This window comes from Clarias gariepinus, chromosome 3 (assembly GCF_024256425.1).
Source record: "Clarias gariepinus isolate MV-2021 ecotype Netherlands chromosome 3, CGAR_prim_01v2, whole genome shotgun sequence".
Lineage (NCBI taxonomy): Eukaryota > Metazoa > Chordata > Actinopteri > Siluriformes > Clariidae > Clarias > Clarias gariepinus.
Genome location: NC_071102.1, coordinates 14320001 through 14445149, shown reverse-complemented (window position 1 = coordinate 14445149; position 125149 = coordinate 14320001). Strand labels below are relative to the sequence as shown.

At 39.2% G+C, this 125149-nt stretch overlaps 3 protein-coding genes across 3 annotated transcripts; 2 read left to right on the top strand and 1 right to left on the bottom strand.

Moving 5' to 3' along the window:
• The first annotated feature begins 45885 nt into the window (after positions 1-45885).
• LOC128519672 (ADP-ribosyl cyclase/cyclic ADP-ribose hydrolase 1-like) lies at positions 45886-90020 on the top strand. Its single transcript, XM_053493490.1, has 10 exons — positions 45886-46087; positions 67660-67693; positions 71924-71951; positions 74191-74316; positions 74936-75071; positions 75235-75317; positions 82246-82319; positions 83345-83431; positions 89702-89785; positions 89871-90020. Exons 1-10 carry the CDS (start codon positions 45886-45888, stop codon positions 89926-89928), a joined length of 912 nt encoding a protein of 303 aa, XP_053349465.1. The 3' UTR covers positions 89929-90020.
• A 23595-nt stretch (positions 90021-113615) lies between these two features.
• Positions 113616-116068, top strand: LOC128519479 (high choriolytic enzyme 1-like). Its single transcript, XM_053493218.1, has 8 exons — positions 113616-113708; positions 113860-113890; positions 114013-114078; positions 114553-114705; positions 114793-114910; positions 115055-115233; positions 115389-115470; positions 115564-116068. Exons 1-8 carry the CDS (start codon positions 113643-113645, stop codon positions 115688-115690), a joined length of 822 nt encoding a protein of 273 aa, XP_053349193.1. The 5' UTR covers positions 113616-113642; the 3' UTR covers positions 115691-116068.
• Positions 116069-118940: 2872 nt separating this feature from the next.
• LOC128519480 (high choriolytic enzyme 1-like) lies at positions 118941-121537 on the bottom strand. Its single transcript, XM_053493219.1, has 7 exons — positions 121413-121537; positions 121139-121291; positions 120781-120898; positions 120418-120596; positions 120201-120282; positions 119192-119316; positions 118941-119106 (listed from the first exon to the last, which is right to left on the bottom strand). Coding segments are annotated over exons 1-7 (741 nt in total). The 5' UTR covers positions 121495-121537; the 3' UTR covers positions 118941-119104.
• Positions 121538-125149: the final 3612 nt, after the last annotated feature.

Sequence of the window (125149 nt, the reverse complement as noted above, 5' to 3'; positions counted from 1 at the left end):
ATCTATTGGGAATCTTATGACATCATATATTTGACCTTTGAGCCCCAATGTCAGTGTCATAGAGGCAGTTGAATTGGTAAAATGGTCTATTTTGCAACTTTGCATGTGAATTTATTGACATTGTAGCCATAATTAATGCAATGGAATGGCAGCACAATTAATGGATTCCTGGTTTCTTTGCATTACCTGACCTTTCAATCTGTGTATCATACATGGGTACCACGATATGCTATGCCGCAAAAAGTCACAATAAATCATAGTACTGTAATACTGAAAATAAGAATTTTGGGCCAGTTTTAAGGTCTCTAATGTTTGTTGTCCCATATCCCTTGATAGAATATAAAGGGGTTAGAGAAGCTATTATTTTTTCAGGAGGATGAGTTTGTCATTTTTAGATTTCCTTATTCACACTCGCAGGTTAAGCTTAAAACATTTTTGTGTATGGGGCTGGGTCAAGGGTCATCTAAATTTCATTAAATTCCTCCTAAAATACATATACATGTATTATAATTTTTAAGTTGGACTTGGATATTAAGAGGAAAAATTAAGGTATAAGGCATATATTTGATGTTTTAATTTATCCTTTCCAAGATGGCGCCGGTGAGGCTGGCTGCTGTCATGAATGCTCCAACCTTTTTTCTCCGTTTATGTATTTTAAGTTAATTTTTAGTAACCTTAAACCGACAAACTCTTCACATTTGAGTGCATTAAGTACGATAGAGAAACTCTTATTTCCATCGGTTTACAATGTACTTACAATTAAATGTTTTTAACCCCAGATCCAAGCTGGCCGGGTGAAATCCTGACGGAGACAAAGGACAAGACTCAATGCAGTGGCCCCGAGGGAAACGAGCCGGCGTCAGGAACAGGCTGAGAGCTCGTGCACACCGCACACCTCTACCTGGCATCCTGCTCACCAACGTCCAGTCACTGAAGAACAAGCTCGTCGACCTTAGTGCCCGGGTAAAGTTCCAGAGCGTCATTCACGACTGCAATCTCCGCTGCTTTACCGAGACATGTCTAAACCTAGCGGTGCCCGATTACTCCATCCAGCCAGGCCAAGTTTCTCTCGGTTCATCGCATGGACAGAACACGGTATTCAAAAAAGTCAAGGGGAGGTGGCATGTGTTTAATGGTGAACAGCAGCTGGTGCAACAGCAGGAGCATTGTTCCTCTCACATGCTCCTGCACATCCAACCTGAAACGACTGTACGTCAAATGTCGTCCTTTTTATCTTCCTCGGGAGTTTACATCGGTCATAATCAGCGCCATTTATATTCCACCTCAAGCACACCTGGACACTGCCTTATGCAAGCTGCATGAGGCACTTACACAGAACCAGACACAACACCACGACGCTGCGCTTATTGTAATGCGGGAATTTAACAACGCCAACCTCAAACGCGCAGCACCGAACTTTTATCTGCACATCACCTGTTACACCAGGGGTGAAAGGACACTGTACCATTGCTACACAAGAATCAAAGACGGCTACAAGGCACAATCATACCCACCATTTGGGAAATTCGACCATGCCGCCATCTTCCTCATGCCAAAATCTAAACAAAGGCTTAAACAGGAAGATCCGGTTCAGAGGAAGATCACCCGCTGGACGGACCAATTAGTGGCCGTGCTACAGGATGCATTCAATGAGCGCAGCTCTGAGGACATTCGCATGTTTATGGAAGCAGTTGGGGGATTCGTTGAAAACCTAGCGGATGATACCGTACAAAAAAAACGACTATCAAATATATAAAACCATCAATGAGGCTCTGAGATCTTGCACCGCCGCCTACAATGTGGGACTTGTGTCGGGTGACATGGACGCATACAAGGCTGCATCATACAACTTTCCAAAAGTGGTGAAGTAGGCAAAGCAGTGCTACAGATGGGAAAATAGAGTCACAGTTCCAACAGAGTGACTCTAGGAAAGTCCATATTTGTTCCTGTCCCAGAGAACCCCATCCTGCTTCCCTTAATGACTATTGCCTTGTAGCCCTCACCTCAGTGGTAATTAAGTGCTTTGAGCGGCTGGTCAGAGACTTTGTTATCTCTTAACTTCCTGACACACTTGACCCCTTACAGTTTGCTTACCCACCAAAGTGGTCAACTGGTGATGCCTCCTCCCCCCTTTATCCCACATCACTTACCTACCTGGACACTAGAAATGGGAATTATGTTAAAATGCAGTTTATTGACTAAAGTTCAATGTTAAACACTATAATCCCCTCCACAGTCACCACCAAGCTGCAGCACCTGGGACTCAGCCCATGTCTGTCAGTGGATCTCCAATTTCTTGACTGGCAGACAGGATGGAAAGACATGTCTCAGCCTCCCTCACTCTCAGCATTGGAGCCCCCCAGAGTCATGTTCTGAGCCCCCTGCTATACTCTCTGTACATGTTTGACTGCGTGGCCACTTCTGACTCCACCACCATCTTTAAGTTTGCTGACGACACCGTCATGGTGGGCCTGATCTCTGACAACAATGAGATGGCTTACAGATGTCGCCATTAAAAACGCACGTTTCGAGAAAAGGGATCCCGCGACTTGCCGCGGCTGCGCGCGGCAAGCTGTGAAAATGCCCTTCATTACCTGTAGGGGGCAGTCGTGTTTTAGTCTGAAGTATTGTGTGTCTACTGAAGCCGAAAATGTGTTCTCTCTCTTAGGCACCCATTGACAGCAAGCGACAGAGCTCATAAACGTGTCGAGCTCAAACTTGTAAATACTAATATGTATTTATTCTTTATTTTCTTCTCTCTTTTATTGATGATACTTCTTTGACTGCGCTTTCTCCATTCAGTATTATAATTATTATTAGTAGTCATGCTCCAAATTTATTATTGTTATTATTCTTATTATTATTGTAACGCACCCGCATGTGTGTGCAAAAAGACTACAAAGATGTATGATATGTTAGCCTAAAACATTGTTTTATTGTGTTTATGCGCTTTAAATATACACTAAACAATAAACACTGTCTTGTGCAAAGTGAAAATGAGTTGCTTTTTGATTAAAAGGCTGATAAACGCATGCGCAGATATGAGCAGATTTATCAATAAAACAACAGACATGAAATGAAAAAAGTAACCACAAAAATATGTACTACTCTCTAAATACAACGCGACATCACGCAGAATCCCCGGGCTTTGACTGCACTTTCTCCATCCGTTAGTACTGTAGTAGTACACTAAAAACAAAAAGCCGGGTTTCTGTAAACACATCGTTGGGTTGTTTATGCTGGGTCAAAATTCTGTGTTATTTCGGGTACTTTAATTACACTGTTGGGTTGCTTTTGCTATGAATACTAAAAGTGCTGCATGATTAATGCAACCCCGGGAGGGGGGGGGGGGGGCGCAATCCAGTGTCTTCTTGTGCCAGTCCCAAGTCTGGATAAATGCAGAGGGTTGGGTCAGGAAGGGCATTCGACGTAAAACATTTGCCAAATCAATGATGCGGATCACGAATATAATTCCCATACCGGATCGGTCGTGGCTTGGGTTAACAACGACCGCCACTGGTGTTGTTGATCTACAGGGTGCTGGTGGAAATTGGGCTACTGTTGGTCGAAGAAGAAGAGGAGACTATGACAGGGAAGGGAAGAGAGTTAGTTGATATGATGCATAGAAGGAAGGTGGATATACTGTGTGTTCAGGAGACCAGGTGGAAAGGTAGCAAGGCTAGAAGCTTAGGATCAGGGTTCAAATTGTTTTACCATGGTGTGGATAGGAAAAGAAATAGAGTAGGAGTTATTCTAAAAGAGAAGTTTGTCAGGAATGTTCTAGAGGTGACGAGAGTATCAGATAGGGTGATGAGTCTGAAGCTGGAAATTGAAGGGATAATGTTCAATGTTGTTAGTGGTTATGCCCCACAGGTAGGATGTGAGTTAAAAGAGAAGGAGAAATTCTGGAGTGAGTTAGATGAAGTGATGCAGAGCATCCCCAGAGGTGAAAGAGTGGTGATTGGTGCAGACTTCAATGGACATGTTGGGGAAGGGAATAGAGGTGATGAAAATGTGATGGGCAGGTTTGGCCTTCAGGACAGAAATGTAGAAGGACAGATAGTGGTGGACTTTGCAAAGAGGATGGAAATGGCAGTAGTAAATACTTTCTTCCAGAAGAGGCAGGAACATAGGGTGACATATAAGAGTGGAGGCAGAAGCACTCAGGTCGACTACATCTTGTGTCGACGTTGTAACCTGAAAGAGATCAGTGACTGCAAAGTGTTGGTAGGGGAGAGTGTAGCCAGACAACACAGAATGGTGGTGTGTAAAATAACCCTGGTGGTGAGGAAGGCGAAGAGGACAAAGGCAGAGCAGAGGACAAAGTGGTGGAAGCTGAGAAAGGAAGAATGTTGTGAAGTCTTTAGGGAGGAGTTGAGACAGGCTATGGGTGGTCAGGAGGGGCTTTCAGTTGACTGGACAACTACAGCCAATGTGATCAGGGAGACAGGTAGGAGGGTACGTGGTGTATCATCAGGTAAGGGGAAAGTGGACAAGGAGACTTGGTGGTGGAATGAGGAAGTCCAGGAGTGTATACAGGGAAAGAGGCTAGCTAAGAAGAAGTGGGACACTGGGAGGACTGAAGAGAGTAGACAGGAGTACAGGGAGATGCAGAGTAAGGTGAAGGTAGAGGTGGCAAAGGCCAAACAAAGAGCATATGAGGACTTGTATGCTAGGCTAGACAGTAAGGAGGGAGAGGTGGATCTGTACAGGTTGGCAAGGCAGAGAGATAGAGATGGGAAGGATGTGCAGCAGGTTAGAGTGATTAAAGATAGAGATGGAAATGTACTGACAGATTGCCAGGAGGGTGATGGGAAGATGGAAGGAGTACTTTAAGGAGTTGATGAATGAGGAAAACGAAAGAGAACAAAGAGTAGAAGAGGTGACTGTTGTGGAACAGGAAGTAGCAAATATTAGTAGAAGTGAGGTGAGAAAGGCGTTGAAGAGGATGAAGAGTGGAAAGGCTGTTGGTCCTGATGACATACCTGTGGAGGTATGGAAGTGCTTAGGAGAGGTGGCAGTAGAGTTTCTGACAAATTTGTTTAACAAGATCTTGGAGAGTGAGGGGATTCCAGAGGAATGGAGGAGAAGTGTATTGGTGCCAATTTTTAAGAACAAGGGAGATGTGCAAAGCTGTGGCAATTATAGAGGTATAAAGCTAATGAGCCAGACAATAAGGCTGTGGGAAAGAGTAGTGGAAGCTAGGTTAAGGGCAGAGGTGAGCATTTGTGAGCAGCAATATGGTTTTATGCCTAGAAAGAGTACATAAGATGCAGTATTTGCTTTGAGGATGCTGGCGGAGAAGTACAGAGAAGGTAACAGGGAGTTGCATTGTGTCTTTTTAGATTTAGAGAAAGCGTATGACAGGGTGCCAAGAGAGGAGCTGTGGTATTGTATGAGGAAGTCTGGAGTGGCAGAGAAGTATGTTAGAGTGGTGCAGGACATGTATGAGAGCTGTAAGACAGTGGTAAGATGTGCTGTAGGTGTGACAGAAGAGTTCAAGGTGGAGGTGGGTCTGCATCAAGGATCGGCTCTAAGCCCCTTTTTGTTTGCTCTGGTGATGGACAGGATGACAGATGAGGTAAGACAGGAGTCTCCATGGACTATGATGTTTGCAGATGACATTGTGCTCTGTAGCGAGAGCAGGAAACAGGTGGAGGAAAATTTGGAGAGGTGGAGGTATGCTCTGGAAAGCAGAGGAATGAAGGTTAGCCGCAGCAAGACGGAATACATGTGTGTAAATGAGAGGGACCCAGGAGGATCGGTGAGGCTACAGGGAGCAGAGGTAAAGAAGGTGCAGGATTTTAAGTACTTAGGGTCAACAGTCCAGAGCAACGGAGAGTGTTCAAAGGAGGTGAAGAGGCGGGTACAGGCAGGTTAGAATGGGTGGAGAAAAGTGTCAGGTGTGTTGTGCGATAAAAGAGTATCAGCGAGAATGAAAGGAAAGGTGTACAGGACAGTGGTGAGACCAGCGATGCTCTACGGCTTAGAGACAGTGGCACTGAAGAAAAGTGAGGTTCTTTTTGGGAGTGACAAGGATGGATAGGATCAAGAATGAGTTTATCAGAGGGACAACCCACGTTAGATGTTTTGGAGATAAAGTCAGAGAGGCCAGATTGAGGTGGTTTGGACATGTTCAGAGGAGAGATTGTGAATATATCGGTAGAAGGATGCTGGGGTTGGAACTGCCAGGCAGGAGGTCTAGAGGAAGACCAAAGAGGAGATTTATGGATGCAGTGAGAGAGGACATGAAGTTAGTTGGTGTGAGAGAAGAGGATGCAGAGGATAGGGTTAGATGGAGGCAAATGATTCGCTGTGGCGACCCCTGAAAGGGAACAGCCGAAAGACAAAGAAGAAGACTAAAAGTGCTGCATGATTAAACTTAATGCAAAAAAAAAAAAAAGAAACTTCTCCGTTTTGTCCCTAGACCTTTTGTTCTGGTGTTTTTGCAGTAAACCCATGGGTGAACACGATGATTTAAGAATTTAATTAAACACGAATATAAGTAGCATTGTAATTCAAATTCAACATTTTAATGGTTAGTGACCGGTCCAAGGGTGTCAACCCGCACGTTCTGCGATATTCCATTGTCATTCATACTGCCGTAGTTTTAGAGCCCTAAAAAAAGCATTCGCTAGTTAGTAAGTAAGTAAGCAAATTAAAGATAAATAAATAAATAGCTTTAAATGGTACTTCAGTGTAGTAGAAGTGCCATATATATATATATATATAGGGCAAATCATCTTTCCCGTATATGTGTGTTTTTTCCCTTTTAAGTGTGCTTTTTCCCGTGTAACTTGTGTGCAACTACTTTTTTATATATATTAGTTTAATGGTGTAAAATGTGCTTTTTCCCCTTGAAAATGTGTGCTTTTTGCCTTGAAAATGTGTGCTTTTTTCCCTTGAAAATGTGTGCTTTTTCCCGTGTAGCCGTCTGCTCTTTTCCGTTTGTGCGCAACTACTTTTTTATATATATTAGTTTAATGGTGTATTTGGACACATAGATGTGATGTAAACAGTTAGCTCCATTGTTTCTGTAAAACGCCTGTCCAAATATGAATTTATAAGCAAGTTAATATAATTATGCTAAGCGCTAGCTTACTAAAAGAGCTAAGATAGCAGCAACTATTGCTAATTATCCCTGAGCTGCTCCTGTTATGTGCTAAATGTTACAGATGGTTAACGAATTGTTGTATGTAGTTTATTGGAGCTCCTGAGTGCCATATAATGTATACTGCTGTATAATGTAGTGGTTAGTTAGTTAGTTAGTTAGTTATGTGCTTACACAATGTATGTAACAGCCAAGAAAAGGGGCTTTTGTTCAGGTTCTATCTATTCTATTATAAAGTCATTAAATATATGTTTATACTCCTTATAATATGTATGATTGTGTGTTTTTCTTCTCACAGTGAACTGTGTGTAAATCATCAACTGCCTGTGTATCAGCTGATTTCTACACCATTTTTACATCCTGAGCAGAAGGTGAGTGCTCAGAAGTATTTACCTCTCTTTTCAAAAACACCACATCTTTATCTACAAAAATTAATTTTTATGTTATTCAAAAAGTAAAACTTTTTGTTTTCATTTAAATGATTACTGCTTACACCTCCATGAAAATCAAAAATCTAGTATGTCAAAATATTAAAATATTTCACTTCAATCATGGGGAAGACTGCTGACCTAGCAAGTTGTCCAGAAGATGATCATCTACACCTTCCAGAAGGAGTGTAAGCCCTCAATGATAGATAGCTGGTGTTAAGGTTGTGGTTATGTCCCATAATGCTAATAGTTATGATCATTAATTGTTACAATGTAAACCATGGAATTTGACAGGTATAACCTGTTTTTATAACAACATAAACATGTTCACACTAGAAGCGCCGAGTACCTGTCATTTGACCACCAAAATATATATGTATAAAAAAAATACTTTACACTCGATCAAATTTCAGGACCCTCCTTTCATGACTTTTCCTAAATCTGTGAGCTTAATTACCCAGCATGCTTACATTTTCAAAATCGCACCAGTAAAAGCCAGTATAAAGCTATTTTGCTCTTATTTACGTGAAATTGCTGACAGTTGCACGCCGGTCACGCCGTTTCCTGCCTTTTCCAACCTGCGATTCTCATTTCTCTTAGCAGATGGTGCAAGGGATCGCGCATACTAGCTATGCGTCATTCGGTGTGTATATGTAACTATCCCAGGTTTCATTCCAAATATGCAGTTTATATATGCTTCCGTGGAATATCGACAATTCGCCATTCATTCCTGCGTTGATAATCAGGGATATTTTATAAGGAGATTTAAAGGTTTAGCTCTATTTAATTTTATAATGTTTTGAGAAAATTCATTAGTTCATTCATTCTATTTAAAGCTTCTGAACTTCTAGAATATTTTTTTTAGTGTGACAGTGCTTTAGATGGAGCAGGAGCACCGATTTAGTTCTGAACTTGCGTCCGTGAAATTATCGCTAAAACAATGTAATGACCCCTCCTGAGGATATAAAGCTTTATTATTGTGTTTGAATAAATAATTTCTACCACAGCAGAAAATAAACTATACTATGTTATAACCAAAGCAAACACCACGATTATGCCTCGTTTCGTTCAGTGTTGCTAGGCAATGGATCACGCGCCTATTCGGGTTAACAACGACCAGAAGGCCGGAAGGTTTCCCAGAAGGCACCTCAGTCAGGTGATGCGGGAGCTCACCTGAACCAAGGTGGGCCATTAAATCTTCTATAAATAGCTGGTTAGTCTGGGAAACTGGGTCAAGAATGCTAAAGCTAGACCCGACATGCTTCAAAGAGAGACTCAAAGGCGGAGGATAAGGAGCTGAGGAAACGAATGGAATGTAAAACCCAGCATTGTATTTAAAATTTACGGAGTGTGACAAAAACTGGTTTGTGACTGGATAAAAGATGATTTCTGGGGTAATTGAGAAAGATGAAATGGAGATGATTGGAATGTAATAAGTAGTGGAAGAAGACAAGAAAAGAGGAGGTTGGAAGATAGCCAAACCAATAAAAGGGGATTAGAGGGAAACAGTTCAGATGAAGATAACAGGGTTGTTTGCAAAAAGATTGTAAAGGAAGAATATAAAATAATTCTTAAGTTCAGAAAGGAAGACAGACATGTTAATTTAAACCCAATAGCAGTGTCTAGAGAGTTGAAGAAAAAAATAGAAAAAGTAGATACAGCTAAGATTTTGAGAGATGGAAGCTTGTTAATAATATGTAAAACAGAAGACCAAAAAAAACAAAGCATAGAAAATTGAGAATGTTTGTAAGAAAAAAGTAAGTGAAAGGAGGATGTTGAGTGAGAAACAAATGAAACAGGAAGTAATAACAGGAATCCCAATCGAGGAGGATATAAAAAAGGCTCAAACAAAGTATTTCGGGAGGTGAAGTAAAGGGGATTAAAAGTAAAAAAAAACAATGAATGGGGAAAGGGTTGATAGTATGTCGATTCTTTTGGAGTTTCAGGATACCAGAAAGAGTTAAAATCGGATACATGAGCTTTGCAGTGAGGCCATATATTCCTCCTCCTCTCCGGTGTTAAAGATGTCAAAGATATGGGCATATAGCAGCGGGATGTAAAGGAAAACAATGATGCCCCAAGTGTGGAGGTGAACATACTGTAGAATTGAAAATTGTGTAGCGAATGTTCAAGACAAGTGCTGCAATTGTGGGGGACAGCATAGGGTAACATACAGTGGGTGTAATGTGAGGAAGAGAGCTGTGAAAATTGAACAAGTAAAAATTGTAAACATTATAAGTTTCGCAGAGGCAGTGAAGATTGTTCAAGAGAAAGGGAGAAGTGATGGTACTAAAGGAGATAGGGATATCTCAAGACAGGAGGTTGGTTAAGTGGAGGAAAATAGCACAACATTAACAGTGGAAAGGCTGGTTTTGTTCATTGCTTATGTAATCAATTGCATTGATCAAGTCAGACACAAAACAGAGAAAATTAAGATTATTGTGAAAGAAGCGGAAAAGTTTTGGGTATAGATAATATATTTTGGGAAAATGTCAATAAAAGGCTGGAAGTCGATGGGAAGTCGGGAGGTGCTGGTGATAAGACAACGTGAATATCCTACAGTGGAATGCAAGAAGCTTGTTAGCAAATGGCCAGGAGTTGAAAGGTTCTATAAAAGGGCTTAGAAAGAAGCCAAGTATAATATGTATTCAGGAAACCTGGCTTAAACCAGTGTTAGATTTTAGTATTAAAGGATATGCAGAGATAGAAAGGAAGATAGTGCAGGGGGAGGGTGTATAATATTTGTAAAACAAGGGATACAGTATAAGGTGGAAGGGAAAAAAAGAAATTAGAGTTTATAGTAATAGAAGTATTGGGGAAAAGTGGAAATGTTAAAATTATTAATTTTTATAATCCTTGTAAAAGACTGTCATTAGAAATATGAGGGAAAATGTCTCCATATTTAGAAGGGAAAGTTATATGCTGCGGAGATTTTAATGCACGTAGCACATTATGGGATAATTGCAATGATGGGAATGGAGCACTTTTTGAAGAATTAATGGAGATTAAGGACCCAGTATGTTTAAATGATGCAAAGGGGACAAGGATTAATGTGAGAACAATAACAGAAACAGCTATTGATCTTACACTTGTTTCAAATTCATTGGCGGGTAAATGTATATGGAAGGTGGTTAGAGAAACAACAATAGGGCAGAGGTGGAACAAAGTCATTGTTTGGCAAGTCACAAGTAAGTCTCAATTCATTGCCCTTAAGTCCCGAGTCAAGTCCCGAGTCAAGACAGGCAAGTCCCGAGTCAAGTCCCAAGTCAAAGCCAACAAGTCTCAAGTCAAGTCCAAAGTCCTACGGTTTGACTTTCGAGTCTTTTCAAGTCTTTTTAGCAGAAAAATAAAATGTATACAGATTATGTATGGTTGTAAGATTTGTATTTATTAAACAAACCTTTTTTATGAAAGAACATTGCTCAGATACATGAAAATACAAATGTTAGTAAATGCTAGTAGCAATGTAAAATGGTAGCACATATTCTCAATGAAGTAGGCTACTTTATACAAACAATAACGTTGATTTCTTCACATAACATTAAAGAACTTGCTCCCAACCTTGTGTGATACACTCACGTAGGCTACCTCTTACAAACAATCCGGTGCTGTGTCGAAGTTGGTTCCTCCATCAGGATGCGTTTCTTTAGCCCCACCCCCGTGAAAAGGGCACAGGGAACGCGCATTTAGGAGAAGGCTCGCCGCGAAGGGTTATGCGCGGACCACTGAGATTCTACGGAGCGTGGTAAAGAATAAAAAGGACAGTTAGTGTTTTTTAATCCCTGACGAACTCTAGCCAACAGGATGTGTTTCCCTTGTTATCTTGGACATATTTAGAATGATGAACCTCGGCTGAGTCACTTGTAGGCTGTAAACATGTCAGTGTTTTGTCTGATATTTCATATCAAATATGCCAAATAATGCCAAAATAGAGACCCGTCAGATACAGTCTCAAGACATTATTAATAATAATAATAATAATAATAATAATAGTAATAATTATTATTATATATAAATTAATAATAATAAATATTATTATTATTATATTATTATAATTAAATATTATATATTATAACATTAATAATAAGTATTATTATAATTAAATATTATATAATAATAATAATAATAATAATAATAATAATTATTATTATTATTATTATTATGCGAGATAATTAGCATTTTATCCGTCTGATGTCAATTCACTAGGTCACATTATTTGAATAAACCCGAACTGCACATGAAAGAAATCAGCAAATCATGGGTAGTGTATACCAGTGATTAAATATAAACAATACAACGCATGTACTGACATGTTTACAGCCTACAAGTGACTCAGCCGAGGTTCATCATTCTAAATATGTCCAAGATAACAAGGGAAACATCCTGATAGCTAGAGTTCGTCAGAGGATTAAAAAACGCTAACAATTTCCTTTTTGGCCTTTACTGCGTTCTGTAGAAGCTCAGTGGTCCGCGCATATAGCCAATTTTTTATAGCGAAACGAAGCTACCTTCGGTATCATTTCGCGAACTGGCGCGTTTACGTTGTTGTCACGTGTTGGATGCTGTCGAATCAAAAGAATCTACGGTACTTTGATTGGATGTCGTGCCGAATGCGCGCATGCGCTCTGTCACACACACGCGCACAGACACATAAACAGAGATAGAGCGGACCGTGTTAACATACTTTTTATCTTTGGGCTTTTTATGGGAAGTAGCAAGTCTTTACAAGTCAATATGCGCAAGTCCAAGTGAAAGTCCGAGTTATTTATGTTAAAGTCCAAGTCGAGTTTTAAGTCTTTTTATATTTTGTCAAGTCGAGTCTAAAGTCATCAAATTCATGACTCGAGTCTGACTCGAGTCCAAGTCACATGACTCGAGTCCACACCTCTGCAATAGGGAGTAATCATTATCCTATAGTAGTTAAAGTAAATGTAAGGGTAGAAGAATGTATTACAGAAGGGGTAAACAAATGGTGTTTTAAAAATGCAGACTGGGAGGAATATAGGAGAATTAGTGAACAAGAAATCGGAAAAATTGAAGTAAAAGGAGAGATTGACAAAGTTAATAAGGACAATTAAATGTCGAAACAAAGCGTTTAAAACCTTAAAAAAAATCATAGTTTTCAGAATTTGATTGAATATAAAAGGAAGCAAGGAGAATTATTGAAAAATATAAAAAAAACTTTTGGAGGAGGTTTTGTAACACAGTGGGAAGGGAAACAGAAATATGTCAAGTGTGGGGAATGATACAAGGAACGAATGGAATAAAAAGAGAATTTGGATATCCAATATTAAGGGATGGAGATATAGTAGATGTAAATGATGAAGAGAAAACAGAAATGTTGGCAAAATTTTTTTGTTAAAATACATAAATCAAGCAATATTAGTGACGAGGGGAAAAGAGGGAGGAAAAGAACGTTGGAACAATATAAAGACCGAATACAGAATGAGGAGTACAATAATGACCAACTGAACATGACATTTATGAAAACAGAGTTAAATCAAGCCCTTAGGAAAACCAAAACTCAGCTCCAGGTATGGATCAGATTCGCTATTTAATGGTAAGTCAGCTTAGTGAACTATCCAAGGATATTTTATTAAAAATGTATAACAAAATTTGGGATGAAGAGAAATTACCACAAAGTTGGAAGGAGGGGTTGATTATACCAATACGCAAACCCAGTAAAGATAGTACAAATCCAGGAAAATATAGACTTATTGCTTTGACAGCTAACATTGGTAAAATAATGGAAAAAATGGTGCATGAAAGGTTAGTGTAGAAAATAACACATTTTTATTCAAGTATCAAAGTGGTTTTAGCCGAGTAAGAAATACAATGGATCCAGCTGTGTGTTTAGGACACGAAATAAGGAAGGCACAAATAAATAGAGAGGGTGTAGTTGCTCTTTTCTTTGATATTGAATATGACATGATGTGGAGAGAAGGACTGTTAATTAAACTATGGAAGCTAGGTATCAAAGGTCAAATGTATAGATGGATCAAAGAATTTTTATCAGAAAAAAACAATAATTTTTACTACTATATACTATAATTATTACTGAGGAAAGTATGAGATTAAGAATGGAACTCCACAAGGAAGTATAGTGAGTCCTTTATTGTTTTCCATAATGATAAATGATGTATTTGAAGAATTGGATAATGGACTAGGGTTCTCGCTCTTTGCGGATGATGGGGCAATATGAATAAGGGGAAGGAATATTGAATTTATTGTTAAAAAATTACAGGAGGCTATTGCAATAGTTGGTCATATAAATGGGGTTTTTAGTTTTTCATTATTTTTTAGTTTCAGCTTAAAATAACGAATTTGTGGGAGAGAATATAAACAAATAAATATTAAAGGAGGGAAATAAATAAATAAAAAATGGGATGGAAACTCATTGCACAAAAGGAAAAAAATCACGGGACTTATGTCATAATTATGACTTAGTAAGTCATAATTATGAAATATTATCTCATAATTATGAGATCCTGATTTCATAATTATGACTTATTATCTCATAATTATGAGATAATATCTTATAATTATGACTGACTATCTTATAATGATGAGATCCTGATTTCATAATTATGACTTATTATCTCATAATTATGAGATAATATCTTATAATTATGACTGACTATCTTATAATGATGAGATCCTGATCTCATAATTATGAGATAAGAAGTCATAATTATGAGATCCTGATACTGGTAGATATTAATGTCATTGGGTAATTTGAATGATATTATCATTAGTATGTCAACACTGCACAGGTATTTAAAGTGCTTAGGACTGTTCAGGAAGAAAAGCACATTCTGTCCTTCTCGAAGTGGCGCTCTTCCTTCAGGAGCAGCATGTAACGATGCTGGTCTTACGACGGGCAGAACCACACATAAATACTCTGCAATTTTCTGAACGGGCATTTCCGCAGAAAAGAAAGACAGACAGACAGACAAAGTGTGCTGTTCAGAGACAGAGGCAAAGCCCCAGCCTCTGCCTGTATTGAGACGCCGGTGAGAGAGAGAGAGAAAGAGGGAGCAGCCTGCATCAGTCCAGCCTGCGCACTCAGGTTAAGTACAGTATGAAAGTACAAAAAAAGACACAAACCCCCCTCTCTCTTATAAATCCTCGGTAAGGGCGAACACCCCGAGAGGATCTAAAGTTTATTTTTATTTTCCCGAGTTCTCGCGTACGGCGGGGCTCTGTTCATTTTGTGTTTTCAGTTTTAATTTTGTTTCCTTTTAAGTCCCTAATTAATAATCCCCCACTATCTCCAAACGGAAAGGTCTTCCCGTGCATATCATAAGCACTCTCACAACAATCCCTATTTCACTGACCTCCTCTAAAGACCTGCGTTAGGGCTCTTATACACATCATAACACTTTGTGGCGCGGCTCTCCATTTCCGCCCCATGTAACAAAACCAATATGGAATGCTTCATGGATACAAAAACCAAGCTAGCTTTGTATTATCTCAGAGAATTATCTGGCACCTACTTAAAATTCTGGATCCTGGTTTCCGAGCAAAAGAATGCAGTAACTTTCGTTTCCGATGTCATGCGCTAAAATTCCCCCTTCCACAAACTGCCTCCCCTTGAGATTATCTCATAATTATGACTTATTATGAGATAGTAAGTCATAATTATGATATACTAAGTCATAATTATGAGATAATCTCAATTATGAGATCAGGATATTAAGTATAATATATTAAGTCATAATTATGACATAATTCTTGAGATTTTTTTTCTTTTGTGAATGCAATGCGCTTCAGTACAATGGGGCAGGGAGGTAATAATTTTGATCCACACTCCAGACCAGTGGTGGCAGTAATACACCATGTTGTTGTTTGTCAACCACCAATAAAATACCAAATAGAAGAAGAAGAAAAAACGTTTGAACATTTGTATGTACTGACATTTATGTGGGCACTTTGTTTTGTATTTTGTTTTTTGTTTATATGTTGGTTTATTTTATATTATTTTGTTGTTCATGTTGTCCCATAACCACTAAGCATGTCCCAAGGCTAAGTGTGTTTGTATGTAGGTCTTTTGTGTTCAAGTGTGTGTGGAGCTGATTCAGTCATGTGTAGTCTTGTGAGTAATTTTAGGTTTTGTATGCACTCTCTGTTTCTAGCCTCTGTGCTTCTGTGTCCCTAGTCTCTAGTGTTGCTGTATTTCCTCGAAAATGTAGCTAGTTATATGTTAGGCTATCTGGTTAGGGTAGCTAAGTGTATGTTAGGCTAAAGACATGTTTAGCTAAATGAATGTTTAGCTAATTGCTACGGTTAGCTAATCACCATATTTAGCTAATTGTCTTGTTTAGCTGAGTGCCATGTCTTTAACCCTAGTCCTGTCACTAGTCTCTAGTCGTGTCTCTCGTGTCTCTGCCTGTGTTTCATCCTTAAGCCTGTGTTTTAACATCGTGCTTATATAGGGTGTAACGTGTATTAGAGCCTGTGTATTGTCAGTTAAGCATGTGTTTCATCATAATGCTTATGTCTAGTGTGTCTTGTCATAGAGCCTGGGTATTGTTCAATTATGGGTATAATTTGACTGTCTTCGTTTCTTTGTGATTCCTGTTTTATGTTATGTCATGATTAAAGACATTTTTTGTTTAATCACCCACACCTTGTCCGACAGCCTTAGTGGAGATTCCCCCTTCGCCCGCACGTCCTCCGAGAGCCTTGAGTAAAGGCTCCCTCTCGTCGGAGCACCTCCAAGTCTCAGTGCTGCATCCACCGCCCGACATTGAGGACTACCCAGTACTGAATCGGCCGCTCGGCTTGGGGGATGATCACGAGTGCGACACAGCGCTGCCTCCACCGCCCAGCCTACAACAGCGATCTGGTGCTGTCTCAGCCGCCCGGTCTAGAAGAAGGATCCAGCACTGCTTCCATCACCTGGCTTCGAGGTAGAGCGTCCACTGCTGCACGACTTTGAGGACAACCCAGTACTGCATCGGCCGCCCGACTTGGGGGACGAACGGGGTTACTGTAAGGAATCGCCACTAGAGGGTACTGTTTTGTGTTTTTGTTTTGCAGACTCAGTTTCCTAGAAGGCACCTCGGTCAGGTGATGCGGGAGCTCACCTGAACCGAGGTAAGCCATTAAATCTTCTATAAATAGCTGGTTAGTCTGGAAAACTGGGTCGAGCATTGAACATTTGTAACCCGGATTTTGTCTAAACCCAAAAATGTCATTTCGTATTCTTTATTGTTTTTTTTTTTAAAAAGTTGTCACTGCTAAAAAGTATTAGTTGTTTGCACTATTTAGACAAATAATTGACTACACTGATCAAGTTAAGAAGACATCACTTAGTATTTTACGTTTTTGAAAAGGGGGAGGGGCTTTTTGAAGCAGGGCGCTTGAGCAGAGAGCTGCAGCTGCCTCAAGAGATGGTTAATTTTTTAAAACAATGTTAATCGTGAGTTTATAAAGAGTATTATCTGCAGATATCTTTCTGAAAAAAAAGTGCTAACCCAAAATATGGACTGATGTTGAACTCTAAAAAGATGACAAAGTGTTAATGTGCAGATAGACGTCTTTTCTTTTCTGTCGGTTCATGGTTTAGATATAACATTAACTTAGCTATTTTTGTCATTTTATATATCGTAACATTATCCAGAGTGTTTTTGTATGCTCACAGTTTAGCTGCAACGTGTTTATTTCGTTAACTTTATTTTTTTCTTCTGGTTCGCACTCATGCATGTAACGTTAAGAGTCCATGCATGTAACTTACACTTCCATGTGGCTAGTGCTAGCGTGTGTATTTTTTATTTTAAACTAATTGGAAAAAATGCTACTTTAAGTTTTGCATTAGTGATTTTTTATATAGCTGTTAACTTATCGAAAATTGGAATATACAAAATCATTACTTGGTGCCTAACTTTTATAGTGGAATTTTATCTGCAACTTTTTCTAAAAGTTTGCTTATGCTCTGTTTTCACAGGTCCATGTGAGAAGATGCAGTGAAAGTGTAAGTTTTGTAAATTTATATGTTAAAACATTATAGGTTAAAACATGGAAGTTACAGCAGAACTGTTCCATTACCTTGCCTACACCAAGATTGTTTGTTTGTGCACATTTAACTCCATTAATGCACTTAAGGTCCACTTGTCTAAGATCCACCCTAAAGCCCACAATCCTGAACTGTGTGAAACTGGCCAAATAACTTTTGACTGTGATTTGTGTGATTTTTATACTCAGGAGGGGGATTTGTTCACTTACCTGTGCAATGCAAATTTAAAAGTTAATCACAGAGTCCAGTATCCATATAAAGATTGTGACTTTCACACTAATGTGTACACAGAACAGAGAATTGGATGTTCAGTTCAGAATTAGTCTCTCTGTCTGGTAATGTACCTGACATGAAATGGCCCAAGTAGATCTTATGCCTCCAAATGACTCCTCTGATTTAGAGGACAGACTAATGAAGAGGTTCATGATTTAGAGGAGCAGTTGGAGCACAATCTTGCAGCTCTTTTTTTTTAAAGATGCATACGGTGCTTCACATTTAAAAAAGGTTCCATACAAGAGGTAGTACAGCAGCTTGTACAGATATGTGAACTGTCCCAACCACTACTGAATAATTCAATCAATGAAATTCTCAAACAATACACAAATATAGATGATTCAACTGTGAGACAGTTAATCAGTGCTGCCTCAGACAGCAATGTCATAAGATTTTGTGGCAAAGAAGGCTCCTTATCAACCACTAAAGGGCAACAGCTTATTTGAGCAAAATTTTTTACAGTGGTTAGGCCAATAGAATATATTGTTGGTAAAGACAGAAAGTGTGGTGCTGTGTATGTTCCAATAAAAGAAATGATCCAGAAAATGCTGAACAGGGCAGACATTTTAGACAAGGCTTTTACACTACACAAGCCTGTGCCAAATGTGTACAGTACATACAGAGATTGTTCAAACTGTAAAGAAAAAACCTGCTTAAATGGGAGGAGTTCAGAATTGCTGTTGGACTCTACACAGATGATTTTGAAGTGTCAAACCCTTTAGGAACTTCCAAAAAGAAACACAAATTGACTGCAATGTATTGGGTACTAGCTCATCTGCAATCAAAATATAGGTCTACACTGCATTCCATTCAGCTTGCTCTCTTATGTAAAGCCTCTGATGTAAAAGAATTTGGCTATGATAAAATTCTCTCTCCTCTCATTAAAGATCTGATTTATTTGGAGCAAAATGGCATATATGTTGAGAAGCTGGGAGCTTGTGTCAAAGGCACAGTTATGTGGCTGCTGATAACTTGGCTGCTCATTCTTTGGCAGGATTTTTCGAGAGCTTTGCTGTAGACAAGTTCTGCAGGTTCTGCTTGGCAAAGAGGAGTGACATCCAAGCCACAGAAGTCTCATCGGACAGCTTTGAACCCAGAACAAAAGAAAATCACAACCAGCACGTACTGGAGGTATGTCGAGAATGTCTCCTCAAAGACATTGTTGAGTTGGCAGTGGCAACAAAACACACAGAATAGTCCATCCATTTTCTTGATTGCAAAGTGTCAGAACACAGGGAACTGCTGCAAACTACATTTCCTAATTTCAGATTACGCCCAAAACGCCATTTTGTTGAGCATTACTCTCAGATGATTAGGGCATTTGGTCCACTTTCAGATGTCTGGACAATGCGCTTTGAGGAAAAACATAAATTTTTAAAACAAGTAATTCGTAATGCGCACAATTTCATAAATGTAGCTCTTACACTGGGTGTTAAACATCAGAAAATGATGGCTTACTATCTAGACACCAGATCATTTTTTAAGCCTGGAGTTAAAATGGACAAGGTAACTTCTTCATCAATCATATCTTACCATTTAAGATTATATGAGCTCTGTGACAGCACTAACCCCTCTCTGTCTGATGTGCAATTAAATAAGCTTAATGATATTTACCCTCTTCCAACATACAGATTTGGAGACAATTTGATAGTGACACTCGGGCGCGTGTTTTTTGATAGTGACCGTGTGTGTGTTTTGTAACGGGGTGAAGAATCACACAAGGTATTTGTGATATATACAGGTCCTTCTCAAAAAATTAGCATATTGTGATAAAGTTCATTATTTTCTGTAATGTACTGATAAACATTAGACTTTCATATATTTCAGATTCATTACACACAACTAAAGTAGTTCAAGCCTTTTAATTGTTTTAATATTGATGATTTTGGCATACAGCTCATAAAAACCCCAAATTCCTATCTCAAAAAATTTGCATATTTCATCTGACCAATAAAAGAAAAGTGTTTTTAATAAAAAAAAAAAGTCAACCTTCAAATAATTATGTTCAGTTATGCACTCAATACTCAGGAATCCTTTTGCAGAAATGACTGCTTCAATGCGGCGTGGCATGGAGGCAATCAGCCTGTGGCACTGCTGAGGTGTTATGGAGCAACAACTTTCTCTTCACAATATCCCACAGATTCTCTATGGGGTTCAGGTCAGGAGAGTTGGCAGGCCAATTGAGCACAGTAATACCATGGTCAGTAAACCATTTACCAGTGGTTTTGGCACTATGAGCAGGTGCCAGGTCGTGCTGAAAAATGAAAGCTTTTCAGCAGATGGAAGCATGAAGTGCTCCAAAATCTTCTGATAGCTAGCTGCATTGACCCTGCCCTTGATAAAACACAGTGGACCAACACCAGCAGCTGACATGGCACCCCAGACCATCACTGACTGTGGGTACTTGATACTGGACTTCAGGCATTTTGGCATTTCCCTCTCCCCAGTCTTCCTCCAGACTCTGGCACCTTGATTTCCGAATGACATGTAAAATTCACTTTCATCCGAAAAAAGTACTTTGGGCCACTGAGCAAAAGTCCAGTGCTGCTTCTCTGTAGCCCAGGACAGGCGCTTCTGCCGCTGTTTCTGGTTCAAAAGTGGCTTGACCTGGGGAATGCGGCACCTGTAGCCCATTTCCTGCACACGCCTGTACACGGTGGCTCTGGATGTTTCTACTCCAGACTCAGTCCACTGCTTCCGCAGGTCCCCCAAGGTCTGGAATCGGTCCTTCTCCACAATCTTCCTCAGGGTCAGGTCACCTCTTCTCGTTGTGCAGTGTTTTCTGCCGCACTTTTTCCTTCCCACAGACTTCCCACTGAGGTGCCTTGATACAGCACTCTGGGAACAGCCTATTCGTTTAGAAATTTCTTTCTGTGTCTTACCCTCCTGCTTGAGGGTGTCAATGATGGCCTTCTGGACAGCAGTCAGGTCGGCAGTCTTACTCATGATTGCGGTTTTGAGTAATGAACCAGGCTGGGAGTTTTTAAAAGCCTCAGGAATTTTTTGCAGGTGTTTAGAGTTAATTAGTTGATTCAGATGATTAGGTTAATAGCTAGTTTAGAGAACCTTTTTATGATATGCTAATTTTTTGAGATAGGAATTTTGGGTTTTCATGAGCTGTATGCCAAAATCATCAATATTAGAAAAAATTAAAAGGCTTGAACTACTTCAGTTGTGTGTAATGAATCTAAAATATATGAAAGTCTAATGTTTATCAGTACATTACAGAAAATAATGAACTTTATTACAATATGCTAATTTTTTTAGAAGGACCTGTATATATCCAAGATATGTTCCAAGACTTTGACCTTGGAATCCTCCTTGTTAAGCGTGAAGGTGCTGTGTCTCCACCCTCTCTGCATCTTAATCCAGCCTCATTTAAGATTGTCATCGAGGGAGAAGTTGTGATGGAAAGCATTAAAGACTTGCCAAAGGCTATATACCTTATCTTTGGACTTACGTATGCACTTCATCTAAACTACCCCAAACCAATAAAGAACACATTCCAGTTCATCCAACAGGTACTTCTAATGGTGGGCCACACTGACTTGAAACCCAGGTTACAGACATTAAAGAACCAGCTTGCAATTTAATTTTGACAGGAGTGGCTGTTTACTGTTCTTGATGTGCACAATTAATCTCTGAGGTGATTCTCTTGTTTCAAATGTCCTGTCATTGCTGCAAGTTAAATTAAACCAGTTAAAAGAGAAAGAGGTTAAAAGAGAAAATAAAGAGTTAAATTGTACCAGTTTTCTGTGGTAAAATTTTTTAAAATTCACAGTGGTCATCTTTGTTTTAAAGAGTTGAATCAAGTTTTAATGCTTATCCAGTTTTAATGCATGTTTAGTCATTCAGAGGGATATGGCATATTGTTGAATACTATGTGTTCATGTTACTGTAAGAAATTTGTACAGTTGTTGACTAGCAAACAAGAATTGCATGTCAAAAAATGTTACTTGTCTTTTGTATGACAAGTTCATACATGGATGAATACACTGTACTGCCTGTTTTTATGAGCAATAAAAACATTGGAATGCGGTTAGTTTATTTCTTTAACTAGTATTTCTTAATTATAAGGCATTATGTAATATAACATCAATACTAAGAATTAATATTCAATAAAAAGTTTTAATATAAATTGTACACCAAAAAAAAAATTGTGTGAACTAATGGTTTTCAGTAAAGACTACTAATGCAAACCTGATTTGTCTACTGCACCCACTAACAATTTAATGTTTATAAAGCTTAACCCGTTTAGTTTTAGATTTGTAAAAAATAATCTTGATTAGTGCAACGGGTTTCCACACAAACGTCTAGTAAAGTCAACTAATTCGGGTTAAAAGTGCACTTTGTTTTGTATTATGATTATTTTTTTTTGTTTAAATATTTGTGTACTGTTCTCCTTGCATCTACTCGTGCAAATTTAACAGCCAGCCAAACTCCATCCATAAAGTACTGACGAGTCAGGATTCATTTTAGTGTTTGACGTTTTATTAAGATGCCAGGTACCTTATAAATTAAGAATAAAACTAAAAGAAATAGCAAATAAACAATAATCAGTAGGCAAAGAAACTAGCAAGAAATGCTGATACAGTAGGCTAAGCTAATATCTAATGGCTATCCACATATTACATAAAATTGACACTTTGAATAAATGTGATATTACAAATATATGGAAATATATATAATTAGATATTATATAATTAAAAATTTACTTACAGATGATGCATTTATAAACACAAAACAAAGGATGGCATCCAAACATTGGACTGACACCAACCGCATGTAGCACTCTACTCGTCTTTTTTTTTCTCTCTGAAGCAACTGCCACTAGGGGGCAGCAAAATCACATCAACACAACAACAATTCTGGAGCAGAACACTCCCCGCCGGACATCCTAAGGATGTCCTATCTAATTCCTAATGTCTTTAGACAACAAAAAAAAATAACCTCTGTCATAGGTCTGAGATACTTTATGTCCTTTCCAGATTTGCTTTTAGAAACTTTTAACTCCACTTTTTGGCCATAGGCCACTTGTTTCAAGGGCTCTGATTATCTTTTAAGAGAACAAGATCTCCTTCTTGAATGTCAGGCCGGGTACTATTCCATTTGCGATGACTTTGTAGTGTTGGGAGATATTCACATCTACAGCGATACCAAAAGTTGTCAGCAAGGCTATGCACTTGCTTCCACTGTTGCCTGAACATGTCACTACTTGAGAAGTTCCCAGGAGATGGAGGAGCTCCGACCTTTTAAGTGAGGAGCATAGCCGGAGTTAGCATGAGAGGTGATTCGGGGTCTGATGAGATTGGAACTAAGGACCTTGCATCAATTATTGCAGAAAATTCAGCCATGAATGTGCATAAGACCTCATGTGAAAGGGGACGAGATCCATACTGCATCAACATTGTGTCCAGGACCCTCCTTACTAAACCTATCAAACTTTCCCAAGCTCCCCCCATGTGTGAAGCGTGGGGTGGATTAAATTCCCACGAACAAGAGCAATTGGCGAGGTATTTTTGCATCTTTGGGTCATTCGCCATATTGGAGAATCCCAGTTCTTTGCCCGCCGCTACAAAGTTAGTTCCACAATCGATAGGGAAAAAAGCAGTGGGCCTAAAACTGAACCTTGTGGAACACCAACCTCCACTAAAGAACATGCAGAATAATCACTATTTAAGTCTACATACTGATAACGATTGGTCAAATAGGATCTGAGCCAGGAGAGGGCTGTACCCTTAATTCCGACTACATTTACTAATCAGTGAAGAAGAATTTCATGATCAATGGTGTCAAACGCTGCACTGAGGTTGTGTAAAACAAGCATAGTTACACAAACCTGATCAGAGGCCAATAGGATGTCATTTACTACTTTGATGAGTACTGTTTCTGTGCTGTGATGAGGCCTAAATCCTGACAGATACAGTTCATGTATACTATTTCCATGTAGATATGAGCATAGCTGCTCCGCTACTATCTTTTCGAGAATCGAGAAGTTTGATATTGGCCTGTAATTGGACAGCTGACAGGGGTCGAGGTCAGGTTTATTAATAATCGGTTTAATAACTGCTAATTTAAAAGATTTTGGAACATACCCAATGCTGAGTGAGGAATTAATTATTCTCAACAGGGGTTCTGTTATTGTTACTGTTATCTGTTTAAGAAAATGTGTCGGTATAGAATCTAATACACAAGTTGATGAATTTGCAGAAGAGATGAGTGAAATTAGTTCATTCTCTTCAAGGGAAGTAAAGTATTCTAGGTTCCGATTTGATATAGTTAGTTTAATATCTGCATCAATTGCATTGTTCAGTTTCAAAGCCTCAATTTTATGCCTGATATTTTTAAAAAGTTTATAAAGTCCTCACTATTGTACGATGTTGTCGTGGAGATTTCTGAAGTGGTCTTATTTCTAGTTAATTTAGCTACAGTGTTAAATAAAAATCTAGGATTATTTTTTTTATTTTCTATAAGAGTGGTGAGATACATTGGTCTAGCTACACTAAGAGCTTTTCTATAGTTCATGATGCTCTCCTTCCATGCTATTTGAAATATTTACAATTTAGTTTGACGCCATTTACGTTCTAATTTCCAAGCAGTCTGTTTTAAAGTATGTGTGTGGTCGTTATACCAGGGAGCGAGTTTCTTATCTCTAATAATTTTTCTTTTAACTGGAGCTACACTAAAATCAGGGTTGTATCACTATACTTGTGTTACTCGACCTCAGTGCAGCTTTTGACACTATTGATCATAGTATTCTCCTTCACAGATTAGAAAATGTAGTAGGAATTAAGGGAACGGCCCTCATATGGCTCAGATCCTATTTGACTGATCGTTATCAGTTTGTAGATTAAGATGGTGACCATTCCTCATGTTCTCAAGTTGAGTTTGGTGTTCCACAGGGTTCTGTTTTAGGCCCACTGCTTTTTTCCCTTTACATGCTTCCTCTAGGCAACATAATTCGTAAACATGGTATTAGTTTTCATTGTTATGCTGATGACACACAGGTACACATTTCAGCAAAACCAGATGAGAAAAACCAGCTTACAAAAGTTGAGCAATGTGTGCAGGACATAAGAGATTGGATGTTAATTAATTTCCTTCTGCTTAATCCTGATAAGACAGAAGTTCTAGTCATAGGACCACAAGCAGCTAGAAGTAAGCTTTCTGATCACACTGTGATTTTAAATGGCCTTTCTGTTCCATCAAGTGCAACAGTAAAAGACCTCGGTGTGATTATAGATTCAAGCCTTTCATTTGAAGCACATGTAGATAATATTACCAGGATAGCATTCTTTCACCTCAGAAATATTGCCAAGATAAGAAATATATTGTCACCAAATGATGCAGAAAAACTAGTTCATGCTTTTATCACGTCTAGGTTGGATTATTGTAACGCCTTACTGTCTGGTTGTTCAACTAGGCGCTTAAACAAGCTTCAATTAGTCCAGAATGCAGCAGTGAGAGTCCTCACTCGAACCAGAAGATGAATGAGCACATCACCCCTATCTTATCCACATTGCATTGGCTTCCTGTAAAATTTCGCATTGATTTAAAATACTACTCTTGACATATAAAGTATTAAATGGTCTCGCGCCGCAGTATCTGAGTGAACTGCTAGTGTCTTACAATCCGCCATGCCTACTTCGATCAAAGGATGCAGGCTGCTTGTCAGTACCGCATATTATTAAAACTACAGCAGGGGGCAGAGCTTTTTCTTACAAAGCCCCAAAGTTATGGAATAGTCTTTCAGATAGTGTTCGGGACTCAGACACAGTCTCAGTGTTTAAGTCCAGGCTAAAAACCTATTTATTTAGCCAAGCATTTTCATAAATAGATTTGCCTTAGGTAAAGGAGCAGATCTGGGGGACTCATGGACGTAGAGTATTAGGTGAACTGGTATGTTTGGATGCTGTCTTCCCCACTCTCATTGATCACTCAGGTTTGTTGACGGTGAGGTGATTGGTTGCCTTACATCTCTGGAAGCCCTCATGTTTGTGTTTCCTTTTGGCTCTCCCTTTTTAGTTATGCTGTCATAGTTAGTCCTGCCGGAGTCTCTGCTTGCACTATGCACTAAATATACATTCACTTTTTACATTGTTCGACTGTGACCATACCTAACTGTTATTTCTCCATCTCTTTGCTCTCTCCTTTTCTGCTCTCTCCTCTCTCTCTCTCCCTCTCTCCTTTTCCTCTACCTATCATTCTGTCGAGCTATACATGTCACTCCTGAGCTGCCAGTGATCCAGACCCCCTCTGCCCGCTGGACCTCTCTAACTCATCCTGGAGTCCTGCTTCTGGTTGGAGATCTCATCACATGGATGCCCCGTGTGGTCTGCCTGGAATGCGTGTGGTGACTGGGGTTGGTTCCACTTTTCCATGAAGGTGGTCCTGTCCTCGACTGATGCAGACAGCTGTTCTTTGAGGACCTGTTACTTCAGTCGCTCAATAGTTCAGGACTGGAATTTCTCATAGTCTACCTAAGCCTCCAGAAACAAACTGGACTTTAATCTTACACATCTCCTCTTATACTGAACTTCCAGTCTCGCATATTATTATGCACATCAATCCCTGCTATCTGTTTTCACCCAGATGAGGATGGGTTCCCTGTTGAGTCTGGTTCCTCTCAAGGTATTACCATACCTCCTATTACCATCTCAGGGAGTTTTTCCTTGCCACTGTCGCCGTCGTCCTAGGCTTACTCATCAGGGACAATCATATAATTTTGATTCATACACATTCACATTTTATACAAACGTAATTCTTTTGATTGTGTAAAGCTGCTTTGTGATGATGTACAGTAAATTGTTAAAAGCGCTATACAAATAAAATTGAATTGAAGTTGAATTTAATTATATCTAGTAAGGTTTGGCGATCATAAACAAAAAGACATAACCTGTTACTACTAATAAAATAAAAATAGAATTAGACACAAAAAAACACTATTGCTTGAGGGAGCTCGCGACGAGGCAGCCATACTCAGCGCCATCTTGGATTACAATATCAGGGAACGTACGAAAAACACTTTCAGCTTAGCTGAAGTGAATATGTACCATCCCAAAATTAATTTGTTGTTTCATTATTGTATTTTCATCATTTTTAGTTGTTGTTGTTAGTGGTATTATAAAAAAACACCGGAATTCTGTATAAATAAAAGAAAGGTTCTGTCTGTACATTGGTCAGAACTCTGTCTTTCAATTATACATTTACGTTTTATACATTAGAGAACCCGAAACCAGTCAACAAAATTTTCTTTTTGTGTATCTGTATATCTGTATATCTATGTCTGTCTGTATTTTTGTCCCAGTTTGTAACAGCATCATGCAAAATAGCTGAACCAAATTTAACTTTTACCACTACATATGTATTTGCCTGAAGTAAAACCTTCTCCATAAATTAAATCAAAACAAAATGTTGAGTAGAAGTGAAGTTATGAGCAGTTTTGTTTCAGATTATAAACCACAAGTTTTGACAGCGTAATGAAATGTTTACAGTACTTAGATATCTGCCTAAAGTTTTTCTGTTGAGTAAAAGTGATGTTGTGAACAGTTATGTGCCGGATTTAATAATTTACTTTTAAATAAGCTACTAATAAGGTACTTGCTCAATGTAAACCAACACCTGCACCAATAAATATTAATTAGAAAAGCTAAACTGAATATTTTAACTGTGATCAGTTCATATTTCCACCGAAATAACAGCACTGACGTGGTATAAGTGAATTCTAACGTGCTGGAATCGTTGTAGGACAAAAATTTATCTGATCTACTCTTTTCGATTGATCATCTGTGGTTCACTCTTCGATTGCCAAACAGACGATGGCTGACGATGAAAGAAGTACAACTTCGCGTAAACAAGGCGTAAAATAGTCAACCTTAAAAAATTAAACAGAAAGACAGACAGACATATACTGTACGTGGACTTCAACCTTAAATAATATTACTGATTACATTAAAGCAGATCAGCTTATTTTTAGCTTTAACCTTTTAACTCTATTCAAAGTCTTTTATTGACTCAGGGAACTGGTGATGAATCTTTTTTCCTAACACTAGGAAAACATATTCTGCCTTGTTTTCCTTAGTGAAATGCTGTAATGTTGTTGTAAGCTTTACTAACTCTCTTAGCGGTTAGCTTCGTTAGTTAACATTAGCTCAATAAGCTGTTACTGCAGTGGAGTCATCTGCTCTGTCAAACCTCACAGGACTGTGTTGGCTACAGGCTACAAACATCTAAAAACTAGTTCAGCAGGTAATTAGTTCTTCTGCAGCCAATGTGCAAGAAGAATAATATTAACTGCGATCGTAAGGAACATAAGTGAGACTCCAACACAGAGAGACTGAGGAGGAGCTTCTTCCCGCAGGCGATAAGGTCTCTCAACCACACCACTATGCAGAACTAGCACAATCTTTTCACAATCAATCAATCAATCTTACATCCATGGACACTATGGACAATTCCACGCACATCTACACTACATGTTTACGTTTACATTCCGGACCATTGCACAAAGACACTTTAATAACCATTGCACAAAGACACTTTTTTTCTATGCATTTTGCACACCATCTTTCTCCCAAAAATATAAAAATTTCACAATTTCTTAAATGTTCTTGTACAGTATATTTCTATTTGTACAGTAAATTTCTATTTTCGTACAACATATTTCTATTTTTAGTTCTATTTTTCCTTGTTAAATTTTATTTTTATTTATTATTAATTTTTTCTTTTATTCATATTTATTACTTATTATAAGCTTTAATTCTATTTTTAAGTCACTGGTGGTCGTGTAAGCATTTCACTACATTTCGTACTGTGTATGACTGTGTATGTGACAAATAAAATTTGAATTTGAAGTATACATCGTGCATAGTGTCCACTGTATAAGTCTCTGGAAGCAGTGTTATGATATGGGATTGCTTTAAAGATTGTTAAACTAGTGGAAATTTAGTAGCAACCATTTACCATCTTGCAACTGGTCAGACCAAGCTACATTTTTAAGGAGGTCCCAGAATGCGTTAATATTTTATTTCATATTAATAAATCCTGTTGATTGTAGTTTATGTCTTGGATATTATACAAAACCATAAATTACAACATTTTTTATTTACTAATTTTATATTTATTGGTTTCTGTGCAGATGCTGTTCTGGAGCAAGACAAACGCAGTAGTGCATGCATTTACTGAAAACAGAACTTGCCTGGTCACATTGGAGAATACACTGCTTGGATTTATGTTTAATCGACTCACTTGGTGCAGCAAAAATAAAAGCAAAGGTATCACAAATTCTTAAATGTATAGTGCTAATGAGGCAAACAAATAAAAGCATGCTTCTTGTCCATGCCATACTGCTTCCAGTCATTGTTATTATAAGGGAAAAATGTATATATTTTAAAGATTATGTGTGCTTCATCAACAGAAACCTTGACGACAGGTTGTCCTGATTGGTCAGGTTGTAAAAACAGCCCTATACAATCTTTCTGGCGTAAGGCTTCTGCCAATGTGAGTATGCTTATTTTACTTCTTTCTGAGCAAACACATAATGGCTTTATGATGGTGCATCTATATTAAAACGTATTAAGTTCTACTTAAGTTCTTCTACTCTCACCCTCTGACACACACAGGGTTTGATTTCTCTTCTCCTCTTTAGCTTCACACACATACACAGCGCCTGCGCGCATAAACAGAAACACTGTCAGGATTTATTTAAACTTTTTTTTAAAGGTTAATTTGTTTTATTTTTACTTTATATTGTAGCGTGTTCACATGGTAAACACATAGCAACCCGTCCCGCAAAGCATGATGGTCGCCAGCTGAAGCCCCGCCTACGCCACAATATTTTGTATTAATAATTTTTATGTAATTATGTTTTTGGGCTGTGAAATAAATAATTTAAGTTTCCATTATTTCTTATGGGGAAATTGGTTAACAAGTGTTTTAAAATACGAGTCTGGTTCCGGAACGAATTATGTTCGTAATCCAAGATTCCACTGTATTTGTAATGTTAAGAGTTAATAATGTGCATACGGTTGAGATTGAAATAGGTAGAAGTTAAGTAGAAGGTAGAAACTTCTTCTTTTAACTACACCACAGGTTTCATGTTAATAAATTATAGTTCAGGCGAGTCAGTTAGGACATCTACTTTATTCATGACAGATTTTTCCAGTAGCTGTTTACAGTTGGATTATTTCACTTTTAATTCACTGTATCACAATTCTAGTGCGTCAACAGTTTACATACACTCAGTTGACTGAAAAATTCCAGAGAATTGTTGTTATTAAATTTGCATATGGATCGTAACCCTGCTGACTCCGCGTCACAGAAGACTTCGCCATTTACCGATCCAGCAACCATGTCTCACCACGGAACTATCTGCTCAAGCATCCGTGTTGGCGGCTCAACAGCAACAACTTAACCGCCTCACTGCAGTCACCGAGGAACTGGTAAAAGTGCTACAAGGACTCCTTCCTCCTTCCGCCGAACCGCTTACCCCCACTCCTCCTCTAGCGATGGACGCCTTGACCACACCCGCTGCGACGGCCAGCCCACGACTGGCGTTTCCGGATAAATTCGACGGAACACCCTTGAAGTGTAAGGGCTTTCTGTTACAATGTTCTATGTTTGTTAACCAGCAACCCACCCTCTACCCTACAGAGACGCATAGCGTTTGTGTGCTCACTATTATCTGGTAGGGCTCTCGACTGGGCCACGGCGGTATGGAGGGAGGACCGCGTCGCTTTTTCTTCCTTCGCTGACTTCTTACAAAACTTCAGGGAAGTCTTTGACCATTTAGCGGAGGGCAAGGAGGCTGGTGAGCAGCTACTGCAACTTCGAAAAGGCAGCAACTCCGCAGCTGACTATGCGCTAAGCTTCCGCACACTCACGGTTCATACTGGGTGGCCAGACGACCCCCTTAAATTGCTGTTCCGCAAAGGACTCAGCACTGAACTTCAATCAGAACTAGCCTGCCGGGATGAGGAAAAACCCCTGGCGCAGTTCATCGATCTCACCATTCGCATCGACAACCTCCTTAGGGCACGCCACCCACTACAAGCAGTTCCCCCTGCTTTCTCCACTAACCCGCCACGACCGGAGAGTAAACCCATGCAACTAGGAGTCACTCACATCAGCCCAGAGGAGAGGGAACGGCGAATGCGAAGGAACCTATGTATCTACTGTGGCTTACCCGGACACCTGCGCGCATCCTGCCCCACATGCCCCCCCCTCGCAAGTCTGCTGCGGTGAGTTCTAGTTCTTCATCACATACCCGTATTGAGATTCCCGTAGTATTGAAATTCAAAAATAAGATTGTCCGGACCGCAGCTCTTGTGGATTCCGGCGCGGCCGGAAATTTTATCGACCACAATTTTGCCAGAACTCATGCCATCCCTCTTATACCGTGCATCTCTTTTTTAGCACACCACTGACGATCTCACCCTGTGTGCTGGGGCTCTCCACACTGAAACCATCCGCCTGTTTGTCCTATCCGCATCACAAATGCCTGTCATCTTGGGTTTTCCTTGGCTAGAAAAACACAACCCGGTGATTTCCTGGACCGAGAAACAGATCCTACAATGGTCCGGACCCTGCCAAGCACAATGCCTTTCTCACATCCCGTCCAAAGTGGAGGGGAATAAAACCGGCTCCAGATTATCAGACATCACAAAGTTACCCAGGAAGTATCGAGATCTAGCCGAGGCCTTCAGCAAAATCAAGGCGTCACAATTACCTCCTTATTGATCCACCGACTGTGCCATCGACCTGCTACCAGGTTCCCAGCCTGCCAAGGGCCGAATATTTCCCCCTGTCTCAACCCAAGTTCGTCGCCATGAGGGCCTACATAGAGGAGGAACTAAATAAAGGCTTCATCCGCCCATCCACTTCACCCGCCTCGGTGGGGTTCTTTTTCGTAAAAAAAAAAGATGGTGGACTCTGTGCATCGACTACCGTGGTCTTAACGAGATGACGGTCAAGTTCCGCTACCCACTCCCACTGGTCCCGGCGGCCTTGGAACAACTACGCATTGCCAAGTTCTTTACCAAACTGGATTTGCGCAGTGCCTACAATCTCATCCGCATAAAGGAGGGGGATGAATGGAAAACTGCCTTCTCAACTACCACTGGTCACTACGAGTACCTCGTAATGCTCTTTGGACTGGTTAACAGCCCATCAGTGTTCCAGGCTGTTATCAATGATGTCTTTAGAGACATGCTCAACCGCTGGGTCATCGTTTACATTGATGATATTCTTATCTACTCAGACTGTCTCCAGGACCACATAAGTCATGTCTGATCAGTACTTCAACGCCTCCTACAGCATCAATTATACGCAAAACTAGGGAAATGTGAGTTTCACCAGACTAAGATATCGTTCCTAGGCTACATCATCAGTCCTGAGGGAGTTGCCATGGACGACTCCAAGGTACGCACCGTGGTTAACTGGCCCCGACCTACCCTGATCAAGGAACTGCTTCCTAGGATTTGCCAATTTCTACCGCCGCTTCATCCACAACTTTAGCACCATCTCTGCACCCTTAAATGATCAGGGGAGGTAGACAACGCCTCTCCTGAACGCCACAGGCCATCACAGCATTTCAAAAACAGGTTCACCACAGCCCCTATTCTGCACCACCCAGACCCAGACCTAGAGTTTATAGTGGAAGTAGATGCTTCAAATACGGGCATTGGAGCCATACTTTCACAAAGACAGGGCAATCCTCCTAAGATGTACCCCTGTGCCTTCTTTTCACACAAGCTTTCTCCCACAGAACAAAACTACAATGTAGTCGAGAACTACTCGCCATGAAGGCCGCCTTTGAGGAGTGGCGCCACTGGCTGGAGGGGGCAAAGCATCCATTTACCGTTCTCACAGATCACCGCACCCTAGAATATCTCCGATCAGCCAAACGACTTAACCATAGACAAGCCAGGTGGGCTCTGTTCTTCACACGGTTAAATTTTTCAGTCACCTAGGGTTAGCCAGAACACTAAAGCCGATGCCCTATCACATCACCACGCACAAGCATCGCCTTCTACCAACGAACCCATTCTTCCGTCCAGACTCATCGTGGCTCCCGTACAGTGGGACATTACGACGGAGATCTCCGAGGCCCATCTCACAGATCCACCACCAGCGGAATGTCCCCCGAACCGCACCTATGTACCGTAAACACTGAGACACCGTGTACTTTAGCTAGTTCATTCCACGCCCAGTTCAGGTCACCCTGGCCTTACGGCAACCACCCAACTTCTCACAAACCAGTACTGGTGGCCCTCATTTCAAACAGACACCATCTCCTTTGTCAGGGACTGCCCTACTTGCAATACCTCCAAGCCCAATCACCAACTGCCTGCCGGTCTCCTCCAACCACTGCCCATACCTCAACGCCCTTGGACTTACATCACCATCGACTTTGTCACGGACCTACCACCTGTGACCAATGACCAACCGTCATTGATCGTTTCTCAAAGGCCTGCCGCTTCATCCCTCTACCGAAATTACCTTCAGCTCTCAAGACAGCCGAGGCTTTATGCAACCAGGTATTTCGGTTCTATGGCCTCTCCCAGACATCCTCTCTGACCGTGGGCCCCAATTCACGTCCCAAGTGTGGGCATCATTCTTTAAACTACTAAACATTAATGTCAGCCTCACGTCAGGGTATCATCCACAGTCCAACGGCCAGGCTGAAAGACTTAACCAAGAACTCACTCGCTTCCTCAGATCGTATTGCCAACAGAATCAAACAGACTGGAGTCGTTACCTCCTTTCGGCCGAATATGCTCAGAACTCTCTTTGGAAGCCCTTAACCCATCTCACCCCATTTTAATGTATCCTGGGATTCCAACCACCACTCTTCCCATGGTCCGGCGAGAATTCCGAACTCCCAGCCGTCGACTCCTGGATCCGCCAAAGCGAGGAGACCTGGAATCAAGCACACGTGCACCTTCAGAGAGCCATTCGTCGCACCAGGGAACAGGCTGATCGTCGAAAATGCCCAAACCCTGCCTATCGTCCGGGTCAGTGGGTTTGGCTATCTACCTGAGATCTCCGCCTTTGGCTTCCATGAAAAAAGCTTAGCCCCAGGTACGTGGGTCCATTTAGAATACTTAAAGAAATAATGCCGGTTTCATTTAGGTTGGCTCTACCCCGAAATTACCGTATCTCACCCACTTTTCATGTCTCTCTGCTCAAGCCCTCTGGTAGGTCGAGAGGAGCGGAGGATCCGGCGGAGGCAAGTGACCAGAGCAACCCCCCTCTCATTGTTGAAGGCGAGGAGGTCTACCAGGTCCACGAGATCCTGGACTCACATCGCCGGGCCCGAGGTCTCCAGTACCTGGTGGACTGGGAGGGATACGGACCAGAGGAACGCTCATGGGTCAACGCTGAGGACATCCTTGACCCTAGTCTGGTGAATGACTTCCACAACTCCCACCCGGGCCGGCCAGCCCTGAGGCGCCGTAGAAGGCCTCAGCGCCGTGTACCTCCTCATGTCAGGAGCCGCTCACAGGGGGGCTCTGTCACAAACTTAGCCTCAGTAATTCCCTCTGATCATGATCAGAGGGAGCCATTACCGGAGTACTAGTTCCCATTCGAACTCCATTACCCACAACCCCGTGCTTGGGGCTGATCACCAGCACAGGTGTCAGCCATTATCCACAGACCTTAAAAAAGCACACACACACTAACCACGTCTCGAAGTCTTGTTTTGCTGTAGTGAACATTTCTGAGCGTTTAACCCTGTTTTGATTTCTCGTTGCCAACCCAGATTGTCTGTTTATTCCTTACTGCCTGCCACCTGCCTCTTGACCCTTGCCTTGCATACTGGATTTACTCTCTCGGATACCCGCCTGCCCTGACTCTTCTGCCTGGACTTTTGACACTGGCTCTGGTTAACCTACTTTGCTCGGTTTGCTCCTATTTGACCCTGATCTTCATGGATCGTAACCCTGCTGACTCCGCGTCACAGTGATTTTGTGATGAAATTTTTATGCCGAAATCTATGTTATCAGAAAGTTCCAATCAGGAAAAGTTTATAAACAAAATATTCTACATTTTGTGAATCTTGTGAAAAAAATTAACTGGGCACCCATATGCTCTTCTGTGTGGCTTGCTTCCCTATTTAATCTGAGGACCAGATTAGAGTAGCAGTGGTAAATGCATGAAGTTGTTTAATCATTTAAGGCACAATGTAGAGAGATTAAGGCACAATGTAGAGTTTTTCTGCCTTAAACATTTTGTTTGTCATCACCCATGAAGACAAGGTGTTTGCATTTTAGCTTATTAAGAACCTCTCTTTTGGCTTATGACTGCCAAATGCTTCGCAATATTGATCATTCAAGTCTTTTATAATAATACATTTTATCATTTATTTGTTTTCTTAAGCTTCTTTGCAAGTGTAGAAGTGAAGAATCTTGATCCAAATAAAGTGGAGAGTTTGACTATACTGCTGGTCACCAAAAACACAGACATGTGAGTACTGGAACAGAAAACTTGCTTTACTCGCACACTGCATAGATGGATTTTGGTGCACTTAAACAAATGAAAATATACACTGCCTGGCATAAAAAGTCACAATTTGGATTTAAAAAGCAAATATCTTTGATTGGATAGTTGACTAATATGTTTTAGCTGACAACAATTTATTTAAACCTGACTGATGCTGTTAGTACCTCCTCATTTCTTAAACAGCCAATGTTGGAGACGTATTCAGTGCTCAAGAAATTTTTTTTAAATATGTTTCAGTAAGGTATTCAACGCTATTTGAGATTTAACCTCAGAACCTGTAAGTCAATGGAGCTGATATTCTAAAGTGGTACAACTCGAAATGTAAAGAGAATCTTGCAAGATTTACAGGACTGTCCACCACCAACAACAACAAAAGATGCACTCTCAATTAACTCCTAATTCAGAAGATGCTTTTAGATCATTTAAAGATGCAGTAAGCTTGGGGTATGTAAACATTTGGCCTACTACAAAAGCATTAAAATTACCTCTAATGTTAATGAAGTATATTGCCTAATTTACTTGTTAAAAGAAATACTGATGCTGACACTCTGGGCTTGCTCATCAGGGACACTCTCATTATTATCTAAACACATTTTTTCTCACTCATACACACTTCCATAAATGTTCTTCTCATTTTGTGAAGCTGCTTTGAGACAATGATTATTGTTAAAAGTGCTATATAAATAAAATTGTAATCGAAATTGTAATTTAATTAACTAAGAGAATATCTTTAACCAATGTGTATGTGATCTTTTGCCAACTATGTGATGTTATTACTATACATGTAACCCTGCTGTGGATTAGGGTTATGAAAATAATGACCTTCTGCTAAATTTATCTTACTTTATATTAACAGGACTGCATGCAATAATACATCATTCAAAAAACTAAAAAGCTAGTTGAATGCAAAGAAGATTGCTTACAACTGCAGAGAAGTTCCTTAGTAAGTATACTGTAATATTGTGAGATTTTGAGTTATGTTTAATATGTCTACTGTAAATGTGACTTGATGTTTTGGTATTTAGTTCCAGAGTTGAAGGCTGCATTTTTAATGTTAGTATTCCATGCCGTGACTGTCTATAAAAATGACTTCTGTCTGTTTGTAATGCACTGAAGATTTCTAAAAATCGATTATAATCATGTATAATCTGTAAGATGTAATTTACTTGAATTTTAAATGAGAAAAAAAATGTTTTGTTATACAGATTAATACATATTGATAAGACTAAGATGTTTTACTATACATTGGCTAAGACTGTGATTTACCATTTTAAGTATCAGGATTTCTGTTAGACAGTCAACACTGGTAAAATGTCTTAATGACAAGCAACTTAGGATCTTGCCAGTAAATCAAATATATGTACTTTTTTATTTCTTTTGTTTTTCAACAATGCATGTACTGTATTTAAATAAATATTGATGATGTGCTTAAGAAAAAAAGTTGACATTTAAATATAACTAGTGCTGCCGCTATTGGCTGCCACAGCTGTCATTACCTACTGCTAGCCTCACTGTTATGGTTTCCTTTGAAGGACAAACTTTTGTTGAACAGTCCAAATTGTGCTGACATGACCAGAAAATTCTGATCTAACAATTTTGTAATTAAATAACCCAGTCAGGTATCTGCAAAAATGGGGAATGTGGCAGGACATTAAGCAGCTTTACTTAATGAAAACTCAAACACTGAAAATCACTGAAAAATGGCCAGCCAAAAAACAGAAAACAACATGAAAATACTTGAGATAGAAACATGGAAATAAAACATGTGCAATGCAAAGATACTGTGAAACCAAGTGGGTGTAATGTTACAATGAATTACTATAAACTGAGACATACAACCCCCATGCTATATTATTTAAAAGGTAGATAAAATAGATGCAATTAAAGATAATATGGATCCCAGGGCCTAATTAGTACTAATTAAAGAAATTATAGTAAATTGGAAAAAAAAAATACTGTGAACCAGAAACTGTGAATCTATCTGACAGTGATTACTATTACAGAAAGTTTTTTAAGAGGCAGATATTATCCAGATATTATGTGATCATATTATGTTATTTTAACCATTTTAAAAGTAAGCGGGGAAAACTGGTTGTTGAAAAAAATCTTTTTTGTTTTGTTTCGCCTTGATCTTAGATATCCTACTTGTTCACTGTCTGGCCTTATGCCTCTCTCTCTTTCTCTCTTTCCTATGTCCAGTGTTTTTGAACAATGCTTGTGTGCTTGCTTTTTTAAAATAAAATTTTCTATAATTAAAGAACTGTTTCCTGTTTTAATATTTAAATAAAGAGGAGATTGAAGTCAAACTTTTGTTATAGTGACCGCAAGTTTACATTTACATAAATTAATAATTTACATTCTGTGTATAGTTTTCTTTTTAATTAGGTATATAATACCTTATATATACATAATAATAGAATACAATATATATACACTGAACAAAAATATAAACGCAACACTTTTGTTTTTGCTCCCATTTTTAATGAGATGAACTCAAAGATCTGAAACATTTTCTACATAAACAAAATAACCACATCTCTCAAATATTGTTCACAAATCTGTCAAAATCCGTTACGATAAAGAACTGGAGTCAAGTCGAGACCCCAATGAGGACGACGAGCATGCAGATGAGCTTCCCTGAGACTGTTACTAACAGTTTGTGCAGAAATCCTTTGGTTATGCAATCCGATTTTTTCAGCAGCTGTCTGAGTGGCTGGTCTCAGATGATCTTGGAGGTGAACATGCTGAATGTGGAGGTCGTAGGCTGGGGTGGTTACACGTCTTCTGCGGTTGTGAGGCTGGTTGGATGTACTGGCAAATCCTCTGAAACACCTTTGGAGACGGCTTATGGTGGAGAAATGAACATTCAATGCACGAGCAACAGATCTGGTTGACATTCCTGCTGTCAGCATGCCAACTGCACGCTCCCTCAATGCTTGTGGCATCTGTGGCATTTTGCTGTGAGACAAAACTGCACATTCCAGAGTGGCCTTTTATTGTGGGCAGTATAAGGTACACCTGTGCACTACTCATGATGTCAGATCAGCATCTTGATATGGCACACCTGTGAGGTGGGATGGATTATCTCGGCAAAGGAGAAGTGCTCACTATCACAGATTTTGACAGATTTGTGAACAATATTTGAAAGATATGGTTATTTTGTGTATGTAGAAAATGTTTCAGATCTTTGAGTTCATCTCATAAAAAATGGGAGCAAAAACAAAAGTGTTGCGTTTATATTTTTGTTCAGTATATATATAGAGGAGAGGAAAGATGGAAGGATATGACTGATAGATAAAGTGGTGGATTTTTAGGTCTTTATTTCAGTTTATTTTATTATTTATGTTTTTATAAAGCATCCTAACAACCAAAGAAATAAGGTTTCATCAAACTTTTCAAGCACCTGATCAACCTGGCTTACATGATGACCATCCCAGGAAGGCAAGACCAAAATCAGAAGTTCATTTAGAGTTTCCAGCCTATAAATAAATAGATTTTAAAAAGTATACCAAAGGACTTTCCATCTTGTTGGTTTAATTTGAAACCTAATCTTTATATAAATTAATCTATAACAGCCACTTTCAGTAAAGTTGTTATTAACTTCATTTTATTCTTTTTTCAATAGTTTTTTGGACAATAACTATTTTTCCTAAAATCTTCTTGCAATGCTCCTCTTGGCTTAGAGAAATGTATTATTAAGGCACGGCGATAAACAGGTGCTGACGGTTAGTGTCACATGTTAAAGGCAATAGATTAGTGTGTTAATACAACAAACCTGATGAAAAACATGAAAAACTGTTGTCACAAAAGGGCAGGACAAGTCAGAGCAAAAGCAAGGAGCGGCAGAGAGCCTGCGGGCATAAACCCCCAGCAGGGTAGACTGAGATCAGCAACTGGGGAGGGGCATGAGTAAGAAATACTGGAACGTTAATCATATATTGAATATAAAGCTTAGTACGACTTGTATGGTGTATGTGTGTGAGGTGTGTCTGCAGGTGCATTACTAATCAGGTGGGCTGCTAAGGAAAATTGGGTAAAGGTACAAGCACAGAGTAAGAAAAAAATATTTGTGAATCATTTTAAATACAGGGCTTAGTATGACTTATAAAGTGTGTGAGGTGTGTCTGCAGGTGCGTTAATAAACAAGGGTGGACTGCTAAGGGGGAGTTGGTAAATGGAGTAACCGTTTTGCTGCCTTTTCTGTACGCAGTTTTGAGTTCTGGGTGTTGGAATTTTGTGAAAGCTCTGGCATCGTCTGACATTTAACAGTTTTTCATACTGGTGGTATAGCTTTAAAATGCAACATTTGAAGTCAGAGATATTTTATTTTTGTGTGTGTGTGTACAAAAGGCCCGGATCCCTTTAAGACCCAGAAGATTCTGGCCAATCAGAGTTGCAGCATGGCTGCCATGTCATGAGGAGGCGGAGCTATACGGCAGGCAGGAAGAGAGACGCAGTGCACAGGAGAAGACGGAAAGTTCAGCAGCCTCCTTCTAGTTAGTTCTGTGTTAATGTAAGAAGTTGATATCGAGTACTGGGTTACAGTGTGCGTACATGGGAAGTAAGTGATTGCTTTCCAGTTCCTGTTAGTGTTGAACAATCAGCTGGTATTCTCACACTGAATACCAGCTGATTGTTCAAACCCACCAAGTCAGATTCCTATTGAAATGCTCTCTGACAGCTAATGCAATGAGTTTGCTTTCTTTTTCTCTGAGAAAATCAGTAATATTAAGAGGGCTATTAACACATCAAGTTGTGCAGGGATTAGAAAAACTGAAACACAACCTCACAAAACAGTTACTATGTCTGTCTTTCAAGCAATTGATAGCAAAATCTTGAAAGAAACAGTACAGCACCTCAAATCGTCAACCTGCGACCTTGACACACTTCCTACATCTTTTTTTAAAAGTGTGTTAAACTGTTTGGAAACAGATTTATTAGAAGTGGTGAACACCTCACTTCTTTCTGGGACTTTTCCAAACTCTCTGAAAACTGCAGTTGTTAAGCCACTTCTAAAAAAGAATAATCTTGATAACTCCGTATTAAATAACTACAGACCAATATCAAATCTTCCTTTTACAGGTAAGATTATTGAAAAGGTTGTCTTTCATCAGGTGAACAACCATTTAAACTCAAATGAATACCTAGACAGTTTTCAATCTGGTTTCCGAGCGCATCACAGTACAGAGACAGAGCTCCTAAAGATAATAAATGATATTCGTTTAAATTCTGACTCCGGCAAAATATCAGTGTTGGTACTGCTAGATCTCAGCACTGCGTTTGACACTGTCAATCATAACATACTAATAGAAAGACTGAAAAACTGGGTCGGGCTTTCTGGGATGGTACTCAAATGGTTCAGGTCATACTTAGAAGGGAGAGGTTATTATGTAAGTATAGGAGAGCACAAGTCCAAGTGGACGTCCATGACATGCGGAGTCCCACAAGGCTCAATTCTTGCACCGCTCCTGTTTAGCCTATATATGCTCCCTCTAAGTCAGATAATGAGAAAGAACCAAATTGCCTATCACAGCTATGCTAATGATACCCAGCTTTACCAAGCCTTATCTCCAAATGATTTTAGCCCCATAGACTCCCTCTGCAAATGCATTGATGAAATTAACAGTTGGATGTGCCAGAATTTCCTTCAATTAAACAAGGAGAAAACTGAAGTCATTGCATTTGGAAACAAAGAAGAAGCTCTGAAGGTGAATGCATACCTTTACTCTAGGGGTCAGATAACAAAAAATAAAGTCAAGAATCTTGGGGTGATTCTGGAGACAGACCTTAGTTTTAGTAGTCATGTCAAAGCAGTAACTAAATCAGCATACTACCATCTCAAAAACATTGCAAGAATTAGATGTTTTGTCTCAAATCAAGACTTGGAGAAACTAGTCCATGCCTTTATCACCAGCAGGGTGGATTATTGTAATGGTCTCCTCACCGGCCTTCCCAAGAAGACCATTAGACAGCTGCAGCTCATCCAGAATGCTGCTGCCAGGATTCTGACTAGAACCAGAAAATCTGAGCACATCACACCAGTCCTCAGGTCCTTACACTGGCTTCCTGTAACATTTAGGATAGACTTTAAAGTACTTTTACTTTAAGTCACTTAATGGCCTAGGACCTAAATACATTACAGATATGTTCACTAAATATAACCCTAACAGACCGCTCAGATCGTTAGGATCGAGTCAGTTAGAAATACCAAGGGTTCACACAAAACAAGGGGAGTCCGCTTTTAGCCATTATGCTGCCCGCAGCTGGAACCAGCTTCCAGAAGAGATCAGATGTGCTAAAACATTAGTCACATTTAAATCTAGACTCAAAACTCATCTGTTCAGCTGTGCATTTATTCAATGAGCACTGTGCTACGTCCGAACTGACTGTACTATTTTGTTTAAAAAAAAAAAAAATTTTAACTGTTTTTTTTTTTTTTATTTTAAATTATGTTTTTTTAGTTTTAATTAGTCTTTTATTTTTTTTTATTAAATTTTAATTAGTTTAAAGTTTTGTTGCAAACTGCATTTATTTTTATTTTAAATGAAATGTAAAAGTTTTTGTTAAAATGTCTTATTGCTATTATCTTTTATTTCATTTCATGTTTATTTTCTTTTCTTTTATGTAAAGCACTTTGAATTACCACTGTGTATGAAATGTGCTATACAAATAAACTTGCCTTGCCTTGATGTTTCCGATGACATGCCTAAGGGGCCCGCTGACTGTTTTCCGCAATTGACAGCAACAGAATTGCAAGTTGAGAGTGAACTTGCAAGTGACCAGACTGGTCAACAAATTGGTGGATGAACGTGTATCACAAGTTAGACCTCAAGTGTTAAGTGTGCAAGACTGATTTAGATTTTTTGTGGAATTGTAGAATTGGATTATTGTTACATGTATAGACTCAACTAGTTAATAAAAAGCACTTTTGATGATGATCCCGTGGACGTGGAGGCACAAATTATACAAGGTTTTTTTCGGAGAGAGTTATAAGACCGCGTATTGATGTTTTTTCATTTCCTAATGATTATTTAAAAGCGTTATTGATTTTCAATGGAGTCGTTAATTTACTTAACACATCTCTTGAAACCGCATATTGCAAATTTTTACAAACAGCGGGTCTGCGCTTAGAAAACATTCTGTACATAGCACTTCGTTTTTTTGTGTCAGGGCATTTTTTGTACAACGTGCAGAGCATGTGGGAAAGGCAACTGTATGTCTGGCACTTAAACACTTCTTACACATGTGTACAGTTCCCTGGACATAAACCTCTGTGTGACATTAAAGAGGAATTCCACAGAGTGGCAGGTTTGTCCTTTGTAGTAAAATCGATGACGCATATTTAATATGTAGTCATACTATTTATATCTACTGTATACATGTATTCATCCTGCACACACACACTTAATTCTTCCATATATAACTTTCTATTTCAGGGTGGCACCCATTCTATTTGATGGCACCCACATTCCTTTTAAAGCTCCTTCAATAAATGAGAGAGACTATGTTGGAAATCTATTTATAGTAGCAATGTACAGGTAACAACTTCATTTTGTGTGCTTAATTTTTTGCCTTGTTAAAATCATTAAACTTATTACTTTTTTAATATTTGAGGCAACTCACATCATTACTAATGATGATGCAAAATGGCCAGCATTTTCCACAAGTCATCATTATGCCAGACATTTCAGCAGGGTATGTTTTGCTCTATACAATGTTTTATATATATATAAAGCAATATAAAGTATTGTACATTTGAATCATTACAGGACAGTACAATGGTTACTTGCTGGGGGACAGAGGATACCCTTGTCTGCCCTGTTTAATGACACCCTACCCTGAACCTGATCCTGGACCACAGATATGCTTTAACCTGGCTCACAGCCGAACACGGGCCAAGGTGGAGATGACCCTAGGGATCCTCAAGTCTAGGTTTCAGTGTCTGCGTGGGCTCTGGGCCACTCCAGAGAGGGCATGCAACATCATAGTGGCTTGTGTTGTGCTTCACAACATTGCCACTATAAGGGAAGAAAGCCACCTTACTTGTATTGAAGAAGATGGCCCAGAGGAACCTCTACAGATTTTTGCACACAACAGAGATGGAAGACAGGATTTGTCAAAATTACTTTTATTAAATTCTTTGCACTGGTCTGCTGCGCAGTTCATTTCTTTATTTCCTGAAAAACAATGAAAGTAAAATAAAATAAAAGGTGTTTTTTAATGACATTGCTTTATATACACAACACTTTTAACATGCAACAGATTAATATACGCACAAGTTCTCACCTTAAGGCGACGCTCCAGTAATTCAATTTCTAGTGTTGCTTTTTTAATGGATAAAATTTAAAAAAGATTTCTTTTTTAAGGTATTCCAGAAAGCTTGGTTAACTTACCATTTGGTTAATCTTAACCTCTGGGTTAATTAACCCCCAACCCGCATACCCCGAGTATGTTGGTTCCAAAACACCTGATAAGAGTAAGTTTAATCAACAGTCTACCGGTTACCCAGAGTTAGTGCGCGTGCACGGTGCATTCATGCAGACATTTTCAATAGATCACCGATTTCACGAGTCAAAATGGAAAAAGAGAGCGGCATACTTCACAGAGGTTTTAATGCACGCATATGAGGAATCCAAGCCAATAATAATGAAAAAAAAAAAGCAACACGGCTGCATCGGCTAAAGAAAGAGAGCCGGCTTGGCAAAAAATAACGGACAGAGTAAATGCGCGAGTGTATTAAATTGCAAATTTAACATCGCCTCCCCTTTTATAATAATGCAAAATAATTAAACACCCCATCCGCATCCTTTTGGCTGTTAAATGAAAGCATTTACTTTTTCTGCCATTTATTTCTTAAGGTTAAGATTACCAATGTATACTGACTAGGAATTTATGGTTTCTTATTTGAATAAGGTGTAATCCTTCTGGAGCCAGAAGTCAAGTGAAAATGAAACAAACACAAAAACGTTCTGCAAAAGGTAATATTTGATTACACGATCACTGAACTATTTATTAAACATGATTTAGTATATTCTTTCTGTCATGTAGATAATAGAAAGAAGGCTGAAGCCCAGCTACAGTAACTGGCGGGGGCCCACCACCACCCCATCTGAGGAGCTGGCTCTGTCCCTTAATAAAGGGCGACCAGTGACACTAACACTAACATAAACAAGTTTACCACTATGATTTATTTTCATTATACGACTTAATAAATTACTATCTCTGTCACTTAAAGGCTTTTGAACATGCTTTATGTTTTTATGCAGGCTTACTTTATTTAACTGCATATGATGTGAAGGCTACTGTGATCTTAGTTGTATTACTTTGTCATGTTTTTTCCTGCATTATTGGTTTTTTCTTTGATAATCTTGAGAATTCTATGGGTTGTATTTTCTTATAGATACTAACTAGACGCTACAGAAAGAACAGTCTGGCACAGTTGTGTTTTGTTGTCAGGTACCTTTAGTTGCTTTTATTTATTTTATTGGAGATAAATTTTTATTTTGTGGAGACATTATCCAAGAGAAGGTTCATTTGACAATGCTGACATTATTACTGCTGATCTTTTAATTAATCAAGGTTATGGTGATCCAAAGTGGGACAGTCAATATATGAAAAAAGCATTTACTACATGGCGTGATTTAAAACCGAAGTGGGATGGTGAGTGCTCTAAAAATGTGATAGCTAAAAATGGTAAAGATAATATTCGTAAGTGTAAACTGACCACCAACTCCAAACCACTCATACATGCTTTTCCTGTTCTCACTACTAAGGTGGAATCACCTATTGTCTCTGCTCCCCCTAGCTATTCTTCAACCATGGAGACACATAGCTCTCAAGGTGGGGGCCATGGTATGGTAAAATCAAAAGGTGTTGTCTCTAATGTGGCAGATAAGTCATTACAAAGGCCAAAGAACACTTATAGTACACCTAATTATGCATAACCCTTTGTTACATATGGTTTGTTACATATCTGCTATCCACAGCATTGTTTCTAGCCTTCCTAAACTATCTGATGTTCACTTATTTTGTGATCAACTTAAAAGCACAACACGTTATTCACAGTTGACTGGTCCTGATTTCAGGTGCATTTTAACACGTCTTCCAGGAGCAGAGGTGACGGATTCCTCGCTACAGGAAGACGTGCCCTCTCTTCATCACAAACATGATATACCTATAGATGATGAGGTTGATGCTAATGGGGACACATGGAGCGCTTATTATTCATGGGCAGATTACAAACATGTTAATAACATGTTTATTGAACTTTACCGACATTCATTGAAGCTTTTCTTGTAAAGAAATATCACTCTTCATGTGATCTTTCACAGGTGGCATCTATCAGATAGGAATCAGGTGAATCAGCAACTGCCTTTTTGGTCTAAACACGGAGGACTTCCCTTTGGTCATAATATTCCTCCACATTTCACACAGCTATTTTAAACTACGTTTTGTTAATAATATGAACACTGATTCTGCCAAAACTCTCAAAATTTCTCTAGCAGGAACCGGAAATGAACCTGACATTCAAATCTTGGGACGGATGGTGCGCGATGTGGATGCTGCAGGTGCCTTTATCGCCACTTGCAGCGGAAACTCTAATCAAACTCTTGCCGCTGTCTATGATCATGGTTCACGACAACATGTCCAACAGCACTGGGAACGGCAATGCAAACAGACAATATGCAATTATTGCAAGGCAGAAGGACATTGGGCACGTGACTGTAGAGAAAAAAAGAACCATATGGAAAATGGGTATGTCTCTTCTACTTCACAGGCTCACCAAATGCATAAGACCACCCCATCAGATACTATGGGCCCAACCAGGCCTACACATGTTAAAACACAATGGGAATTTCGCCCATAGGGCTGCCCACAGAGCAGGAACCCCACAGTAAGTATGTTGAACTTGGTACTAAATAATAGAAAAAAACACAAACCACAAAAACCTACCCATTTTAATGTTAAATATCAATGGTACTCCTTATCCTTTTATGGTAGATACTGGAGCTACATGCTTTTCTTTTAGTGGTTCTCAGTACCGCGGACCTGTTTCAGCATCCACTATCAGCTCTGTAAGGATTGATGGGGTCCCAGTTTCATGCCCTAAAACTTTTCAACTTCCTTTAACTAGCCCAGGTGATTAAAATTTGCATTTCCGTCATCGATTTGTTGTGATACCCTCATCTCTATTCAATTTACTAGGCCGAGATGTACTGTCTAAATTAGGCTGTTCTATATCCTTTGCAGAGGGCAAAACTGTTTTAAAGACCCCTAATAATCTGACTATGTTCTTTGATGTGATCCCACAGGTTGATTCTACTGGTGAATCTATTGTCATCCCATTCTACTTGTCTTCTGTACCTCCGAGGTTGTGGTCTACCCATGCTAATGAAGTGGGCACAGTTTGCACTACACCATACACAGCAAAACTTAAAATACTGACACCTGTGTATTGTAAACAATACCCTCTTTTACCAGATAAAGAGGCAGGCATTGAGAAAGTGATTTTGTCATTAATACAACAAGGTGCCCTAGTTCCTACCCAATCTCCACACAATACACCTGTTATGGCTCTGTGTATATTTATTAATTTGTGTGTAACACCAATCTGCCAGGGGGTCTGCAGATGGAAATTAGCCTTAGGCTATAATCTGACATATTTACATTTGTGAAAATGTTCATTAATATGTATTGTCCCTTCTTTTTCTCAAATAAATAATAATAATAATAATCCTATACAAAAGGCAGGTGGAAAAGAATGGAGATTTACCCAAGATTTGCGCAATATTAATGATATTGTAATTCCTGCCAGTTCTATTGTTCCAGACGTCCCATCCATCTTGACGTCAATACCTCCAAATCATACATATTTTACAGTAGTTAATTTGTGTTTTGCCTTTTTCAGTGTCCCTGTCAGTGAGCAGACGCAGCCTATATTCCCTTTCACCTTTAAAAACCAACAACTGACCTGGACTCATCTTCCTCAAGGGTTCATAGACTCTCCAGCTGTGTTCTCCTCTGTTGTAAGAGATGCTATGGCTTCCCTGACCCTGCCTGAGAAAGTCCGCCTTCTGTTATACGCCGACGACATCCTCCTCTCAGCTGAAACTAAGGACTTATGTCGCAAACATTCACTGCGCATGCTGACACATCTGGCTGATTTGGATTCAAGGCTTTACTCACTAAGCTTCAATTTTGCTTACGGCAGGTCTTCTATCTGGAATTCACAATCGCCCAGGGACAGAGAACATTATCTGCTGATCGCATTCAATCTGTTGTCGAGATTCGTCCACCGCCACGAAGCGAGCAATGATGAGCTTTCTTGGACTTATAAACTATTGTAGGCAGATCATTCCTGACTGTTACTACTATGAGTAAGACTATGAATAAGATATTGCGCCAGTCATGCTCCTCCACTCAACCAGACAAAATCACATGGACATCTGAGATGAAGGACTCTTTTTGTTACCTCAAGCTATCTCTAAGTATCGGCCAGTTGCATACTTATCTAAAACCCTAGATCCTGTAGCATCAGGACTTCCTGCTTGTCTGCAAGCTGTGGCTGCCTCTGCTCTCATTGTCACGGATGCTAAAAAGATTGTTCTCTTGTACCCCTTAATATTACACTCTTCTCACCAAGTTATAACGATCCTTAATAATATTCAAACACAGCACATGACAGCTCAACGTCGTTCAGGATACGAAGCTATTCTTTGTGCCACACACAATCTAACTATTAAACCAATATTGACACCCAAAACTCCGGCTGTACTTCTACACCGTCTCATGACACTCTGTGGCCCTGATCAGACCCAACCAAACTGGGCTGATCATGACTGTTTACATGAGATCACCACTTCCTCGGCAGTACGCTCCGATTTATCTACCACTCCTTTAGAGCATGGCACCCATATTTATGTTGATGGCTCTTGTTCGAGGCCTAATGATAATGTGACATATTGCGGCTATTCTATTTGTCAACTGCCCAATATTGTATTAGAAGCTTATTTGTTGCCTCTTCTTTCAGCGCAAGCTGCTAAACTTACCGCTCTTACCCATGCATGCCTCCTATTTAAAAATCAACCTGTTACTATCTTTACGGATTCGCGTTATGCTTATGGTGTCACACACGATTTTGGAAAGATTTGGGCTTCGCGAGGTTTTAAATCAGCCAATGGAAAGCCTATTTCACATGATACTCTTGTAACTGATCTTTTACAAACTAGTTGGCTTCCCTCACAATTGGATATAGTGAAGGTCAAAGGTCATGCATCTGGTGACTCTAAAGAGGTTTTTGGTAATTATTTAGCTGATGAATTTGCCAAATGGGCCGCCAAAAAAGCACCTTTGTTCCCACAGGTTTGTAGGGATACAGTATTCTCTTTGACGTCCCATGTCTCGGTCCCAAGTTTGTCATCTGACATTGACATAGCCTTCTTGCAAACCCATTCATCACCCGAAGATCTACATTTTTTGTCCTACTGTAAGTGTTCACCTGGCAGCGATATGCTAATTTGGGATGAGACCGGCCATATAGCTCTTCCAGCATCTGTCCTCCCGTTATTAGTGCGACATTTTCATGGTATTTCACATGTCGCAAAACGGGGGGTAATCCGTATGATTGAGGACAGATTCTGCATTCGCAATATCAAACAGGCTACACTTTTTCTCTTAGATTTCTGTTTGATCTGTGCTCGCGCAAATACACAAGGACAACATGTTAAACATGATGCCTTGCCGATGCCTATAGCACCATTTCAATGTTTACAAATTGACTTTACACACATGCCACCTGTCAGAAATCTTAAATATATGCTTGTAATTGTGGACAGATTTTTTAAATGGGTAGAAGCATTTCCATGCTCAAAAGAAAATGCAACAATAGTAGTTAAAATTCTGGCTAAAGAAATCATTCCTAGATATGGTATTCCAACATCTATTGACAGTTATAATGGCACGCCCTTCATCTCCAAAGTGACACAAAAATTGTCAATTTTGAAGCATTGATTGGAAATTTCACATCCCCTACCATCCCCAAAGTTCTGGTGTGGTAGAAAGGATGAACAGAACAATCAAAGATAGGTTGACCAAAACCATGATGGATACAGGTAAGAACTGGGTTGACCTGTTACCTTCTGTGCTTTGTGAAATTAGAATGACACCCAATTCTACAACCAAACTTTCACCATTTGAGATTATAATGGGACAACCATTCCCCACCCCCTGGGTAAAAGGTAACCCTGGTGTTTCCCTTACAGGTGATCTGGATGTGATTGTCGGCGATTATACGCAAGCACTCATTGAAAAAATGAACAATGTTCATGGTAATGTCTCTGCTTCTCTCCCTCTGCCTACAGACAAGCCTTCTCATTCTTTCATCCCAGGTGATACAGTGCTGGTGAAAAGTTTGAATCCCAGGAAGGTGGGGGACGCTGCCTACAGTACACCTACAACTGTAATTGCAGTGACTTGCACAGCTGTTCTCACAGATTCACAGCCACAGTGGATTCACGCCAGCTGTGTGAAGAATGCACCGCAGACGACTCTGACTGCTTGAGATAATCGACCACTACTTCACTAGATCTCCTAGCCTGCACCGAGGGTTAGTGGAGCGACACACCCCCTGAAGGCACCTCAAAAGGGGGCTTTCGTCGCTTCTCACCTTTTTCACACACACATATAGGTTCAACTTTGTATTAGTTTTTTTCCCACATTTTATTGTATTTTGTGCCAACGCCTGATGACCTATGTACTGTTAATTTTATTTCTAATTGTGATTCTAGAAGTGATTTAATCCTGACCATCTTCTCTATAACTGTTCTATCTATTCTCTTTATCATCCTTCTTATTATCATCTTTGCTGACTTTACTAATTATGAATCTCTGCTTCTTCACGTTAATATTTCTTGCTATGTTAACTAATTGACATTCACAAATTCTTTTAGAATTTAAGGGGGCAACTGTTAGAATTATTTTATATATAAAGGAGTAATTTCTACTCTTCCTCATTGATCTGATGTTAACGTGTTAAATCTTTTCTGCTGCTATCGTCCTGTCTCCTCTTACATTTGCTCTTTAAGGTGTCAACGCTCCCACGCTCACCTTCCCATTCTCTCTTTATGTCTCTCTCCCCCTCTCTCTCTCTCTCCCCCTCTGTCTCCTTCCCCCTCTCCCCCTAACTCGAGCCAACATCTTGTGATCTGTCTCTGGATGGACACCTTTCTATCTTCCTCTCCTTTGATTCTTCAGGATCTCACCAGGACATTTACAATGGTTCATGTTCTTTGTAGTTACATATGTTTATGGCACAGGCGTTTGGTCAAACATATATAAACCCCATCTTTTGCTGTTAATAAACAGAGACCTTTCTGACAGACAACGTGTGTGTTTGACTGGGTCTCTCCTGGTGCCAAAGAAGCTTGCATTCTTTTTAGCATCTGGTTAAACCGCTCCACTAAGCCATCAGTCTGGGGGTGATAAACAGAGGTCTGAAGCTGTTTTATCTGCAGCAGCCGGCAGATATCCAACATCAGTTGACATAAACGGTGTGCCCTGGTCCGTGAGGTTCCCTTTCAAAGGCTACACTCGATGCTGCGTGAAAACGCTATGGGAAACATCTTGTCATGTTGCCGGTTGTGAAGCATGTGTGTATCAAACACGCCAAATTTTGGCTTATATAACCTCGGTCGGGTGACGTCATCTGATGAGACGCACCTGCAGGTTATAAATAGGAGTGAACCGGAAACATTCCTCAGATTGATTTGTCTGAACGGACGTCCGGTCACGTAGGCAGTGCGGCATTGGGACGCAGCATCTCGTTCCCGCCTTTTCAGGGAACAGGGTTACAGCAAAGTAACCCGAGACGTTCCCTTTCAAAGGCTACACTCGATGCTGCGTGAAAACGCTATGGGAACGAGAATACCAACGCCGCCGCACTGCAAGTGTCTGGACCCCAAGGTTGTGTAGCGTGTTGTGACCTTCAAAGCCGAGAAGGTCTCAGAACTATATCTGGGAAGCTGACTCAAGGACCTGTGAGCCCGGAGTGACAAGAACATCCAGATTATAAAATCTAACAAATGTGTGCGGAAAGAACCACGGCGCCGCATCACACACTTGCTGCAGGGGAATACCTTCTGCTAGTGAGTGCCCACGCCTCATAGGAGAGGTCAATAGCATCTCTCACCCAGTGTAGGGGCGGCCATCACCCCCCCCCCCCGGTTGCAGCCCCAAAACATGTAAAGGCTGCTCTGACTTATGCCACTGGCTGATGCGGTGGATGTAAATCTGAAGAGCACGTACTGGACACAGTAAGTCTCTCCTGCTCCGAAGCTGTAAAAGGTGGAGGACAGAAGGCTTCAAAAACAGTAGGGTGCATGTTGAGAATGGAATTTTCGAAAGATAGTTCAGTGAGGATGCAAAATGGCCCTGACTAGCCTAGGCAGGATGGGGAGACTGACAGATCTCCAATCCTCTCAGAGAGGTAACGGCCCTTAGAAAAACCATCTTAAAGGTCAGAAACCTGAGGCGCTGACTCTAGTGGTTAAAAAAAAACGGTGTCAATTGGCTCTTCGAGCACGATAGATAAAACCCACAAAAGAGACCATGTCACAGTAACCCCATATACATTCCATTTGAAGGCATAAGCTCTTCTAGGGGAGGGAGCCCTAGCACTTAGAATAGTCTTAATTACGCTGGCTGGAAGACCAGCTTGACTTAGTTGGTCCCGTTCAGGGACTGAACAGGAAGGTTCCAAAACTCGGGCCGGGGATAAAATATTGTCCCCTGCGTCTGAGACAGAAGATCCCACCTCATTGGAATCACCCTTGGTAGGCCGTTAAAGAGGGATACTAGATCCGAGCACCACACTCTGGTCGGCCAACAGGGCACTATCAATAAGAGGCGCAAACACTGTTGATGTTGACCCTTGCCAAGACTCCCGGGAGCAGAGCTATCAGGAAAAGCGCATAAAGGCATAACCAGGGCCATGTACGGGCCACGTGAGCTAGCTATTTAGCGGCGCGAGCACAGTCCGCCCTGGCGATTAATATATGAGACTGCCATAAAGTTGTCCACCCGCACTAGGACATGGTAGCCACAACTTCTTAGCCACAACTAAAATGCTCTCATGTGCAGAAGGCCCAAAGGTGTCACCGTGGATACAGCTGCCATAAGAGCTAAGATCTGTGAAAGTGATGGTCACTTTCTGGTCTAGCTTGATTTCCTTGAGGGTGTTGAGAATAGATTTGACACGAGCGGGAGACAGCTGTGCCCGCTTAGATCGAATCCCATGTGACACCCAATGTGTTGTCCTCTGAACAGAAAAGAGCACGCTTTTCGTGGCTTTGGGTCTCAATCCTAAGAAACAAAGATGAGCTAGGATGACATGCTGATGTCAAAGCGCTAGCTACTGAGACTGGGCCAGCCAGTCGTCTATGTAATTCAAATACGGATGCCCTGGAGTCGTAAGCGCCAGAACTACATCCATGCATTTCATATATGTGCGGGTGAGAGAGCTAGACCAAATGGAAGGACCCGATACTGGTAAGCTTCGACCCCGAAAGCGACCTTAGAAACCTCCTGTGTTGTGGCAATATTTCTATATGAAGTAAACGTCCTCTAATCAAATCAATCGCTTGGTAGGATTTGAGAGCAATCACTTTGACAGTCAACATTTTGAAGCTGTATTTATTTATTTTAGATAGCGGAACAGCCTGCGAAATTCTAAAAATTGGTCGTAGCCCCCCGTTCCTCTTGGGAACCAAGAAATACCGACTGTAGTAGCCTGACTCACTGTCTAGTAGGGGAACATGTTCCATGGCCCCATTCCCCAGCAACTTCTGTCAGCAGATACGCATGTTCCGGTTTCACAGAAGTGAAGACCACGCCGTTAAAACACGGAGGGTGATGTAAGAACTGCATCCTGTTGTTTCTCTCTACAGTGCTTAGTACCCAAGGAGATATGCTTGGCAGTAGTTTCCACGCTGCCAGTTTCTCTGAAAGGGGCAAAAGTCTTGTCGGCTCGGTTAAACGGGGTAGGGGGTTGAGATGTTAGATGTTCAGCATCCTGAAACATGGCAGGAAAAACCGAAGAGCTAACACTTTATTGGAGACTGGTGTTGCCCGAAACACCAATGGTGGCGGAGCAAAAACACCGACCTCCTGGGGTGCCAGGGAGAACACTTCATTCTCGAAAGAATTCTGCGTGCCTCTCCCCATTGGGGAGCCACCCCCATGGTCCTGGGCACATGAACCTCAGGGCTTCTTTGTGAAGAAGACAATATGCCAGTCTGAGCTCTTTTAAAGTGGATTGCAAAGCGTGGCGCGACGCACCCCAATCGTTACGAGGGCGTGCCCGGCTCAAAAACATTCTTCTTGTGTTTCACGCCTTGCAAGCGTAAGACCCGGTCAAGACTGGGTGGCCGACAGTCTCGACTCTTGAGCATGGCGGGGAAGGAATTTCTGGAGGCTTGTTCATATAACTTCGCCTCATGAACCTAGTGGCGAACAAGTTAACGACATCGCCAAACAGGCCGAAAGGCGAAATAGGGGCATCAAGGAGAAATGCGCAATCCTATGCTTAATGCCGCTGAGATTCAGCCATAAGTCTGTGGCCCGGCATAATTCCAGAACGCCCTATACTGAAGAGCCCCGCCAGTACTCAAGTCTCTCAGCAGGTCAGCCTGGTAGACCTGCAAAACCGTCATGGTGTGCAATGGAGCAACAACCAGACCTGCCGCCTGAAAAGCCTTTCCCTCCAGGAAAGATAAAAGTCTACACAGCTTGAAAGGAAGTATTAGCTTTTCAGGGAGAATGATGTCCCAGGAGAGAGATAGTCTGGAAGCGTCTCTTCTATCTGAGCGTCATCATATAACCCTGCGCTTTCACCTCAACTATATTTAAACAAATAAATAAAGTAGATGGCAGGAAAACAAAGGATAAATACAGCTTACTCCATGAAAGGGTTAACTTATATGGAGATTGCTAAGAAAAAGGGAGAGAGCATTGTTGAGGCTCTGCCCCCCGGCCACCCGACAGAACCTGCCGTCTGTTTTTTTTTTTTTTTTTAGTGCTTGGGTGCTATTTCCATCTCCGCGGAGCGAGAGAGAATGTTTATCCTTGCCCATTTACAAGAAGCGCAGCGCGCGCTTGCGAGCGGACAGAGGGATTTCCCGATCCAATGAGGAAGTGAGAGATAGGAGTTTTAAATCCGTCTCCCACAGCTCTGCTGGATACACGCATTTTAAGCCCCAGGAATGCGCCGCGGCCCGGTGCTTCTCAAGGAATGCACATTTATACATGTTGAATAAGCACTCTCTTTGTGGTGCTGTGCGAAACGCACGCCGATTTGAGGCGCTATATTTCAGTCATAATATAATAACATATTTTTGCATTGTAGTGGACGGTGCGCGCACAACCTATCGCGGGCGAGCCTCTGAATACGCCATTTTATTGGAGGTGGGGTTAAAAAACCTCACACCGGCAGACAGGGACGTGCACAGACATTTTGAGGGGCAGGGGCTCAAGTGAAATAAAGGGCACTTCTCATAATTACGTTTTTTTTTTCTTTTTTTAAACAAAAAAGTATATTTATTAACGCAACACTGACTTCCTTTTTAAAAAAAGAATTAAAAAAGTTAATTTTATCTTCCTCAAACTCATTCAATTGTTTAATTTTTAAAAGATGTCTACAAAATAATGAGTTCACACAGAAACCATGGTCTTCTTAGTATTCACTAGGTTTATAGAGCAGCAAAGGAAACCATTCCACAATGTGCATGTTTTGAAAACATTTTCTATGCTACTAGTTTCAAGTATATATTTAGATTAGAATAACCAAAACTAGAGAGGTACATTTCCTGAAGAAAATGTGAGTGGTGCTTGCCGTGGCGAAACTCTGGCCCTCCATATCTCTACGACAATGGGATCTTGATAGCAACATGCTAATATAGCTAGCATCAAGCTAGCACCATGCTAATCAGCTAAACATCATGCTAATTACACTAGCATGATGCTAGGAACATTCTATACATGTTATTAGCGAAAAGTTAGCATAATGCTAGCGACATGCTAATAGCGTTAGCATCATGCTAGCGATGTGCTGATGAAATTAGCATAACGCTAGCAAGATGCTAATTTTGTTAGCAACATGCTAGCAAAATGCTAATCGCGTTAGCATCATGCTAACAGCATGATAATGAAGGTGCTAGGGGGCGTGGCTTATGAGCATGATGATACATGCAAAAGAGTGTCTCTACGACAGTCGGTTCCACAGTTAAATTAATGTTAAGTCTGTGGGTGACTTTTTAAGTCACCCACCCCTTAAAAAGGTCACAGCACCCTGTTCCCAAAGATGGGCTGCACGGTTTGACACCTCACTCATGGTACTCGGTCAAAGTTGGTCTCAATGTTAAGTCTGTGGGTGGTTAATTGCCCCCGCAGGGGGCAATTAACCACCCACCCCTTCAAACAGTCAGAGCACCCTACTCCCAAATAAGCCGCACGGTTTGACACCTCATTCATGGGTCTACGACGAACAGTGCAAGACTCAGTCAAAGTTGTTCTCAGTGTTAAGTTTGTGGGCGGTTAATTACCCCCTGCGGAGGCAATTAACCACCCACCCCTTAGAAAAGTCACAGCACCCCGTTCCCGAAAGTGGGACGCACGGTTTGACACCTCATTCATGGGTCTACGACGAACGGTTTGGGACTCAGTCAAAGTTGATCTCAATGTTAAGTCTGTGGGTGATTAATTGCCCCCTGCGGGGCCAATTAACCACCCACCCCTTCGGTAAATCTGACGTTTCTACAAATTTCACTCTCTGCGCTACAATCCGTCAAAGTTGGCCTCAATGTTAAGTCTATGGGATTTTTTGGCCGGTTAATTGCCCCCTGCGGGGGCAATTGACCGCCCACCCCTTATAAAAGTCATAGCACCCCATTCCCGTATAAGCCGCACGATTTGACACCTCACTCATGGGTCTATGACAAACGGTGCGGGACTAGTTACGCGCCAAACTTTTGTACGGAAGAATTTTGCAAGATAACAATAGTGATGCTTTGCAAGCACCACTAATAACTGCATCAAGCAGAGGGGTGTGTTTTACTAATCATTTGTTTATTTTTTCCACAGGGCACTACATCATTTTATTTATTTTGGTGTTATCAGAAAACACTTTTAAATCAACACAAATATTCACGCTAAACTGAAGAGGGTTGTTGCTGGTATTTTGTTAACTTCACTGAAAAACTGATTGAAAAAATACAGCAACTTAATAAAATTATTACAGTTTATGCCATGATATATGCTTATTAGTAACTTTATTAAGCTTATTTAGTAAGCCTCTTACTAACTTATTTTATTACATTATGGCTTGGTTGAATTTCAATGTAGAATGCGGTCTGTTATTTCTTGATAAAAGACCGCTGTGCGGAGTATAACAGAACATGAAGAACAGAGCTTTGCTATGGACTCACAGGATTCTAACCGTAGAGACGGAGTGTACTATTTTTTTTAGCGGAAGCAATACAATCGGGCTTAAATCAATAAACTCCCTTTTAATATTTTGTGTCAAAATAATTATTTATTTTCTAGGTAGTTATGTAATAAGCGGGAAAATATATAGCAATTATCCCTTACACATTAGCTAGTCTACTGTAGTAGCTCATGAGGCATGCATGCTAGCAAAACACAGGTTAACTATATATTTGTCTTTGGCTAATCAGCAGTAAATTCGAACCTTATTTGAGGCACTGGTGGTTTAATCTTTTGTTTCATCACTTTTGTTTGCTTCAGAACTCCTGACCTGATATTTAGATATACTATTCTTCAATAAATATATTTGTTTGACAGGGAAGCTGTGCGCAAACAGGAAAAAAAAAAAAAGCACCCCAGAAAAAAGGGCACTTTCTCTCCAGGAATAAAAAGGGCAGGTGCTCAAGCCCCCTTTGATCTCTATGTGTGCACGTGGCTGCCGGCAGAAGTAGACTAATGATTATGAATGCGTCTGGGAAAACAGCAAGGAAACTGACTGGCCAAACAAGCACTAACAACAGCTCAAGGACTTGTAAAAAAAATATTATTTAGACTAGCTACTTAAGTTCAATAGGTAATTATTTTATTTGTACAAAGAATGAACTATATTGTTATATAGCTTCTGTTTGTATCGATTTATTGTTTTTATAAAAAAAATTACATTTAAAGACAAAATAGACCTTTAGAATAGGTATTATATAATAATTTTTAAATAAATTAAAAATACACTTCTATCTGTAAAAAAGTAGTTGAAAGTATTCACCAATGTTGCCAAATCCATGATCAATGACACAGCATTACATACTGTACTGTCCCTGTCCTGATTGCCAACACACACACCTGGCTCTTACACCGGTACTACCATTATACTGTGTCACAGTGCCAGTGAATGGCTCCAACAGATACAGATACATGCATATTCTTTAAATAAGCTATTAAGATTTTTTTTTCATGAAGACTTTTCTTTTTTACAACTGTTCAGTCAAGTGACTTTTATTGTCATTATAACCATATTGTCATGCACACTCGAAACGCGACCAGCACTAGGACCCGGAAGTGAAGCGGTCGCGAACCAGGAAGTATAAAAGGAGTAAACAAACCATAGCATCTTGCTCAGTCATTGAGTTTTGGCCCATGTCTCGTCGGAATCGTTCGTCGAATCGTGAGTATTCACTTTATTGGTCTTGCTTTCTGATTGAGTGTGCATTTATAGAACGCGGGTTAGATTGTGTCTTTCCCTTGCTCCCCATTCGTGAGAGTCCTTAGATTAAAGAGCGTGATTATCCTGCCTACTTGTGTTCTTCCACATTTGGGTTTACCATTCACGCTACAAAGGGCTAACCGCTAAAGCTAAGTCTTCTGGTCACCTCAGGTTAGTTTTTGACAGAATGACTGAGCCATCCGCGGTGAACCCAGCGGATCATGCGCGCCTCTGCGACGTGGTAGATCAGCACGCCGAGCTGATCAACAAGCTAACCGGGGAGATCTCTAATCTGCGTCTGGGCCTCCAAGACGTCGCGGCCTTGCGCCGCGAGGTCGCGGAGCTCCGGAAAGAGAACGCGGATCTCCGGGCGACTGTGGATCGCGCGGCTAGCGGGCCTCCCGTCGCGGCGGCCGCGGCGCCGCACCAACCCACCCCCCTCCTTCCGATGTATTTTTGGCACTTCCGGATAAATGGGATGGCACGGACGGGAAGTGTAATGTGTTTTTAACAGCGCTTGATCTGGTGTTTGAGTTTAATGCCACCAGGTACTCCACCGATCGGCTACGCATCGCGCTTCTGGTCTCGTTGCTATCCGGGCAGGCAGCTGAGTGGGCCACGGCAGTTCTCCGGGTGGATACAGACACCGCGCACTCATATAATGAGTTCACCCGCCAACTCCGACTCACTTTCGAACACCCAGCGGGCGAGGTGGAGACCGACACCAAGCTCTACCATCTGCGGCAGGGAGGATTGTCCGTGAGCCGGTACGCAGCTGAATTCCGGACCCTCGCTGTACAGACTGACTGGGGAGATGCCGCGCTCCGGACATCTTTCTACGAGGGACTGGCTCCGCGCATAAAAGACGAGCTTGCCGGGCGAGAGCTTCCTGCCACCCTGGAGGGAATGATCCAGCTCACCCTTCGTATTGACCAGCGCATCCTCTCTCGCCCGAAGCCAGCCCCAAGGACCCTGCCGCCTGCACCCACCTTCTCCTACACCGCACCACGACCACCTACTGCTCTCACCGCTCCTACTACTGGATCTGTCGGATCTCCACCTCCTGCCGTGGTTGACACCGGAGCCGGAGAACCCATGCAACTAGGACGCGCCTCTCTGACCGTGGCGGAACGCGAACGACGGTACAGAGAGGGGTTATGTGCCTATTGTGGGTCAGCGGCACATCACCGGGCGATCTGTCCATTTGTCCGGGAAACGCCCAGCCCCGTTGAGTACGAGGAGAGACTCACCGGGCCCTCTCCACCACGACCAACGCCACCATCTCACGTCTCACGGTCCAGGTAACTCTCCAATTTGGCCACAAACGAGTTCGAAGTACTGCGTTCATCGATTCCGGTGCCGCTGGTAACTTCATTGACTCAACTTATGCCAAAGAATTGGGGATGAAGATCGAGGCGTTATCCCAGCCGGTTCACATCACTTCGGTGGACGGTCGGCCCCTCTCATCCAGCCCTATCACTCACCAGACCCAACTCATCACCTTCATAATCGATCAACACCAGGAACAGCTCTAACTTCACCTCACCTCCATCTCATCTCCTCCCATCATCCTCGGCTACCCGTGGATAAGTGTAATAACAATGGGTCAGTAATTGTTAGGGCAGGTCTCTAAAAACTTCTTGGATATGCAGATTATTGGTTTGAATGACGGCACTAATCAGAGATCACTCTGATGTTCTAGCTGGTGTGCATGTCCTCCAAGCATTCTTTCAGGAATTTTGTGTGACTTAGAAGCTTTTTATGAGTTACCCACAGCTGTAGTAAGATATTCTGTCAGGAGGGATGGTCTATAGTGTTGCCAGTGAAGACAGTCTTGAAATTTTTTCTTCAAATTGGTGAATCCTGAAAGTCCTGTCAGGTTCACAGTCAGTCGCTGCTGTGAAGAGTTTGTGTGCACTTTACCTGTCTGATGGCCTGGGCAGAGGTGTCAAGTAACGAAGTACAAATACTTCGTTAGATTACTTAAGTATAAATTTTGGGTATCTATACTTTACTGGAGTAGTTATTTTTCAGCTGACTTTTTATTTCTACTCCTTACATTTTCACACAATTATCTGTACTATCTACTCCTAACATTTTAAAAATAGCCTTGTTACTCCTTTTTTATTTCAGCTTGTCATTCAAAAACCAAACAAAAAAAAAGAACATCCGGATAAATCGCGCCATCCAGATAGAGCAAATTTGATTGTGGTTGGATGATAAGTATAAACATACCATTTCGACACCCTAATGGTTGGTATGCGATCCATCGCACCTGCAAATGACGTCACGTCACACACTCCAGCAAGGACGTTTGAATAAAATAGCATTTTCGGTTGATAAGGTTGTGATAAGTCCACGAAGATGTCCGTGATAGAGACTTAAGATTCGAGCGAAATGTCACAACCAAGCACCAGCGAGGAAGGTAACAGCTTCAGGAAGGTAACAGGAATTATATATATATATATATATATATATATATATATATATATATATATATATATATATATTATTTATTTATTTATTTTTGTGATTAATCACTTGGATCAACCATTTATTCTGACAGCCCTAATGTTTATTGTAGACAACCATACAAGGGGGGTAATTGTTACAAAGCCTGCCCTCGGTACACTAATTTTTTTTTTTTTTATGATTGTTTATTAATTGTAGAACAAAGCCAGCTTACCTAGCTAGCAACAACTATATACAAGCCAGGGTTTGCATTAACAGAAAGTACATGAGACCATAAATGAGAAAAAAAAAAAAATTCTAGGGTGACAAACAACCTACCTACAACTGGGATGTAGTACTATTTGCCTTACAGTACAGTTTAGTCTATCTAGTTATTATAATAGAAAGTTTTTCAATGAACTCAGACCATGCTTTGATTGTATGGGGTTTAGCTCTGTTCATCCTTGCTGTAGAGCGCTCTAGCAGCGCAATATTTTTTAATTCTATAAGCCACATTTTATCCGCTGGGAATGTGGGTTCGTGCCACATTGAGAAAATAACCTTCTTGGCTGCAGTCAGTGCAGTATGAAATATCCAACGTTGGTAAACGTTTAAATTAAGGTCGTAGTCATCATTCAATAAACAAATATTGGGGTATTTAAGAATAAACCTATCACAGAGTTCAGAGATTGTTCGACAAACCTTATCCCAAAATAAACTGATAATTGGACAGTCAAAGAACATATGCATGTAAGTCCCCACCATATTTGAATTACACAATGTACAGGTACACTAATTTTCTTGTACAGTATGTTGCCTTCACAGATTCCTGCAGCTAAGCTTGAATGTACATTTACATTCCATTTGAAGTTTGACTTTTTGCACCATTAAAATACTTATAGGCAACTAGTTATCATATCTTCTTCTCCATAAAACATGTTAATGCTCAGTAGTACACATATATGGTTCTTTAATGTATTTGCATTGTACTAAAATGCATTCTTTTTCAATTGCCATATACAGTATCCCAAATCACTATGGCCGTTAAAAAATACAACAAAAAAAACAACACATTTTTCTTTTTTTTAATGAGGTGTTAGTGCAGTATATAGGCATAGGTATATGCATAGGTATATGTGCCGTGGCACAGCCTAAGCTTTTATCCTTAATGCTTTTTTCCCCCTTACATTACTTTTACTTTTGTACTTCAAGCTTATTAAAAAGTATCAAGAGTTGATACTTCAACTTCTAAAGAAGTCTTTTTAAACCCTAGTATCTATACTTCTACTCAAGTAATGAATGTGAATGCTTTTGACACCACTGGGCCTGGGGCAGATTGGCTTTCAGTTCTTAGGAAAGGATAGTGAAAGGACATACTGTATGCCTGAGTTGGAGAGAGGAAATCTACTGACTGAAAGTTATTGACATAATTTTGCTTTATTTAGCCATTGTGTTTTGATGAAAGATCTTAGAATTGATAATGAATTCAGGTGAATTGCCTGAGGAGTTTTTCTTATCAACAGAAAAATGTAACTTTTTAAATAACAACTATTATTTTTTAGCATTAGAAGTACAATCATCAAAGTGTAGTTGATGTTACACAAAGTCATTAACAACCTATAGGACAGGTGTCCTTGCTGGATACTCATACAAATGTTGCAGCATTGTCTGGATGGATAAATATTTCCTACTGTATTTACAACTAATTACAAATTTATCAAAAGACTGAAATGGTTAACTTAAAAAATTTGCTAAATTTTGTGTTGTGACATTTTGTGAAACTCAAGTTTTCAGTATATCTAACTCAAGGTTAGCCCTCTGTGGGGAAGACTTGCTAACTAATAATTTACCTTTTGCTGAAATTTTTAAAAATGGCACAATGGTGTAGTGATTATAACTGTAACCTTGCATCTTTGGGGTTGAGGTGTCCCTCATTTTTAGGTCTGTGTGTGTGAAATTAATAAGAATTTTCCAATTGCATGTGGCGGCACAGTGGATTAATGGTCGCCTTGCACCTCCAGGTCTCAGGTTAGTTTACTGCCTCGGGGTCTGTATGTATTGAGTTTGAATGTTCTCCCTGTGCTTGGTGGGTTTCCTCTGGGTGCGCCAGTTTCCTCTCACTGTCCAAAGACATGCAGATTAGGCTTATTGTCATTCCAAATTGCCTGTAGTGTGTAAATGCGCATGTGAATGTTGACCCTTATGTCCTACCATGGTCAGAAAATGGAAATTCAATGGTAATCACCATTGGCCTCCATGCTTCCTAGGTGTACTACAGAAATTCCTGGATGGATGGATGGATGTATAGAGATGCCCATAGTGTGTGAGAATGTGTGTGTACTGTATGTGCTTGTTTCCTGCGATGTGGTGGCACCACATCCTGGGTAACCCCTGCCTTATGTCTCAAGTTACTTGAGATAGGCTCCAGGCCCATTCCACAGGATAAACAGTATGTTAAATGAATGAGCACTTCTATGCATGCCAAGAATCAGACATGGTAGTGTGTTTGTTGCCCATTAAAGCAGATGCCGAAAACACAGTTCACATTGCAAATAGTTTAATTATTAATAGTCTGATACTCATGGTTTAGAACACATACAAGGCATATAAAACAGTGATGACATAATCCAAAATATAATGTTAAGTAAAAAAAAAAAGAAAAACATCTACAACTTCCAAACAGAAAAGAACAGAAATATGTACAGTATTTATTACCCAATTTCACAAGCACTTTAAAGCAGGTTAACTGAATCTGTTGTTGATTATAGGTTCTCTGGAATTTCATAGGTTAGCTATTAAGTTATTATTATAACAGACTCACCCATTAATTTGGAGAACCAGAAATTCAATTCCACTATTCAGTGTTGAAATCGAAACAACCAACTTTTAGACAAAAAAAACCTAATGCTTAACTTTTAACACTGCTGAACGTTGACCTGGACAGAAACAACCCCAGACCATAACATTACCCTCCACAGGCTTGTACAGTCGACAATAGCCATTAGGTTACAACAGGGTAAATCTGGACCATATGACTTTTTTTTTTTTCCAATTCTTCACAATCCATTAACTGCAGTTCTCTTTTAGAATGCCAAGCCCTTATCTGCACACCTGGATTTCTGCGAGAAGGTTGTGATAACAATGGCATATTTAGTTACTTTCATTAATTCAAAAGCACATATTAGATACAGTATATAAAGTTTAAACAATTCTGTTAACTAGAAAGGATTTTATCTGTAAAAAATGAGCACAATATAAATTATTCAATTTGTTTGATAGGGGTTATAGCAGGTGTCACAATAGCATAATGGTTAGCACTGTGACCTCGCACCTTCAGGGTCAATTAGTCGATTCCAGCCTAGGGTCTGTGTGCATAGGGTTTGAAAGTTTGTCCTGTGCTTGGTGGGTGGAACATTGCTGGAATAAGTTCTGGTTCTTCTTTGCAAGTGACAACGATCTCTTTTTTATTTCTATTTTGGCACTAATTTAAGACAGCTTACAACCACAAAGCACACTATACCCACCAAGCACAGGGAAAACACGCAAACCCCATGCACGATTCTTCCTCATCTAGTGGTATTTAAGTACGTGAAACTACAGTTGACAGCACCTTGGCTCATTTTAGCACTAATAGATACAGGCAAACTTTTTTTGTAAAATGTCGACCACTTTACTATGATTGGCTGCAAGAATTAAATTTTGTTAAGTCTTTGTTAAGATTGGTTAAGTCTTTTTAACTCTGATATGATCTTATTCTACTGCATGAAGATGGGACAATAATGCAACAAGTATTTAGCACATTTAAGCACAATATCAGTGGTGATTGGTGATCTAAATGCTAGCAAAAGCACTTCAGCCCTTACTCACCCTTGTTATTTTGAAACAGTGCTACAGTATGTGTGGTATTTTTGATGCATGTCTTAATTGCCACACTAGAAACTTATGCTTTTGTGTTAGGCGTCATGCCTCCTCTGATTGAGGCATGCTGCCACACTTACTAAGAATTACACACTGAAACTAATTAACACAGAATTTGTGACCTTGGGGTAAATTGTAAAGTGTAAGCGAAGTTAACAATTTGAAGTGGACTTTTAAGATTTATAGGGCAATTTTTGTATGAAAGTGTCTTGAGTGAGTGTAGCCTTTTTTTCTAGTATTTCTTGCACAGCCAGAGGCCAGGGTTACATCTAGTTTTAAAATGAAATTTAAATAATAAAATGATTATCCTCTCTGGAGAAGACAGGGGTAGCTGCAGATCGGAGTAATGGGCGTGTCGAAAGGTTGGGGCGAGCCGAAAGGTCTTTATAATTGGTTGCGCAAGTTGCCTGTTTCACACAAAGGCTAATATTAAACGCTATTGTTCTTTCTAATGCGTTTAAGTAATGCAGCCAACATAAGCCTCTATATTATATTCCATTATATTTTTGTAAAATATAGATATTACAAATATTCCTTTCTAAACATTCTACTGTGTTGCCACGGGGTCCTGACGTCATCCTCGCGCATTTAAGTCATGGTCGTGGCTAGAAGGGATATATAGCTCTGACTGTATTGGATCGTTTTTCACGTCTAAACCTAATCCTTTCTGTCATACTGTACAAAAAGTTTTATTTTTGTACAGTGAGTGAAAAATATCGTTAGATTGATATGCGCATGCCCAATAGCTAGAGCTGTATTCCTTCTAGCCTTACCCGTATTAAACCCATAATCAAAATCAAATTACAATTATTTAAAAGAATATAGTACCATAAGCTGTTCATAAAATGTACGTAATTTTAACATTTTTGCAATACTATTAACTTTGTATTGGTTAAACAAGACCAAAAAAAAGTTACAGAATTAGTCATTTAGAATGTTTTGAACTGACAGTTGTTTTTCTGTAGTTTAACTAAAAGTGCATGAACACTAAAAACACATTGCCTGATAGGGACAAATATGGTTCATAAAACACCACAATAAGCAGGAGGAGTAATTCAATTCAATTCAATTTTATTTGTATAGCGCTTTTAGCAATTTTCATTGCCGCAAAGCAGCTTTACATAGTCAAAAGAATTATTTAAGTTTGTATGAAATGTGAATTTGTATGAATCAAAATGGTCAGTTTGTCCCTGGTGAGCAAGCCGAGGGCGACAGTGGCAAGGAAAAACTCCCTGAGATGGTAATAGGAAGAAACCTTGAGAGGAACCAGACTCAACAGGGAACCCATCCTCATTTGGGTGAAACAGAAAGCAGTAAATTATCTGCATTTATACAGTGTGTAGGGTGGGAGGCAGTTCAGCTATAATAGCTGATGTTAATTGATGTTAATATGGAGTCCAGGTAGTTATTGAAGACCCAGGTAGACTTGTAAGAAGTTCCAGTCATGAACTATCGAACTGTCAAGTCCCCAGAGAAACAGTTGCCAACACCAGTCAAGGCCAGAACCATTTTCTAGGTAGAGAGAATCATTCCCAGACACCAGACGCATCCCAGAGAGACACACGGGGCATCCATGTGACGAGATCTTCAGCCAGAAGCGGGGCACCAGGATGGGTCAGACAGGTCCGGAGGGCAGAGGGAGTCTGGATCACTGGCAGCTCAGGAACGACATGTGTAGCTCGACAAAGAGAAAGAGAAAGAGTGAAAGGGGGGGACAGGAGGAGAGAGGAAAAAGAAAGAGGGGGGAAAGAGAAGAAGAGGAGAGATGGCAGTTAGGTATGGTCACAGTCACACAATGTATAATGTGAATGTATATTAACTGTAGAGTGCAAGCAGAGACTCCGGCAGGACTAACTATGACAGCATAACTAAAAGGGAGAGCCAGAAGGAAACACAAACATGAGGGCTTCCTGACATGTAAAGCAAACAATCACCTCACCGTCAGCAAACCTGAGTGATCAATGAGAGTGAGGAAGACAGCATCCAAACATACCAGTTCACCATAATACTCTACGTCCATGAGTCCCCCAGATCTGCTCCTTTACCTATGGCAAATCTATTTATAAAAATGCTTGGCTAAATAAATAGGTTTTTAGCCTGGACTTAAACACTGAGACTGTGTCTGAGTCCCGAACACTATTTGGAAGACTATTCCATAACTTTGGGGCTTTGTAAGAAAAAGCTCTGCCCCCAGCTGTATTTTTCATAATACGCGGTACTGACAAGCAGCCTGCATCCTTTGATCGAAGTAGGCGTGGCGGATCGTAAGACACTAGCAGTTCGCTCAGGTACTGCGGCGCGAGACCATTTAATGCTTTATATGTCAAGAGTAGTATTTTAAAATCAATGCGAAATTTCACAGGGAGCCAATGGAGTGAAGATAAGATAGGGGTGATGTGCTCATATCTTCTGGTTCTGGTGAGGACTCTCGCTGCTGCATTCTGGACTAGCTGAAGCTTATTTATGCATCTAGCTGAACAACCAGACAGTAAGGCATTACAATAGTCCAACCTAGAGGTGATAAAAGCATGAACTAGTTTTTCTGCGTCGTTTAGCGACAATAAATTTCTTATTCTGGCAATATTTCTGAGGTGAAAGAATGCTATCCTGGTAATATTATCTACATGTGCTTCAAATGAAAGGCTGGAATCAATAATCACACCAAGGTCTTTCACTGTTGCATTTGATGGAACAGAAAGGCCATCTAAAGTTACGGTGTGATCTAAAATTTTACTCCTAGCTGTATGCGGTCCTATGACTAGAACTTCTGTCTTATCCGGATTTAGCAGAAGGAAGTTAATTAGCATCCAATTTCTTATGTCCTGCACACAGAGTACAGTTTAGTAACCTTTGAAGTGGCACTAATTTAGTAAACAGACAATTTTAGCCAATAAAACATTTATTTAGTTTCAAATGTGGAGGCAGAGCTGCTCCATTTAAGAGCTTGTCTTTACAAGTTAAAATAATAATAATAATAAGCCCTCCACCCAATCTGCTTATTCATTCATGCTGTAGTAGCAGTCCATAGAACAGAATCTGTCAAACTCAAATCTGTGAACACTCCTTTCTGTCCGATGCCACAGTAATATGTGTCTGTCGACAACAATTAAACGAACAATTAAATGATGAAAATAAAGGAAAAAAAATTATTTATATTGACTAACCACACCAAGCATTACCGCCACCATGTTCTTCCACGCTATAGGTACTTACATATAAATAGGATTACCGCTGATTGGCCAATGCAGAAGCTTCATTCACCAATGAGAAACTTTTCGACACGCCCCCTACCGTTCGACACACCCCTACCTTTTGGCTCGCCCCCTACCTTTCGGCACGCTGATTGGCCAACGCAGAAGCTCCATTCACCAATAAGAAACCTTTCGACACGCTCCCTACCTTTTGGCACTCCCCCTACCTTTTGGCACTCCCCCTACCTTTCGGCACGCTGACTGGCCAACGCAGAAGCTTCTTTCACCAGTGAGAACACTTTCGACAGGCCTCCTACCGTTCGGCACGCCCGACCTTTCGGCGCGCCTTCTGCTTTAGCCTGCAGTTATCCCTACTTGCTCTGGAGGACCCAAATGCAGGGGATAGACAGATGAACAGCGCAAAGTGGCAGGATTCAAATGATGTGACAGCCGTGGCTGAAAAGGTGGAACAAAAGTTCCAGCTACCTTGTCCGTTAGCGCAGGAATGCTAAGCAAAGACATGGTCAAAAAAAAAGTCAGAGTTCAAAGCCGTGAAATCATTTGTGCAAGAATAAATCTGAAACACTAAGAAGAGTCATGTTTAAGAAGGCAGTGTGGCCATGGGCATAAAGCCAGCACCCCATACAAACTGAAAGCTAATTTGTTTTAGCTATCCACCATCCTGCTGTTATGGGTCGCCTACTGTATAAATGGCCCGGGACACTTCCACAAAAAAAATTCAGGGATAGTTTTCACTGCCCTGGACTTAAAGCAAGGGTAAAAAACTTTTGTCAAAGATGCCCAGGGGGTCAACAAAATGCACCTTGGAAGCCTACTTCTGTCCTCCTTATTCCATTACCTGCTATCTGCTTCCTGTACGAGTGAATTGGAATGGATTTGGTTGGGCCGCTTCCCAAGTCTACTAAGGGCGATGAGTACATCCTGGTTATTGTGGATTATTTCACTTGATACTCCAAGGCAGTTCCACTATGGAAGGCCACCTCAAAGAACATTGCAAAGGAGTTGGTACTCTTCTTTAGTCATGTGGGCTTACCTAAAGAACTCCTCACAGACCAAGGTACTCCTTTCATTTCTAAACTGTTATCGGATGTATGCCAACAGATCCGCCCCTTAGTATACAGTACCTACATCAGACTAATGACCTGGTATAGCGTTTTAATCATACACTAAAGAAAATGATATGGTCGAAAATGGGATTAACTTCTCCTATATGTACCCTTGGTACATATGGGAGGAGTGCGGTAACCCCACAGGCATCTACAGGTTTTACACCTTTCAAAATATTGTTTGGATGATGATTCTGCGGTCTGCTCAATGTGGCTAAGGAAGCATGGTAACAATGCTTCTTCTTAACAATGCAATGACTTCAGATGGTTGAACCAAGTCTCAGAGTTCAATGCCTACTCACTACCCCGAGTGGATGACCTTATTGACCAGGTAAAAAAAGCACACTTTATTTCGACATTAGATCCCACGAAGGGCTACTGGCAGGTCGCTCTTACTTTTGAGGCAAAAAAAAAAACCACGTTCAGTACCAGCCAAGGACACTGGAAAAACCAAGTAAGTCGCCACCGCACGTATGCGGCTGCCTACCTGGATGACGTAGTGGTCCACTCGAGTTCCTAGGAAGATCATCTCTTCCACTTAACTTAGATCCTCCAAGAACCCTGGAAAGCAGGTCTAACAGCTAATCTGAAGAAATGCCACCTAGAATTGACCGCGGCACAGAGTTCTCAAGCCGCAAAAGAGGAAAATTGAAGCAATACACTCAAATTCACAGCCCACAAAGAAGAAGCAGGTATGCGCTTTCCTCAAAAAAGGGCACCTGGAAAAGATGCACTGGTCGGAAAAATTAGAAACAGCATTTCAGCAACAAAGACCGACCTCACTAGCTCCCCGTCCTCGACCACCCCTTCATTGTCCGCATCAGTGTCAGGGATAGGAGCAGAACATCCCATCTTATACATAAGTAGAAAACTAACACTTGTAAAACAAAACTCTGCGGTTATAGAAAACGTATATATAGTGGCCACTGGTTCCCTTACCCAGTCTCTTGGTACTCTAGCAGACCTCACACAATTGTAAATACTGCCAGATGTCATTGCGAATGGTGGGCCACCAGGCAACTTCTAGAAGGCTCAGCAGGGTTTTTAGCCCCCTAGCTCTGCTAAGCCAGCGTCCACTGCCCGCCAAAAACTGGTTTCTCAGTTAATCGTGCTGTTAATAGATTCTCTACAATCCTGTTCTAACATGCCTATTTTTTCAGAAAGAGTCAATACATCCACCTTAAATTAATTAAGTTCTGTACAACATCCATAGTAGACATATGACCAACAATAACATCATTCTTAGAAGGTCTATCGGATATATACAATGAACTAATCAATGAAGTTATTTCGGCTGTAGGGTCCTAGCGTGTCCCAAATGCATCTAATGCAACATCTACATCATCCAATATATCACTATTAACTAAAAAGTCAGCCCTCCCGGCACCAATAGAGTTAGCATTAGCGTTAGCCATGTTAGCGTCCATTTTGCACAATCCCGGAAAATACCCCAAAAGCCAGATTCCCCATACATAAAAAACGTACTTCCGGTGTTGTATGGCCTTCTTACAAGTAAAGACGTGACACAACCATTTAAAACAAAACCCAAAGTGTATTAAGTGACAACAAACCAACAAACAAACAAGGTGCGCCAAAAATCTATATATACAAAATATATACAAATGTTAACAATGTGTGTGTGTGTATGTATGAATGTCCAAAGTCTGTGTTGTTATTGTTTGTGTACCATCTCCAACAAGATAAATCCACCAAAGAAAATGTCCAGACACGTCATCGGGATATCTTCACGCTGTCACTGCGCATACTCGCGGGAGCTTAATCCCAGAACCAAAACACAGACTATTGGGAACAAAATAACCATATCAGGTTCGTTTATACGGCCCGATAGTTTTATTTTTTATTTACCATTTTAATGTGGCCTATACAAACAACCCTGAATTACAAATTAATTCTGAATTATGATTATTTTTGACAGTGATTTTATTCCATATCGTGGCAGTAGATTTTGAAATCCAACCCAAAACACAGAATTACACACATCTTTTTTTTACGCACGATTATTTTTGACTGATTTTATTCCATATTTTTGACAGTGATTTTATTCCATACCACAACAGCTTACAGATACGGGATTTTGTGTGTTTGTTACAATACAACCGGGGCAGGGCGCTTGCGCCGAATCGATTCCTCTTCTCCAACATTCGTGGGCGTAATTTCGTAATTCGTCCGTGTAACAGAGGAGTTGTAAAAACAAGTTTTGTGTCTGTGAATAGTCAGATTCATTCATTTCAGAGTTGTACTGTAACACACACACAACAAAATCTCGTATCTGTAAGCTGTCGTGGCCGTAGATTTTGGACTCCAACTTAGACAAAAGGCAGAATTACACACAAATCTTTTAGTTATGCACAATTATTTTTTTGACAGTGATTTTATTCCATACTATGTGGCTGCGCTACACAATGTTTGTTAATTTTACACTTGCTGAATCATGCCACTGTACATTCCTGCTGACATGATCAACCTCTTCCAAAATCTCTGAGCTTTGACCAGCCCAGTCTGCTTGTCTGGTTTATTTAGCATTAGGGTTGTAACCCAGAATTTTTGGTTAGATCCGTGGTTCTCAAAGTGTGGGGCGCACACTTATACAATACATACATGACAGGTGAATACATACATGACAGGTGGGGCGCAATGAATGGGAGGGAATTAGTGGAAAATAATAGGAAAGTACCTATTCTAATTCATGCTTTTCTTTATTGACAATAAAGATCGGACACTCGAAACTTAGCAATCACACACAAAGAAATGGATCAGGCGCTGAACAGAAGGGAAGATCAATATCATTCTACGCTTTTTGTTGGTGTGCGGCTTTTTGCGATGATCCCTAAATCATTTGTTGTGCCGTAGAGAATAATGGTGTTTAATGTATAATTTAAGGCAAATATAGCTTAAAGACAATGTACAGTAGAGAGGAAATATACGTGGGTATCTTATTTGTGGGTTTATTTACGCAGCTATTGAATTCAGAGATGCAAATATGCGAATATAAAACTAACTTTACCGCGGACACAAGCTGGGTCAGTAGCAAACTGTATGTAGTGATGGGCTGGGCGATAAAACGATAACGATATGTATCGCGATAGACACGTGATCGATATCTTTAAAAAATGTGTTTGATAAAACGTTCGATAATTTTTATTCTTTGTCGGAAGAAAACAGAGGTCGCGAAGCTAGTTTGGTCACGATTCAGGAAGTATAAAAGGAGATTAGATGGTGCTTCCCATTGCTCAGTCATTGAGTCTGCCCATGCTGTTTCCGAGGCTTCGCCGGATCTTATTTAATTTTGGGTCCAATTCCTGATTGAGTGTGTGTTGCTAGAACGCGGTGTTAGCTTTTCCGCTTTATTTTGACGTTTCCTGCGGCATCAGCCCGTTAATTCATGCTCATGTGGTAATGGGAAAGACAAACAAGTCGATGCATGTCCATTCTTTTATTTTCTGCATTGTCAGGCAATATTGCAAACTTCCGGGTGGATTCCGTACTTAAATCGAACCAAAAACTACTAAAAGAAAACAGGTTCAGGCTCTATATTCCAGCTCATCTCACATTTCCGCGTTCACGCACATTGGACTGCATTACCCACAAAGCACTGGTTGCCTTGGACTACACTCCTGTAAACAGCTGCCGTAAAATCAACCTCTCTCCCGCAACAGCAGGTATAATTGTGTAAACTCTTGCTTTCAGCGTGATAGTTCTTTTCAAATTCAAATTTTATTTGTCACATACACAGTCATACACAGTACAATATGCAGTGAAATGCTTACACGACTGCCAGTGACCTTAAAAAAATAAAAGCTTATACATAAGAAAATAAATATGAATAAAAGAAATACGTTAAGAACAAAAATTAACTAGTAAAATATGCTGTACAAAAAAATATACTGTAATAAAAGTTAACATAATAATATTTTATATAATATAATAAAAATGTTAGAAAATAAGATTAACTAGTAAATTGAGAACAAAATATCAATATAACAGATATAGAAATATAGAAATAGAAATCTGTCAAAACTGAAATTTAGAAGTATAGAAGTTTGAAATGGCTTTGGTGTGCAAATATGCATAAAAAGTGACTTCGTAAGTGTCTTATTTAAAGTGAATTGTGCAGTCTTACAATGACTCGTGTGGTTATCCTGCCTGTTCACGCTATTTCAACGTTTGGATTTACCGTCCACGCTACAAGGGCTAACTGGTCTTCTGGTCCGCTTTCAGTTGCCCGTGACAGTTGCATTAACAAAGGCACTCGCTCTCTGGTAACCTACTGTAGCAGCGTAGGGAGTGATACACTAACGTCAATCATGTAACAGTATCACGTTTGGTTGCGCCATGTCGTTGTCTCATGCTGGTCTGCTGGATTCCTCTTCAAAAGCAGAAAATGCACTTATTTTATTACACTTTATTAAGCATCTGTTACATTTTCTTACATTTTGCACCTTAAATGTTAAGAGATAATTGTTAAGTGTTCATTGTGACTTTAGACTTATGTTTACATTTTAATTATTTGAGTTTTCCATGGTTATTGATATTTCTGTTTAAATAACTGAGGGGACTATGATCAGAGGAAGGTTAAGTTTAAAATAAAAATGTTTAAATGTAATATATTTTTCTCCTGGTCATTATTTTAAATAGGTCATAAAATATAAATAATTATCAATATCGACCGATATGAAACACTGATATCGTGATACAGTTTTCAGCCATATCGCCCAGCCCTATGTAGTGAGCATAATAACATCAATAGATACATTTGTAACATGGGCCAGAAAAAAGCAGGTGATTCAGCACTATCAACCTAATCAACCAAAAAGCCACTCGAAAGGAAAACATGATGAAGCCCATGTTGCGCTTGGATTCATGGTGGGGATGGTGGGGGCAGAGGAGAGACCTGTGCGTGTTTTGTGTCTTAAACCGCTGGCAGCTGACAGCATGAGACCCAACAAAGTAGGAAGACACTTAAAGACAACACACCACAGTCACGTTAATAAGCCACTCAACTTCTTTGAAAGAAAGCTCTAGATAAGTGACAAAGTAAGCCTGTTAAAACAATTGCACATGTTTTATCTGTTTTAAACTTGGTGTTATTTGATCTTATTGGCTTGGAAATTGATATTTCAATAAATAGTAAACTTGGCCGATTTCTTTATCATTTTGTTGACGAGTGGAGCTTGAAAATTCGCCCACCCCCTTAAGTGGTGAATGACAGGAAATGTTTGAGAACCACTGAGTTAGACTCCCCCAAAGTGCCAGATAACTGGAGGAAATTTATATTTTTCAAGTTATCCTAATGAAACAATGGGTAGTGAACAAAGTGAAAATATAAAGTTTTTCTCTTGTCTCATTTTCAAAACAAACTGGAATAGATTTTGCCTTGTGTAAATGTCTTTTTTTCTTCTTTGTTATTTTAGGGAGATTGACTGTAAGAAAATCTGGGGGACATTTAAGCAGGCCTACGTTGGGAGAGATCCATGTGATGTTCCTCCTGAGGCGTATGATCCCCTATTGAACTCAGTCAAAGATGATGCTGCATGTAATACCGTAAGAATGTTGTACTCCTACACTTAAGTATGCTTGTTTTATATATAAATAGTGTATATTCACTTGTGGCCACATTTGGTCTGAGTCTCCTATTGGGTAATAATGGGTGTGTCAGGGTAAGAAAAGAACAGGGATCCAAAATAACTTTGTGGTGGCCATCGTGGAACATCCAAAAACACCCTTAAATTCGCTGAAGTGAATATGAACCATTCCAAAAACAATTTGTGTTTATTTATTTTATTACCAATAGATATTAATTAAAAAAGCTAAGCTTAATATTTTATCTGGATTAGTTCATATTTTTATTTCTGAAATAACTATGCTAAAATGGTATAAGTGAATTTTAATGTGCTGGAATAGTTTTAATTCAAAACTTTTTATCTGATCTACAATTTTTCATCTGTGATGCGATCTGGGATTGCTTTAAAGCTCCCATTTACCAGCTAGCAGCTGGTCTAACCAAGCTCCATTTTTAAGAAGGCCCAGAATACATTTTAAATTGATCAATATAAATTTGTCCTGTTGATATTGATTGTAGGTTATGTTCTGAATATTCAACAAAACCATGGATTATAAATTTTTTTCTTTAGTCCTTTTATATCTATTGATTTCTGTGTAGATGCTGTTCTGGAGCCAGACAAACGCAGTAGTGCATGCATTTACTAAAAACAGAGATTGCCTGGTCACAGTGGAGGATACACTGCTTGGATTTATGTTTAAAGGACTGACTTGGTGCAGCAAAAATGAAAGCAAAGGTAATAACTTCTTAAATGTATAGTGCTGATGAGGCAAACAAATAAAATGATGCTTCATGTCCATGCCATGCTGCTTCCAGTCATTGTTAGTATATATATATATATATATATTGTTAGCAAATAAATGTATATATTTTAAAGATTATGTGTGCTTCATCAACAGAAACCTTCACGACAGGTTGTCCTGATTGGTCAGGTTGTAAAAACAGCCCTATACAATCTTTCTGGCTTAAAGCTTCTGCTAATGTGAGTATGTTTTTTTTACTTCTTTCTAAGTAAAACACATAATGGCTTTATGATGCTGCATATATATTAAAACTTATTAATAATTGAAATATCGTTTTCTTGGAAAAGGGAAAGGATGACCTTTCTGCCAGTGTGTACTGTAGATTCTTTTAGACACAATTCACACACATACAAATGTACAGTAGACACTTTTATTTAAACTACATTGCAGATTGTAATGATAGCAGATGACACAGCTGAGTATGGATTAGTTTCGTCAGACCAACAACTGTTTCTGTAATGATCTGGGTCGCGTGAAGGGCAGAACCGCGCATAAACTGTTCGCGGCCATTTATACATGCAGTTGCCAGCAACACGTGTAACAGGCGACGTGTTTATTTAAGGGTCCTGATACCTCGGCACTTGGTGCGATCATTTAGGTAACATCAGTAAGGTATCAGGAACAAAAACAAAGCAAGATAAACAAACAAACATACATACAAACAAACAAAGGAAAGAAAGGAAAGGCAGACAGACAAAGTGTCCTGTTCAAGCCTCAGCCTCTGCCTGTATAAGACGTCGGCGAGACAGAGAGAGAGAGAGAGAGAGAGAGAGCAGCACGCATCAGTCCAGTGTGCGCGCAAAGTTTACCGCACAAATACATAACTCTCTTTTATAAATCCTCAGTAAGGGCATAGGTCCCGAGATGATATTTGTTTTTTATCTTTGGTCTCCAGAGCCCCATCCGTTCTCACGTTTCTTTTGTTTTCTTTAAGTTCCTTAATTAATAAGCCCACGCCATCTCCAAACAGGAAGGTCTTCCCATGCGTATTATAAGCACTCTCACAAACTCCTATTTTGTTGACCCCCTCTAAAGCCCTGCATCAGGACTCTTATAATATAAACCTTCTTACATCACGTAACAGTTTCCTGATAAATGTAGCATTGTCTTTGTTCTCATTGAAATGCTTTACCTACACCACCCTTGTGTTAAAATATTCAACAACAGCTTTGTTTTACGTTCTCACATTGTGCTCACATGGAGAACATACTTGTAAGAGTTTGTATACAGATAAATCCAAGGGGGAATCTAAGATGGCGCCGGTGAGGTCGGCTGCCGTCACAACTGCTCCGACCCATTTTACTTTGTTTTCGTTGTTTAAGATATCTTTCAGTAACTTTAAACTACTACTCAGGGAAGTCAAGGGGAGGCGGCGTGTGTTTAATGGTGAACAGCAGCTGGTGCAACAGCGTGAGTGTTGTTCCTCTCACACGCTCCTGCACACCAAACCTGGAACTACTGTCCATCATGTGTCGTCCTTTTTATCTACCTCGGGAGTTCACATCGGTCATAATCAGCGCCGTTTATATTCCACCACAAGCGGACACAGTATATAAAATATTATAAGCCAAAATACAAACAAAGGCTGAAACAGGAAGTTCCGGTTCAGAGGGAGGTCGCGCGCTGGACGGACCAATTGGTGGCCGCGTTACAGGACGCACTCGATGACGCAGACTGGGACATGTTCAGGAACAGCTCCGATGATGACGTCAGCGTGTTTACGGAAGCGGTTGTGGGATTCATCGGTAAACTAGCGGATGATACCGTGGAAAAAAAGACTATTAAAACGTTTTCCAACCAGAAGCCGTGGGTGGATAAAACCATCCGCGATGCTCTGAGATCTCGCACCGCTCATGGAATCATACAAGGCTGCGTCATACAGCGTCCGGAAGGCGGTGAAAGCAGCGCTACGGGAGAAAACTAGAGTCACAACTCCAACAGAGTGACTCTATGAGCCTGTGGCAGGGATTAAGGACAATTACGGACTATAAAGCACCAACAACCGGTATGACGAACGTGGACGTGACTCTGGCAGACGAGCTGAACACTTTCTATGCTCGCTTCGAGGCTGCAGCTAAAGATGCTAGCGATGCTAATGCTAGCGGCGTTAACGGCTGCAGACAGGAAGACACTGCCAGCACCAGAAGCGCGTTCATCATCACCGAGCATGACGTGAGGAGAGCCTTCAAGAGAGTCAACACCAGGAAAGCAGCAGGACCAGACGGCATCTCAGGCCGTATCCTCAGAGCCTGCGCAGACCAGCTAGCACCTGTGTTCACTGAGATATTCAACCTCTCTTTATCTCAGTCGGTGATCCCCACATGCTTCAAAGAGTCCATCATTGTTCCTGTCCCAAAGAAACCTCAACCTGCTTCTCTTAATGACTATCGCCCTGTAGCTCTCACCTCAGCAGTGATGAAGTGCTTTGAACGCCTGGTCAGAGACTTCATCATTTCTTCACTACCAGACACACTCGACCCACTACAGTTTGCATACCGCCTCAACCGTTCTACTGATGATGCCATCTCTCACCTCCTCCACACATCACTCACTCACCTGGACGCTAGGAAAGGAAATTATGTGAAAATGCTCTTCATCGACTACAGCTCTGCATTTAATACCATAATTCCCTCCACACTCACCACCAAGCTGGAGCACCTGGGACTCAGCTCATCTATGTGCCAGTGGATCTCCAACTTCCTAACTGGCAGACCACAGGCAGTAAGGATGGACGGTCATGTCTTAGCCTCCCTCACTCTCAGCACTGGAGCACCCCAGGGCTGTGTTCTGAGCCCCCTGCTGTACTCTTTGTACACCCACGACTGCGTGGCGACTACCAACTCAAGTTTGCTGACGACACTGTTGTGGTGGGCCTGATCGCCAACAACGATGAGTCGGCCTACCTAGAGGAGATAGGAAATCTGGAGAAATGGTGCCAGAGGAACAATCTCCTCCTGAATGTCAGCAAGACAAAGGAGCTGATTGTGGACTTTTGTACAAAGCAGGAGAGGAACTACCAGACTCCAGTTATCAACAGCAGCCCAGTGGAGAGAGTGGACAGCTTTCGATACCTCGGTGTTCACATCACGCAGGACCTGTCATGGTCCTGTTACATCAACACCGTGGTAAAAAAGGCCCGGCAGCGTCTCTACCACCTCAGACGCTTGAGAGACTTTAGACTGTCCTCCAAGGTGCTAAGGAATTTCTACTCCTGCACCATAGAGAGCGTCCTGACGGGAAACATCACAACCTGGTTCGGGGACAGCACCATGCAGGACAGACGAGCTCTACAGAGGGTGGTGCGTTCAGCTGAACAAATCATCCGCACCGAGCTCCCTGACCTACACTCGATCTACAGCAAACGGTGCTGGACTGAGGCCCGGAAGATGGTGAAGGACCTCAGCCATCCCAACAATGGACTGTTCTCTCTGTTGCGGTGTGGGAAGCGATTCCGCTCCCTGAAGACCAATACAGAGAGATTGAGGAGCTTCTTCCCGCAGGCCATAAGGTCTCTCAACCACCCAATACAGGACTAATATCATCTCTTTTACATCCAACAGTGGGCATTCATGGACAGTATGGACACATTCATGCACAATTTTTGCACTATATACTTATACTTTCATTATGGACCACTCCACAAATCACTTTATTAATAAGACACTTTAAGAAGTCAGTCACTTTATGCATATTTGCACACCTCAGCCATTTTTTACATTACTTATGGACAAATTTCTATTTTCTTCTTTCATATTTCTATATTATATATATTTTGTTCTTATTTGTACAGTATATTTTTATTCTTATTTTATTTTAGGTAGCACAGTATATTTTTACTTTTACTAGTTAATTTCATTTTTCTGCAATATTTCTTTTACTGCAATATGTCTTTATTTTTACTTGTACAGTATATATTACCAGTTAACTTTATTTTCTACCATATTACCTTTTATTTATATTTATTCTTATGTTTAAGTTTTTTACTTTAAGGTCACTGGTAGTCGAAAAAGCATTTCACTGCATATTGTACTGTGTATGACTGTGTACGTGACAAATAAAATTTGAATTTGAATTTAAAGTCGGATTAGTTAGAAGTTACTAAAACTGTCTTCAACTACTCGCAGGTTTCATGTTAATAAATTATAGTTGAGGCGAGTCAGTTAGGACATTTACTTTATTCATGACACAGATTGTTCTAGTAGTTGTTTACAGATAGATTATTTCACTTTTAATTCACTGCACCACAATTCTAGTGGGTCAAAAGTTTACATTCACTCAAGTTTACATTTTCTGTAAAATTCCAGAAAATTATGTCATAGGTTTTGAAGCTTCTGTCAGCTAACTGACATAATTTGAGGACAACCTTCAGACTTCTTAAGTACTTGTTTGACATCATGGAAAAATCGAAAGTAACCTTCAAAAAAATGTGGTTCTCCACAAGTCTGGTTCATCCTTAAGGGTAATTTGCGAATGCCTGAAGGTTCCACGTTCATCAATTCTAACAATATCCGCAAATATAAACACGATTGGATCACACTGCTCAGGAAGGGGACTAGACATGTTGTGTCTTCTAGAGATAAACTTACTGTGGAACCAATTAATCCCAGACCTACAACAAATGGACCTTGTAAAGACACGGAAAGAAACAGGTACAGGATTTTCTAAAGCTACAGTAAAATGAAACAGATATCGACATAACCTGAAGGGCTGCTTAGCAAATAAGAAGCTACTGCTCCAAAACCGCCAAAAAAGCCAGACTAAGGTTTGCAGCTGCACATGTGGTCAAGGATGTTGATTATTCCCTATTTGTGGAAATATCCTGTGGTCTAAATTATATTGTTTGGCCGTAATGAGTAATATAGTTATGAACTATATTACCCTACAGATGATAGGGCGAGCACTTTACTGTACCACTGCGCCACTTCGGAGGCCCCTATAGTTAAGAACTTTAATGACCAACCGTGAAGCACGGAAGTGGCAACGTCATGTTGTTAGGGTGCTTTGCTTCAGGAGGGACTGGTGCACTTTACAGAATAGATGGCTTCATGAAGAAGTAACATTATGTGTATGTAATAAATCAACATCTCAAGACAACAGCCAGTTGAACAGAAACAACAGAAGTTAAAGCTTGGACACAAATGGGGCTCCCAAATGGACCTCAAGAATACCTTCTGTTGCAAAATAAATGTAAGAATAAAGTTGTGGTGTTGGAAGGGTATGGAAGTATATTAGTGCCAAAATTCCTCAAAGCAAAATAGCAGGTTGAATTACATGAACTGAAAAAAGCATGTTGCAATAAAAATGTTCCGATCGATAAGTAGTTTCTGAGAAGTAGACTACACAGGGAGCAGAAAGCACACTTTAAAGTACACTGCGGCATGGACAGCAGCAATCGGCTCTCCACTGCTCTTTCTGTGATATCCTGGATGTGAAGACCTGAATTTTAGCAACTTGACTTTTATTACCTGAATTTTTGCAACCTGAATTTTGTTACCTGAATTTTGTTGACCTGAATTTGTAAGACTGAAAAATATTTCAAATTGTATTTTTAACACTTGAAAATATTTTTAAACTGCAATTTAGTAACTTGAATATTTTTGCATTGAATTTTAAATGCTATTACATTTTCACTTGAAATGTACAACCACAATAAATTGCAGTGGCAAAAATTTCAAACATTGTAAATGCTCCAAGGATTTTTTTCAATTTAGATCAAATTGCAATGCAGAAAAATTCTAAAATTTTTTATTGCAACACGTTTTTTTCAGTTCATGTAATTCAACCTGATATTTTGCTTTGAGGAATTTAGGCACTATTATACTTCCATAGAAGAGCCCTGACCCTAATCCAACAGAACATTTGTGGAACTGCAAAAGCATTTGTGAGTTAGGAGTCAGTTACACTAGTTCTGATACGAGTAATGGGCAAACATTCCAGTACCTTTTATACAAAGCTGATAGAAAGCTACTCTAAACATTTAACCCAAGTTAAACAATTCAAGGGAACACTATCAAATACTATTTGTGTTATCATATACTATAAGTGTTGTCAACTTTTGTCCAAATGGGAATGTGATCAAAGAAATAAAAGTTGAACTAAATCTTTATTTTTAAACAAATTAATGATCCCAACTGACCCAAAAGAGATGATTGGCAGTCAATGTTTACTAGTGTTAAAATCAGGAATAGTGAAAAACTGAGCGTAAAGTTTTGTTTGGTTATAATAACATAACATAACATATCGTAGTCAGATCATAATATAATGAATGCATACACAATGAAAGATTTTGCTGCTACGATCTAACATTGGATTTTCCAAAGAAAATAAGAAATAGTACAAAAATTGACTACTTCAGATTTAAGGGAGAATTTGTCTAAGAAGAAATTGTGTGTGAATGAGACAGGCAATGAGAAAAGACTTTTAAAGCATTTAATAAGTAAAATCAACAGGTCAAAAAATAACTAGCGGGGCTTTAAATTACTGTTTTTCTTTAACTTTTAAGTAAGAAGTAAAAACATACAGTATATAATACAGGTAACATAGTTTTGGAGTAGAAAGTATGATATTTTACTGAAATGAAGTGAATCAACATGAAAAGTCCCTAAGTGGACATACTGAGTAAAGTACAAATTAATTTTAAGAATGTACAGTAATAGATTACATATACAGTGATAACTCCAAATATGAATTTAATATGTTCCCGAGTAGAGTTCTTAAGGTTAAGTTTACTTTGAACACAAAATTGAATGAGGTCTCTTTTTCTTGCTGCCATGCTAACATCGCTAACTTGGCTTTCCACTGACCCAAACAAGTTTTACACAACCACCGGATGTACAAGCAACTCAGCTGTTGTTTGATTCATTCACATGTGTGAAATGCTTCTCAGGGCGAGACAAATTCCAATTTTTAAGGCAAACATTTGTGAGGCTTTGTTACTGCTCACTATTGATAATATTCCAGGCACATAAAAGAAGCACATTGTACAGATGTTCTTATTTACACTACATGACAAGTAAAACTTTTAGTCACATTAAGGAACCCTGAATAATTTTATTCTATAAACTATAATTCTTTACATTTTATTATATAAACTATATTTTTTAATAGTTTGCCACGACTGGTTGTGGAAAAGTGTCGGTAATGTTAAATGGATCACTGGACACCCCTTTCAACTCCTCAAGGTACTGTGCATAAAATATATATTTTTTTACAAATTAGTGCAATTTACAAATATGGTTATTCAATTAAATACATTTTTTTTTTATATAGAGCTTTTAAGAATTGACATTGTTGCAAAGCAGCTTTACACAGTCAGAAGAGTTATATTTATTTATATATTTTATATATATTTATTAATTATAATATAGTGCCTAAGACTTTTGCACAGTACTGTAGTTTCTTGTCTTTGATTTTTTTTTTTTTTTACCTGTCACTTAGCAGTTTTGCCATAGTTTTCATGCTTTTGTTTCCTTCCAGTTTGTTGATTTAGTTAATAAAGTGTTCATGTGTGTTTACATCATGCCTAAGCTTACCATTTCATGATGATACAATCTTTTTTATCTGGATAAAATAATAATTTGACTAATTATTTTTAGTTTATTTCTAGGGCAAGCAATTTTTTTTTTTTTTGCAAAAAAACAAAGATTCTGAAATGGCTATACATGCTTTCATTTCAAAACATCTTTGCTATTGGAATGCTCCTAATTTTGGTGTTTGCCAGGCCAATTTCCAGTTGGTTAAAAATGCTGCTGCACAGATTTTAACAGGAACATGAATACAAAACTGATATCCCTACACTGGCTCACTGTTCATTTCAGGATTCAGTTCAAGACGTTGGTAATGATAATTGCCAAATAGTGCCATCTAGGGCTAGTTGTAATCAAAAATCACATTGCGATTAGTTTGACACATATTGCACAGTTTGTGATGTAAACTGTGATGGGTGACTATTAAATGTATCACTTAGCATTCACACATATTTATTTAAGGTACCAGAAAAGAATGTGAGGGTTGCTTTCTTATCTTTTTCTTATTTTATTGTCAATATTACTGTTACATTTTACTTACATAATACATTTTTAAAATATAGTTAAACTATAGTTGTATGCTTTAACAACCTCAGCATCAAATGTCCTCCAGGGGAATCGATTTTTTTTTCTTAATATATATAATAATATATATTTTTTTATTTGTTTGTTTTCTTAAGCATCTTTGCAAGTGTAGAAGTGAAGAAACTTGATCCAAATAAAGTGGAGGGTTTGACTATACTGCTTGTCACCAACAACACAGACTCGTAAGTACTAGAACAGAAAACCTGCTTTACTCACAATGCATGGATGCATTTTAGTGCACTAAACAAATAAAAATATACACTGCCTGGCCAAAAAAGGTAAAAATTTGAATTGAAAAAAGCTAATATTTTTGTTTGGATAGTTGATTAATATGTTTTAGCTAACAACAATTTATATAAGCCTAACTGATGCTGTGAGAAACTTCTAATTTCTTAAACAGCCAATGTTAGACATGTACTGCATCCAGTGCTTATGAAAAAATTCTAATACATTTTAGTAGGGTCAAATTACTGGTTTGCAATAATTTGTAGAGTTTTAGAAATTACAGCAACTCAAAAATATGTATTAAAAAACCCTAACATATATTATAAGATATTTCTGAGCAAGAATTCAGATTTGATGAGAAGCATTCAACGAGTGGTGATAATCGACAGTAACAGCACTCTAATATTTAACTACATGTATCACATTTACACAGGTGTTTTAAAAATTGTTAATTACTGTACACTAACTGTTGTTCACAGCATGGGTCGGTGCGGTTTGTAGTGCAGAGGAGAGAGCTGCTGCCTGCCAAAATCCACACTTAATACCAGTTACAGAAGTACACTTAACAACGAAACCGTATGTCATCCTATACAACGTGTAACGCTTGGATTTAATTAAACCACTAGTTACTTTGCTACGGGATCAAAAATCAAAATACGGGTTTTTAAACAACACTTCCGGTATTGCGCAATCAAGACAGGACAAGTAAAGACGCGACACAATAACTCTGTATAAACCAAACCAAAGTGTATTAAACAAAACAAACCAACAAACAAACAAACAAACAAGGTGCACCAAAACCAATATATACAAAATATATACAAATATAAACAATGTGTGCGATGTATGCGAGTGTGTGAGTGCGTGTATGATTGTCCAGAGTCAATGTTATTGCAGCTTGTGAAATGATGCACGGGAGAGATTGGCTCGGGCTCACTGGTATAGATGACAAATCCGGGAGCTCGAGCAACGGAACGAGAGGTGAATTGTAAGTGTCGACGAGGAATAATCCGACCAGGGAAAAGTACTCCTTTAGAACCATCCAACAAACTCTCTTTCAGAAAAAAGCAGCGCGCTGTGAAAAATCTCTTGCCGGTTCCGGCTTTATACCCGCACACGTGACCCGACGCCGCTTCTGGGTCCTCTCGCGCTGCGATCGCGCATGCTTGCGAGAGCTTAACCCCGTGACCAACACCGTCTATGGGAACAAGTAAAACCAGATAGGGCATGTTTCTGTGCACAGCATTAGCTCCTTAATCCATTTCCCTGTTATTTAAAATGCCCCTTTATGTGGCTGCGCTACATAGACCCCCCCCCCAAGCCTCCGGCGTCTGAGGAGAACGTCCGTAAAAGTGCTTCAGATTAACCACGTTCACTATATCAGTTTTTTGTGGATTGCCCCAAGACACTGTGTAGTTAATTGGTCCTTTTTTGGTTTTTATTTCTGCTGGTTCCTCCCACTTGGGCGCTAGCTTGGCAGAAAATCTTTTCACTGCGGAGGAAAGTGGGTGAGTTTTTATCCAAACTAGATCTCCCGGTTGAAAGTGCGCATCTTTTCTCCGGGCATTGTAGTATCTAGCTTGTTTGGATTGTTGTTATTTTACTCTTTGTTTCACCTCCTCCATGATAAGTCATTGTCTGTCCAGTAATGAGTAGGCTGTGTGATCAGGTGTTGGAGGGTGATTCATGAGCCTTTCGAGTGGCCCTTTTAGTTGCCGACCCAGTGTGAGTTCTGCAGGTGTCTTTCCAGTAGTTTCCTGTTGGGTTGTATTGATGGCGAACCTGAGCTCTGGTAACCATTGGTCCCAGTTTTGGTGATGGTCCCCGACGTAAGAAGCGATCATTGTCTTCAGAGTTCGGTTAACTCGTTCTGTCAGGTTCGTTTGTGGGTGGTAGCTCGTAGTTAGCTTTTGGACGCTCCCCCAGGTTTGGCAGAGGTGTGCCAGCAGTTGAGACGTAAACTGGGGTCCTCGATCGAATACTAGATATTTGGGAACACCCCATCTAGTAAAGATTTCCTCTCTTAGCACTTTCACCAGTTTTGGTGTCTTTACATCCCTGAGGAAAAACATCTCCACCCATTTGGTGAAATAATCTACCACCACCAGCAGATATTCATTTTGCCTTTTACTTCAGGGAAAAGGACCCATGATGTCCAATCCCACGGTGTGTCCTGGCTCTGGAACCTTCGTGCTCTGTAGTAGCCCACTAGGTCTAGTGTTTTCTGTTTTATACTGTTGACATACGCTGCAAGTTCTCACATAGTGCCAGACGTCTTTCCGCACCGTAGGCCACCATGCCACATCTAGTAACCTCAGCAGGGTTTTTAGTTGCCCCAGGTGTCCTCCCAAGGGATTGTCATGATAGTAGTGTAAAATGTTTCTTATTAATGATTGGGGGACAACTAGCTGAAATTTTTCTCTGTGTCTTACTGGTACCCGGCGATATAACGCCCCTTGGTGACGTTCGAAAGAGACCCTCTGATCTCGTGTGCTTCGTGGCTGGTCTTTAGAGAGCAGCTTCGTGATGGTAGGGTCCTTATGTTGGGCTTGAGTTATCTCGCACAGGTCGTTTGGTAAGTCGGATGAACATTTAGTGGTCGTGATGGCGAGACATGGAGCGATGCCCACTTTTAACGGCGGGGGCGCCCGGGATAGCGCATCTGGTCCCAGGTTTAAACAGCCTTTTCTATGATGTACTGTAAAAATGAACTGTTGTAGGCGTAACGTCCATCGGGTGAGACGAGAGCTGGTTTTCGGGCAGTTGAAGGCCCATGACAGGGCGGCATGGTCGGTAAAGACCTCAAAAGCGCGACCTTCTAGATAGTGCCTCCATTTTTCTACAGCCCAGACCATGGCCAAACACTCCTTTTCTGATGTGGAGTAATTCTGCTCAGCTCCTCTCAACATTCGCGATGCGTAAGCTACTGCTCGTTCTCCTTCTGCTGAAGTTTGGGTGAGGATGGCTCTCAAGCCCTCTTCGCTGGCGTCGGTGTGTAATTGGAATGGCAGATTTAGGTTCGGTTGTATTAGTACTGGTGGGTTTTGAAGTGCGTGTTTGACATCCATGCTGTTCTGGCATTCTTCGGTCCACTCCCATTTTACTCCCTTCCTTTTTAAATTATTTAATGGAGCTGTTATGTCTGCAAAGTGGGGAACGAACTTGTAATACCAGCCGGCGAGACCCAGAAAACGTTGAAGAGATTTTAAGTCTTGAGGAGGAGGATATTCTGCCACCACCTTTGTTTTCTCCGGGTCTAACTGCACACCTTCTTCAGAGATGACATGACCAAGGAACTTCAGCTGCCTTTTGAAGAAATGACACTTCTTCATGTTGAGGGAGAGATTGGCTTGGGTGTGTCTGGAAAATACTGCGTTGAGATGCATCCTATGTTGTTCTAGTGATTGTGAATAAATAATGATGTCATCTATATAAACAAAGCAATATTTCCCCGTTAGATCCGCCAAAACTTTCTCCATTAGTCGTTGGAACGTTGCAGCTGCATTTCTGAGTCCGTAGGGCATGGACCAGAATTGAAACAGACCTTTGGTAGTGATGAAGGCGGTCTTTTCACAGCTGTCTCTCTCCAACTCCACCTGCCATTAACCAGATAGCAGATCCAATGTTAAGAACCAGGAGGCGCCATCCAGTGATTCAATGATGTTGTGTATTAAAGGCATTTAATATGCATCAGGTTTGGTTTTGCTGTTCAACTTTCTAAAATCTACACAGAAACGGTAACTCCTATCCGGTTTAGGTACTAAAACAACAGGTGACGACCATGACGAACATGAAGGTTCGATGATGTTGTCCTTCAGCATCTGGTCGACTTGATCTTCTATTATTTTCTTCTTTAAGGGTGATACTCTGTATGCTTTGGACCTAATTGGGGTGTCATCAGATAAAGTGATTTTGTGTCTCTCTAATGCTGTTTTGCCTAAGATGTTGGAGATGGTGCGGGGCCAAGCGGCCATTAGTTTCAGCAGCTCCTCTTCATTGTCGGTGTCCCAGGATGTCACACTTTTTGTGTTTTTCTCTGCGCATAGTAGATCATCAGGAGTCACAGGTAAGGCGAGATACAGATTGGCTGTCGCCGGGAGATGAGTGTGTCGTTATGAAGGGATGATAAGAGACTCCCTTCTCTGTTTTTAGCCCGTACTCCCCGCGTGCGACATCCAAGGTGGCTCCTGTGGCTTTTAAGAAGTCCAGCCCCACGATCAGAGGGAAGGCCAGGTGGAGAGGGGAGGTCTTTGAGATCTACGGCGTTCGACAATCTGTGGCTGGGGGGAGCAGGTTCCCAGGGTTTTGCTGTGAGGTAGAGCTCTTTGGGGTATGCGTCAACCCCATCTCATCACGTCTTCCACTACATGTCGGTCCAAGAACAGGGGACCTGGTCCTGCTCAGCAGGGTGAGATGGGTGCACGTTGTTTTCTTGATGGATTTCGTGGCTCCATTCACAGGTGGGCTTCAGTTCCTCTGAGACGCTGTAGAAATCTTCTTTAATATGGTCCAGCTGTCGCATGAGGCAGCTGATCTCATTCCTTGCCTGGTCCAAGTGAGTTTCGAGGGCTTTAATCCTGCCGTTTTTCTTCCTGGAGTCAGCCATGGCCTTTTCTAGTAGCTGTTCTGCATACTGCAGCCTGTCGGAGAGATCAGCATAGTCTGCCTTGTCTTGTTCCCTTTCATGTGTAGTAGTTGCCAGGGTTTTTTGCAGCCTGGTGATTTCCACTTTGTTGTGCTCTACCTGGTGCTTTAGTTTTCTTAGGTAGAAGGCAGTCAGTTGCAACACTTCTTCTCTTGCCACTGACATGGTCTGTGGTATGAGACATGTTTGATGGGATCTAGAACCACAACTGACACAGATTTGAGAGGAAGAAACAAAACAGGAAAAATAAGAAAAAAATAATAATAATGAACACAGCAAACAGATGTGCAAGTGTAAGCTGCTGCTAAGCGTGGTTCTCTGTGACTGTGGTCTTCTGGTAGGCATGCTATTAACTGGGAGTCTCTGTGGGAAAAGCTAGTGAACACAGAGTTAGCACAGCTAGAGAACAGAGGCAGAAAAGAAGAACAACGCACAGAGCAATGGATAGAGTACTAATGGTAAGCTTCCACTTTCCTACAAGTGAAAGTCGCCCCCTTTTCGTAAAGAAAGGTTATAGCTAACGTTGAGTTGAGGAAACCAAAACAGAATCCGCATTTCTGGCAGAGTGAGTTCAATACCAAGTTTCTTCTCCCCCTTTTGTTTTTTTTATAAAGTTTAAAATAATAAATAAAGGGGTTTTGAAATGGGGATTTCTCAGTACCAGAACAGTAATTGTTATTTAAATTTTCCTCCGGGCGAAAGAAAGCAATAACAATGAAGGTATTAGTTTACTTAGCATTAGGGTTGACAACTATACATAAATTGAAACGCTTCTACACGCGTCTTCAAATTTTAATGGACAGTTTCTTAGTTGACCTGCTTTAGCCTTGAATCTGATTTACTGTATACATTTAACCTATGGTTTGGTCTGTCACGTGGGAGGCCATCTCAGTGAAGTTTTAGTAATTTAGCCAAAGTGTATTAACAAGAGTCTGGTACATATGACTAGGATTTCATGCACATTAATATGTTATGTAATGTTTTATTGAATATACAGAGCCTTCATTTGATACCAAACATCCCATGTCTTGCATACCCACTCATACCTTTATCTATAGCAAAGGTTATAGCTGTTAATTACACTCCTTAAGTTTGTGAAAAACATGTTAAACACAACATACAAAGACATCATACATTCTATACGCACACACATATAATTTTATATTTGCCCTACTGGCATACTTTAACTGATTAACATGGTACATGTCCATAACGCTTTGTATGTTTTCTGTTCTGGGGCCCAGCAGAAAACGCATTACGGGGGGGTCAGCAACTACCAGAGGATTGTGAAACTTTTCTATTCAAGGGATTTGTGCTGATCTACACCATTTGAGAAAATATATGAAACTGTTTCTCTCTTGTGCAAGCAAGTTGCTTTGCAGATTTGCACTCTCTAAGTTGGAGACGTGTAACCATTTCTTTCTTTAGTTGCTTTTAAACGTTTAAGTTTAATCGGCTTCCTTTGAGGTGGCCTGCTAGTCCCCACATATGCAATATTATTGCTATACCAGTAACCCTGGTAAGGATTAGAGCTATGAGAATAATGCCCTTCTGCTAAATTTATCTTACTTAATGTTAACAGGACTACATGCAAAAATCCATCATTTAACAATCTAAAAAGCAGTTTGAATGAAAAGATTGCTTACTACTGCAGAGAAGTTCCTTAGTAAGTATAATATTGTGAGATTTTTTAATATGGGTTATGTTTAATATGTCTACTGTAAATGTGACTGTGTTGTTTTGATATTTAGTTTCAGAGTTGCAGGCTGCATTTCTGATCTGAAGATTCCATGCAGTGACTGTCTGTGAAAATTATATCTGTTTCTTATGCATTGAAGATTTCTGAAATCCATCATAATCACATATAATCTGCATGTAAGCTGCAATTTGCTTGAATTAGAAAAAAAATAGTTTAGTTAGTTAGTAGTAATAGTAAGTATACTGATTAATACATATTGATGAAATACGATTTTTTACTATTCATTGGCTAAGACAGTTATTTTTTAATACATATTAGGATTTCTGTTAGTCTTTATGATAAACAAATTATGATCTTGCCAGTAAATAAAGTATACTGTATGTACTTTTGTTAAGTTTCCTAATTCTTTTTTTTTTTTTAACAATGCGTGTCTTTAAATGAATATTGGTGATTTATTGGCTTTTAAATGTTTCTGGTGCTGCCGCTAGTGGCTGCACAGCTGTCATTACCTACTGCTAGCCTCACTGTCATGGGTTTTCTTTGAAGGATAGACTCTTGTTGATCCAACAGACCAAATCGTGCTAATATGACCAAAAAATTCAGAACTAACAATTTTATAATTGAATAAGCCAGTCAAGTGGCGTCAAAAATGAGTAATATGGCTTTACTTAATGGGAACTCAAATACTGGAAATCACAGGACCATCACCCAAAAAATCATTAAGAAAAAAAAAACAGAGAAAACAACATGAAAATACTTGGGATAACAACATCGAAATTAGACATGTGCAATGCAAGGATACTGTGAAAACAAATTGTAATATTACTGTACCATGAATGACAATAAACTAAGACCGTAGTTCTCAAAGTGTGGGGCGCACCCCACTAGTGGGGAATACAGACATGACAGGTGGGGCACAATGAACGGGAGGGAATTAGTGGAAACTAATAGGAAAGTACATATTCTAATTCATGCTTTTCTTTATTGACAATAAAGATCGTACACTCGAAACTAAACAATCACACGCAAATGAATGGATCATTAATACAAGTAAATTAAAATAACATCAGAGAAAAAGTGGAACCATAGTGCAACAACCATGGTTTAACGTCGGCATGTTAATTGCAGAGGAACAATAAATAAGGAAACATTCGGTATTATATGTAATTTCATTTATTTTAATGTGTATGCTAATGTTTTATGGTGTTATATTCCTGCCACAATTCTGAGCGTGCGGTTTGACATTTTGAGAGCAGACAAAGCACTCCATGCACTCAACAGCTCGATTCTGCGCGTGCAGTGTCTCCCCTGCTTGCTTAACATGTTCTCTGTACATTTATTTTCTGTGCGTGCTCGACTCTGCCTGTACACTCGCTCAACTTTGTCCAGTGTTACGACACTAGCCTATCACAGACTTCCACACGCTACTTCTGATTGGCTATTCCTTCTCTATCAACTCGCAATATCGACCGCATAACGCATACTATAGTGCTATTAAAATGCTCATTTTCTCAAAGCAGCTTTACAAAATCAAAAGAAAATAAATATATAAAGGAAACATTGTAAATAAAGTTGTATTTATTTATAAATATTATAAACAAATATTAGTTTTTTTATTCAATGAAGTATTAGTATATACTTATTAATATAAGTATTAGTATAGTATATGTTTGTCCATTGTGTGTTTTTATTTACTTATCTAATTATCCATATATTTTGGATTATTGTTAGACTACATCGACTAAAAGTCAAATTGGGCAACTCAGTCACTTTACTTATAAACCTTTATTTACAACGCTTCTGTTATGCAGTCGATATTGCCAGCTGATGGAGAAGGAACAGCCAATCAGAAGTAGTGTGTGGAAGTCTGTGATTGGCTAGTTTTGTGGCAGTTTTGTAACACTGGACAATGTTGAGCGTACAGGCAGAGTCGAGAGTGCACAGAAAATAAATGTTGTGTATTTTATCTGTTTTGTGTATTTTAACTTGGTGTTATTTGATCTTATTGGTTAAGAAATTTATATAATTTAATAAATAGTAAACTTGGTTGATTTTGTTATCATTTTGTTGACAAGTGGGGCTTGAAAAGTCGCCCACCCCCTTAAGTGGGGAATGACAGAAAATGTTTGAGAACCACTGAACTAAGACAAACTACTCCACAAACTACTCCATGCTACGGTATATAATTTAAAAAGTAGATTAAAATTAAAATTTTAATTAAAGATTAAAATTTCTACTTCAGCAGATCAGCACAGTGCTCAAACAAAACATTTTTGGCACAAACACTAAAATTAAAAACTTTTTGTGATTGGACGGAAAGGGGACTTCTTTCTCCCACTGCTAGCAGCTTACATTCCAGAGATGAGAAAACACAGCTGCCTACTTCAAACAGACGAGAAAGAAAATGCCTTTTGTGGAATCTACCTGCTGCAGGACCTGCCAAACACTTTTACAAAGGATTGCAGTTCTTGAAACAAAGTTACTTGCTGGACTTCCAAAACAGGCAGAACAATCAGCAGATCGTCATCATGGACCACCTCAGCATACAACTGGTGAGTCTCGTAAATCTAGCAGTTCTCAACAGTTTATACCAAGTGTAAAGGAACATGTCGAAACTGATCGACAGATTCATCAGTGGCACAAACAGGGAGCGAGACCCAAAGGCACTCGAGACATCAGATTGTCACAAGTATCTCACATTGCTGCAATAGCATCCTCTTCCCCAGATATGGCTATAAAAAGACTTGCAAACACTGGTATTTTGCCACCCCCTATTCTTCTTGAAAACAGATTTAAAGTGTTAATGAATGTGGGTGAGGAAAATGTGACTGAGTATGGATTAGATCAGCCAGCAACTAATGTCCCTACCAACAGGCGCTCAAAGTCGAGCAGACAGCGGCATTTAGCTCAGAGCGAAACCGAGGTTACGACTCTGATAATCGGGGACTCAACTATCAGAAACATTAGCAGCAGAACAACAACATCATGCTGCTTTCCTCAAGCAACCGTCTCTGATGTGAACAGGGAACTTCGGAACATTCTGACGGAGCACAAGACTGCAAACAGAATCATTATCCACGCGGGGAAAAATGATATTCGGAAAGAGCAGTCGGAACTCCTAAAGAAGGATTTCAGTGAACTCTTTGAAACACTTCAAAGACTTAAAGTTCAGTCTTTCATCAGTGGACCACTCCCAGCAAGGGGAACTAACATGTTCTCACGGTTACTTGGGCTGAACACATGGCTACAAAGAACCTGCAATTCAAAAGGAGTCAACTTCATTGACAACTTTAATCTTTTCTGGGGCCATAGACAACTGTTTAAACTGGATGGTCTCCACCCAAACAAACTCGGTGCAAGGGTGCTAAAGGAAAATATCTATTTCTCCCTCTATCATCCTTCAGCAGAGAAAGGCACATGTACGCCTGGGAGAAGTATGAGTGACCACAGACAGTTATCCAGTCATCATGGGGTTAAAGAATCCCACAAGGACATTGATAACACCACGCAGCCAAAACAACCACTGCTCATGGACATCCCGGCTCAGTCCTGCCCACAGAGCTCATCACGGACAGACTGTGACATACAACAGCTTCAAGATAACCTTCTGGAAAACAGCCAGGAAATTCAAAACAATATACCACAGCCACGGGAAACACCAGAACCAGAGCCCATCTCACCAGACACAGTATCCCTCTCTCCAGCTTCTCCACTTCTAAGCTTCTCACAGAAAATGGAGGAACTGGTGTACACTGGGACCAAACTTTCCCACTCTTTTGCTGCAAGCCCCCAGATGCCAACTAAAAAACAGCGGGCTCCACAACCACCAAGGCCTATGGGCCCAGCTCGTCCTCCTCCTCCTGTGAGAGCTCTTCGACCACTGCCACAGCGCCAAGGCTCGAACCCCCCTCCTCCATCTGGTCTAGGTGAAATAAAACAAACAGATAGCAGCTCTCAGTGATGTGTGTCGGGTCCCCACTATGATAGCAGAAACATTTACAAATGTTTACAGAACAAGCGGGAACCCAGTGTGCCTGTAGCTTTCTCTATCTCTGTTCTATCACGTGATAGAACGCCCAAGGCCTTCTTAAGCCGTACAGCTGACCCATCTAATCTACGACCTATTATGCATCAAACTAAGATTACTGTGGGGACAAAAAGTACTGCCATCAAGGTAGCATTTTTAAATATTCGCTCGCTAAAAAATAAATCATTTCTAATCAATGATTTGATTACCACGAACAAATTGGATTTTATGTTTTTTAATGAAACTTGGTTAGATGATAGCTGCAGTGCAACAGTCCTAAATGAAACAGCGCCTCCTAACTTTACTTTCATGAGTGTCTGCAGAACTGCTAGGAGAGGCGGAGGTGTAGCTGCTCTATTTAAAGATGTCTATCAATGCAAGCAAATGTCATTTGGTCAGTATTTGTCTTTTGAATATCTAGGTATATTGCTGAAAGGTGCCCCACGCATTCTGTTTATCATTATTTACAGACCTCCAAAATATTCTCCAGACTTTATTGAAGAGTTTACAGAACTGCTATCAAGGATTTCCTCAGAGTTTGACTGTTTTGCCATAACAGGGGACTTTAATATTCACATTGATAATGTAGAAATCAATATTACAAAAGAAATGATAAGTGTTTTAAACACTTTTGACCTGATTCAGCATGTGCACGGGCCCACACATAATCGTGGACACACTCTAGACTTACTCATCAGTAAGGGTCTAAATATCTCATCCATTATTATAAAGGATGTAGCACTATCTGATCATTTCTGTATTTTCTTTGATATATTGATCTCTGTTACCACCGAATCTAGATCTGTGTCTATCAGAAAAAGATGCATTAATGAGAACACAAGTGCACTATTTATGAAGGCTATATCTTTAACACCAAGCATTTCTGCAGACTCTGTTGATGTTCTCCTTGATTCCTTTAACTCAAAAGTTAAGAATGTTATTGACGATATTGCTCCAGAAAAGGTCCGAAAGGCGGGCAGACAGAAATCACCATGGAGAAAATCAACAGCAGTTCAGAATATGAAAAGACAATGTCGAAAAGCTGAGCGGATGTGGCGGAAGACGAAACTTGAAATCCACTATAGCATCTATAAAGACAGCCTTCGTGCTTTCAGTGTGGAACTAGCCAAAGCTAGACAGACCTTCCTCTCAAACATTATAAACAGCAATATAAACAACACACGCACTCTTTTTGCTACTGTTGAGAGACTGACAAACCCACCAAGTCAGATTCCTATTGAAATGCTCTCTGACAGCAAATGCAATGAGTTTGCTTTCTTTTTCTCTGAGAAAATCAGTAATATTAGGAGGGCTATTAACACCTCAAGTTGTGCAGAGATTAGAAAAACTGAAACACAACCTCACAAAACAGTTACTATGTCTGTCTTTCAAGCAATTGATAGCAAAATCTTGAAAGAAACAGTACAGCACCTCAAATCGTCAACCTGCGACCTTGACACACTTCCTACATCTTTTTTTAAAAGTGTGTTAAACTGTTTTGAAACTGATTTATTAGAAGTGGTGAACACCTCACTTCTTTCTGGGACTTTTCCAAACTCTCTGAAAACTGCAGTTGTTAAGCCACTTCTAAAAAAGAATAATCTTGATAACTCCGTTTTAAATAACTACAGACCAATATCAAATCTTCCTTTTACAGGTAAGATTATTGAAAAGGTTGTCTTTCATCAGGTGAACAACCATTTAAACTCAAATGAATACCTAGACAGTTTTCAATCTGGTTTCCGAGCGCATCACAGTACAGAGACAGAGCTCCTAAAGATAATAAATGATATTCGTTTAAATTCTGACTCCGGCAAAATATCAGTGTTGATACTGCTAGATCTCAGCGCTGCGTTTGACACTGTCGATCATAACATACTAATAGAAAGACTGGAAAACTGGGTCGGGCTTTCTGGGATGGTACTCAAATGGTTCAGGTCATACTTAGAAGGGAGAGGTTATTATGTAAGTATAGGAGAGCACAAGTCCAAGTGGACGTCCATGACATGCGGAGTCCCACAAGGCTCAATTCTTGCACCGCTCCTGTTTAGCCTATATATGCTCCCTCTAAGTCAGATAATGAGAAAGAACCAAATTGCCTATCACAGCTATGCTGATGATACCCAGCTTTACCTAGCCTTATCTCCAAATGATTTTAGCCCCATAGACTCCCTCTGCAAATGCATTGATGAAATTAACAGTTGGATGTGCCAGAATTTCCTTCAATTAAACAAGGAGAAAACTGAAGTCATTGCATTTGGAAACAAAAATGAAGTTCTGAAGGTGAATGCATACCATCACTCTAGGGGTCAGATAACAAAAAATAAAGTCAAGAATCTTGGGGTGATTCTGGAGACAGACCTTAGTTTCAGTAGTCATGTCAAAGCAGTAACTAAATCAGCATACTATCATCTTAAAAACATTGCAAGAATTAGATGTTTTGTCTCAAATCAAGACTTGGAGAAACTAGTCCATGCCTTTAGGACCAGCAGGGTGGATTATTGTAATGGTCTCCTCACCGGCCTTCCCAAGAAGACCATTAGACAGCTGCAGCTCATCCAGAATGCTGCTGCCAGGATTCTGACTAGAACCAGAAAATCTGAGCACATCACACCAGTCCTCAGGTCCTTACACTGGCTTCCTGTAACATTTAAGATAGATTTTAAAGTACTTTTACTTGTCTTTAAGTCACTTAATGGCCTAGGACCTAAATACATTACAGATATGTTCACTAAATATAACCCTAACAGACCGCTCAGATCATTAGGATTGAGTCAGTTAGAAATACCAAGGGTTCACACAAAACAAGGGGAGTCCGCCTTTAGCCATTATGCTGCCCGCAGCTGGAACCAGCTTCCAGAGGAGATCAGATGTGCTAAAACATTAGTCACATTTAAATCTAGACTCAAAACTCATCTGTTCAGCTGTGCATTTATTCAATGAGCACTGTGCTACGTCCGAACTGACTGTACTATTTTATGTTTAAAAAAAAAAAAAAAAAAATTACTGTTTTATTTTTATTTTAAATTATGTTTTTATTAGTTTTAATTAGTCTTTTATTTTATTTTATTTATTTATTTTAATTAAATTTTCATTAGTTTAAAGTTTTGTTGCAAACTGCATTTATTTTTATTTTAAATGAAATGTAAAAGTTTTTGTTAAAATGCCTTATTGCTATTATCTTTTATTTCATTTCATGTTTATTTTCTTTTCTTTTATGTAAAGCACTTTGAATTACCACTGTGTATGAAATGTGCTATACAAATAAACTTGCCTTGCCTTATGACATTAAATTGGAAAAAACAGGTGAAAATTGTAAACCAGGAACTGTGAAACTGTGAATCCAACTGATTTCCAAGAGGCAGACAATATCCAGATATTTAGTGATAATATTATGTTATTTTAACTATTTTAATCTTTTACCAATTGATCTTGGATATCCTACTTGTTCACTGTCTGGCCCTATGCCTCTATCTCTTTCTCTTTTGCTTTTGCACAGTGTTTTATAACAGTTTTTGTTCTTGCTTTTTTTTTTATATAAAATTTTCTGTAATAAAAAAACTGTTTCCAGTCTACCTGAGATGCTCATTTGTTGGTGTATTGGCAAAATAAAACAGCTGTAAAATATAGGGTTAGGACATCTTAGGACATTGGTAATTTGAAACTATTACTTTTGTTAGAGTGACCATAAGTTTACATTTATGTAAATAAATAATTTACATTCTTTGTATAGTACAGAGTATTAAAAAACGGTACGTTAATCACACTTTGAAAATAAGGTTTAGTATGTCTTGTATGGTGCATTTGTGTAAGATGTGTCTGCAGGTGCATTAGTAGTCAGATGGGCTGCTATGGGGAATTGGTTAAAGATACAAGCATAGAGTAAGAAATACTACGTTAATAATTTTGAATATAGGGCTTAGTATGACATAGTGACACCTGACAGTGTGTGCGGTGTGCCTGTAGGTGCATTAATAAATGGCGGTGGAGGTCGGGGTCTGCTAAGGGGGAATGGTAAATGGAGTAATCATTTTGCTGCCTTTTCTTTAGGCAGTGCCATCTCTGTTATGGGTCTGACATTTAATAGTTTTTCATACTGGTGGTAAGGTTTTAAAAAGCAACTGATGAAGTCAGAGATATTATATTAGTGTCTATAAGAAGACTTTAAGTATCTGTATTGGGATGCTACCCTAAGTACTGTATTACTTGGTATCATACCGAGAAAAATGCAATGGTATTGTCTTGTGCTATTGACTACAAGGTTCAAAGTTAAAGTTTCTCTTTTATGGAAATGCTACTCATGTATTCCAGAAAATTTATGATTTGCCATAATTCACATCCTGTCTGCCACTTTTTCCCATGCTGTCACCTTCGCCATATGCTTTGATTTCCCTATTACTGATCTAGTGCTTCCGCTTTTGATTACAGCTCGTCACCCAGTGTAAAGGTCTATCCAATGACGAAAACTTTAAAGCTCTAGATAAAAGCATCCGCCAAATACTTAAATGGAATGTTAAATGAAAATGTTATAATTTAAAACAATAAATACTAGAAGACAAAAAATCAAAAGGCTTTATCCCTGCCAAGAAGCACATTAAAGTCTATTATTAAGAAGTGGAATGTATTTGGTCCAATACATACCCTCCCTGTATTAGGATGTTGCTCTAAACTGGATGAATTGCATTGTTCCTATTCCAAAAACAGAACATATCTTGTCTCAATGGCTATCGCCCAGTGGCAATAACATCAGTCATCATGAAGTGCTTTGAGCGACTAGTCAAAACACATATTTGCTCTGCTCTCCCTGACCATCTAGACCCAATACAGTTCACATACAGGCCAAAGAGGGCCACTCTGGACAGAGGAAACAAATACGTGAGAATGCTCTATGTAGTCTACAGCCCTGCATTCAACACCTGCAACTGGATTTTTGACTTTCTGACCAGCAGGTCATGGGTGGTAACCACACTTCATCATCAATAACCCTTAGTACAGGTGCACCACAGGGGTGTGTTCTGAGCCCCCTCCTGTGCTCTCTGTTCACTTATGACTGCACTGCTAAACATAGGTCAAACTTCATCTACAAGTTTGCGGACAACACGACCATTCTATCATCATTCCTTTGCGTCAACATCAAAAAATGACTTCTTATGGACAACACACACTGACACTGTGATAAAGAAAGCTCGTGGCGGAAAAAGCGTGGCGGAAACGGCACAGTACATCAGTGGTACCACAGGATATATATGACAGATGATGCTTGCAGAAAGCATGTTGCATCATCCAGCACCACAACCACCCTGCACACAGACTTTTCACTCTGCTGCCATCTGGTAGGCGGTACAGGAGCCTGTCCACACGTAGAGACTGAAGGACAGTTTCTACCACCAGGCTATTAGAATTTTTAACTCGAGTGTATAGCTGAGTGATGTAAAATTACACAACATAATTACACAAGTATAGCTCTTACAAAGCCCCAAACACTAAAGTCCTTGTACTAATGGAATGTCTACACTAGGACACCATAAATTATTTATCAACATTGTGCAACACAATCTTAATCATGTGTGTTTTAATGTATCAGTGTGTGACCATATAAAACACACATACACACACACACATATATACAAGTTGTCTGGCTCTTTCTCATCCAAAGCATTTAATTGTATTGTTGGCTGTGTGTTGACATGTTTTACATTGTGTATTGACAAATACACTTAAAACTTGAAAAAACAAGGAGGAAACTGGTCAGAAAGGCTAGCAAGAGGCCTACAGCAACTTTGAGGCAGTTGCAGGAATTTATAACAAAAAGTGGTCATTGTATACGTGTGACAAACAATATCATAAATTCTCCACAAATGCACCAAAGCACACAGCAAAATTGACCACACAGTGGTTAAAGGAAAAAAAGGTGAGTGTCCCTGCATGGACTAGTAGTGCAATGACCTGACGTACAGTGGTAGCTCTGCGGTTCAGAAGATCACAGGTTTAAACCCCACAACCACCAATTTGCGGGGCCATGAGCAAGGCCCTTAACTGCTCAGGGGGAGAGAGGGAGTGGGAAGCATGTTAAGGTTAACACACTGGAGGTATAACACATAGTGAGATCATTAGCCAGTTAAAAGTTTTTTTTTTTTTTTTTTTTTGAAGATAGAACAAGGTGTAGCAGTTATAATTATGCCATTACAGTGGAATCTTGGATTACGAGCATAATCCATTCCAGGAGTGGGCTCGTATTTCGAAATACTCGTAAACCAAAGGGAATGTCCCCATAGGAAATAATGAAAACATAAATTATTCATCCCACAGCCACAAAAAAATACATTAAAAAATTCATACAAAATATGAAGTAAAAATAAAACAAATTAACCTGTACTTTACCAAAATGTACAAATAAATCTCGACAGATAAGTGTTTCCGTTTAAGCGCACAGGCATGCATGTGTGTGTGTGTGTGTGTGTGTGTTTGGGTATGTGTGCGAAGCTAAAGTAAAAAAAAAAATCAGCCCCTCCCCTCTCCATCTTCTCATTTTACACAGTAAACCTTTCTCCTCTCTTTTTTGAGTTTTACACAAACACACAAATTAACGGAAAGACTGTTTTTATGTTGCTTTACACACACGTGTGTTATAATAAACATTACACATGTGCTGTACACACGCATGCAAATACAAAATTAAGTATGTTTTACATGCACACACGTGGTCACAGTGTTATAGTAAACAGTACACGTGCACATGAATGTTGATTATACCAGTGAGAGATGCACTAAGACCCAGCAGGGGAGATGATTACCCACAATTTTGCAGTCCAAGAGAGAGAGAAAACATTGGCTTAATTGTGATCACTTAGAGCTCGGCGTCAAAACAAGAAGCGCATGCGTGATACATGATAATCGGTACTCGTAAACCAAGACTTGTTCATTTTCCAAAATTTATTGAAAATCTTTGCTTGTCTTGCGGAACACTCGCAAACCGCATTACTCAAAATCCGTGGTTTCACTGTATATAAAGATTAGAAAATGTGCAAGAACCTTTTGGCACTTATGCAAAGTATGGTGAAGAGTCAAATACACAGCAAATGCCTGTGTATATGCTGAACGTTGAACAAGAGAAGCTTATGTTTCTGGTAGATTTTGGAGAAGGAAACTCTGTGATAAGAACCAGTCAGTTAAGTATACCAGTAAAAATGAGTGGACGGTACCTAAACTCAGTAGGGGCATCTGGTGTCATGGTAAAAGAAAGAAATACCACACCTCTAAAGTGTAAAACTAATCAAGGAGAAAAATTTGTAAAAATTAGTATTTTTGCTTTCTAGTTGTTGTCCTATCATCTCCTAGGGGGTGATTTAATAAACAAATTGAGATTGAGTTTGATGAGCACCACAGTAGGGCTAAAAGTGTTGGAGCGAGATGAAGTAAAAATTCAGGGGGTAAAATATGACACCAGGCAGTTTCGCAGTAGAAGGGCGAAGCTAGGTCTAGGTCGCTCGCCTCCTTATAAGCCGGAAGAAATCAGCGCCAGATGAGAAACCAGTATGCCAGCGGGGCGGTCCGGGGGCGTGTGAGGGGAGATGACAGCGTGGGAAAACAAACCAGCGTGGTGGAGAGCATGACAGCGTGAGAAGGGAAATGTCAGCAGACGAAAGCAGTCTTTGATTAGCGCGACGCGCTGAGAGCGTGACAGCTACTAATAACATACTGTAGGAAGAGGAATTAAGATCAGTCAGAGCGCACAACAACAAAGGCCTTTTGAACATATGCAAATGGCTTTCATAGCAATAACACCAAGTGAAGGGAAAAAATATTGTTTGGTATTAGTTGATGTGTTTTCCTAATGAGTGGAAACTTTCCCTACATCCAAACAAGATGCTAGTGCAGAAACAAAAACATCCCAGTCTGAGATTATCCTATGGTGGGAAATCCATGAAAAAATAAGTAGCGACAATGGGACACTCTTTGTGACCAGGCTCTCCACCAAGTAGGAGAACATCTAGAAATAGATTTAAAACAACTTTGTGTATACAACCCAGCTAGTGGCAGTGCACTAAAAAGAGAAAATTCCACATTAAAGGACTAACTTGCAAAATGTTGTGATGAAAAGGGAATATTGTGGACCAAAGCACTTTTCATAGTATTAATGAACAGACGAACTAGAGTAAGGGGAGAGCAAACCTAAGCCTTTTGGAGATTTTGTTTGGCAGACCACCCAATACTGGAATTGGGCCAAAACCCATCGCTACAAATCTAACAGGTCATTGTGAAGATGAAATGTTGTGTTATTATGCAAACATCCTGCTGTTTTATCTTTTGTGCTCCTTGTGATGCAGACAGCAGTTAAGGTAGCGGAAAGAGTGACGTGGATACACGCCAGCCACTGTAAGCGCGTCCCAGAACCAGAGAATCTAAGAAGAGAGCACGTGGGGGTCAACAAGGGTAAGCAGTGAAGTGCTAGTAAGCCCTCTTGTAAACCCCAACATACCTTTATCAAGGTGAATTGAAGCAGTATAGATTGAAGCAGATAGAATACTTGGAGACTAAAGTTAAGAAAATATTGTAACTCATGACAGGATAGAAGTTTGTTTTAGACAAAAGAAAATACCAGTGACTAAGATTATTCACATTACAGACATTCAAAGTCTATTTAGCAAACTCTGTGTAAGGTTTTAAACACCTCTTGTTGTTTTATACAGTACCTGACAATCACCAGAATATCAGCAACATCACAGACTACAAAACAGCTGTAGTGTCCTCAGTGTGAATTAGAGTACTAGTGATGTTTCAAAACCAGGCTGGAGAGACAATTTTTGATGAAAATTACCTAATGCACTGCTTTATCATTATAGTCTTAAATTATAAAATTAAAATGTTTAGGTAGTCATAGAATGACAAAAGGGGGAAATTGTAATGGAAAAATCACATTTTAATTATTTATTCATTTGTAATTGTGCCACGTGGACTATAGAAGCTTTAAACTTGTTTACTGAAGCTTAGAAACACAAGGCCGAGAACAGAACAGAAACAACCTAATTTTAGTTTAAATAAATAATAAGATATGGACATCTGGTCTGGGTTAGATAAAGAGTTGTTAGTTTACCTACTAAGTACCTACCTACATGTTAGCAGAGATGTTTATAAAACAGGGCAGCTGAGAGAAAGAAATTACCTTTCTTCATGCTCCAATTGTTTGCTGTATGTGACTGGTCCTTCTGCAGAAGTTTAACATTAAACCTTTGTGACTTTGCTCTTACCCTGTGTATGAATTACTTGTCTTTATAATGTTTTCAGAATTTCCACCATGGTATTTTAACAGAAAACCATAAAAAGTCCCATTTGCAGTTTGCCACAAGCCATGTGGGGGAACACAGAAAACATGTGGAAGAAGGTGCTCTGGTCAGATGAGACTTTTTGGCCAAAATGCAAAACGCTATGTGTGGCGGAAAACTAACACTGCACATCACTCTGAACACACCATCCCCACTGTCAAATATGGTGGTGGCAGCATCATGCTCTGGGGGTGCTTCTCTTCAGCAGGGGCAGGAAAGCTGGTCAGAGTTGATGGGAAGATGGATGGAGCCAAATACAGAGAAATCTTGGAAGAAAACCTCTTGGATTCTGCAAAAGACTTGAGACTGGGGCGGAGGTTCACCTTTCAGCAGGACAATGACCCTAAACATAAAGCCAGGGCAACAATGGAATGATTTAACCCAAAACATACACATGTGTTGGAATGGCCCAGTCAAAGTCCAGATCTAAATCCAATTGAGAATCTGTGGCAAGATCTGAAAACTGCTGTTCACAAACGCTGTCCATCTAATCTGACTGAGCTGGAGCTGTTTTGCAAAGAAGACTGGGCAAGAATTTCAGTCTCTAGATGTGCAAAGCTGGTAGAGACATACCCTAAAAGACTGGCAGCTGTAATTGCAGCAAAAGGTGGTTCTACAAAGGATTGACTCAGGGGGCTGAATAATTATGCACAAAAATGTTTGTGAATTAAAAAATGTTTGGAATCATGTATGATTTTCGTTCCACTTCTCATGTGTACACCTCTTTGTATTGGTCTTTCACGTGGAATTCCAATTAAATTGATTCATGTTTGTGGCTGTAATGTGACAAAATGTGAAAAAATTCAAGGGGCCGAATACTTTTGCAAGCCACTGTATATACACTCAACAAAAATATAAACGCAACACCTTTGTTTCTGCTCCGATTTTTCATGAGATGGACTTAAAGATCTAAAATTCATTCCAGATATTACCATTTCTCTCAAACATTGTTCACAAATCAGTCTAAATGTGTGATACTGTATTCTGCTTTGCTGAGATAATCCATCCCACCTCACAGGTGTGCCACATCAAGATGCTGATCTGACATCATGAGTAGTGCACAGGTGTACCTTATACTGCCCACAATAAAAGGCCACCCTGAAATGTGCATTTTTTTTTTTTTTTGCTTTATTGGGGGTCTGGGGACTCGGAACCGGTCAGTATCTGGTGTGACCACCATTTGCTTCATGCAGTGCAACACATCTTCTTCGCATAGAGTTTATCAGATTGTCAATTCTGGCCTGTGACCTCCTTTTGAATTTCTGTCACCCCCAGGCCTGATTACTGCCACACCTGTTTCAATCAAGAAATCACTTAAATAGGAGCTACCTGACACAGAGAAGTAGACCAAAAGCATCTCAAAAGCTAGACATCATGCCAAGATCCAAAGAAATTCAGGAACAAATGAGAACAAAAATAATTTAGATCTATCAGTCTGGTAAAGGTTATAAAGCCATTTCTAAAGCTTTGGGACTCCAGTGAACCACAGTGAGAGCCATTATCCACAAATGGCAAAAACATGGAACAGTGGTGAACCTTCCCAGGAATGGCCGGCCAACCTGTCACACACACCCGCTTTGCGACCGGCACTAGGACCCGGAAGTAAAACGGTCGCAAAACAGGAAGCATAAAAGGAGACAAGATGGCGCTTCACATCACTCAGTCATTGAGTTCGCCCGATGTCGGTTCAGATCGCCTGTCTGCCATTTTGTGAGTACTCACTTTTCTTGGGTCTACTTTCTGATTCGAGTGTGTGTTTATAGGATGCGGGATAAATTTGTGTTTTTCCCTTGCTCCCCTTTCGTGAGAGTCCTTAGACTAAATCGCGTAGTTATCCTGCCTACTCGCTTGCTTCCGCGTTTGGGTTTACCATCCACACTACAAAGGGCTTCTGCTCATTCCGTGACACATTAGTTCGTGACACAACCAAAATTACCCCAAGACCGCAGAGACAACTCATCCGAGGGGCCACAAAAGACCCCAGGACAACATCTAAAGAACTGCAGGCCTTACTTGCCTCAATTAAGGTCAGTGTTCACGACTCCACCATAAGAAAGAGACTGGGCAAAAACGGCCTGCATGGCAGATTTCCAAGGCGCAAACCACTTTTAAGCAAAAAGAACATTAAGGCTCGTCTCAATTTTGCTAAAAAACATCTCAATGATTGCCAAGACTTTTGGGAAAATACCTTGTGGACCGACAAGAGAAAAGTTGAACTTTTTGGAAGGTGCGTGTCCCGTTACATCTGGCGTAAAAGTAACACACCATTTCAGAATAAGAACATCATACCAACTGTAAAATATGGTGGTGGTAGTGTGATGGTCTGGGGTTGTTTTGCTGCTTCAGGACCTGGAAGGCTTGCTGTGATAGATGGAACCATGAATTCTACTGTCTACCAAAAAATCCTGAAGGAGAATGTCCGGCCATCTGTTTGTCAACTCAAGCTGAAGCGATCTTGGGTGCTGCAGCAGGACAATGACCCAAAACACACCAGCAAATCCACCTCTGAATGGCTGAAGAAAAACAAAATGAAGACTTTGGAGTGGCCTAGTCAAAGTCCTGACCTGAATCCTATTGAGATGTTGTGGCATGACCTTAAAAAGGCGGTTCATGCTAGAAAACCCTCAAATAAAGCTGAATTACAACAATTCTGCAAAGATGAGTGGGCCAAAATTTCTCCAGAGTGTTGTAAAAGACTCGTTGCAAGGTATCACAAACGCTTGATTGCAGTTATTGCTGCTAAGGGTGGCCCAACCAGTTATTAGGTTCAGGGGGCAATTACTTTTTCACACAGGGCCATGTAGGTTTGAATTTTTTTTCTCCCTAAATAATAAAAACCATCATTTAAAAACTGCATTTTGTGTTTACTTGTGTTATCTTTGACTAATAGTTAAATGTGTTTGATGATCAGAAACATTTTGTGTGACAAATATGCAAAAGAATAAGAAATCAGGAAGGGGGCGAATAGTTTTTCAAACCACTGTATATTAAAGCCTAATTACTCTACCAATCAAAGTCAATATTTAACCATTGATAAATGGTTAAATATCGATAAATGGTTAACGTTAGATGATAATTGTTTTAAAATAAAATGAATAAATATGTATTTTATTTTTACTTTTGTTAGGTCCCAGAATACAGCGCAGGAAGTGACACAGGGTGACTTTAAAATGTACTGCTGAGATATGCACAAACTGTAAGGGACCACCCCTAGAGGGCGCTGTGCGCCCAAAAATATGATGTATGTGTGTTTGTGTAGTTTTTTATTGGCAGACTCAGTTTCCCAGAATGCACCTGATGATGAGAGTGCTCACCTGAACCGAGGTACAGTAGCTCATTAGACCCTCTATAAATAACTTGTTTATTCTGGGAAACTGGGTCGAGCGTTGGTTTTTGCCTTTGGGCATTTATTTTGGCTTGCCCCTAGTTCGGATTAGCCTCTTGTGTTTGTTTAGCCTCCTGTGTGTTGGTTCCCTTGTATGTTCAGTCAATAACCCATTTAGATAGTAACCTGTATAGTTACTAACCCATTTAAGTCATCATCCTTTCTGACAATAACCAGTATAGATACTAAACCGACTAACTACTAACACGTTCAATCATTAGTCTCTCCCGTCTCTGGTCTGTCTTGTCTGGTCTGTCTTGTCTCTGGTCTGTCTCTGGTTTGTTTTGTTTTAGTTTAGTTCAGCTCAATGTTTGTTGTGATAAGCTCTAAGCCTGTGTTTCTCTAAAGAGTTCTTTATTTAAGTTTCTTGGTTTGTTTATGTTCTTTATTATTTATGTTTTGTTAAATAAAAGACTCTTTGTTAATTACCCCCTCTGCGCCTATGCCTGCCCATTCAAGCCCACCAACACCACCCACATCTTGACACAACTTACAGTAGCACATCTCAGCTTAATATTATTGTTATTTGTTGCCATCAAACTTGCAGAAGAGAGGACACAAATGATTGCTGGGGTCCGTTCTTTGTACGTCGCTTGACACATCCGAGATGAACTGACACATCTAAGATGAGATCATCGTGCTAATTACGATCCGACTAATTCGGTTCTACGAGCTCACCTGTTGTCGATGATTAGTATAGCTGGATTGAGTTGTCTAAGATTATTGCGCATTCGTGCGTTGGTTTAAAAGGTGATATGCATCAACAGTAGAAACACTGATCACAAGCCCTTTGATTGGTTAACGAAATGGAAAAAGAGCGACTCAACTTTTTTTTGTAACACGTGTTATGCGCTGAAATGCCCCCCTGCCATGGATTGACCCCCAACATAATCGCTATCAAATACTATATTGGAACATAAATTCATAGGTTAATGGTTTACAAATTACAAATTACATGAGACAATAAAATTAAATAAGCAATATGAAAATAAATATGTTGTATATGAAAAAATTGAAATATTATGTATACTTTTATATTGTTTATTTTATAATAAAATTTGTTTCGTCCAATTTATCATTATAAAATATTTATTTTTAATATATATAAATATTTATTTGCATATTTTTATGACAAACCCCTGAAAAATAAATGTGTTACAAAATAAACATTATACAAGAATTTGTATTAATGGTCTTGACGGCTGTCTCGTGCCTAGGGTTTATTATAATAGTAATATCATATTTAATAACAATAAACCTATGAATTTATGTTCATATATAATAGCGATTATGTGTGTGGGTGGGGGGTAGTCCATGGCAGCGGGCATATACTTTTCTTTTTCCACGTGAGTCAGTCATGCTCTTTAACCAATTAGATGTGACCTCGCCATTTTAACCAATCATAACCCGCCAGGAGCGCAGGCTAAATCCTGTTCACATGAAATAGTTTTCATACGGATATGTTGCTATGACAACAAATACTAGAAGCGCATCGAAGAACGAAACAATCCAAGATCAGGACAAATCCACAACAATTAAATCCAGCTAACTGAGTTAGCGACGTACGAAGAACGGACCCCTGGTCTCCGCTCTGTGTTTGTGTGTGTGTGCGCGCGCACGTGTTATGATTCTGAGATGCTGTTTGTGTCAGTTTGATATCTCCCTGCTCCTGTGTGTTGGACCTGTGTTCTAGGTGGGTGTGGCCTGTTAATCAGCTGGAGCTTGGGATTGATATAAGGACCACCCCAAACACTCAGCTTTAAGCCTTTTATTGAGCCTTCTTAAATCCAATCTGTCGTGTACTAGTATTTTGAGATTCTGATTGACTGTTGTATGTTTTTGAGTGTTGTACAGTACCAGAGAGGAAGAGAGTTTGTGTTATGATCTTCGTTGTCTTGGCAAAACCCCATATGGACTGACCCTCCTGTTTATCTGAAACATTGCCTATTTGACTATGATATGGATTCCGTTTCGGCTGCATGTAAGCACTAACATTTTGTAATTACTTTGTAAATAACTCTTTACATATGGAAAGTAGGGGGTTAGATGCCATTTTTTTAAATATATCTCTTCACTCTGTTTATTGTTTAGGAAGGTAGGTAAGCTAATTTGTATTTTGTTTTCTTTACTTTCATTTCAGGTTACTTAGGTTTAATACCAAGTCTTTTTTGTTTATTGTTTTGGCCTTGTCTTCCCCTAAAAAAAAAAATCCTGTGTATAAAATAAACTATTGAACTTACCTTTCTGGTTTAACCTCACTCAGTTCTCTTTTTCTGTTGCGCTAACCCCTAGAGGTCATTACAGTGTGTTGTATGTGTGTGTGTGTGTGTTTGTGTGTGTGTGTGTGTTCGTGTGTATGTGTGTGGGTGCAGAAAGACAGCTCTGCTTGATCCTCTCATTAAATTTGTCAACACTGACACATGCTTTGACAACAGGGACCATGCATAATTTTCACTTGTTGAGTGAGTGTAAAGAGCCATCTGGATCTGTGGACACTATATTTATTTGAAACGTACAGTGGTGTGAAAAACTATTTGCCCCCTTCCTGATTTCTTATTCTTTTGCATGTTTGTCACACTTAAATGTTTCTGATCATCAAACACATTTAACTATTAGTCAAAGATAACACAAGTAAACACAAAATGCAGTTTTTAAATGATGGTTTTTATTATTTAGGGAGAAAAAAAATCCAAACTTACATGGCCCTGTGTGAAAAAGTAATTGCCCCCTGAACCTAATAGCTGGTTGGGCCACCCTAAGCAGCAATAACTGCAATCAAGCGTTTGCGATAACTTGCAACGAGTCTTTTACAGCGCTCTGGAGGAATTTTGGCCCACTCATCTTTGCAGAATTGTTGTAATTCAGCTTTATTTGAGGGTTTTCTAGCATGAACCGCCTTTTTAAGGTCATGCCACAACATCTCAATAGGATTCAGGTCAGGACTTTGACTGGGCCACTCCAAAGTCTTCATTTTGTTTTTCTTCAGCCATTCAGAGGTGGATTTGCTGGTGTGTTATGGGTCATTGTCCTGCTGCAGCACCCAAGATCGCTTCAGCTTGAGTTGACGAACAGATGGCCGGACATTCTCCTTCAGGATTTTTTGGTAGACAGTAGAATTCATGGTTCCATCTATCACAGCAAGCCATCCAGGTCCTGAAGCAGCAAAACAACCCCAGACCATCACACTACCACCCCCATATTTTACTGTTGGTATGGTGTTCTTTTTCTGAAATGCTGTGTTACTTTTACGCCAGATGTAACGGGACACGCACCTTCCAAAAAGTTAAACTTTTGTCTCGTCGGTCCACAAGGTATTTTCCCAAAAGTCTTGGCAATCATTGAGATGTTTTTTAGCAAAATTGAGACGAGCCTTGATGTTCTTTTTGCTTAAGTGGTTTGCGCCTTGGAAATCTGCCATGCAGGCCGTTTTTGCCCAGTCTCTTTCTTTTGGTGGAGTCGTGAACACTGACCTTAATTGAGGCAAGTGAGGCCTGCAGTTCTTTAGTTGTTGTCCTGGGGTCTTTTGTGGCCTCTCGGATGAGTTGTCTCTGCGCTCTTGGGGTAATTTTGGTCGGCTGGCCACTCCTGGAAAGGTTCACCACTGTTCCATGTTTTTGCCATTTGTGGATAATGGCTCTCACTGTGGTTCGCTGGAGTCCCAAGGCTTTGGAAATGGCTTTATAACCTTTACCAGCCTGATAGATCTCAATTACTTTTGTTCTCATTTTTTTCTGAATTTCTTTGGATCTTGGCATAATGTCTAGCTTTTGAGGTGCTTTTGGTCTAGTTCTCTGTGTCAGGTAGCTCCTATTTAAGTGATTTTTTGATTGAAACAGGTGTGGCAGTAATCAGGCCTGGGGGTGACTACAGAAATTGAACTTTTAACTGTGATAAACCACAGTTAAGTTATTTTTTAACAGGGGGGGGGGAATTACTTTTTCACACAGGGCCATGTAGATTTGGAGTTTTTTTTCTCCCTTAATAACATAATCTTCATTTAAAAACTGCATTTTGTGTTCAATTATGTTATCTTTGACTAATAGTTAACGGTTTTTGATGAGCAGAAACATTTAAGTGTGACAAACATGCAAAAGAATAAGAAATCAGGAAGGGGGCAAATAGTTTTTCACACCACTGTATATTAATTTAGCTGCTTCAGGAATTACATGAGTCACAATGGGTTCCATAAATTAGGATTTTCAACCAATCTGTCAATCAGTTCTCTTTTAAACTCTTTTTGATCTTTGCACCACCAGATAAATAATTCAGATCCCTGCTATATGTGCAGTTCTCATGCCTGTGCTGACTATTCTGGATATCAGCCTGCAGTACAGGAGACATACAGTATCAACTTATGCTGTTATGATTTTCACAAAACAGGGGGCAACACTGTGCTTGTGAAAAAATAAGGGTGGAGTTGGAGAACTAAACTACCAAGCTGCAGATTTAACAACTGTGTTGGGTTGTTAAAAATGATTAATATGAAAGAAATAATGCAAGAGAACAAACCAAATAAATGCATCCAATATTTTTTTCCTACTTTTTATATCACAGCAAAACTAGACCTGAAGCCAGTTAATAGGCCTGTGCTCAAGCTTTAAAACCGTTAGGATTATACAACATCCAGCTAACACACAGGAAAACAAACAAACCTTACTGCAGCGTTACAAAACCAGAAACTGCGGCATTTTGAAACACAAATTGTTAAAAGAGTTTCAAAACTGAAAAGCTGGTAGGAGTTCAGTAGCTACTAAATTTACAGACAGTAATTATATTTGAAGCACGGGGTTTTGAAATAATCTTATGTTAACTCCCAAGGAAGTGGAGACACATAAGATTTTACTATTCTATACTGTCATTGACAAATCTATTATCTTTTACTGTGACAGGTTTCCTAAAAAAAAAAATCGGGTGTATCTTTGCACTGGCAAAGAAAAGATACAAGCATTTGACGAACAAAAAATAAATAAAAATCAAGACAAACATATCATAGGCATGTTTCCTACATAAGGAAGCACAACACATATTTATACATGAACCACCTCTTAGATCCAAAAAAAAATAAAGGTTGATAGAGTAGAGCATAAATGACTAATGACTTATTTGCTTCTTAAATATATTTAAATATATTAATAAAAAGGATTTAGATATAATAAAAAGATATAGATATATTTATTTAATAAATATTTAATTTAAATATTTACTTCTTAAATATATCTCCCCATCTCTAAAAATAATAATAATAATAACTTTTCCAACAGTGTTTAATTTATTGGTACGTATTAGTTACCTAGAGTAGTAACCCAGTGTAAAGATCTATCCAATGACAAAAACTTCAAAGCTCTGGATAAAAGCATCCGCCAAATTCCTAATTGGATAGGAAAATGGAAATTCAATCATCCAAAACAATAATAACTGTAGTAGCAAGAAATGCTAAACCTCTACTTGGGGATGTTTTGGCATTATCTGAAGCATCTGTTAATTGCTCAGCATGTGTGCTGGTGTGCTGCTCTATTAACTATGCAGTAATTTACTAATTCATAGACAGTGATTACATTTGTTCTGCAGGATTATAGCTCATTAATAATAATTACTGATTAAATACTAATCATATAGACATTAATCTCAATACATGTAACTGAGTCTTACTTTTCTTTTGAATTTCCAATACCATTATACATCAGTTAATATCCAAATGAAAGACATAACATCAACATATTAAAAATCACTAATATGGGAAAAAATCACCCCCCCCCCTCTTCCTAAAATGACTTGTAAACTGTATCAAGTGAAGCAAATGACCTTCTCAATGGTTCACAAAGCCATTTGACTTTAAACTGTGATTAGAAAGAAATGATGAAAATCTGAAGCATTTCAACAACCAACAGAAAAATATTCAAAGGCTTTATCTCTGCCTATAAGCACATTAAAGTCTATTATTAAGAAGTGGAATGTATTTGGTCCAATACAGACCCTCCCTGTATTAGGATGTTGATCCAAACTGGATGAAAGAGCAAGGAGGAAACTGGAAACTGGTCAGAGAGGCTAGCAACAGGCCTACAGCAACTCTGAAGCAGCTGCAGGAATTTATACCAAAGAGTGGTCATTGTGTCCCTGTGTCAAACAATATCACAAATTCCCCTCATATGTGGCTTGTATGGGAGGGTTGCCAAAAAACAAACACTCCTTAAGTAAAACCACATGCAGGCACAAGTGAGCTTTGCAAAAATGCAAGTGATCAGATTACAATAAAATTTTATTATTTGGATATATAAACCAAATAATATTATTGTATATATTGTGTATATATAAACAATATTTCTGGTGGAAATCCAGTATATATAAATAACAACATGGAGGTGATAATATCCAGTGATGTAGATTTTTCTCTGCAGCAGGTTGTGGAGCACTTGTCGCAATAAAAGGAAAATGGATGGGTCAAAATACAGCCACGGGGTTGATTCTTTTTTATACCTACTGTGTTTACCTCTGAAGCCATTTCCTGATTAAACACGTACCACATATATCCACCATTATATGAGGAGCACAATCCATTCACATTTTCTATAGAAATAGGGAAAAACAAGGAGGGGGAAGTTTAATAGACATCTAGAAGAAGGATTCTGGAAAACAAAGAGGACAAGGGAGTGGGAAGCATGTGAAGGTTACCACACTTAAGGGAAAATATCAGAACATAAAATTGTTAGAATGAACTACTGGTCAGTGAAAACTGCAAAATCACAAATTTAAACCAATCAGAATATGCTTAAAGACTACTTAATAACCACTTAATAAATTATTATATTTTATGTAAACCAAATGTGTGTATATTTTTATATTTATATTATAATGGTTTAACTATGACTGCTAAACCTTTGCCTTTTGCCTAGGTTTAGAACTGATGTTCAAAAAGTCTTGTGCAAAACTGACTTTTGCATAAGATTTTTTACTTCCATTTTTCAGTTTGCCCTAACTCTTAAGAAATAGTCTTTGTGGTCTGTAAGAGGGAAGTGGTAAACTCTTATGAGTGTATATAAACCTCACTTCTTTTTCATACTCAGTGCCACGACGCTAAATGTGACTCTCATCATGTATCTGATGCAATGCATTGTCCTGCTGCTGTTCAGCAGTGTAGTTCAGAGTTACTCTATAAAGGTGAGCTGACAGACACTTAAGCAACATAAAATGCATAACGAGTCAATTGAGAAAATGGGAAAATATTTATTTCAGGTATCATATTGTTTTTTATTTTGTCAGTACTTAGTAAAACTGTCAGCTCACAGTCATTTTAAAATTTCTTTTCCAGGCCCTGGTTAGTAAGACCTATGAGAAGCCTGGTAAGATGCAATTTTTCAGATTCTTAATGAATATACCAGTACAATTTGACATTTAACAGTCTTTTTATTGTTATTTGTTTATTTTATTTTATTTTTTACTAATTTCATTATATTCATTTCAGATAACAGCATTGACCGGGATTATTTCTCTGTATCTTCCATACTTGAAAGAGCTAACAAGAACGCTGGTAAGATTGAAACAGAAAATTTACTTGGCTTCTTGGCCCTGCTAAAAAAAAACAAGGCTGATGATTGAGGTACTATGTATTGCAAGTACTTTTGTGACCATCTGTAAAAGTGGTAAGCTGAGAAAGAATGGTGTAGTTGTTAAATCAAAATTAAGTGTATTACAATGAATATATTTTAGAAGAGGATGATAATCAAATAAAACCAATTTTATTTAACATTGAGGACATATATGTCTATGACAATACTATATTTTCCTTATGTATTTTGAGGCATATTTTTAACATAATAAAATCAAAACATTTTGAAAGTAATATTTTCCTTGAATGAAATGTACGTCTAGCTTGCTTTCTAACTTTTAATGTCCAGTCTTCTTTTTTTTTAGTTTAATGAAGCATACTGTCTTAATGGAAATGTCTTGACATTAATGCATTTACTAAGGTTCTCAGTGTAGACAATCGTGTTTTACTGCACAGGAAAGTCACAGGGTGAGTTCAGCATTATACATGGTGACATAGCAGTGTACACTGGGCTCCAGAATGCAGATCCATGTACTTCTCTTCAGTGCAAATGGCGCAGGGGCAGGAATGGGAAAGTTAAGGTGCCCTATGTGATTTCCAGAGAGTATTGTGAGTATATGTCTTTCCTGGTATTAAAGTAATATGAGTCAGAGCACCAATAGCTATCTTAAACAAGCATCTTTATAATCCCTTTAGCACCCAGTGAAAGAACTGTTATCAACCGTGCACTGAAGTCCTTCGAAAACTCGACCTGTGTCCAATTCAGACGTCGTAGAAGAGAAGAAGACTACATTAATATCATCTCTGACACTGGGTATGTGGATGTCAACAGTCCTATTAGTGATGACTATTTTTTTAGAGTTGTATTGTCAAACCTTTACTATAGGACTTGTCCTATCCAAGTCCCATGTAATCAATGCAGTCTTAAGATTTTTTTTTTTTTTTTTTTGCTGTACAGGTGCTATTCTTTCGTTGGGCGCAGGGGTGGAAGGCAAGTTCTTTCCCTGTCACGCATGGGGTGTGTTTACCATCACATTGTCCAACACGAGTTTCTCCATGCTCTAGGCTTTCATCATGAGCAGACTCGTAGTGACCGTGACAATCATGTCAGAATCCTTCTGCAAAATGTTATACCTGGTGAGCAGAGCACTAATTCCACTTCTGATTTTGTGTTAATTGAATTTGTTTATTTCTATTCAACATTTGATGATTAAAAATGTGCTTCGGATATGCCATTGTTCTTACAGTCAGAACATAAAATAAACAACACTATGTAATCCATATATTCACAGGACAAGAACACAATTTTGATAAAGTCAACACCAACAATTTGGGCACTCCATATGACTATGATTCTGTCATGCATTATTCAAGGTAAAGTTTTTTTTTTTTAACAATTTTCATTGATGCCTGATTTATCGATTTATCTGATGCCACAATAATAAACACCACATTGTGTTAATCCAGGTTTGCATTCTCCAAGAACAGGGAGCCAACCATTCTCCCTATTCCAGACAATAATGTTCCCATTGGACGTGCAACTGAGATGAGCAAGAATGACATTGAACGTATTAACAGGCTTTACTGCCTTTAAACAAATCACTCTGAACATCACCAGTGGAGTTTGAATGCATTTAAAATATGTTTAATAACAGTTTTCAACATGTTTGAAAAGTCTCTGCTCTTGATGTAGTTTGATGTGAGTTTCTTTCTTTCTTAAATTTCACAAATGCTAAAGTTATAGATTGTTGATAATTAGCCATGTGTATTGGACATAATGTTATTCATGTTTATAGCAACCTTTAATAGATTCTGAGAATTGCTATTATGAATTCATTTTCAGTTTTCATGTGCAATGTAACAGTCATTATAATTGTTTGATAACCAATCATCCATAGTGCTGTTGGATTTTCTAGTGTAAACCTAAGTACCTGTCTCCCAGGAAAAAAACAATAAACAATTCCTGAAGTGATGCATGATTGAGTGTTAAACCTTTATTTGTCATATATACATTACTTGTGCTTGAACTGCCAACTATAACCATCTGAGCCACCACTGCCCCTAATGTGTATGGTGGTGGGGAATGGGGGGGTGATCTGTGGGGTTCCATAAAGAGAAAGCAGTCTCCGGATCATCTTGCATGATTTTATGCAAAATTGTGGTGATTTTTTTAATAGTCAGATGATACGTGATCACCAAAGCATGTCTCTCTGTCATAGTGGTGGATTGTGTAGAGGTCAGTACATGTGTTTCCTCAATAGTGGTAATACTGAAAACCCAGAGGTTTTAACATGTTTTCTCGCTCATTTGAAGAAAGCTTTTAGTCTCAAGTCACATTAACTGTTTTGTTCATTACCATTCTGTTAAACTCTGTATCTGTGGAACATCATAAAATGTTACAGTAGTCCTACATTATAAATCTGGAATTTGAAAATATTTATATACATATATTTTGTTTTACGATTATCTATTTTTTAGACTACAGATTCTATGTATATATACACACATGGACAAAATTCTTCGTACCTTTTTGTTAGAGAAAGGAAAAACCCACAATGATCACTTAAATAACTTAAAACAGACAAAAGTAATAAAAGTAATAATATGATAATATAATAAATCAGACATTGCATTTGATTTATGATTTTAAAAAGCATTTTAAAAATACTAACTAATGAAACCCGACATGGACAAAAATGATGGTACCTCTAGAAAAGTTTTTAAATAATTTGAGCATAGGACATGTTAAAGGTAAAAGCTATAAGACCATTTCCAAGTAGATTGATGTGACCACAGTTGCACTATTATTCAGAAGTCTAGGATCCACAGGACTGTAGCTAACTTCCCTAAAAATAAAGAGGACACAGGAGGAAAGTTGATGACAAATTGAAAAGATGGATAAAATGAATGTTAGCAAAATAGTCCAGAAAAACTTTTAAATAGATTAGGGGTGAACTCCAAGGTCAAGGTACATCAGTGTCAGATCACACCATCCATCAAAGTGGACTTAATGGAAGATGACCAATGAAGACTCGGTTGAAAGCCAATCATAAAAAAATTGAGTCACATCAGCTGTATGTTCATACTGTAGATGCAAAAATAAATCATACAAAGAAAAGAACACTGAAACATGTAGGAGGCTTGGTTGTTTTAAGACAAAGTGTCTTGAATCTGAGTAGGGTACAATGAAATCTCAAGGCTATTATAACACTCTGGAGCGAAATGTGCTGCCCGTTGTCAGAAAGCTTCTCAGTCGAATCGTTTAACAGGATAATGACCCAAAACACCCAAGAATGGCTAAGAACAAAACATTGGGCCATTCTGAAGTGACCTGCTAAATCCTATTAAACATTTGTAAAGAGAGCTGAAACATGGAGTCTGGAAAAGGCTTCCTTCAACCCTGAGACAGCTGGAGTAGTTTGCTCATGAGCAGTGTACCAAATACCTGTCGACAGGTACAAGAGTCTTTTTGAGAGTTACATAAATCGCTTATTTGCAGTGTCTACCAAGAGGTTGTGCAACAAAATATAAATTTAGGGGTACCATCATTTTTGTCCAGGCCAGTTTTATTTGTTTTTGTTTTTTTATGCTTTGTTTAAACCAAAATTCAAAAGCAATGTCTGATTTTCATTATTTAGTTCTTAATAATCAGCTATTTTTTTTATTATCAGTTTCAATTTATTTTAGTGAACATTGTAAGTTTTTCTTAAAGCATCCAAAATGTACTGTTTTTCACACTATGGATATAGTGTAAACATTTTGGATACAACAGTCTACATTTTGGATGCTTCATGAATTTGTTGTTCTTTGAAATGTTCATAGCATGTTTATTTGATAGCTTTGAGGCTTTGAGGCTTAAAACATTAGGGCATTTTCTATTTATCTTAGATGTATACTAAACCTATTGAGGTTTCATTATTACACCCCTTTGTGTTAACACTGAACGGTATATATTAATTTCATAAACTTAAAAAAAAAACATTTAAGTTTTGTGGAAATTATATTCTTCTGTTATCTAATCCAACATAGTTTTTCCTCTGTACTGTTATTTAAATATAAAATAAAAAATGAATCTGTATTCTTTATTACATTCTCATAGCTACCGTGAGAGAGCAAGTTTTTGAAATCATCAGGATTAGACAACTAACCACCAAAAAAAAAGAAAAAAAAATTACTTAATGTGACCAGGAATTGCAGCAGTTGTGAAGAAACTGGCAGTTAAAACAATTTCAAAACTACAACTGGTCGCAGCAGCAGCAGTTAGTATTATAGATTATGAGAGTGCTGCCAGGATTATGTTTTATTATTATAGGAAAAAAGGTAGAAATATGCATTGCACACCAGACACCAGTGATGGAAAAAAAACATTACCAGAAATATTAAAACAAATTAACATAAAGTGTGTACAGAATTATGGCTCCTGGCTCCTCTGGTGGGATGGAAAGGAAAAAACAGCTATATAGCCTCAAACAGAACTGAGTAAAAATCTAACTAGTCATGTTTACAACCATCTATTGATTTGAACCTGTAGTAAGCATTAGAGAGTGGTAAGGTATACCACATACAATGTAACAGCTCATTCCATGCATACAATCTACGATCAATTTGAAACATTGATCGTTGCAGCTGGTGTATTCGGAAAAAAGTTCATAGCATTAACCGGTTCACAGGTTTTAGCAAATATTTTCAGCCCAACCACACAAAAGACCTGAAACCAGGTTAAAAAAATAAAATGTTATTGGAAAAGGGGATTAGTGCATAATTAGACAGTAATTTAAAATTCAAATTGATCAATTTAAATAGAAATATGTATCCACAGGTATATGCTTTAAAATAAAAAAGGCTTTGGTATTAATGCATTAGTTTATTTCTGTCGTTTTTGCTTTAAATTGTTAAAATCATACATCATGAAGTAAAACAAAAACCGAAGATCCCTTTTGGTTTTAGAAGCCCATATGTCCTTGGATATTTTCACAGCACAGAACACATGTGTTAAGTGTTCTCACATTCCTAAGAAATAGAAACGGTTTATTATTATTATTATTATTATTATTATTATTATTATTAGGTGGTTAATACAGAGTACAGTACTTACAGCACTGATAGAGTCTGTTGATTCTAATAATGTCATTTTGGCTCATTTCAGTGGCCAGGCCGACTGCTACATTGCTGTAGGGGATGGGCTCCATGGTGGGCAGACCATTTTTAGAAAAAGCAGTCCTGGAAAACCAAAAAAGTAATGAAACTTTGTACAGGATAAAGAAATCAATTGTTTTATTAAAGATATAATTCGAATTTAACAACAAACCTAATCAAATAATAATTAGGCATAATTAATTTTAGAAGGACTTGATTATTAATTGTGATCACTCCTTAAATTAAACATCCTGAACTACTGGCTAACTGTCGGGGAGCTTTGTAAAACAAAAAGTGTTAAAAAGACACTTTAACAACATTTTAACATATTAATTAATAATATTGTAATTTATCAAATATTGGCGAGAAGAATCTGTTTCAAATTCCACATTTGGCATCAAGACATTTAAAATCCATGCATGCTTGCTTCAATCACAAGTTTATTACTGACAAAATTATTTAATAGTAAAATATGTTAAAATACTGTTTGTTAAAAATAATTAATTAGCTTTGACACACTGTATTTTTTCTTGTTTGTATGTAGCATAACAGTGATTATAAGAATTACCTTTACTATTTGTACAATTTTATTATATTTATTTTTATTATATTTCATGCTTGCACTGCACTTAATTACTTAAAAAAACACTTATTGCTTCATTTCTGTTTATACTGTATAACTTGAAACTTTTTTTCTTATCGTCTCAATCTTCCTTACCGTTATTAATAAATATTACCATTATCACACCAATAAAATAATTACCAATATAAACAATATCCATTTCATTAACCTAACAGTGCAGACATGGAAGCAAGTTATTATTCTAGTTAAATTTAAACATGGCAAAACTTTTGTTGACTTATACTATATAGATGGTTAAAATATGTAAGAATATATAAAGCAATATAATAACACAATACTCATTTAGGACTGGATTTAAACCTGGTTTAGTTGGTTTTTGACCGACCTGTGGTACTGCATGACGGAGTTGTAGTCATAGGGAGTTCCCTGGTTCAGTGTGTTGATCTTGTCAAAGTTATACTTCATGTCTTGTGAAGGAAAAAGCAAAAAGAAAGCATTTGCTGATCTAGTAATATGGCCATCTGAATGTTTTTTAGAGACTTTTTAGATTTTTTATTTTATTTTATGGCATCTGCCTAAGACAGAAAAAAATGTAACTTTACTGTCAATGATATTCTCCCAGACGACACGAATGTAGCTGTCACGGTCACTGCGCGTCTGTTCATGGTTAAAACCCAAAGCATGAAGAAGCTCATGTTGTACAGTGTTGTGGTAGATACAGCCACTGCGATCCAGAGACACTGTCTGACCATTACCTTGACGTCCAACATAGGACCAGCACCTGATACAGACATAAAAATCAAGTACCCTGAATCTAATTACAATTTGATTAGGTGTACTGAATTTCTCAGAATTGAATTATAATTTCTGTTCTAATGCTATCTAAATTGTAATATTTTTATTGATGTAGATTTATTTTCTGTCCTATTCTAATCATACTTTCATATGTTGATTGTGATTTATACCCGCTCTGTGACTCAATGCTGACGTAATCCCTCTCGTTGTAGCGTGGAACAAAACGAATGCAAGTAACAGCTGAAAAGGAATCTAGTCCTCGCTGAATGACCAGCAGCTCACGAGAGCCTGGAGAGAAAAACTGAAGATGTTACTTAGCCTATAGTATTATTGGAATCATGTATTTCCAAGCAAGACCAGGCTGGGGTGGGGCTTGAGATTTTAGGCCCCTTGAAATCCTAATATACTAGGCCCCCAACCATGAACATGCTAACACTACTCAACTTCCATAGTCACTCATGGGCCCAAAAATTCTTTAAAATATTTCATGGTAAGCATGACAAGTCCAGATAAGAGTCAGTGACATACTGAAGTGGTTGGCAATGACGTAGGGCACATAGACCAGTCCATCACTGTACTTGGACCACTTGCACCAAGAAGATGTACAGGGATCAGCATTCCTTCCATTCTCATCATTAATTGCAATGTCCCCATCAAGTCTTGGTTGGCCAGCACCACGAACTACCACACAGAACAAAGAGAGTGGATTACACATTCATACATGCAAAAAGGATTGTCTTCTTAATTGCTAAAACTATAAACCATATAAGCGTTATCTCTTTGTGAAGGGGTTTGAACATACCAATGTTTCGATTAGCCCTTTCTATGATCTCTCCCACAGAGAACCCTAACAGCAAATTAAAGTAAGTTAGGTATTGTATCATTTACAATTTATATATTAAACAAATATTATTATAATTTAATTAAAAATCACTTACCAGGCTATATGAGAACCATTTCGACAAGAAGGACAAATATAACAAAGACATAAAAGGGTAGTTATAAATGAGTAATGAGGATGTGTGCTTGTCTGTATAAGAGTGTTTTATAGTGTGTGTTTAGTAGTTGCTTTTATATATTGTGTAATGTTCCACTATGCCATTCATTTATTTTCAGCAGTTTTATATAAACAGCAATTTTATAGCAATTTATTACTGGGTTTGAAAACAAAAGATAAATATGAGCCAATAGATCAGAATTTTGCCCATAATTTCCTGATATTTATTTCAAGATGTGTTAAACATCATAAAAAATAGGAACATATGCCTGACATGTATTTGTTGGCGCTTAATAGCTCTAGAAGTCTACTCTTGGTTTGAGCCCTGGGTTTCCCCTGTAAAGAGGAGGATAAACCAACATAAAGACCTTGGAAGACCTGAAGTGCTGTTGAAGACCATGAAGACCTGAAGTGCTGTTTATGGGAAAAATAAGTTATTCTGATGCTGAAACAAAGTGGGAATCGGTTAAAGTTATTGCACAAGCACTAGACAAACACGCAATGCCTAACCCTCCTCCTGTCTCATCTAGGCTTTGGGACTAACAACAGCAGAGTGATTTCTTATCAGCATAGTGTTAAGGGCCTAATCTTATCTTTCTAATCAGCAACCCACTGAGCCACTCCAGCTTAGACACAATATACACCATTAACAACTAGACATAAATTACTGTAGACCAGGCAAGAAAAGGCAGTTAATAGAGATATATTGTACAAGCTAAAAACCACAGAAATACAGGACAAGGATGAAGATATCACAATACACCATGAAAAGAAGACTTTCTATGGTGCAATATGAGGAGCAAGCAAAGGTCTAAAGCTCACCAGTCAAGCACAGTGGAGGTATTGTCATGGCTTAAGCTTACTTAGCTGCTTCTTCATTTCTAGATTGAGTTACAATCTTCATTGATGATGTAACTCATGATGGTAGCAGAAGAAAAAATGAAAAGTCAACAAACATTCTGTCTGCCAATACAACAAATGCCTTTAGATATTAAATAAAAGGTCCTAAACTAGTTGAGTCAGTGACCAGATCTTAAGCCAATTGAGCATGCATAAAGCTGAGGTTTCTGAAGAGACCTTTGGTGATATACCCATCAAAACAAACAGCTCAAACAAGCTTAGAAAATAATTAAAAAGGAAGAATGCATACGTACAATAAGTGGGTCACCAGTCTGATGTAATTATTGAATGCAAGGGATCTACATTCAAATAACACGCATTATTTATCCAATTTACTTTAATACCAATACTTTTGCACTTCTGAATTTTTTTTTTTTTTTTTTTACACAACTATATTAAGTTAGGCCTTTATTTGTCACATGTACATTACAGCACAGTAAAATTCCTTTGCATATCCCAGAGTAACCTGTGTCAGAGTGCAGGGTAAGCCATAATACAGCACCCCTGGAGCAGATGGGGTTAAGGGCCTTGCTCAAGGGCCCAACAGTGGCAACCTGGTGGAGCTGGGGATCGAACCGCCGATCTTCCAATTAGCCTTAGCCCTCTTTTTTATCTATTTATCATCTTATAATCATCTTTTGGTTTCAAACCAAATGTCTTACTTCAATGTGTGTGTAAAACAAAAGAACTGGCATTGGTGTTCCAGTATTTTCAAAGGGGACATACATATACAGGATACCCCATTATATTGATAGTTTATTGACAGTTAGGAAAGATGTCTTTAATAAATTTGGTTAGCATAAAAAGTTACATTTGTTGTGTGCATTTGTCTCACCTCTGCCTCAGCTCTTACATAGCTGGCCAGTAATATGGCCACAAGACACACCGGAACCTTAAACATCATGATCATGACACGTAACCTGAAGTGGAAATCAGCACATAACATCACTTTTAACAACTACAGTAGTCAAACAGGTACCTGTAAATATTGCTAAAATAAAAGGCATTATTTTATTGCATTAGAGCTGCATTAATGCATACTGCATGATTTATTCTAATTAAAGCGTTAACGTTAATAAAACTCGTGAAATTTTCAAAAACAATATAAATTCAATATGATAACATAATTATACTTTGTCCATATTTATGCTTATGAAATACCATCAGAAAAGTAACAATTACCTTTAAGAAGGATATAGTATTCACCTTACCTCAAACATCCAGAAGGAAACAACTTTTTAAGTAAGGGGTGTTCTTATATGCTTCTACGTGTACCAGTATCTGTTTTCTCATGTTCTTGTCAAAAATCCAGCCAGTTTATTTTTAACCTTGTGTCTCCTTGTCAGAGAGAAGCAGGTGCAACTTTTCCATGATCTGTCTTTTTTTTTACCCCCTCTGTTCTCCGATGTAGACACAGTGTGCTAACAAATCATACAATTTGCATCACTTTCACTGACTCATCTGTACGTAGTGAGGATCATCTAAACTGGGGTTTTAGGGTAAAAGTCACTTAATGTCCATTTCTTAGGTCGTACAAACTGCTTAAAATAAAGTGCGGGTTAGACTACCACTTTGCACTGGGGTCAGGGAAATAAAAAATGTCTTTATTTCATATTTAGTCAACATTATGTTAAATAGTTCCTGGTATGTAGACACTGTAATGCTGCTATGTATCCCTTTAAATGTTTTAGGATATCTAAATAAACCCAGATAAAGATGCAGTGGGCCAATGCTGAAAAAAAAAACACAGTTTACAGTGAAAGACAGCAGAAGTTTTATATCACGGTTTTCACATCACAGTAAGAACACTTTCCACTGGCACAAAGACAGACTAAATTAAAAGTGTTTCTGTTTCTTTGGAAATATGCCACATGCCACCACGCAGGGTTCACACCCAAAGGCCAGCCACATAAATTCAGGGTGTGGATTCTGTTGTGCCACAGTGGTCTATTCGTTCAGTTGCCTGCTGTATTCCGTAAATTCTGCAATATGCTACAATTAGGAGAGGGCAATGTAAATGCTTGTTGAAGATACATCGCAATCCTAAACCATTTGGGTATTGGTCATGGTCACCATGCCTTAAAATACAGGAGATTAAGAATTAGGAAAGAGTTGAAACACACTTTTTTAACACACAAATGTTAGAATTATGAAGATATTTGAACATAAATGCATATCAGCATAGTCATATTTATTTTTTAGGAAACTTAAAGTCTAGAATGTACTTTTATCGCTCCTTGTCAAACTTTTGCTATAACACCTTACACTGCCAGGAAACAAGTACCCAAGACATAGATGTAAAAAAAAAAAAAAAAAAAAAAACTGGACTGACTCTCTAAACCACAGGGAAGTAATTTTATCTTTATCATTAAACGAGAAGGGTTCAATATTTGAAACACCTAAACCCTTTTTAAAATAATGAAAATGAAATAAACAATTCTAACAGGTCATATTACGTGAATCGTAACTTGAAGTCCATTAATACCAGTCTGTTTTCTTGGAAAAAGCCAAATCTTCCCAGAATTTATTAATTACATCTAATGTAGCTACCTATCACTAATCCAATGAACAAAATAAATACTAGCCAGACTCAAGTTGTGAAATAATCTACAGTATAATTCAAGGCTACATGTTTTTCACAG

Excerpts from the sequence above, each read along its gene's own strand:
- LOC128519672 (XM_053493490.1), top strand. The coding sequence starts at position 45,886 with ATGTGGATGCTGCAGGTGCCTTTATCGCCACTTGCAGCGGAAACTCTA. Across the intron at positions 71,952-74,190 it reads AAACAGAGGTCGCGAAGCTA|ATTGACTGTAAGAAAATCTG; the intron begins GTTTGGTCACGA and ends TATTTTAGGGAG. Across the intron at positions 75,318-82,245 it reads GGCTTAAAGCTTCTGCTAAT|TTTGCCACGACTGGTTGTGG; the intron begins GTGAGTATGTTT and ends ATTTTTTAATAG.
- LOC128519480 (XM_053493219.1), bottom strand. The coding sequence starts at position 121,494 with ATGATACAATACCTAACTTACTTTAATTTGCTGTTAGGGTTCTCTGTG. Across the intron at positions 120,283-120,417 it reads CTGGGAGAATATCATTGACA|ACATGAAGTATAACTTTGAC; the intron begins GTAAAGTTACAT and ends TTCCTTCACAAG. Across the intron at positions 119,317-120,200 it reads TCCGTCATGCAGTACCACAG|GACTGCTTTTTCTAAAAATG; the intron begins GTCGGTCAAAAA and ends TTGGTTTTCCAG.
- LOC128519479 (XM_053493218.1), top strand. The coding sequence starts at position 113,643 with ATGTATCTGATGCAATGCATTGTCCTGCTGCTGTTCAGCAGTGTAGTT. Across the intron at positions 114,079-114,552 it reads AAGAGCTAACAAGAACGCTG|GAAAGTCACAGGGTGAGTTC; the intron begins GTAAGATTGAAA and ends TTTACTGCACAG. Across the intron at positions 114,911-115,054 it reads AATATCATCTCTGACACTGG|GTGCTATTCTTTCGTTGGGC; the intron begins GTATGTGGATGT and ends TTTGCTGTACAG.